General features: G+C 43.4%; 9 protein-coding genes across 14 annotated transcripts in view; 8 read left to right on the top strand and 1 right to left on the bottom strand.

Moving 5' to 3' along the window:
- Positions 1-10,044, top strand: part of LOC109881745 (gastrula zinc finger protein XlCGF7.1-like) — a 10,887-nt gene extending 843 nt beyond the window's left edge. The window contains exons 2-3 of the mRNA XM_031811665.1: positions 4,168-4,384; positions 8,993-10,044. Coding sequence (XP_031667525.1) covers positions 4,186-4,384; positions 8,993-9,453 — 660 coding nt within the window. The 5' untranslated portion in view covers positions 4,168-4,185 and the 3' untranslated portion in view covers positions 9,454-10,044. The remainder of the gene's footprint in view (positions 1-4,167; positions 4,385-8,992) is intronic.
- An 8,208-nt stretch (positions 10,045-18,252) lies between these two features.
- LOC116359014 (zinc finger protein 345-like) lies at positions 18,253-31,945 on the top strand. The gene is made up of 3 exons (XM_031811634.1): positions 18,253-18,473; positions 26,483-26,699; positions 28,755-31,945. The coding sequence occupies exons 2-3, from the start codon at positions 26,501-26,503 to the stop codon at positions 31,097-31,099; spliced, it is 2,544 nt and encodes an 847-aa protein (XP_031667494.1). The 5' UTR covers positions 18,253-18,473; positions 26,483-26,500; the 3' UTR covers positions 31,100-31,945.
- A 9,925-nt stretch (positions 31,946-41,870) lies between these two features.
- Positions 41,871-53,648, top strand: LOC109885610 (zinc finger protein 2-like). Its single transcript, XM_020477441.2, has 3 exons — positions 41,871-42,147; positions 49,067-49,281; positions 49,698-53,648. Exons 2-3 carry the CDS (start codon positions 49,083-49,085, stop codon positions 51,560-51,562), a joined length of 2,064 nt encoding a protein of 687 aa, XP_020333030.1. The 5' UTR covers positions 41,871-42,147; positions 49,067-49,082; the 3' UTR covers positions 51,563-53,648.
- Positions 53,649-56,515: 2,867 nt separating this feature from the next.
- Positions 56,516-64,000, top strand: LOC116359016 (gastrula zinc finger protein XlCGF26.1-like). The gene is made up of 3 exons (XM_031811647.1): positions 56,516-56,946; positions 59,884-60,098; positions 61,974-64,000. Exons 2-3 carry the CDS (start codon positions 59,900-59,902, stop codon positions 63,377-63,379), a joined length of 1,605 nt encoding a protein of 534 aa, XP_031667507.1. The 5' UTR covers positions 56,516-56,946; positions 59,884-59,899; the 3' UTR covers positions 63,380-64,000.
- A 4,615-nt stretch (positions 64,001-68,615) lies between these two features.
- LOC116359015 (zinc finger protein 883-like) lies at positions 68,616-110,440 on the top strand. Of its 2 annotated transcripts, XR_004206587.1 has the most exons (4): positions 68,616-68,792; positions 71,498-71,714; positions 72,142-74,292; positions 107,565-110,440. XR_004206587.1 is itself a non-coding variant. In XM_031811645.1 (3 exons), exons 2-3 carry the CDS (start codon positions 71,516-71,518, stop codon positions 73,728-73,730), a joined length of 1,788 nt encoding a protein of 595 aa, XP_031667505.1. In that variant the 5' UTR covers positions 68,616-68,792; positions 71,498-71,515; the 3' UTR covers positions 73,731-77,571. The 2 variants fall into 2 exon arrangements, 1 of the variants encoding a protein (XP_031667505.1); XM_031811645.1 differs by lacking the exon at positions 107,565-110,440 and having other exon boundaries at positions 72,142-77,571.
- On the top strand, positions 81,437-87,300 carry LOC109883031 (zinc finger protein 239-like). Of its 2 annotated transcripts, XM_031811664.1 has the most exons (3): positions 81,437-81,586; positions 81,997-82,183; positions 86,267-87,300. In XM_031811664.1, exons 2-3 carry the CDS (start codon positions 82,015-82,017, stop codon positions 87,022-87,024), a joined length of 927 nt encoding a protein of 308 aa, XP_031667524.1. In that variant the 5' UTR covers positions 81,437-81,586; positions 81,997-82,014; the 3' UTR covers positions 87,025-87,300. The 2 variants fall into 2 exon arrangements, with proteins under 2 accessions (XP_031667524.1, XP_031667522.1); XM_031811662.1 differs by having other exon boundaries at positions 81,438-82,183.
- On the top strand, positions 97,375-110,440 carry LOC109883029 (zinc finger protein 345-like). The gene is made up of 3 exons (XM_020475089.2): positions 97,375-97,541; positions 98,008-98,194; positions 104,910-110,440. Exons 2-3 carry the CDS (start codon positions 98,026-98,028, stop codon positions 107,357-107,359), a joined length of 2,619 nt encoding a protein of 872 aa, XP_020330678.2. The 5' UTR covers positions 97,375-97,541; positions 98,008-98,025; the 3' UTR covers positions 107,360-110,440.
- Positions 110,441-121,710: 11,270 nt separating this feature from the next.
- LOC109883032 (zinc finger protein 345-like) lies at positions 121,711-141,354 on the bottom strand. Of its 4 annotated transcripts, none has more exons than XM_031811637.1 (10): positions 141,172-141,354; positions 140,506-140,717; positions 137,992-138,042; positions 133,076-133,219; positions 131,630-131,824; positions 125,536-125,712; positions 124,411-124,650; positions 123,751-123,960; positions 123,451-123,666; positions 121,711-123,288 (listed from the first exon to the last, which is right to left on the bottom strand). In XM_031811637.1, the coding sequence occupies exons 2-10, from the start codon at positions 140,696-140,698 to the stop codon at positions 122,321-122,323; spliced, it is 2,394 nt and encodes a 797-aa protein (XP_031667497.1). In that variant the 5' UTR covers positions 140,699-140,717; positions 141,172-141,354; the 3' UTR covers positions 121,711-122,320. The 4 variants fall into 4 exon arrangements, with proteins under 4 accessions (XP_031667497.1, XP_031667499.1, XP_031667500.1 ...); XM_031811639.1 differs by having other exon boundaries at positions 137,992-138,039; positions 141,172-141,353; XM_031811640.1 differs by having other exon boundaries at positions 124,411-124,647; positions 141,172-141,353.
- A 1,959-nt stretch (positions 141,355-143,313) lies between these two features.
- LOC109883030 (zinc finger protein 436-like) overlaps positions 143,314-143,854 on the top strand; it is an 18,246-nt gene continuing 17,705 nt past the window's right edge. The window contains exon 1 of the mRNA XM_031811641.1: positions 143,314-143,854. This exon is cut by the window's right edge and continues 195 nt beyond it. Within this exon, the coding sequence (XP_031667501.1) occupies positions 143,347-143,854 (508 nt within the window). The 5' untranslated portion in view covers positions 143,314-143,346.

Raw genomic sequence — 143,854 nt, forward strand, 5'->3', positions numbered from 1 at the left:
TTCTGTATATGTACATCTTCTTATTCATTCCTTTACACGTGTGTGTAAAAGGTAGTTGTGAAATTGTTAGGTATTATTACTGCATGGTCGGAACTAGAAGCACAAGCATTTCGCTACACTCGCATTAACATCTGCTAACCATGTGTATGTGACCAATAAGATTTGATTTGAATTAATGAATGTACATCTGGTGCACCAAAACACAATGCTAGTGGTGGCGTGATCAAGGCGTAACCATTTTTCCATAACGTTTTCAAGCAAATTAAGAAGGAATGTCAATCAAAATAATAAGGCCAAAGATTTTTATAACTAAACCAAGATAAACCACAGCCTGTCGTTTCCAATGGGAACAGATTATAGTGGGCAGAATGAGCGTGAGCTAGCGAGATCCTATTGGCCCGTTCATACATCTGCATATTTCCGTTAGGGAATGCCTACTCTGTGAAATGAGGCCGTGTGCAATAACTCAATTCAACTTTGCACTCCTACATTGAAAAAAATAAACTTTGTTAAAGACTAAAGTCAACAAAACTTAATCTGCTGTTGAACCACCAAGCAGATGCTTCATATTTATACATCCAGTGAAATATCTGTCTCATTGTTCTTTCCGTGATACAGCTGTGAAGCAGGCAAGAATAACTAAGTATTTCCAGGTCACGGATCTTCTTCTTCTATGGTATAATGGCGTTCTCAACAATTGGATGTGCATTCCGCCTCCACCTGTGGGGTGGATAATAAGGATCCGGGTATTATTATATTATTAGTATATATTTTTTTACAAACTATCAAAAAATAAATTTGCCGAACAAAATCAACCTACTTTCCTGTAAATAAAAATAAAAATAAAAATAAATAAAAATAAAGAAGGAAAAAAATGTCCCTAAACTTCTGAACAGGTTCATTGACTTGAAGAATGATGCTCCTGTGAGGACGGGACATTTCCTAGCGACAATAGTCCTTTCAGTGCTTCTGCCGTGAAGTCTTAAGAGACCCAAAAACGCATCTGCTGCAGATATAATGATATCTAGCTTCTTGGACTTGTAAGACACTTGTGCTGTACAATTAATCCCTGTGGCTATAAATGCCACACAATCCACCTTCTTTACAATGAGTGTATCCAGATAATTTGATTTACCTTAAAACACTAGCAACTGGTTGCAATGCCTCCCCCTGCCATATCTTCAACACTGTTGCCTCTTCCCCCTTCGACTCTCTTCACTGCCTCCACATAGGAGATCTGCTGCACAGCCCTGATCCTTGACACCTCAACCTCGCTAACAGGGCACTCAAGGAAGTATGAACCCCACCACAGTTGCAACATTTTCCATCCACAGATTCTTCAATATCATACTTCTCCCATCTGCAAACATTTGATCATATCCTTTACAATTCCCCCCGACTGTAATGGTTTGGACATAAATGCTCTTACCGCATATCTCACAAATCCAAGCTTCACTTGTTCAGGTAGAGTCTCCTCAAACAACAATAATATCGACAGGCTTTTCTCCTTCCTTCCATTCACCACAGGTCAGGTGACGTGCACTGACCAATCCTGGGACTCGTCAGCTATAACTCCTTTGGCAGACTCCGAAGATCAATACAGGTCACTTCTGACGCTTTTCTCCTTCCTTCCATTCACCACAGGTCAGGTGACGTGCATTGACCAATCCTGGGACTCGTCAGAAGATCAGTACAGGTCACTTCTGACGTAGGTTCACCTTTCCCACTGCTTTCTTCACAGTCCTCGGTATTACAAATGGATTTCCCAAATGAACCTCCTTGTCCAAAACAATGCAGTCCGATAAGAAATGCGTTATTGGACCGGTCCTTTGTCTTCTACTACAACTTTGGCCCGTTTTTGTTTCCATTCTTTGATTTCACTAGTTTCCATTCGTTATCACACACTTCACTTGTCGCAACTTTCAGATTCAAGCACAGTCGCCTTTTCCGTCTTACTCGCTTCTTGGACCGGTTGTTGTCATTGGATCTTTTGGAATCCTTCAGAATAAGAGTCCCGTCATGTTTACCAAACATTATGGAATCCTTCAGAATAAGAGTCCCGTCATGTATACCAAACATTATGGAATCCTTCAGAATAAGAGTCCCGTCATGTATACCAAACATTATGGAATCCTTCAGAATAAGAGTCCCGTCATGTATACCAAACATTATGGAATCCTTCAGAATAAGAGTCCCGTCATGTTTACCAAACATTATGGATAAACTGAAGAGGATGCATGTCTCTCCGCCCTAATAATGGGAGTGGTTGTCCACAAAGCGTCTGTCTAACTCTCTGATCTGGTGGCCTCATCTCATTTATCTCCCCCCTATCCTTTCTTTGAATTGGTCGATACATCTCATTATTGTAATCCGTTTTTTAATATTTGATGAGGGTTGTTGACATCAACTGCCTGTATTCAATGGAGAGATATGCTATGCTACTAGCCTCATGCTATGAATATGCATAGCCATCTCAAGTGTTTTTTTTCTCCTAAAAGTAGCGTGTCCCGAATGTCACGTGTCCTAGTTTTATATCAGTACAGTCATAATGACTTAAGTATTACGAAACTTTTTTATTTGATCAAATTCATCTAGTGTAGCAATTAAGTCATTGCTTTTGTTGTTGACCAAATTCGACTCACTCTCATTGACCTCCATACAAAACTCCCTGCTTGGTGGGGAGCTGTATAGGGCCATAAGCAAACAAGAAAATGCTCATCCAGAGACTGCACACCTAGTGGTCAGTTTTACCTCATTTCTACCAGCATGCACCTGTGCAAAACTCTAAATCACCTTTTACTACACACACAGAGACACACGAAGCTCTGCCTCGCTCTCTGTTTGGCAAATCATCCTCCCGATTCCTGCTTACAAGCAAAAACTCAAACAGGAAGTACCAGTGACTCGCTCAATACAGAAGTGGTCCGACAAAGCGGATGATAAGCTACACGACTGTTTTGCTAACACAGACTGGAATATGTTCCCGGGAATCATCTGATGGCATTGAGGAGTACACCACATCAGTCACCGGCTTCATTAATAAGTGCATAGACGATTTTGTCCCCACAGTGACTGTACGTACATATCCCAACCAGAAGCCATGGATTACAGGCAACATCTGCACTGAGCTAAAGGCTAGAGCTTCCGCTTTCAAGGAGCGGGACACTAATCTGTACACTTATAAGAAACCCCGCTATGCCCTCCGACGAACCATAAAACAGGCAAAGCGTTAATACAGGATCAAGTTTGAATCCTACTACACCGGGTCTGTCGCTCGTTGGAAACCCAGCCATGAGCTGCCCAGTGACACAGACGTACCAGAAGAGCTAAATGCCTTCTATGCTCACTTCGAGGCAAGCAACACTGAGTTGAGCATAGAAGGCATTTAGCTCTTCTGGTATGTCTGTGTCACTGGGCAGATCGTGGCTGGGTTTCGCTTTGTAATCTGTGATAGTTTGCAAGCACTGCCACATCCAACACATAATTAAACCAAACAATTCTAAACTACTTTTAACAATTAAGACTGAAAATGATACAAAAACACATTGACTTGAAGAACGATGCAGATACAAAGTTTGTTAACAGAATGACGGTTTGTGTCGTTCTGTGTGGAAATGGTTAGAAGTAGGCCTTGTGCATAGAGTTGTATGGTTTGTTTTAACGTTGTAGAATGTTCAGTGGAAACAGTGTTTGTGCTCCATGGAGTTGTATGGATTGTTTAACTTTGCATTCATTGGTTTTTCATACATTTTTAAAGTGACATCTGTGTGTCAGCATCACTCTGTTACCTTGGAATTGCCCCTAATCTATTCAACATGAATAGCCAGGCGATTTTGAGGTAAGAAAATGCTTGTGTTGCTTATAGGGTGATGTTTGAATCGGCTACTGAGGATGGGGTGGTAATGTCAATCACTGAGTGTATCAGATATTAGTAATGAATTTGAACTGAATATGCTTGTACTCAACAGCCAGTGTTTTTCGTTACTTAATGCCTAATCTGACTGGCTGTTGCCGTCAATCCTATATTTTTTTTTATGGAAAAAGGTTTCCTGCTGGACGGGATGTGTGGTTAGCTAGCTTAGATACATGTTTGTCTTTTCTGGAGCTATACCACGAAAAAGGTTTGTGAAAATCACCCTGAACTCTTTCGGTCTTCTCTTCTTTTAGATCCACCTCTAGCCTACCATGTCTGAACCAGGTTCTGATTGTGGTGTTCCAGTCCAGAGAAGCTCACAGCGGGGTCCAGAGTTGCTGTCAGTGAAGCTGGGGGACTGCAGTCAAACAGTGGAACTCAATGTGATTGTCAAAGAGGAGGAGGAGGAGAGAGAAATCAATGAGGGGGAGGAGGAAGAGCGAGAGGATGACAGGGACTCTGTTGACTCAGGTAAATTCAGGCTAACATCCTCTTTTGGTTGAGGTAAACAACCCAAAATAACCATAGATTTTCTGGTTCATTAAGAAATGTAAACATATGTTTTTGGATGTTGAATAAAATGTAAATTAGCTGGCTAACTCATTGTTTCTACTTTGTAGTATAACCCTCAGACTTTTGTATGTGTAAGAGGTGAGGCGAGTGCCCCCCAAAAAATGGCTACTGACCAATGTGCAATGCATTGTAATTTGACAATTTGTTTCAGAGCTGGTCATGGGTGCATCTCAGCCACGCTCAAGATCCTAGACGATATCATAACCGCCATCGATAAGAGACAGTGGCTGCACAGTACTTCTCTGTATATATCAACGATGTCGCTCTTGCTGCGGGTGATTCCTTGATCCACCTCTACGCAAAGGACACCATTCTGTATACATCTGGCCCTTCTTTGGACACTGTGTAAACTAACCTCCAAATGAGCTTCAATGCCATTCAACACTCCTTCCGTGGCCTCCAACTGCTCTTAAACGCTAGTAAAACAAAATGTATGCTTTTCAACCGTTCGCTGCCCGCACCCGCCCGCCCGACTAGCATCACTACTCTGGACGGTCTTGACTTAGAATATGTGGACAACTACAAATACATAGATGTCTGGCTAGACTGTAAACTCTCCTTCCAAACTCATATCCAACATCTCCAAAATCAAATCTAGAATTGAAGATTAAAATTTAAAAAAAATGTATGTGAAAAAAAGTTGTAAATATATATATATATATATATATATTTACAACTTTTTTTCACATAATTTTTTTTTTATTTTCCATCATCAACTCATCTTCAAAACACTCTCCTGCAACCCGCCTCACCAATTTATATTTATAAAAAAGTATTATTTACCTCAAATCTGTAATCCTCCAAGAAGCTAGCCAGAAATTCCAAGAAGCTAGCAAGAAACTAGCCAGGAGCTAGCCAGAAGCTAGCCCAGAAGCTAATCCAGAAGCTAATCGGTAGCTAGTTCTGAAGCTAGTTAGCTTCTTTACTGGCAATTCGTTAGTATTCAGCTAACCACGGTTTGTGGTCATCAGCTATCCTTTAGCTCGAAAATCTATCGCCAGTTCTGTACGGCGCGGCGCAGCGTGGCTCGGAACGGAACATACCGGACCAATTTTTCTCTCCATGTCCCTGGATTTCAACTGCTCTCTGGACAATCATACCTGGATCTCACAGCTAGCTAGCTGCTATCCGTGTGACTATTCCGGAGCAAACATAAATTATTCCGGAGCTAGCCAGCTCCGTCAATCTCTCCTGGGCTGCAGTCACCTGTCCGGACCCGTTTTGCTGCCTACGCGGAGCCCTTCACAACTGACTGCCGACGTTATCTACCCGAAGGAGTTATCCGGCTGGCTCCTCCGTCGCGACGTTACCTGAACGCCCATCTGCGGCCTGCTAACCGTTAGCTGTCTTATCGGCTGCTATCTGAATAGACAATCGAACTATTTATTTATTTATTTTTATTATTATTATGTTTTCTTCTTGGGCCTCTAACTATATCTATTGTTTTTATTTTTGTTGTTGTTGTGTGACTTGGATTAATCCCCTCTACCACACGGAACCCCACTAATCTACTGACGGAACGCAAGAGGTGGCTAATAACAGACCTCCATCCTATGCTAGCTTGCTTCCGATGGCCTGGCTAGCTGTCTAAATCGCCGTGACCCCCAACCAACCTCTCCACTCACTGGACCCTTTTGATCACTCGACTAAGCATGCCTCTCCTTAATGTCAATATGCCTTGTCCATTGCTGTTCTGGTTAGTGTTTATTGGCTTATTTCACTGTAGAGCCTCTAGTCCAGCTCACTATACCTTATCCAACCTATTAGTTCCACCACCCACACATGCAATGACATCTCCTGGTTTCAATGATGTTTCTAGAGACAATATCTCTCTCTTCATCACTCAATACCTAGGTTTACCTCCACTGTATTCACATCCTACCATACCTTTCTTTGTCTGTACATTATACCCTGATGCTATTTTATTGCCCCCATAAACCTAATTTTACTCTCTGTTCCAGACGTTCTAGACGACCAATTCTTATTGCTTTTAGCCGCACCCTTATTCTACTCCTCCTATGTTCCTCTGGCGATGTAGAGGTGAATCCAGGCCCTGCAGTGCCTAGCTCCACTCCTATTCCCCAGGCGCTCTCTCTTTTGACGACTTCTGTAACCGTAATAGCCTTGGTTTCATGCATGTTAACATTAGAAGCCTCCTCCCTAAGTTTGTTCTATTCACTGCTTTAGCACACTCTGCCAACCCGGATGTCCTAGCTGTGTCTGAATCCTGGCTTAGGAAGACCACCAAAAATTCTGACATTTTAATTCCAAACTACAACATTTTCAGACAAGATAGAACTGCCAAAGGGGGCGGTGTTGCAATCTACTGCAAAGATAGCCTGCAGAGTTCTGTCCTACTATCCAGGTCTGTTCCCAAACAATTTGAACTTCTACTTTTAAAAATCCACCTCTCTAAAAACAAGTCTCTCACCGTTGCCGCCTGCTATAGACCACCCTCTGCCCCCAGCTGTGCTCTGGACACCATATGTGAACTGATTGCCCCCCATCTATCTTCAGAGCTCGTGCTGCTAGGCGACCTAAACTGGAACATGCTTAACACCCCAGCCATCCTACAATCTAAACTTGATGCCCTCAATCTCACACAAATTATCGATGAACCTACCAGGTACCTCCCCAAAGCCTTAAACACAGGCACCCTCATCGATATCATCCTAACCAACTTGCCCTCTAAATACACCTCTGCTGTCTTCAACCAAGATCTCAGCGATCACTGCCTCATTGCCTGCATCCGTAATGGGTCAGCGGTCAAACGACCTCCACTCATCACTGTAAAACGCTCCATGAAACACTTCAGCGAGCAGGCCTTTCTAATCGACCTGGCTGGGGTATCCTAGAAGGATATTGATCTCATCCCGTCAGTAGAGGATGCCTGGATATTTTTTTTAAATGCCTTCCTAACCATCTTAAATAAACATGCCCCATTCAAGAAATTTAGAACCAGGAACAGATATAGCCCTTGGTTCTCCCCAGACCTGACTGCCCTTAACCAACACAAAAACATCCTATGGCGTTCTGCATTAGCATCGAACAGCCCCCGTGATAGGCAGCTGTTCAGGGAAGCTAGAAACCATTATACACAGGCAGTTAGAAAAGCCAAGGCTAGCTTCTTCAAGCAGAAATTTGCTTCCTGCAACACTAACTCAAAAAAGTTCTGGGACACTGTAAAGTCCATGGAGAATAAGAACACCTCCTCCCAGCTGCCCACTGCACTGAAGATAGGAAACACTGTCACCACTGATAAATCCACCATAATTGAGAATTTCAATAAGCATTTTTCTACGGCTGGCCATGCTTTCCACCTGGCTACTCCTACCCCGGTCAACAGCACTGCACCCCCAACAGCAACTCGCCCAAGCCTTCCCCATTTCTCCTTCTCCCAAATCCGTTCAGCTGATGTTCTGAAAGAGCTGCAAAATCTGGACCCCTACAAATCAGCCGGGCTAGACAATCTGGACCCTTTCTTTCTAAAATTATCTGCCGAAATTGTTGCCACCCCTATTACTAGCCTGTTCAACCTCTCTTTCGTGTCGTCTGACATTCCCAAAGATTGGAAAGCAGCTGCGGTCATCCTCTTCAAAGGGGGGGACACTCTTGACCCAAACTGCTACAGACCTATATCTATCCTACCATGCCTTTCTAAGGTCTTCGAAAGCCAAGTCAACAAACAGATTACCGACCATTTCGAATCTCCCCATACCTTCTCTGCTATGCAATCTGGTTTCAGAGCTGGTCATGGGTGCACCTCAGCCACGCTCAAGGTCCTAAACCGCCATCGATAAGAAACATTACTGTGCAGCCGTATTCATCGATCTGGCCAAGGCTTTCGACTCTGTCAATCACTCGACAGCCTTGGTTTCTCAAATGATTGCCTCGCCTGGTTCACCAACTACTTCTCTGATAGAGTTCAGTGTGTCAAATCGGAGGGTCTGCTGTCCGGACCAGCAGCAAGAGCAACATCATTGATGTATACAGAAAAGAGAGTCGGCCCGAGAATTGAACCCTGTGGCACACCCATAGAGACTGTCAGAGGTCCGGACAACAGGCCCTCCGATTTGACACACTAAACTCTATCAGAGAAGTAGTTGGTAAACCAGGCGAGGCAATCATTTGAGAAACCAAGGCTGTCGAGTCTGCCAATAAGAATGTTGTGATTGACAGAGTCGAAAGCCTTGTTTTATTCCATGTGTAACTCCGTGTTTTTCTGTCGCACTGCTTTGCTTTATCTTGGCCAGCTCGCAGTTGTAAATTAGAACTTGTTCTCAACTTGCCTACCTGGTTAAATAAAGGTGAAATAAAAAAAAAGCATTCTAATTTGACATTGTAATTTGACAATGGCATTATCTATGTGCGATGCAACAAGCCCCTTGCAAAGTATTTCTTTCAGTACTCTGTTATTCCTGATGACTGTTGAATCCTACATTGTTAACCTTAAAGCCTTTGTTCCTCTGTCTGTTTCATAACCTATATCTGTTCATATTCTTACAGGAGAGATCCCCAACCCAGACTCAGTCAACGAGCCCACTTCCACAGAATCAATACTACCACCTGGTTGTGGGAGTTACCCCTGTCCTCAATGTGAGAAGAGTTTCAGTTCCTCAACTAACCTAAAGAATCATCAAAGAGTACACACTGGAGAAAAACCTTTTGACTGCTCAGCATGTGGGAAGAGTTTCAGTGAGAAAGTAAACCTTAAGAGACATGAGAGAGTACATAGTGGAGAGAAGCCTTACCACTGCACCCAATGTGGGAAGAGCTTCAATCATTCTGGAAGCCTTAAGGAACATGAGAGAATACATACAGGGGAGAAGCCGTACCACTGCTCTCTGTGTGGAAAGAATTTTCGTGTTCGCAGGAGGCCTAAAGAATCATCAGAGATCACACAGTGGAGAGAAGCCTTACCACTGCACTCAGTGTGGGGAGGGATTCACTCAGCTAAGAAGTCTTAAAAATCATGAGAGAATACCCATTGGAGGAAAGCCTGCCTGTTCTTTCAATGTAATTGTCCAAGAGGAGGAGGGTGAGAGGGACATCAATGTGGAGGAAAAGAGAGAAGTTGAGGGAGAGGAAGACAAAAGTGGTGTAGTAGACAGTGCATGTCAGAGCAAAAACCAAACCATGAGGTCGAAGGAATTGTCCGTAGAGCTCCGTGACAGGATTGTGTCGAGGCACAGATCTGGGGAAGGGTACCAGAAAATTTCTGCAGCATTGAAGGTCCCCAAGAACACAGTGGCCTCCATCATTCTTAAATGGAAGAAGTTTGGAACCACCAAGACTCTTCCTAGAGCTGGCCGCCCGGCAAAACTGAGCAATCGGGGAGAAGGGCCTTGGTCTGGGAGGTGACAAGAACGTTACGGTAACCGTATTACTGCCACACTGGGGTTCATGATGGCAGTCAAATTCCACGTGACCAATTAGGCTTCTCCGAGCTCTGATGCAGCTGATGGTCATTAGTAGCCTACCAAACTTGCTTAAAAACCTCTAGTGACACCCCATCCCGTGAACGGGACCGTTGTCATCATCTGACACTAATTAGCATAACGCAATGGACATAAATCTTCCTAGAAAATATTCATATTCATGAAAATCACAAGTGAAATATATTGGAACACAGCTTAGCCTTTTGTTAATCACCCTGTCATCTCAGATTTTCAAAATATGCTTTACAGCCAAAGCTAGACAAGCATTTGTGTACGTTTATCGATAGCCTAACATAGCATTATGCCTTGCTAGCAGCAGGCAACCTTGTCACGAAAATCAGAAAAGGTATCAAATTAAATCGTTTACCTTTGATGAACTTCAGATCTTTTCACTCACGTGACTCCAAGGTAGACAGCCAAAGTTCATTTTTCCCCAAAATATTATTTTTGTAGGCGAAATAGCTCCGTTTGTTCTTCACGTTTGGCTGAGAAATCGACTGGAAATTGCAGACACGACAACGCCGAAAAATATTCCAAATTAGCTCCATAATATCGACAGAAACATGGGAAACGTTGTTTAGAATCAATCCTCAAGGTGTTTTTCAAATATCTATTCGATAATATATCCACCGGGATAATTGGTTTCTCAGTAGAAGAGATTGGAATAATGGCTACCTCTGTACTTTACGCAAGATTTTCTCCGGGAGCATCATGTGACCACTTGCGCAAAGTAGCTCTCTACGGGTATTCTTCAACATATATGTGTAAAACTACGTCACAGTGCTGTAGACACCTTGGGGAATACGTAGAAAGCGTAAGCTGGTTCATAGCACATTCACAGCTCAATGGGGACTCATTGGCACGCAGCGCTTTCAAAATATGGGGCACTTCCGGATTGGATTTTTCTCAGGCTTTCGCCTGCAACATCAGTTCTGTTATACTCACAGACAATATCTTTACAGTTTTGGAAACGTTAGAGTGTTTTCTTTCCAAATATGTCAATTATATGCATATTCTAGCATCTTGCCCTGACAAAATATCCCGTTTAAAACAGGAACGTTTTTTTCCCCCAAAATTTAAATACTGCCCGTAGAGTCGCAACAGGTTATTAACTGCCTGGTACTCAGCACTCTGTTGTCCCTCTAATCACTCTGGGATCAATGCAAATGTAATCCAACATCTAATCAAACACTTCATGATAATGGTCCATTCTAAATCAAAACTAAACTAATTTCACACATTACATTTATAAATGTAAAGACAACTTTAAAATCAAGAATAGTCTGATAGGTGACAATGTTAGCTTGTGGATGATGTGTTGTTACTTGTGGATGATGTGTTTCCACTTGTGGCTGATGTGTTACCACTTGTGGATGATGTATTATCACTTGTGGATGATGTGTTTCCACTCGTGGATGATGTGTTTCCACTTGTGGATGATGCCCAGCTCGTGCAGCAAGGCAAGAAACAGAAATGCCTTTTTGTTTGTGTGACTTTTTCAAATCATAGTCGCACACCACATGAAGCCCACAGGCCTTGTACTATGGGGGATAGTAGATTGACATAGGCACACCTCATGAAGCCCACAGGCCTTGTACTATGGGGGATAGTAGATTGACATAGGCACACCTCATGAAGCCCACAGGCCTTGTACTATGGGGGATAGTAGATTGACATAGGCACACCTCATGAAGCCCACAGGCCTTGTACTATGGGGGATAGTAGATTGACATAGGCACACCTCATGAAGCCCACAGGCCTTGTACTATGGGGGATAGTAGATTGACATAGGCATGTGCTTTTGCTGTTTGTTAGGCCTCCTCATCTTGTTGGTTGACGTAAAGTAGGCTAAATGTGGACCGTTCTAACTTCTTCAATATGCGCCTCGGAATTCGAAAAAGAGGCGCTTGCGCAGTTCCGTCCCCCGATGTATCTGTCTTCACTTGTAGCCCAGTTCTCAGCTGGAATTCTCGTGATAAGGACCAGATCACGTGACGGGCGTTGGCTAATAAGAATTGAGATATCTGAGAGAGCCATGTGAGAGAAGTGCTTCGGCGCACGGCAGCTGGGAGAAGGGAATTTATAATTGTTATATTCAGCCCAAGGGCACCGTGATGCATTTACGTCCACAGAAAGGGGGGGACGTCGCCCGGGAAATTCGAGGCCTGATGAGAATATTATCAAGTGCTTGTCAAAATTTTGAGTGTGTGTAGCTTGCGACTATTTTTCAAATTGTCATTAGAGACCCATCATGCAGGCTTAGAATGTATTAAAAAATCTGAACATATATCCCAACGTTTGTATCGCAACTAAAGTTGCATAAGTAACTCTACATGAAGCATATAGGAGGACAGGATCCTGTGTTAACCGCTCAACACAGAATAGCCGCACTTCCTTTTAAATTGTTTGTAGAAAATATCCTTGCTATTTTACTAAGCTGTGTTCAATTGTATTCGTCATACTATAAAATAATTTTTAAAAAAGAATGCCAAGGAATTCTAAGCAAATCTTGTCTGCTAAATGAACTAGTGTAGCCCACAGCCATATCAGGACCTAACACAACTTTTACAGAGTATGCTATTCTGTTCTTCTGACTACATTTTATTCATATCATGTTTCTTTAGACCTGTCTAAAATAAATAACGGATTTATTGTGATGTAGACTACTACGTTAAATGGATGTATTCGACTTTTTAAAATGTAGATGTTCCAAAGGTCTACATCAGTGGCTTGTAGGCTGTGTGTGGAAGCCAGGAGATGCGAAATGTGTTTATGTTAATTAACGATCAATTACCGTCTGACCGGCAGTTATTTGCTTGACAATCACCGGCTGACAAAATGTCATGACCACCACAGCCCTAACTCTGACAGAGCTCCAGAGTTCCTCTGTGGAGATGGGAGAACCTTCCAGAAGGACAACCATCTCTGCAGCATTCAGACCTTTTATGGTAGAATGGCCAGACGGAAGCCCGCTTGGAGTTTGCCAAAAGGCACCTAAAGGACTCTGACCATGAGAAACTAGATTCTCTAGTCTGATGAAAGGAAACCAGGCACCGCTCATCAACTGGCCAATACCATCCATATGGTGAAGCATGGTGGTGGCAGCATGATGCTGTGGGTATGTTTTTCAGCGGGAGGGACTGGGAGACTATTCAGGATCGAGGGAAGATGAATGGCGCAACATATAGAGAGATCCTTGATGAAAACCTGCACTCAGGACCTCAAACTGGGGTGAAGGTTCACCTTCCAACAAAACAACAACCCTAAGCACACAGCCAAGAGAACGCAGGAGTGGCTTCGGGACAAGTCTCTGAATGTCCTGGAGTGGCCCAGCCAAAAGTCCGGACATGAACCCGATCGAACATCTCTGGAGAGACCTGAAAATAGCTGTACAGCGATGCTCCCCATCCAACCTGACAGGTTGAGAGAGGATCTGCTGAGAAGAATGGGAGAAACTCTGTAAATACAGGTGTGTCAAGTGTGTAGCGTCATACCCAAGAAGATTTGAGGCTGTAATCGCTGCCAAAAGTGCTTCAACAAAGTACTGAGTTAAGGGTCTGAATACTTATGTAAATGTGATATTTCAGTTTTTTATTTGTAATAAATTAGCAAAAATGTCTAAACTATTCTTGTTTTGTCATTATGGATTAGAGTATTGTGTGTAGATTGATGAGGGGACGACGACAATTTAATCCATTTTAGAATAAGGCTGTAATGTAACAAAATGTTTAAGAAGTTGTCTGAATACTTTCCAAATGCACTGTATATAGACAGGTGTGTGTGCCTTTCCAACTCATGTCCAATCAATCAAGTTGTAGAAACATCTCAAGGATGATCAATGGAAACAGGAGGCACCTGAGCTCAATTTCACGTTGTCTGAATACTTTCCAAATGCACTGTATATAGACAGGTGTGTGTGCCTTTCCAACTCATGTCCAATCAATCAAGTTGTAGAAACATCTCAAGGATGATCAATGGAAACAGGAGGCACCTGAGCTCAATTTCACGTTGTCTGAATACTTTCCAAATGCACTGTATATAGACAGGTGTGTGTGCCTTTCCAACTCATGTCCAATCAATCAAGTTGTAGAAACATCTCAAGGATGATCAATGGAAACAGGAGGCACCTGAGCTCAATTTCACGTCCCATAGGAAAGGGTCTGAATACTTATGTAAATAAGGTATTTGCAAAGGTTTCTAAAATCCTGTTTTCGCTTTATCATTGTGTATTATTGTGTCTAAATTGCTAGGAATTGTTTTATTTATCCATTTTAGAACAAGGCTGTAATGTAACAATGCAGTTAGATGCAGTTTATCATGCTCTTTATTACGGGAGTTTTAGTACTCATCACTGCATTTTCTACCAGCAAGTTGGTTGGCCCTCTGTGATGTCATCACTGCATTCTCTACCAGCAAGTTGGTTGGCCCTCTGTGATGTCATCACTGCATTCTCTACCAGCAAGTTGGTTGGCCCTCTGTGATGTCATCGCTGCATTCTCTACCAGCAAGTTGGTTGGCCCTCTGTGATGTCATCACGGCATTCTCTACCAGAAAGTTGGTTGGCCCTCTGTTACGTAGGTAAATAAATTGCTATGTTTTCATTTATAAAGCCCTTTTACAAAAAGTCTCACCGTACTTAACCTGTTTACCACATCCGGTCTCAGGGATGGTTAACTCTGGAAACTCCTTTGGTCTCTACTGAGTTCGGTACATCAGCTTTTAGTCTTCTTGCACCTTATTTGTGGAACAGTCTTCAAAATATTGTTAAATGTGATGTTTTGATGCTGCTAAGGGGTCATTCAGAAAGCTGATTGAGGACCGTATAACTGATGAATGTTTATTTCTGCTTGCATTTTGTATTTATACTGGGGGGAGAAATATTAACGCAACATGCAACTATTTCTAAGATTTTACTGAGTTACAGTTCATATAAGGAAAATCAGTCAATTGAATTAAATTCCTTTGGCCCTAATCTATGGATTTCACATGACTGGGAACTGGAAGATGCTGTCGTATAAGTCGAACATCCCAAACATGCTCAATGGGTGACGTGTCTGGTGAGAATGCAGGCCATGGAAGAACTGAGACATTTTCCGTTTCCAGGAATTGTGTGTATATGTAGCGGTCTTTTTATGTATCACAGAAGAAAAACCAAGAAATGAAGAGCGACACCAGAGCTGTCTATTTTGGGCTTTTACATAGATCTGCAATGGTATTATGAAAAGACAAAACAGGAATACATCAGTCTCCAAGGCACCATATGACGAGTTGTTCTTTCTCTACATCTCCCATAATGCAATGCTAACATACGTCGGCAACTCAGCAAGCCATCTGCATCACAGAAAGACATGCTAGCTAGCAACTGCAATACTTTTCAGCACTCTGTAAAACTATATCAATAACGATATATTTCTGAAAGTTCCATAGTTTCAATAGTCTCACACTCCCATATAACAATACCCATAGCATTAACATTGGGATGCTTCATTTATTTAAATTTGTAGACTTCTACACAAGGAGTAATCTGCGACACATACCTTTCTCAGACTGAGGAGAACGGGAACTACGGGTAGTGCCAGGGTGTTAGTAAGTGACGTAAGCACCCAGATGAAATAAAATCAATTTCATGACATAAAAATAGAAGATGTTAATATCAACCTCTACAGGATTGGTGGGTCCCCCTCGGGACGGTGAGCTAACGTAGGCTAATGCGATTAGCATGAGGTTTTAAGTAACAAACCATTTGCCAGGACATAGACATATCTGATATTGGCAGAAAGCTGAAATTCTTGTTAATCTAACTTCACTGTCCAATTTACAGTAGCTATTACAGTGAAAGAATACCATGCTATTGTTTAAGGAGAGTGCACAGTTATGAACTTGAAAAGTAATTAATAAACCAATTAGGCACATTTGGGCAGTCTTGATACATTTTGAACATAAATGCAATGGTTCATTGGATCAGTCTAAAACTTTGCACGTACACTGCTGCCATCTAGTGTCCAAAATCTAAATTGTGCCTGGGCTGGAATAATATATTATGGCCTTTCTCTTGCATTTCAAAGATGATGGTACAAAAAATTCGGTGTATTATCTTTTACCAGATCTAATTTGTTATATTCTCCTACGTTCATTTAACATTTCCACAAACTTCAAAGTGTTTCCTTTCAAATGGTATCAAGAATATGTATATCCTTGCTTCAGGTCCTGAGCTATACGTAGTTAGATTTGGGTCATTTTCGGCAAAAAATTCAAAAAGGTTCCAATCCTTAAGAGATTTTTTTTTAAATATCATCCAGCTACTGAAGCTACTTCCTTAACATTAACAAGCAGTACTACTGTAGCTACTTCCTTAACATTAACAGGCAGTACTACTGTAGCTACTTCCTTAACATCAGGCAGTACTACTGAAGCTACTTCCTTAATTAACAAGCAGTACTACTGTAGCTACTTCCTTAACATTAACAAGCAGTACTACTGTAACTACTTCCTTAACATTAACAGATCGTACTACTGTAGCTACTTTCTTAACATTAACAAGCAGTACTACTGTAGCTACTTCCTTAACATTAACAGGCAGTACTACTGTAGCTACTTCCTTAACATCAGGCAGTACTACTGAAGCTACTTCCTTAATTAACAAGCAGTACTACTGTAGCTACTTCCTTAACATTAACAGGCAGTACTACTGAAGCTACTTCCTTAACATTAACAGACCGTACTACTGTAGCTACTTCCTTAACATTAACAAGCAGTACTACTGTAGCTACTTCCTTAACATCAGGCAGTACTACTGTAGCAACTTCCTTAACATTAACAGGTAGTACTAGTAGTTCAACAAATGAAATAGAAACCAAAAGTAAAGTTCCTGACTCCTCCTTCAGTCTGAATTTGGAACATTCCTGTTCGCGGGCTTGGGCCTCTGACCCTTAACCTGGATGTTCTTTTCTGCGTTATGTACTATTCTAATCATTTGAAGTTTGATGGAATAGCCGTTTTAACTCTCCTACATACAGATCCTTGTGGCATGTTGCCGTGCATTGTCATGCTGAAACATGAGGTGATGGCTGACGGATGAATGGCTCAGCAATGGGCCTTGGGATCTCGTCACGGTACCTTTGCCATCTATAAAATGCAATTTTGTTCATTGTCTGTAGTTTATGCCTGTCCGTACCATAACCCCAATGCTAACATGGGGCACTCAACGTTCACAACGTTGACATCAGAAAACCAAACCGCTCGTCCACATGACACCATACACGTGGCCTGCGGATGTGAGGCTGTTTGGACCAGGCTGTTTGGACATACTGCCAAATTCTCTAAAACGACATTGGCGGCTTATGGTATAGAAATTAGCATTTGTTTCTCTGGCAACAGCTCTGGTGGACATTCCTGCAGTCATCATGCCAATTGCACGCTACCTCAAAACAGTGGCCTTTTATTGTCCACAGCACAAGGTTCACCTCTGTAATGGACATGCTGTTTAATCTGATTCTTGATATTCCACACCTGTCAGGTAGATGGATTATCTTGGCAAAAGAGAAATGCTCACTAACAGGGATGTAAACAAATTTGTGCACAACATTTTGAGAGAAATAAGCTTTTGGTGCTTATGGAACATTTCTGGGATCTTTTATTCCAGCTCAGGAATCATGGGACCAACACTTTACACGTTGCGTTTATATTTTTGTTCAGTGTATGTTGGCTAGACCTTCTATAAATCAATCATTTCACCATATTAGCGTAAAATAAATAGACTATGCAGAGCCTTTGGTCCATTCGGATCTATCAGCTGTAGTGACGTAGACCCGAGATGCGATGACAATCAAACAGGACCCGAGGGACAGGTTAGAATCTCAGACCAGAATGGGCCCGGGTCTCGGGTATATGAAGACCTCTAATTGGCATCCAAAGTCAACAATATGAGTGTGTTATTATGTCATGATCTGCTTGTAAACTGTAAAATGTTGTCAACGATCCTTCAACTGAATTATAAATACAAACAGTTCCAACTGTCTGTGTGGCGCCTCTTCTTCACTGAAAGGGTATTATGTTGGTAGATTGTCTTTATCGATGACAAGTCAGTATAGTAACATGGTGATAATAAATGAAGGATAACAGATGCTATACACTGACCGCACTGTTGTAAATAATATAACATCAGATAGATAGAAATCTAATGTAATAAAAAGCTGTCATGTTTTGGGGCGACAGGTAGCCTAGTGGTTAGAGCATTAGACTAGTAACCTGAAAGGGTGCTGCTTCGAATCCCTGAGCTGAAAAGGTACAACCGTTATTGGATGCCGTCATTGTAATTAAAAAAATAAAGGTATATATATATATTTGCATTTGTTTGGCCTGACTTCTGTCTGTCAAAGAGGCTAACAAAACATGCACAATGACTACGCTGATACGACGCTCACGAACATTTCCTGCCGCATCTCATAATCCAGCCCAAACGCACTCGGAAAGTGGATACATTGTTTCCGCTGCTCTACGAGACCTCACCATATCCAATTATTTTCAGCCAAACAGGAAATCAGTTCCAGGTAACCTATTGCTAATTGTTATTATTTGTTTTAATGATGCTTGTACCACGGTCTGTAAACCAACGCATTCCAGGATTGAACCGCACTGGTTTCCGCGGCCTGGTTTTGTTGTTCCCCCAGCTAGTTAGCTGTTAGCCAGTTAGCAACACATCTCCCGTCAAAACCCGTTTGTGTAGCTAGCTAACATGCTAACTTTATTTCAGGTTCACGATTGAAGTGTGACTTTTATTTAATAGTTAGCCAGCTGTCGACTCATCGTGAGTAAAATGACTGTACCAAGGAATAGGCTAACCGGCTGCTCATTGTTTAGCCACAGATAGCTAAACTATATATGTTGTATAACTAACCTATCTAGGTAGATAGCTCGCAAAAGTATGACTTCCCGGCTACCGGTATATGCAAACACTTAATCCCTTGAACAAACCTATAGTGTCATTGCGCAAAATGGTACGCAGCATCATCTGGATATTTGTGCAACAAAAATTCAACCTTCAGCTACAATTTCTGCCAAGCCGTCCACGTATACACCTACGCATGCACGTTCGATAAATTCGACGCAGTGATTGAAAAAAAAGTGGTTGTCACACTTGAGTAAAAGTAAAGATATCTTAATAGAAAATGACTCAAATAAAAGTCACCCAGTAAAATACTACTTGAGTAAACGTCTAAAAGTATTTGGTTTTAAATATACGTAAGTATCAAAAGTAAAAGTAATGCTAGGGGGACACCCCAACACTCAGACCTCATTTAAAAACGAAGCATTTGTGTTTAGTGAATCCGCCAGATTAGGTAGTAGTTGATGACCAGGGATGTTCTCTTGATAAGTGTGTGAAATTGACCGTTTTCATGTCCTGCTAAGCATTCAACATGTAATGAGTACTTTTGGGTGTCAGGGAAACTGTATGGAGTAAATAGTACATACTTCTCTTTAGAAATGTAGTGAAGTAAAAGTTATCAAAAATATAAATATTGTAACGACCCTGTGTTTATAAACGCGGATATCGTCTCTGCCGCTTGAGAATGCTTTTGCGGCACAGTCGATAGCGCGCTGGACTTCGGGGCTAGAAGGTCGATGGTTCGAGTCCTGCTCCCATCCTGTTTCATTACAATATAAATATTGTGATGATCATTGCATGGTCCCTTTCCCATGACTTTTTCAAGCAAATTAAGAAGGAATGTCGTCATAAGAAGCTAAATTCGGGTTTCCATCAAAAAATAATGCAGCTGTGAAGCAGGGAAAAGTAACTAAGTATTTCGGGGTCACAGATCTTCTTCTTCTATGGTATAATGACGTTCTCAACAATTGGATGTGCATTCCACCACCTACTGTGGGGTGGATAATCAGGATCCTAAAAAGGAAATAATGTGGGTATTTCTTATTTATTTTTTCATACAAACATTATGTATATACTGAGATGATGCATGTCTCTCCGCCCTAATAATGGGAGTGGTTGTCCACAAAGCGGCACGGTGGGCTGTCTAGCTCCCCCCCTATCCTTTCTTTGAATTGGTCGATACATCTCATTATTTTAGTCTTTTTTTGAATATTTGATGAGGGTTGTTGACGTCAACCGCCTGTATTCAATGGATTCGAGATGCTATGTCACTTTAATAATGTTTACAGATCTTGCATTACTCATCTCATATGTATATACTGTATTTTATACCATCTATTGCATCTTGCCTATGCCGCTCGGTCATTGCTCATCCGTATATTTATATGTATATATTCCATCTCTTTACTTAGATGTGTGTGTATTAGGTAGTTGTTGTGGAATTGTTAGATTGCGTGTTAGATATTGCTGCACTGTCGGAACTAGAAGCATAAACATTTTGCTACACTCGTAATAACATCTGCTGACCATGTGTATGTGCATGTGTGACCAATAACATTTGATTTGATTTATGCTACTAGCCTCATGCCATGAATATGCATAGCCATCTCCAAAATAGTGTCCTACTTATATCAGTGCACTCGAAAACTACTTGAACATTACGAAAACTCTATTCGATCAAATAGACCTTGTGTAGCAAATAAGCCATTGTTTTTTTGTTGTTGACCAAATTCGACTCACTCTCATTGACCTCCATACAAAAACTCCTTGGTTTGTGGGCAAAACAACGAGAAAACGCCACCTGCTAGAGGGAGACAGATTTGCAGCCAAGTTAGGCATCTCTTCCTATCTGTGTATACAGTCGTGGCCAAACATATTGAGAATGACACAAATATAAATTTTCACAAAGTCTGCTGACTCAGTTTGTATGATGGCAATTTGCATATACTCCAGAATGTTATGAAACGTGATCAGATTAATTGCAAAGTCTCTCTTTGCCATGCAAATGAACTGAATCCCCCAAAAACATTTCCATTGCATTTCAGCCCTGCCACAAAAGGACCAGCTGACATCATGTCAGTGATTCTTTCGTTAACTTCTTATGGCTGGGGGCAGTATTGAGTAGCTTTGATGAATAAGGTGCCCAGAGTAAACTGCCTGCTACTCATGCCCAGTTCCTAATATATTCATATTATTAGTAGATTTGGATAGAAAACACGCTTTAGTTTCTAAAACTGTTTGAATGATGTATGTGAGTATAATAGAACTCATATGGCAGAAAAAAAATCCAACCAGGAAGTGGGAAATGTGAGGTTTGGAGTTTTTCAAGTAATTGCCTATCGAATATACAGTGTCTATGGGGTCATATTGCACTTCCTAAGGCTTCCACTAGATGTCAACAGTCTTTAGAACCTTGTTTGATGCTTCTACTGTGAAGGAGGGGAGAATGGGAGCTGAATGAGTCAGAGGTCTGCCAGAGTGCCATGCGCTGACCACGCGCATTTACGTGAGTTAGCTTGCGTTCCATTGCATTTCTACAGACAAAGGAATTCTCTTGTTGGAACATTATTGCAGATGTATGATAAAAACATCCTTAAGATTGATTCTATACATCGTTTGACATGTTTCTACGGACTGTAACGGAATTTTTAGACTTTGCTTGCGCCTCATGAATTTGGATTACTGCGCTAATTTAACAAAAGGAAGTATTTGGACATAAATTATGGACTTTAACGAACAAATCAAACATTTCTTGTGGAACTGGGATTCCTGGGAGTGCATTCTGATGAAGATCATCATAGGTAAGTGAATATTTATAATGCTATTTCTGACTTCTGTTGACTCCACAACATGGCAGATATCTGTATGGCTTGTTTTGTTGTCTGAGCGCTGTACTCAGATTATTGCATGATGTGCTTTTTTTGGTAAAGCTTTTTGAACTCTGACACAGCGGTTGCATTAAGAAGAAGTTTATCTAAAGTTCCATGCAAAACACTTGTATTTTCGTCAACATTTATGATGAGTATTTCTGTAAATTGATGTGGCTCTCTGCAAAATCACAAGATGTTTTGAAACTACAGACGCGCCAATGTAAACTCCGATTTTTGTATATGAAATTTATCAAACAAAACATACATGTATTGTGTAACATGATGTCCTATGAGTGTCATCTGATGAAGATCATCAAAGGTTAGTGATTAATTTGATCTCTATTTCTGCTTTTTGTGACTCCTCTCTTTGGCTGGAAAAATGGCTGTGTTTTTTTGTGACTAGGTGCAGACCTAACATACTTGTTTGGTGTGCTTTCGTCCTAAAGCCTTTTTGAAACCGGACACTGTGGTGGGATTAACAACAAGTTTATATTTTAGAATGGTGTAAAATACTTCTATGTTTGAGGAATTTTAACTATGAGATTTCTGTTATGAATTTGGCGCCCTACACTTTCACTGGCTGTTGTCATATCGATCCCGTTAGCAGGATCTAAGCCATAAGAAGTTAACACAGGTGTGAGTGTTGACGAGGACAAGGCTGGAGATCACTCTGTCATGCTGATTGAGTTCAAATAACAGACTGGAAGCTTCAAAAGAAGGGTGGTGCTTGGAATCATTGTTCTTCCTCTGTCAACCATGGTTACCTGCAAGGAAACACGTGCCGTCATCATTGCTTTGCACAAAAAGGGCTTCACAGGCAAGGATATTGCTGCCAGTAAGATTGCACCTAAATCAACCATTTATCGGAACATCAAGAACTTCAAGGAGAGCGGTTCAATTGTTGTGAAGAAGGCTTCAGGGCGTCCAAGAAAGTCCAGCAAGCGCCAGGACCGTCTCCTAAAGTTGATTCAACTGTGGGATCGGGGCACAACCAGGACAGAGCTTGCTCAGGAATGGCAGCAGGCAGGTGTGACTGCATCTGCACGCATAGTGAGGCGAAGACTTTTGGAGGATGGCCTGGTGTCAAGAAGGGCAGCAAAGAAGCCACTTCTCTCCAGGAGAAACATCAGGGACAGACTGATATCAGTCCTGTTGCTTCTCTGCCAAGGGAGTGGGCTCACTCACAATTTTGCCTAAGAACACAGCCATGAATAAAGAATGGTACCAACATATCCTCCGAGAGCAACTTCTCCCAACCATCCAGGAACAGTTTGGTGACAAACAATGCCTTTTCCAGCATGATGGAGCACCTTGCCATAAGGCAAAAGTGATAACTAAGTGGCTCAACTAAGTGGCTCGGGGAACAAAACATCAATATTTTGGGTCCATGGCCAGGAAACTCCCCAGACCTTAATCCCATTGAGAACTTGTGGTCAATCCTCAAGAGGTGGGTGGACAAACAAACCCCCACAAATTCTGACAAACTCCAAGCATTGATTATGCAAGAATGGGCTGCCATCAGTCAGGATGTGGCCCAGAAGTTAATTGACAGCATGCCAGGGCAGATTGCAGAGGTCTTGAAAAAGAAGGGTCAACACTGCAAATATTGACTCTTTGCATCAACTTCATGTAATTGTCAATAAAAAGCCTTTGACACTTATGAAATGCTTGTAATTATACTTCAGTATTCCATAGTAACATCTGACAAAAATATCTAAAGACACTGAAGCAGCAAACTTTGTGGAATGTCATATTTGTGTCATTCTCAACTTTTGGTCACGACCGTACTTTGTAAATGAATAATTAGTGCGAAAATGTGCAGAATTATCTATATATTTTATAGTTGTTATCATAGTTCAAAATGCACTCGCACATCTGCAGGTGCCTGGTAACAGTTCAATAAAATGAGAAAAAAGAAGAAACCCGCACACTGCTATTGATAGTATCACTGCACTTTAATAAGCTTTACGTACGGGCTTTGAGGCCTTCGTCGGAGCTTTGCGTACGAGTCTCAAGGCCTTCGCCTGAGCTTTACGTACTGGTCTCGAGGCCTTCATCGGAGCTTTACGTACAGGTCTCGAGGCCTTCGTCGGAGCTTTACGTACGGGTCTCGAGGCCTTCGTCGGAGCTTTACGTACGGGTCTCGAGGCCTTCGTCTGAGCTTTTACGTACGGGTCTCGAGGCCTTCGCCTGAGCTTTACGTACGGGTCTCGAGGCCTTTGTCGGAGCTTTTGTGAGATAAAAAAAAAGGTGCACCCTTATGTAGACATTCCATCGAATGGAGTCGAGGGTAAAACAAATCAGTGCTACCAAATATAACAATACATAAAACGTGTTAAACATGTCTGCAAAAAACCACAATGAGGGCATTTGACCTACCGAGCAAGTTTTCAAAAGATCATTGGGTCCAGTGCAAGGAAAAACACCAGAGTCCTCTGAAATAGGGGCATAATTCATGTTCACATTTACAACGTCACATACGTAGGCGTTTCATTAAGACCTTGAGGAAATCATGTCTGGAGGGTGAAAATCCCCAAACACCTCCCCTGTCTGATTATCTAGACTTTCTCTGTCACAAAATCTAAAAGGTAGAAATGTCCTGTTTTAGGTCATTAAAATGTTCTGCGACTGGATAATCCCTGTCCTTTCTCCCGATTATGAATTTTTGTATCCACAGATTCTCTGTTTTGAGAGAACGAGACGTTTTATCAACATCACACAGCCCACATGGACATTTAATCATGTAGATAACATGGGTGGTGGAACACGTAATAATGTAAATAACATGGGTGGTGGAACACGTAATGATGTCATTTATTTGGAACCATTGTCCTGTATGTGGGTGGCAGAAATATTCACACTTCATCATATTGTTGCACTGTGCTCAACCTATGCATTTATAGCTCCCATTTGGAAGAGGGCGTAAAAGAGGCTGGCTGATTTTAATTTTGTGGCTGGCAGTTGGCATGGACCAATTTATCGCGTAAATTGCGACCTCTCCTCGATACAATACGTGGTGGATTCTTAAATTCAGCTGGCAAAGCTGGGTCCGTGGAATAAAACATGCCAGTGTTTTCTTGACAGCATCTCCCACTTTGTGCGAGTTCAAAGTGTATGTGGCGGTGAACATTACAGAGGGTTCTTTAACTCTAGTGGGTCTTTTTTTTTGTAGCAGTTCATCTCGTATTTTCTCCAATGCCACATTAAGAGCTTCATCCACATGGCAGGGTAGCTCAGTGGTTAGAGTGTTGGACTTGTAACCGGAAGGTTGCAAGATCAAATCCCCGAGCCGACAAGGTAAAAATCTGTTGTTCTGTCCCTGAACAAGGCAGTTAACCCACTGATCCCCAGTAGGCCGAAAATAAGGATTTGTTCTTAAACTGACTTGCCTAGTTAAATAAAGGTAAACATTTTTTAAAAATGTGTGGAACCCTATTGGAACCCTATAGAACCCTATTGGAACCCTATTGGAACCCTATAGAACCCTATTGGAACCCTATTAGAACCCTATTGCCCATCTCCGCTGCTTTTTCTAGATAGTTCTCTGTGGAGTGGCATATACGGCGCAGTCTGAAAAACGGGCTTCTTGGAAGTCCTCTTTTTAATGTCTCAGGGTGGATGCTACCACCCTTGTAATAGAGTATTTCTGTCCGTTTCTTTGTTGTAAGTTGTAAACAGAGTTCCATTTGATTTCTCAATCCACATATCTAGGTAAATGAACACATTGAGTGTCCCATTCAATAGTGAATTTGAGATTGGGGTCAATGTCATTGAGTAATGCCATAAAATCTGACAGCTCTTCTCCCGTTCCCCCCCCCACATATGCAAATAAATTCATCAATATATCAATACCACTCATTCAGGTCTTTTATTGATTTTCATTGTTCACAATACGTTCTTCAAAACGACCCACATAAAGGTTAGCATAGCTCTGAGCGAATGACCCACATAAAGGTTAGCACTGAGCTCTGAGCCCATCGATGTTCCATTCGTTTGGAGGTAGTATTCATTATCAAACCTAAGATAGTTTTGTCAAAACACATTCAGCTCTAGAATGACGTTTGTTGGTGGGTATTCGTTAGTATCTCTGTCTCTCAAATAGTGAGCTAAGGCTGCCAGCCCCCACTGTATGGGGAATGCTAGTATGTAGACTCTCAAAGTATATCTATAAGATATTATTTGTTTAGTTTTTTTCAAGCAAACAACAATGTTGTTTGTGTGTGTACGTTGTGCTGCAGTAAAAGGTCCATTCTACCCAGGAACACTTCTAGTCTCCAAGTCCACTGAGTTTACACCCCCAGGAACACTTCTAGTTTCCAAGTCCACTGAGTTTACACCCCCAGGAGCTTCACTGCTCATTTTGCGGCCCTTTAAAGAGTGGCCAATCAGCTTTAATCCACTTGTTTGTCATATTGGACATGAATACTGCACCGCAGTGCGGCTTGGCTGGGTCGTGTTTCGGAGGACGCACGGCTCTCGACCTTCGCCTCTCCCGAGTCCATTCGGGATTTGCAGCAATGGGACAAGACTGTAACTACCAATTGAGAAAAGTTGGAGAGAAAAAGGAAACTTTTTTTTTTTTTGTAAGTTGTGTGGTTTAACTCAGCATCACTCACTGTTACCTTGGAATTGTCCCTTATTCTAACACAAGAAAGTTCCTAAAAATCTTTTTTTGGGGGGTGGGAACGGGTTCCTGCTGGACAGGATGTGTGGATAGCTAGCTTAGATGTTTGTCTTTTCTGGAGCTATACCACGATCTAGGTTTGTGAAAATCACCCTGAACTCTTTCGGTCTCCTCTTTTAGATCCACCTCTAGCCTACCATGTCTGAACCGGGTTCTGGTTGTGGTGTTCCAACCCAGAGAAGCTCACAGCCTGGTCCAGAGATGCTGTCAGTGATGCTGGATAACTGCAGTCAAACAGTGGAATTCAATGTGATTGTCAAGGAGGAGGGTGAGGAGATTGAAATCAATGAGCGGGAAGAGGAAGAGAGAGAGGAGGACAGGAACTCTGTTGACTCAGGTAAATTCAGGCTAACATCCTCTTTGGTTCAGATGTAAACAACCCAAAATAACTATTGATTTTCTGGTTCATTAAGAAATGTAAACATATGTTTTTGGTTGTAGAATAAAATGCTAATTCAGAATATTTAGGCAAGTTTGCTGGTTAACTCATTGATTCTGCTTTGTAGTATAACCCTCAGGCTTCTGTATGTGTGGAGGGTGAGCGCCAAAATAAAATTGTCTACAGACCAATGTGCAATGCATTGTAATTTGACAATTGTGTTATACAGTGGGGCAAAAAAGTATTTAGACAGCCACCAATTGTGCAAGTTCTCCCACTTAAAAAGATGAGAGAGGCCTGTAATTTTCATCATAGGTACAGTGCCTTGCGAAAGTATTCGGCCCCCTTGAACCTTGCGACCTTTTGCCACATTTCAGGCTTCAAACATAAAGATATAAAACTGTATTTTTTTGTGAAGAATCAACAACAAGTGGGACACAATCATGAAGTGGAATGACATTTATTGGATATTTCAAACTTTTTTAACAAATCAAAAACTGAAAAATTGGGCGTGCAAAATTATTCAGCCCCTTTACTTTCAGTGCAGCAAACTCTCTCCAGAAGTTCAGTGAGGATCTCTGAATGATCCAATGTTGACCTAAATGACTAATGATGATAAATACAATCCACCTGTGTGTAATCAAGTCTCCGTATAAATGCACCTGCACTGTGATAGTCTCAGAGGTCCGTTAAAAGCGCAGAGAGCATCATGAAGAACAAGGAACACACCAACCAGGTCCGAGATACTGTTGTGAAGAAGTTTAAAGCCGGATTTGGATACAAAAAGATTTCCCAAGCTTTAAACATCCCAAGGAGCACTGTGCAAGCGATAATATTGAAATGGAAGGAGTATCAGACCACTGCAAATCTACCAAGACCTGGCCGTCCCTCTAAACTTTCAGCTCATACAAGGAGAAGACTGATCAGAGATGCAGCCAAGAGGCCCATGATCACTCTGGATGAACTGCAGAGATCTACAGCTGAGGTGGGAGACTCTGTCCATAGGACAACAATCAGTCGTATATTGCACAAATCTGGCCTTTATGGAAGAGTGGCAAGAAGAAAGCCATTTCTTAAAGATATCCATAAAAAGTGTCGTTTAAAGTTTGCCACAAGCCACCTGGGAGACACACCAAACATGTGGAAGAAGGTGCTCTGGTCAGATGAAACCAAAATTGAACTTTTTGGCAACAATGCAAAACGTTATGTTTGGCGTAAAAGCAACACAGCTCATCACCCTGAACACACCATCCCCACTGTCAAACATGGTGGTGGCAGCATCATGGTTTGGGCCTGCTTTTCTTCAGCAGGGACAGGGAAGATGGTTAAAATTGATGGGAAGATGGATGGAGCCAAATACAGGACCATTCTGGAAGAAAACCTGATGGAGTCTGCAAAAGACCTGAGACTGGGACGGAGATTTGTCTTCCAACAAGACAATGATCCAAAACATAAAGCAAAATCTACAATGGAATGGTTCAAAAATAAACATATCCAGGTGTTAGAATGGCCAAGTCAAAGTCCAGACCTGAATCCAATCGAGAATCTGTGGAAAGAACTGAAAACTGCTGTTCACAAATGCTCTCCATCCAACCTCACTGAGCTCGAGCTGTTTTGCAAGGAGGAATGGGAAAAAATTTCAGTCTCTCGATGTGCAAAACTGATAGAGACATACCCCAAGCGACTTACAGCTGTAATCGCAGCAAAAGGTGTCGCTACAAAGTATTAACTTAAGGGGGCTGAATAATTTTGCACGCCCAATTTTTCAGTTTTTGATTTGTTAAAAAAGTTTGAAATATCCAATAAATGTCTTTCCACTTCATGATTGTGTCCCACTTGTTGTTGATTCTTCACAAAAAAATACAGTTTTATATCTTTATGTTTGAAGCCTGAAATGTGGCAAAAGGTCGCAAAGTTCAAAGGGGACGAATACTTTCGCAAGGCACTATTAAACTTAAATACTTTGTTTCTCTCTGTCTGTTTCTTATCCTATATCTGTTCATATTCTTACAGGAGAGAGCCCCAACCCAGACTCAGTCAACAAGCCCAGTTCCACAGCATCAATACTACCTGGGCGTGGGAGTTACCCCTGTCCTCAATGTGAGAAGAGTTTCAGTTCCTCAACTAACCTAAAGAATCATCAAAGAGTACACACTGGAGAGAAACCTTTTGACTGCTCAACATGTGGGAAGAGTTTCAGTGAGAAAGTAAACCTTAAGAGACATGAGAGAGTACATAGTGGAGAGAAGCCTTACCACTGTACCACATGTGGGAAGAACTTCAATCATTCAGGAAGCCTTAAGCAACATCTGAGAATACATACAGGAGAGAAACCTTACCATTGCTCTCTTTGCGGGAAGAGTTTCAGTCGGGCAGGAGACCTAAAGACTCATCAGAGATCCCACAGTGAAGAGAAGCCTTACCACTGCTCTCTTTGTGGGAAGAGTTTCAATCAGCCAGGAAACCTAAAAAGTCATCAGCGAATACACATTGGAGAGAAGCCTGCCTGTGCTTTACATTTGATTGTCAAAGAGGAGGAGGATGAGAAGGAAATCGATGAGAAGGAAAAGAGAGAAGTTGAGGAAGAGGAAGAAAATAGTGGTGTAATTAACCTAGGTACATCAAGACTTCCTGGTCGTGGGAGTTACCCCTGTCCTCAATGTGGAAAGAGTTTCAGTTCTTCAGGTAATCTAAAAAATCATGAGAGAGTACATACTGGGGAGAAACCTTTCCACTGTGCCACATGTGGGAAGAGTTTCAGTGAAAAAGTCAACCTCACGAGACACGAGAGGGTACATAGTGGAGAGAAGCCTTACCACTGCACCCAATGTGGGAAGAGCTTCAATCATTCTGGAAGCCTTAAGGAACATCAAAGAGTACATACAGGGGAGAAGCCTTACCACTGCTCTCTTTGTTGGAAGAGTTTCAGTCAGCCAGGAAACCTTAAGAAACACCAGAGAATACATACAGGGGAGAAGCCTTACCACTGCTCTCTGTGCGGAAAGAGTTTCAATCAGCCAGGAAACCTAAAAAGTCATCAGCGAATACACATTGGAGAGAAGCCTGCCTGTGCTTTACATTTGATTGTCAAAGAGGAGGAGGATGAGAAGGAAATCGATGAGAAGGAAAAGAGAGAAGTTGAGGAAGAGGAAGAAAATAGTGGTGTAATTAACCTAGGTACATCAAGACTTCCTGGTCGTGGGAGTTACCCCTGTCCTCAATGTGGAAAGAGTTTCAGTTCTTCAGGTAATCTAAAAAATCATGAGAGAGTACATACTGGGGAGAAACCTTTCCACTGTGCCACATGTGGGAAGAGTTTCAGTGAAAAAGTCAACCTCACGAGACACGAGAGGGTACATAGTGGAGAGAAGCCTTACCACTGCACCCAATGTGGGAAGAGCTTCAATCATTCTGGAAGCCTTAAGGAACATCAAAGAGTACATACAGGGGAGAAGCCTTACCACTGCTCTCTTTGTTGGAAGAGTTTCAGTCAGCCAGGAAACCTTAAGAAACACCAGAGAATACATACAGGGGAGAAGCCTTACCACTGCTCTCTGTGCGGAAAGAATTTTCGTTTCGCAGGAGACCTAAAGAATCATCAGAGATCACACAGTGGAGAGAAGCCGTACCAATGCTCTCTGTGTGGTAAGGGATTCACTCAGCTAAGAATTCTTAAAAGTCATCAGAGGATACATATTGGAGAGACGCCTGTCTGTGCGTTCAATGTATTTCTGCAGGAGGTGGAGAGTGAGAGGGAAATCAATGTGGAGGAAAAGAGAGATGTTGAGGAAGAGGAGGACAATAGTGGTGTAGTTGACCCAGATATATCAAGACTACTTGGTCGTGGTCGTTACCCCTGCCCTCAATGTGAGAAGAGTTTCCGTTCCTCAAGTAATCTAAAAAATCATCAAAGAGTACATACTGGAGAGAAACCTTTCCACTGCTCCCAATGTGGGAGGGGTTTCAGTGAGAAAGTAAACCTTAAGAGACATGAAAGAGTACATAGTGGAGAGAAGCCTTACCACTGCACCACATGTGGGAAGAGTTTCAATCATTCAGGAAGCCTTAAAGAACATCAGAGAATTCATACAGGTGAGAAACCTTACCACTGCTCACTGTGCGGAAATAATTTTCGTTTTGCGGGAGACCTAAAGAATCATCAGAGATCACACAGTGGAGAGAAACCTTACCACTGCACTCAGTGTGGAGAGAGATTCACTCAGCTAAGAAGTCTAAAAAGGCATGAGAGAATATCCATTGGAGCGAAGCCTGCCTGTGCTTTCAATATGATTGTCCAAGAGGAGGAGGAGGAGGGAGGAGAGAGAGAAGTTGAGGGAGAGGAGAGTAACGTGAAATAAAGGTGAAGTGAGGATACTTAAGCTAACTCAATAGCTATTGAAATTCACACCTTTCCTTGCAATGGCATCTTCTGTGACAACATGGTCATGGACAGCACCATTTAGGGCTATCTTCATCTTCTTTTACTTCTATGAGTGTATTGGAAGTTCACAAATGAACTCAACTTGAATACCACCACCACCTAATGTGCTGGAGAGTGTATTAATCTGACCTTTATTTTGACAGGGAGTCAATACTGAGACCGAGGTCTCTTTTCCAGATGAGGCCTGTATAGCACCACAATACACATTAAACTACCAATTCATATACACATTAATACACAATAAACACATTAAACTACACATTCGTATGCATGTTGAAATACATGTTATTGTACACAACAATACACGAAAACCAAAACAAACATATTCGGTAACAAGGTCTCATAACAACCATCTGAAAGGCCCTGAAGGCACTAATTCCTGCATTGTAGATCATTCCACACACAAGGCGCAAGGAAACGAAAGGCTGATCTACTTAAATCTCTAGACACCAAAGGAGTCTCTATAAAGTGAATAAATCCTCTTATGGATTGGACCCTTTTTTCCCCTCCAATTTTCACCTAAAATGACATACCCAAATCTAACTGCCTGTAGCTCAGGACCTGAAGCAATGATATGCATATTCTTGCTACTCCCAGGAATGATGGATCATTAACTTATACATGAACTTTCACACATCTAGATGGCCGGGCAGGTTGGGTGGGGAGCCAGAGACAGCAGGGGTTCAACCTGGAGTATCCAGTTCCTAGATGTAAATAGAACAATAACAATTTAATGTATTAAATAAAACTATGCTACATTTTATCTCTGGCTGTGGTATGTTTTTGTTGTTATGCATTCTCCTCAAACAATAGCATGGTATTTTTCCTCTATAATAGCTACTGTAAATTGAACAGTGCACTAAGATTAACAGGAATTTAAGCTTTCTGCCCATATAAGACATGTCTATGTCCTGCAAAGTTTGCCGTTACTTACAATAGTCATGCTATGTCCCAGTATAGGGACACCAATCCCGTAGAGGTTTTTAACCCCCTTATAAATAGTATCACCATAATTGAGAACAGGTAGACAGGTTGACTGCCAAATCTGTTTCCTGCTGACTGGAGAGAGACTAGATCTGTTTTTGCAACAAAAAAATTTTTTTTTACCACCAGCCAATGGGATGACATCACAGAAGCTCTCGCCATTCGCACTTCCTGCCAGTTCATTGTGAACGCTTTAACCTATTTTATATCCAGCAAGGTTCTTCTTTCCCGAAATATTTTAATATACATTTTTTTTTATTGCTCAAAATAAGTGACCAAACTACAGGGTTTTTAGGGAAGGGTTTAACATGTCTAAACTGCTGAAGGTTTCCAAAAAGCACAGTGGTCTCCATCATTGGGTTCTGGAAGGGTTTAACATGTCTAAACTGCTGAAAGCTTCCAAAAAGCACAGTGGTCTCCATCATTGGGTTCTGGAAGGGTTTAACATGTCTAAACTGCTGAAAGCTTCCAAAAAGCACAGTGGTCTCCATCATTGGGTTCTGGAAGGGTTTAACATGTCTAAACTGCTGAAAGCTTCCAAAAAGCACAGTGGTCTCCATCATTGGGTTCTGGAAGGGTTTAACATGTCTAAACTGCTGAAAGCTTCCAAAAAGCACAGTGGTCTCCATCATTGGGTTCTGGAAGGGTTTAACATGCCTAAACTGCTGAAGGTTTCCAAAAAGCACAGTGGTCTCCATCATTGGGTTCTGGAAGGGTTTAACATGTCTAAACTGCTGAAGGTTTCCAAAAAGCACAGTGGTCTCCATCATTGGGTTATGGAAGGGTTTAACATGTCTAAACTGCTGAAGGTTTCCAAAAAGCACAGTGGTCTCCATCATTGTGTTATGGAAAAAATATGGAACTACCCAGAATTGGCCTGGAGCCATCTGACCAAACTGAGCAACCGGAGCAAGAAGAACCTTGTTCAGGCAGGTGACCAAGAACCCAATGACCACTGACGGAATTCCAGTGTTCCTGGGCTGAGATGGGAGAACCTGAGCTCTATGCAAAGCTCTATGTCTGAAGGGGAAAAAAACAGGAACAGTTCATCATCCGTCAAACACTATCCCTACCATGAAGCATGGTGGTGGCAGCGTAATGCTATTCAGTGGCAGGTACTGGGAAGCATGGTGGTGGCAGCGTAATGCTATTCAGTGGCAGGTACTGGGAAGCATGGTGGTGGCAGCGTAATGCTATTCAGTGGCAGGTACTGGGAAGCATGGTGGTGGCAGCGTAATGCTATTCAGTGGCAGGTACTGGGAAGCATGGTGGTGGCAGCGTACTTCTTTTCAGTGGCAGGTACTGGGAAGCATGGTGGTGGCAGCGTAATACTATTCAGTGGCAGGTACTGGGAAGACTGATAAGGATGTAGGGAACAATGAATGAAACCAAATTAGGGCTGACCCCAATTTTAGTCTACTGGTCGATAGGTTGTTGGTCGACCGAGATTTCTTTAGGTGTGCAGTCACAAATATATATATATATATATATATCTGTCAAACACTATCCCTACCATGAAGCATGGTGGTGGCAGCGTAATGCTATTCAGTGGCAGGCACTGGGAAGCATGGTGGTGGCAGCGTAATGCTTTTCAGTGGCAGGTACTGGGAAGCATGGTGGTGGCAGCCTATCGACCGAACAATCAACCAGTAGACTAAAAAAAAAATATATATATATATATTGTCACGGTGCTAAAACATAATGTTCAGTGCGCCGTTGAATTTGCCGCCATTTCCTAGACCATGTTGCTATGTGCATAACAGCAAAGTTAACCCTCGTATTGGTGTTGTTTACACTATTCCCATCGGGCAGAAGAATAATATTATAATCTTAAAACAGCCTCTGTTTGTCACGCGTAATATGCACGCAGCTCTGGCTCCTCCTCCTTTCTCTTGATCTCGTGCATCTTTGTTGTTATTGTCGTGATCGTCATTATAATATGTCATTATAATTGTCATTCCTAGGCTTCTTATAATAGGACTCTTCTATAACCACCGTCGAGCTGTGGGCTTAAGAGCGCGTCCTGTTTTAGTCTTAATACTGTAACGTCGCTCTACTGTGTCAATCATTTGTTCGTTTCGTGTCGTGTCATCGCATCGTGTCATTAGCCTAAACAATAAATAAACCGGCCTGAACAATAAATAAACCGGCCTAAACAACACATAAACAACACATAAACCGGCCTGAACAATAAATAAACCGGCCTGAACAATAAATAAACCGGCATGAACAACACATAAACCGGCTTAAACAACACATAAACCGGCCTGAACAATAAATAAACCGGCCTGAACAACACATAAACCGGCCTGAACAACACATAAACCGGCCTGAACAACACATAAACCGGCCTGAACAACACATAAACCGGCCTGAACAACACAAACTGGCCTGAACAACACATAAACCGGCCTGAACAACACATAAACCGGCCCGAACAACACATAAACCGGCCCGAACAACACATAAACCGGCCCGAACAACACATAAACCGGCCCGAACAACACATAAACCGGCCCGAACAACACATAAACCGGCCCGAACAACACATAAACCGGCCTAAACAACACATAAACCGGCCTGAACAACACATAAACCGGCCTGAACAACATAAACTGCAATTCACCAATCCATGCAACTGTTTTCCTCTTTGCTGTAATCAAGGATTTATATATTTTTTATTTGACAGATAAATGAATTTAGTGTTGTTTACGCTGTTCCAAACATGTTTCAATGGTTGAGGGAGTTGGGAATGTTTTTCCTAACCAAATTAGGTATTTGACTTGAAGCTGATCCAGACATACCCAAGATGACTCGAAGCTGATACAGACATACCCAAGATGACTCAAAGCTGATACAGACATACCCAAGATGACTTGAAGCTGATCCAGACATACCCAAGACGACACAAAGCTGATACAGACATACCCAAGATGACTCGAAGCTGATACAGACATACCCAAGATGACTCGAAGCTGATACAGACATACCCAAGATGACTCGAAGCTGTAATCACAGCCAAAGGTGCTTCTACAAAAGTATTTACCCAAATGTTCTATTGACTCAAGGATGTGAACACTTATGTAAATGAGTAATTTCTGTAACTTAATTTTAATTTTTTTTAAATCGCAAAACATTTCTATAAACACGTTTTCACTTTGTCATTATGGGGTATTGGTGTGTAGATGGGTGAGGAAAAAAATATTCACATTTCAATTTCAGGCTGTAACAACAACAACATGTGTAATGAAGTACTTTCTGAAGTCTCTGTAGGTGAGAACTGTAACTCAGACAGGATCACCTTCTCAGTGGGAGGGGTCAGTTTATTCATGTTAATTGACTCCGGGGTCCACGAGTAACATAGTAGATGAGAGCACATGGGAAATGTTGAAAGCCAAGATAATCAGGTGCCGTTCATCACTGACTGATAAACAGCTGTATGCATACTCATCACTGACTGATAAACAGCTATATGCATACTCATCACTGACTGATAAACAGCTATATGCATACTCATCACTGACTGATAAACAGCTGTATGCACACTCATCACTGACTGATAAACAGCTATATGCATACTCATCACTGACTGATAAACAGCTATATGCATACTCATCACTGACTGATAAACAGCTGTATGCATACTCATCACTGACTGATAAACAGCTATATGCATACTCATCACTGACTGATAAACAGCTATATGCATACTCATCACTGACTGATAAACAGCTATATGCATACTCATCACTGACTGATAAACAGCTATATGCATACTCATCACTGACATCACCTACATGTTGAAGGGGGAGATCAACCTACATGTTGAAGGGGGAGATCAACCTACATGTTGAAGGGGAAGATCAACCTACATGTTGAAGGGGGAGATCAACCTACATGTTGAAGGGTGGGATCAACCTACATGTTGAAGGGGGCGATCAACCTACATGTTGAAGGGGAGAGATCAACCTACATGTTGAAGGGGGAGATCAACCTACATGTTGAAGGGGTAGATCAACCTACATGTTGAAGGGGGAGATCAACCTACATGTTGAAGAGGGAGATCAACCTACATGTTGAAGGGGGGAGATCAACCTACATGTTGAAGGGGGAGATCAACCTACATGTTGAAGGGGGGGGGGGGTAAGCTCAACACATAGCAGATCAACCAACACATGACACCAGTAGCACAAACCTTTAGGCTTGTTCCATTCCACATGAGAGAAGCTGGGGACCAATAGCACAGACCTTTATGTCTGAGAGAAGCTGTGGACCAATAGCACAGACCTTTATGACTGAGAGAAGCACTGGACCAATAGCACAGACCTTTAGGCGTGTTCCATTCCACCTGAGAGAAGCTGTGGACCAATAGCACAGACCTTTAGGCGTGTTCCATTCCACCTGAGAGAAGCTGGGGACCAATAGCACAGACCTTTAGGCTTGTTCCATTCCACCTGAGAGAAGCTGGGGACCAGTAGCACAGACCTTTAGGTGTGTTCCATTCCACCTGAGAGAAGCTGTGGACCAATAGCACAAACCTTAAGGATAAGGAACGACAAAACATGGATTTAATGGAGAGAGTGGATGGTGTCCACACCCTGAGTGAATCTGGTAGTGTTCGTGCCAATATGGTGAATCTGGTAGTGTTCGTGCCAATATGGTGAATCTGGTAGTTTTAGTGCCAGAACTGGACGGCGATATAAGACTGTGTCTGGACATGAGACAAGCGAACACAGCGACCTGGCAGATACCCAACCCCCACAGTGGATGAACTTTAGCAAGGAATGAATGGGTTGACTGTCACGTTCAGTAAACTGGATCTTAAATGGGGCTTAAATCATCACCTGGAGCGAACCCCAGACATAATGACGTTTGCAGTGCATAATGGGACATACAGATATAAAAGACTTTGGAGTTCCATCGGAGAGCGAGAACGTATCAACGTGACGTCACAACAGCAACTGGCAGGCATCGAGGGATTTGGAGAACATATCGGATGATATCATCGTCCACGTCCCAGACGAAGGAGAGCCGTGACCAGCTGGGCTAAAATGCTGTCCTCAATAGGCTGACTGTCCTCAATAGGCTGACGGTGAGCTGACTCTCAGCTCAGAGAAATGTCAGTTCAACATGGGGGCAAATGGGTGTTTTAAATGAGCCCACAGCTGAAAGAGTGAGAGCAGATTGGTGAGCAGAGTGGAGAGCAGAGTGGTGAGCAGAGTGGAGAGCAGAGTGATGAGCAGAGTGGAGAGCAGAGTGGTGAGCAGAGTGGAGAGCAGAGTGGAGAGCAGAGTGTAGAGCAGAGTGGTGAGCAGAGTGGAGAGCAGAGTGATGAGCCTGAGACGACATCAGAGGTTTGTGTCTTTCTAGTTCCCCACTTCGGACCAGGAAACAGAAGAAGAAGAAGAAGAAGGCATTTCAGTCATTTTAAAGAGGAACTGTCTGAAGCCGTCGACACTCTCGCATACTTTGACAAAGACACTCCCACAAAAACCAGGGGGCCTATAGGAGCTGTGATCCTGCAAGAACAACACAGATAAATGGTTCCAGTCTGTTATGTGAGCAGGAGTCTGAACGCAGATATTCACAAAGTGAGCGTCAGGCCCCTTTGTGTTGGTTTGGCCTTGTGAAAGGCTTCAGCCATATGTATACGGCAGGCAGTTTGATCCAGTGACTGATCATAAGGCGTTAGAGGCTATTGACAGTCCTCGCTCAAAGCCATGCGCTCCTATCAAACGGTGGGGAGACTCCAACAATATGACTTTTGTGTTGTCCACATATCAGGTGGGGGGGAAAACAACATGGCTGACCCTCTGTCTCGTCTAATTGAAGAGACTGCAGTGAAAGATTCTCACACACACACACACACGGAGCAGAGGAGAGCGTGAGATTTGTGGCTGTGAAACCATCTCCAAATGCAATGAGACCACAAGGGAAGTGGAGGAAGCATCAGCTACAGACAAAGAGCCAATAGAGCTGAGAAATGCTCTGCAGAGTGGGTGTTATGAGACATGCCAGGCCTGTAGAAAATGAACTGTGTATATTCCGACAGTCCTAAGGGGAACAGGCATTGTTTTGCCACGTGGACTTTGTGTGATGGCTGTAGCCTTAGATCACCAGGGACATGTGGGTATTGTAGTCACAAAACTACATGTCATGGGTAAAGCACGATGGCCAGACATTGTAGTCACAAAACTACATCTCATGGGTAAAGCACAATGGCCAGACATTGTAGTCACAAAACTACATGTCATGGGTAAAGCACGATGGCCAGACATTGTAGTCACAAAACTACATGACATGGGTAAAGCACGATGGCCAGACATTGTAGTCACAAAACTACATGACATGGGTAAAGCACGATGGCTAGACATTGTAGTCACAAAACTACATGACATGGGTAAAGCACGATGGCCAGACATTGTAGTCACAAAACTACATGACATGGGTAAAGCACAATGGCCAGACATTGTACAAGGCTGCAGAGAGACACGCCAAGTCCTGCCATGGTTGTCAGATTGTAGCACGACCAGACGTGCCAGAACCTCTGAGACCCACAGAGCTACCTGAAGGGCCGCGGCAGGACGTCACCAACTGACCTATTGGGTCCACGACCAACAGGACACTCAGTACTAGTAGTTGTAGACTATTACAGCAGATATTATGAATATGATATCATGCAATCTACTACCACAGGAAAAAAAGGTGATTGATAGTCTGGAGACTATTTCCAGTCGTCGTGGTCTCCCATGAACAATCCCATCTGATTGTGGCCCACAGTACATGTCATCCCAGTTCCAGAACTTCTGCCGGGAAAATGATGCTGAGCAGAAAGGGAAATCCAAGATCTATGCAGACAACAGTCGCAGAGCCGAACACTCTGACATGGACATCGGAGACCAGGTTCTCCTAAAACAGGAAAAAACAGACAAGTTCACAATAACCTTCAACACTGTGATCAATATAGAGGGAAACAATGTGGTTGTTCCATCTCCAACTGGAGCCAGGTATTCCAGCAATACCACATTCATGAAGAGCTATAGAATTGAGGAGCCAAATCCACAACCAAAGGACAGAGACTGTGGAAACAGAGTCCTACTCTGAGACATTACATAGAGTCCAAACCAGAGACTGCGAAACAGTGTCCTACTCTGAGACATTACATAGAGTCCAAACCAGAGACTGACAGAGACTGCGGAACAGAGTCCAAACCAGAGACTGACAGAGACTGCGGAAACAGAGGCCTACTCTGAGACATTACATAGAGTCCAAACCAGAGACTGACAGAGACTGCGGAACAGAGTCCTACTCTGAGACATTACATAGAGTCCAAACCAGAGACTGACAGAGACTGCGGAACAGAGTCCAAACCAGAGACCATATGTGCGGGATCACCACAAAGACCACGGACACCCAAGCTAGTCAGGCCTCACAGACTAATTAAACTGCCACAGAAGTTAACAGACTTAGTCATTTAAATAATTATCCTGTACTGTAAGGGGTAAAGAAAACAAGCATAAACTGGGCAAAAAATGACAAGCACAAAGGACTAATGTGAAGACTCTGATTGTTTGAATTATGTTGTGAAAAAGGTGCTAAATGTTTTGTTACAGTAAGAAAAGAATAATAATAGAAGTAGACTTAAAAAGGAAAATCCATGAGGAGAACAGAAATAAGACATTGAACAGATTTCAGTTGTTTATTGGTAACACAACTGTTGCTATACAGGTAAAGAATGAGAGTTGTCGTGTACAGTCGTTATAATTTTCAACAAAAAAAACAAAAGGTTAAATTTATATACACCTTGATAGGGTTATTGTTCCCATACGGCCATATCTTCAAGTTACAGCGCTTGTTTATGGAAAACAGATGGAATACAAGAGGCGACCACCTGTGCCAATTAGCTGTCTAGCATGCTCCGAACACCTGTGTGTAAGTGTAACTCGGGAAGAGTAGTGGAAGTGTAGTTTGGTCGGATGGAGGCTGTATGGATCTGTTACTGCTACAGTGAACAGTCGTGGCCAAAGGTTTTGAGAATGACACAAATATTCCTTTCCACAAAGTTTGCTGCTTCAGTGTCTTTAGATATTTTTGTCAGATGTTACTATGGAATAATGAAGTATAATTACAAGCATTTCATAAGTGTCAAAGGCTTTTATTGACATTTACATGAAGTTGATGCAAAGAGTCAATATTTGCAGTGTTGACCCTTCTTTTTCAAGACCTCTGCAATCTGCCCTGGCATGCTACCGATTAACTTCTGGGCCACATCTGGCAGCCCATTCTTGCATAATCTATGCTTGGAGTTTGTCAGAATTTGTGGGGTTTTGTTTGTCCACCCACCTCTTGAAGTTCTCAATGGGATTAAGGTCTGGGGAGTTTCCTGGCCATGGACCCAAAATATCGATGTTTTGTTCCCCGAGCCACTTAGTTACCACTTTTGCCTTATGGCAAGGTGCTCCATCATGCTGACACGGTATTGTTCATCACCAAACTGTTCCTGGATGGTTGGGAGAAGTTGCTCTCGGAGGATGTGCTGGTACCATTCTTTATTCATGGCTGTGTTCTTAGGCAAAATTGCGAATGAACCTCAGTCCCTTGGCTGAGAAGCAACCCCACACATGAATGGTCTCAGGATGCTTTACTGTTGGCATGACACAGGACTGATGGTAGCGCTCACCTTGTCTTCTCCAGACAAGCTTTTTTTTCCGGATGCCCCAAACAATCTTAAAGGTGGATTCATCAGAGAAAATTACTTTACCCCAGTCCTCAGCAGTCCAATCCCTGTACCTTTTGCAGAATATCAGTCTGTCCCTGATGTTTTTCCTGGAGAGAAGTGCCTTCTTTGCTGCCCTTCTTGACACCAGGCCAGCCTCCAAAAGTCTTCGCCTCACTGTGCGTGCAGATGCAATCACACTTGCCTGCTGCCATTCCTGAACAAGCTCTGTATGGTGGTGCCCCGATCCCGCAGCTGAATCAACTTTAGGAGACGGTCTTGGCGCTTGCTGGACTTTCTTGGGCGCCCTGAAGCCTTCTTCACAACAATTGAACCGCTCTCCTTGATGTTCTTGCCTGTGAAGCCCTTTTTTGTGCAAAGCAATGATAACAGCATTTGTTTCCTTGCAGGTAACCATGGCTGACAGAGGAAGAACAATGATTCCAAGCACCACCCTCCTTTTGAAGCTTCCAGTCTGTTATTCAAACTCCATCAGCATTGCAGAGTGATCTCCAGCCTTGTCCTCGTCAACACTCACACCTGTGTTAACGAGAGAATCACTGACGTGATGTCAGCTGGTCCTTTTGTGGCAGGGCTGAAATGCAGTGGAAATGTTTTTTGGGGGGTTCAGTTCATTTGCATGGCAAAGAGGGACTTCGCAATTAATTTCAGTTTATCTGATCACTCTTCAGAACATTCTGGAGTATATGCAAATTGCCATCATACAAACTGAGGCAGCAGACTTTGTGAAAATTGATATTTGTGTCATTCTCAAAACTTTTGGCCACGACTGTATGTCAGAGAGGCCCAGCATCATCTGGGTTAGGGTTTGGCCATCATTGTAAATAAGAATTTGTTCTTAACTGACTTGCCTAGTTAAATAAAATACATTTAAAAAAAATGTCAGGTTGACGTTAAAGTTCATGTCCAAGTAAAGGGGGAATGTCGTGTATTGATGTGACGTGCTGACATATGACGTCACCACAGGAATGTGGGGTTTATTTCACGGACAGTGACGGAGTAAAGACATGTTGAAGTTTACCTTCGAGTCTGGTTTAGTTAATTCAGTATAAAATCCTAAATATAGGATTGAACAAGAGAGGCCTGTAAAACATGCACAATGACTACGCTGATATGACGCTCACGAACATTTCCTGCCTCATCACATAATCCAGACCAAACTCACTCGGAAAGTGGACACATTTTTCTTCTTGCTCTACGAGACCTCACAAGTTCTTTTCAGCCAAACAGGAAATCAGTTCCAGGTAACCTATTGCTAATTATTATTGTTTGTTTTAATGATGCTTGTAGCACGGTCTGTAAACCAACGCATTCCAGGATCAAACCGCACTGGTTTCCGCGGCCTGGTTTTGTTGTTCCCCCAGCTAGTTAGCTGTTAGCCAGTTAGCAACACATCCCCCGTCCGACCCGTTTGTGCAGCTAGCTAACATGCTAACATTATTTCAGGGTCACGGTTGAAGTGTGACTTCCATTTCATAGTTAGCCAGCTGTCGACTCATCTTCAGTACAATGACTGTACCGAGGAAATAGCTAACCGGCTGCTCTTTGTTTAGCCACAGATAGATAGGTTGGTTACAAAATATTTGGTTTAGCTATCTAGGTAGCTAGCCAAATTAGCTGGACTAACCGTTGCTAAACTACCGGTTACAGGTTTATGCAAACAGCTAACGCCTCGATCATACCGACAGTATTATTGCGTTTTGGTACTCCCGAGTGGCGCAGCGATCTAAGGCACTGCGCATCTCAGTGCTAAAGGCGTCACTACAGACCCTGGTTCGATTCCAGGCTGTATCACAACCGGCCGTGATCGGGAGTCCCATAGGGTGGCGCACAATTGGCCCAGCATCGTTAGGGTTTGGCCAGGGTAGGCCTTCATTGTACATATAATACTTTGTTCTTAACTGGCTTGCCTCGTTAAAGGTTAAATAAAAGTAATTTCCTATCCAACTGGTCCGGCGTTTGCCTTGCAGCATTGATTTGCAGAGGCAGTGCGTTCTATTTGGCGATTTATGTTGAATTTATTGAACATATGCGTCACACTGTATGCATAGACGTCTCGACAGAGATGGTAGCAGAATGTGAATGCTGCACACATCCAGATGACGCTGTGTACCTTTTTGTGCAAAATTCTGTTGGTGTGATCAAGGCATAACCCTTTTCCCATAATATTTTCAAGCAAATTAAGACGGAATGTCGACCTAAGAAGCAAAATTCGGTTTTCCATCATAATGATACAGCTGTGACGCAGGCAAGAATAACGAAGTACTTCTGGGTCATGGATCTTTTTGGAATCCTCCAGATTAAGAGTCCCATTATTATGAATAAACTGACAAGATGCATGTCTCTCCACTCTAGTAATGGGAGTGGTTGTCCACAAAGCGGCACAGTGGGCTGTCTAGCTCCCCCCCCCCCCCTTATCCTTTCTGTGAATTGGTGGATACATCTCATTATTGTAATCCTTTAAAAAAAGATTTGATGAGGGTTGTTGACGTCAACCGCCTGTATTCAATGGAGAGATTGTATACTACCATCTTGGGACAACTCCAGTATAGTGTCCTACTTATATCAGTACACTCCTAACGACTTAAACATTATGAAACTTCTAATTAGATCAAATAAACCTTGTGTCGCAAATAATCATTTTTTTGTTGTTGTTGACCGAATTCGACACACTCTCATTGACTTCATACAAAAAAACGGTTACTTAGCCAAACAACTGGGGGGGGACACACCACCTGCTGGACGGATACAGATTTGCACCCTAGCTGGGCCTCTCTCTTCCACTTCCTCTCTGTGTGAATACTTTGTAAATTAATAATTAGTGCAGAATTATGTGTATATATATATATATATACTATTTTATCCTTGTAATTATTCTTTGTTTGATAACAAGTATTTCTATAAGATATTGTGGGATTTATTTGTTTATTTCAATCCTAAATGGTCAACAACGTTGTTTGTGTGTGTACTCTTATCTTGTGTACGTTGTGCTGCAGTAAAAGGTCCATTCTACCCAGGAACACTTCTAGTCTCCAAGTCCACTGAGTTTACACCCCCAGGAACACTTCTAGTCTCCAAGTCCACTGAGTTTACACCCCCAGGAACACTTCTAATCTCCAAGTCCACTGAGTTTACACCCCCAGGAACACTTCTAGTCTCCAAGTCCACTGAGTTTACACCCCCAGGAACACTTCTAATCTCCAAGTCCACTGAGTTTACACCCCCAGGAACACTTCTAGTCTCCAAGTCCACTGAGTTTACACCCCCAGGAACACTTCTAGTCTCCAAGTCCACTGAGTTTACACCCCCAGGAACACTTCTAGTCTCCAAGTCCACTGAGTTTACACCCCCAGGAACACTTCTAATCTCCAAGTCCACTGAGTTTACACCCCCAGGAACACTTCTAGTCTCCAAGTCCACTGAGTTTACACCCCCAGGAACACTTCTAGTCTCCAAGTCCACTGAGTTTACACCCCCAGGAACACTTCTAATCTCCAAGTCCACTGAGTTTACACCCCCAGGAGCATCGCTGCTCATTTTGCGGCCCTTAAAGAGTGGCCAATCAGCTTTAATCCACTTGGTTGTCATAATGGACATAAATACTGCACCGTACATAATCGATTGTGTCTAATAAAACCAGGGTCCAGCCTACAAACTAAAGTCCATAGCATAGCAGAATGTACGTGTCCAATATGAAAAATCTACTTGGATTGGCTACTCTTTAAGGGCTGCAAAATGAACAGCGACACTTCTCTGGGTGTAAACTCGGTGACAGTGTGAACGGACAGTGACGTTGTGAAGTTGGCAACGATAAGAAGTAACAGATAGCGTAGCTAATGCAAATACACCTATTCTGGAAATTCATGAGCTGGTATATATTGCTAGCTCTGACTATGGAAGCAGATGACTGACTTGTTCCGGCTGAAGATCATCAGTTTGATAACGGATACGAAAGAAGGGTACTAATTGATTGTTTCACAGGGACTCTAAAAGATAATATCATTATTCTCTTCATGGAATAAAGACGTTCCAAGAAGAGAACTGAAAGTCATTGAAGACGTGGCTGTCACTTGAGTCGCTGATTTTATTTAGAATTGGGAGGGAAAAAAATAAAAATAAACTATTTTCTTCTATTGATAATTTGATTTCAAATAAGATGTTTTGTCACCGGTGAAGACTTTTACAATGTGATACTTACTTACGAGCCCAAGTTGCTGGATCGAATCCCCGAGCTGATGTCGTTCTGCCCCATGAACAAGGCAATTTAACCCACTGTTCTACCGGGCGCGGAAGACGTGGATGTCGATTATGGCAGCCCCCCCACAGCTCTCTGATTCACAGGGGTTAAATGCGGAAGACACATTTCAGTTGAAAGCATTCAGTTGTTAACAGGGAGGCTTGCTTTGCTGTTGCCAGCACATGTGCAGATCAAATACAATTTGCTGGAATTTCGATTTCAAATACAATTTGCTGGAATTTCGATTTTTAAATACAATTAGCTGGAATTCCGATTTGAAATACAATCTGCTGGAATTGTGATTTTATGCTACATGTCCTATAGTCTGAAAGGCTCAGAAAACCTTGTTTTAATCGGCGGTGATGCTTGCTTTGATTTTTGACCCGATACCGATTTAAAAAAAAATATATATATATATATATATATATATTTTTTACCTTTATTTAACTAGGCAAGTCCGTTAAGAACAAATTCTTATTTTCAATGACAGCCTAGGAACAGTGGGTTAACTGTCTGTTCAGGGGGCAGAACGACAGATTTTGTACCTTGTCAGCTCGGGGGTTTGAACTTGCAACCTTCTGGTTACTAGTCCAACGCTCAAACCACTAGGCTACCCTGCCTAGAGTATGCAGAGTAAGGTGTTTACATGACTATTGGATAATTTACCATAATCAGATTAATATTGAGGTAGTTGAGGTAATATATGCATGTAGTTTGGGGTACAAGTGACTAGGCAATCAGCATAGATAATAAAGAGGAACAGCAGTATACAGAACCAGTCAAAAGGTTTACACAGACCTACTCCTTCAAAGGTTTACACAGACCTACTCCTTCAAAGGTTTACACAGACCTACTCCTTCAAAGGTTTACACAGACCTACTCCTTCAAAGGTTTACACAGACCTACTCCTTCAAAGGTTTACACAGACCTACTCCTTCAAAGGTTTACGCAGACCTACTCCTTCAAAGGTTTACGCAGACCTACTCCTTCAAAGGTTTACGCAGACCTACTCCTTCAAAGGTTTACGCAGACCTACTCCTTCAAAGGTTTACGCAGACCTACTCCTTCAAAGGTTTACGCAGACCTACTCCTTCAAAGGTTTACGCAGACCTACTCCTTCAAAGGTTTACGCAGACCTACTCCTTCAAAGGTTTTTCTTTATTTTTGTACTATTTTTAGTGGTGAAGACAAACTATAAACTGGCACATGGAATCATGTAGTAACTCAGTGTTAAATGAATGCTTTTCCAATGGTCTTCAAGGAGTTCCCACATATGCTGAGCACTTGTTGGCTGCTTTTCCTTCACTCTGCAGTCCAACTCATCCCAAACCATCTCAGTTGGGTTGAGGTTGGGTGGTTGTGGAAGCCAGGTCATCTGATGCAGCATTCCATCACTCTCCTTCTTGGTCAAATAGCTCTTACACAGCCTGGAGGTGTGTTGGGTCATTGTCCTGTTGAAAAACAGATGATAGTGGGACTAAGCTCAAACCAGATGGGATGGCATGTCACTGCAGAATGCTGTGGTAGCCATGCTGGTTAAATGTGCGTTGAATTCTAAATAAATCACAGACAGTGTCACCAGCAAAGCACCATCACACCTCCTCCTCCATGCGTCACAGTGAGAACCACACATGCGGAGATCATCCGTTCACCTACTCTGCGTGTCAAAGACACGGTGGTTGGAACCAAGAATTTGGACTCATCAGAACAAAGGACAGATTTCCACCGGTCTAATGTCCATTGCTCATGTTTCTTGGCCCAAGCACGTCTCTTCTTATTGGTGTCTTTTAGTAGTGGTTTCTTTGCAACAATTCGGCCATGAAGGCCTGATTCCACGCAGTCTCCTCTGAACAGTTGATGTTGAGATGTGTCTGTTACTTGAACTTGGTGAAGCATTTATTTGGGCTGCAATCTGCGGTGCAGTTAATTCTAATGAACTTGTCCTCTGCAATAGGGGAAACTCTGGGTCTTCCTTTCCTGTGGCGTTTCTCATGAGAGCCAGTTAATTCTAATGAAGTTGTCCTCTGCAACAGGGGAAACTCTGGGTCTTCCTTTCCTGTGGCGTTTCTCATGAGAGCCAGTTAATTCTAATGAAGTTGTCCTCTGCAACAGGGGAAACTCTGGGTCTTCCTTTCCTGTGGCGTTTCTCATGAGAGCCAGTTAATTCTAATGAAGTTGTCCTCTGCAACAGGGGAAACTCTGGGTCTTCCTTTCCTGTGGCGTTCCTCATGAGAGCCAGTTTCATCATTGCGCCTGATGGTTTTTGTGCACTTGAAGAAATGTTCAAAGGTCTTGAAATGTTCCGTATTGACTGACCTTCAGGACTGTCGTTTCTCTTTGCTTATTTGAGCTGTTCTTGCCATAATATCGACTTGGTCTTTTACCAAACAGGGCTATCGTCTGTATACCACCCCTACCTTGTCACAACACAACTGATTGGCTCAAACGCATTAAGAAGGAAATAAATTCCACAAATTAACTTTTAACAAGGCACACATGTTAATTGAAATGCCTTCCAGGTGACTACCTCATGAAGCTGGTTGAGAGAATGCCAAGAGTATACAAAGCTGTCATCAAGGCAAAGGGTGGCTACTTTGAAGAATCTCAAATATAAAATATATTTTTAATTTGTTTGACACTTTCTTTGGTTACTACATGTTTCCATATGAGTTATTTCATAGTTTTGATGTCTTCACTAAAATTCTACAATGTAGAATAAAGAAAGAAAAGCCTTGAATGAGTAGGTGTGTCCAAACTTTTGATTGGTACTGTATGTACAGTGTGAAAGTGTGTGTTTTATGTAGTATTTGTGAGGGTGCAAGAGAATCGGTGCAACAAACAAAAGAGGGTAGAATGCAAATAGTCCGGGTAGCCATTTGATGAGCTGTTCAGCAGTCTGATGGCTTGGGGGTAGGAGCTGTTCAGCAGTCTGATGGCTTGGGGGTAGGAGCTGTTCAGCAGTCTGATGGCTTGGGGGTAGGAGCTGTTCAGCAGTCTGATGGCTTGGGGGTCGAAGCTGTTCAGCAGTCTGATGGCTTGGGGGTAGGAGCTGTTCAGCAGTCTTTTGGCTTGTGGGTCGAAGCTGTTCAGCAGTCTGGCTTGGGGGTAGGAGCTGTTCAGCAGTCTTTTGGCTTGTGGGTCGAAGCTGTTCAGCAGTCTGATGGCTTGAGGGTAGAAGCTCTTCCAGTGGCAAACTTGGTACTCCGGGACCACAGTAGCAGAGATTACTTGGGTGGATGGAGTCTTTGACCATTTTTAGGGCCTTCCTCTGACGCCACCTGGTATAGAGGTCCTGGATGGCAGGGAGCTTGGCCCCAGTGATGTACTGGGACCATACACACTACTAGAGGTTGACCAATATGTGTGGTTAGCTAGCTTAGATACATTTGTATTTTAAATTTGACCTATTTTCTCCCCAATTTCGTGGTTGTTTTAGTAGCTACTATCTTGTCTCATCGCTACAACTCCCGTACGGGCTTGGGAGAGACGAAGGTTGAAAGTCATGCGTCCTCCGATACACAACCCAACCATGCCACACTGCTTCTTAACACAGCGCGCATCCAACCCGGAACACAGCCACACCAATGTGTCGGAGGAAACACAGTGCACCTGGCAACCTTGGTTAGTCCGCACTGCGCCCGGCCCGCCACAGGAGTTGCTAGTGCGCGATGAGACAAGGATATCCCTAACCTGGACGACGCTAGGCCAATTGTGCGTCGCTCCATGGACCTCCTGGTCACGGCCGGTTACGACAGAGCCTGGGCGCAAACCCAGAGTCTCTGGTGGCACAGCTGGCGCTGCAGTACAGCGCCCTTAACCACTGCGCCACCCGGGAGGCCCGCTTAGATACATTTTTGTCTTTTCTGGAGCTATACCACGATCTAGGTTTGTGAAAATCACCCTGAACTCTTTGTCTCCTCTTTTAGATCTACCCAGCCTACCATGTCTGAACCAGGTTCTGGTTGTGGTGTTCCAGCCCAGAGAAGCTCACAGCCTGGTCCAGAGTTGCTGTCAGTGAAGCTGGGGGACTGCAGTCAAACAGTGGAACTCAATGTGATTGTAAAGGAGGAGGGCGAGGAGAGAGAAATCAATGAGCGGGAGGAGGAAGAGAGAGAGGAGGACAGGAACTCTGTTGACTCAGGTAAATTCAGGCTAACATCCTCTTTGGTTCAGAGGTAAACAACCCAAAATAACTATTGATTTTCTGGTTCATTAAGAAATGTAAACATATGTTTTTGGTTGTTGAATAAAATGCTAATTCAGAATATTTAAGCAAGTTAGCAGGCTAACTCATTGATTCTGCTTTGTAGTATAACCCTCAGGCTTCTGTATGTGTAAGAGGGAAGGCGAGTGCCCCCCAAAAATGGCTACTGACCATTGCGCAATGCATTGTAATTTGACAATGGTGGCATTATTTATGTGCAATGCAACAAGCCCCTTGCAAAAGTATTTATTTCAATATACTGTTAATCCTAATTCATGTTGCATCCTGCATTAAGCTAAAATACTTTGTTCCTCTGTCAGTTTCTTACCCTATATCTGTTCATATTCTTGCAGGAGAGAGCCCCAACCCAGACTCAGTCAACAAGCCCAGTTCCACAGCATCAAGACTGCCTGGTTGTGGGAGTTACCCCTGTCCTCAATGTGGGAAGTGTTTCAGTCGAGCAGGAGACCTGAAGACTCATCAGAGATCCCACAGTGGAGAGAAGCCTACCTGTACTTTCAATGTGATTGTCAAAGAGGAGGACGGTGACTGTACTCCCAATGTTATTGTCAAAGAGGAGGATGATGAGAAGGAAAAGAGAGGAGTTGAGGAAGAGAAGGAAACTAGTGGTATAGTTGACCCAGATACATCAAGACTTCGTGGTCGTTACCCCTGTCCTCAATGTGGAAAGAGTTTCAGTTCCTCAGGTAATCTAAAGAATCATCAAAGAGTTCACAATGGAGAGAAACCTTACCACTGCTCCCAATGTGGAAAATGTTTCAGTCGAGCAGGAGACCTGAAGACTCATCAGAGATCGCACAGTGGAGAGAAGCCTCACCACTGCTCTCTTTGTGGGAAGTGTTTCAGTCGAGCAGGAGACCTGAAGACTCATCAGAGATCGCACAGTGGAGAGAAGTCTGCCAGTACTTTCAATGTGATTGTCAAAGAGGAGGAGGATGAAAAGGAAATTGATGAGACGGTAAAGAGAGAAGTTAAGGAAGAGCAGGAACCTAGTGGTGTAGTTGACCCAGATACATCAAGACTATCTGGTCGTGGTCGATTCCCCTGTCATCAGTGTGGGAAGAGTTTCCGTTCCTCAGGTAAACTAAAGAATCATCAAAGAGTACACACTCGAGAGAAACCATTTCACTGTGCCACATGTGGGAAGAGTTTCCGTGAAAAATTCAACCTCACGAGACATGAGAAGGTACATAGTGGGGAGAAGCCTTACCACTGCACCCAGTGCGGGAAAAGCTTCAATCGCTCTGGAAGTCTTAAGGAACACCAAAGAGTACATACAGGGGAGAAGCCTTACCACTGCTCTCTTTGTCAGAAGAGTTTTAGTCAGCCAGGAAACCTTAAGAAACATCAGAGAATACATACAGGGGAGAAGCCTTACCGTTGCTCTCTGTGTGGGAATAGTTTTTGTTTTGCTGGAAACCTAAAGAATCATCAGAGATCACACTGTGGAGAGAAGCCTTACCGCTGCTCTCAGTGTGGGGAGGGATTCCCTCAACTAAAAAGTCTTAAAAGTCATCAGAAAATACATATTGGAGAGACGTCTCCCTCTACTTTCAATGTGATTGTCAAAGAGGAGGATGGTGACTGTACTTTCAATGTGATTGTCAAAGAAGAGGAGGATGGGAAGAAAATGAGAGAAGTTGAAGAGGACAACAACAACAGGGGTGTAGTTGACCCAGATACATCAAGATTGCCTGATCGGGGTCGTTACCCCTGTCCTCAATGTGGAAAGATTTTCAGTTCCTCAAGTAATCTTAAGAATCATCAAAGAGTACACACTGGAGAGAAACCTTTCCTCTGCTCCCAATGTGGGAGGAGTTTCAGTGAGAAAGTAAACCTTAAGAGACACGAAAGAGTACATAGTGGAGAGAAGCCTTACCACTGCACCACATGTGGGAAGAGCTTCAATCATTCAGGAAGTCTTAGAGATCATCAGAGAATTCATACAGGGGAGAAACCTTACCACTGCTCACTTTGCGGAAATAATTTTCGTTTTGCAGGAGACCTAAAGAATCATCAGAGATCACACAGTGGAGAGAAGCCTTACCAATGTGCTCGGTGTGGAGAGGGATTCACTCAGCTAAGAAGTCTAAAAAGTCATGAGAGAATATCCATTGGAGGGAAGCCTGCCTGTGCTTTCAATGTGATTGTCCAAGAAGAGAAAGAAGTTGAGGGAGAGGAGAGTGATGTGAAATAAACGTGAAGTGAGGATATATAAGCTAACTATAGGTATTGATATTCACACCTATCCTTGCAATGGTGTCATGGACTGCACCATTTAGGGCTATCTGCATCTTCTTTTACTTCTGAGTGAATTGGAAGTTCACAAATGAACTCAACTTGAATACCACCACCACCTAATGTGCTGGAGAGTGTATAAATCTGACCTTTATTTTGACAGGGAGTCAATACTGAGACCGAGGTCTCTTTTCCAGATGAGGCCTGTATAGCACCACAATACACATTAATAATACACAATAAACACATGCAGCTACCCATTCATAAACAGAATATACACAGTGTTCTACACAACATGACACAAAGTTACACACAATCATAAAAAAACAGACATTCTTTAGCAACAAGGTCCCATAACAACTGTCTGAAATGCCCTTTTCCTGCACAACTGTAAAACCAGACTGTAGCCTTGTCACAGCCAGGTCAGCAGTCGGGGTAATTCCGTAACGTAATAGTATCATCCGTATTTAGATGAGATCGAGACAAGATCTTTAACAACTATAGTGGTTGCTGTAATAGTGCTATTCCCAGGCCTAAAGCCTTTACATGAGATTGATATACTGAACAATACGTTTTCCATTCACACAAAAAAAGCTTAATTTGTTTACATCCTTGTTATTGAGCTTTTTTTTTTTTTTGTGAAGATAATCCATCCACCTGACAGGTGTGTCATATCCAGAAGCTGATTCAATAGCATGGTCATTACAGCATGAACATTGACAAACTGATGTCCCAGCCTTTATTAGTCTAGTCATGGTAAAAACATGACGTCTGGCCTCCCGAGTGTCACAGCGGTCTAAGGCACTACTGTCTTTCTTTTGAATGCACAGAGGACACAATAAACAACAATATCTAACTTTAACTACCACAGTATCATGTTAAAGGGCAATTTCACAATTACATATTCATAATCTCAAGCACCACCCCCAACATCAACATTTGTGAAAATGGCGCATTTTTATATTTTGCAGTGAGATAGATAGAGGAATGTGTGTTTCCAATAACATCAGTGGGATTTTAACCAATTATCAGGAGGCATTGTTTACTAATGACCCTACTAATTGGTTGATGATGTCATCACATATGTTGATGTTGGGGTGGTGCTTGAGATGATGAATATGTAGTATGTTTTTTTTTTTTAAATACATTATTTCCTGTTAAAGTAACGTATGTACATGACTAACATGTAAAACAATAGCATAGTCTATAGAGGCCTGTATACTGGGGGCTGAGTCTATAGAGGCCTGTATACTGGGGGCTGAGTCTATAGAGGCCTGTATACTGGGGGCTGAGTCTATATATAGTGTATACTGGGGGCTGAGTCTATAGAGGCCTGTATACTGGGGGCTGAGTCTATAGAGGCCTGTATACTGGGGGCTGAGTCTATATATAGTGTATACTGGGGGCTGAGTCTATAGAGGCCTGTATACTGGGGGCTGAGTCTATATATAGTATATACTGGGGGCTGAGTCTATATATAGTATATACTGGGGGCTGAGTCTATGTAATATATACTAGGGGCTGAGTCTATATGTAGTATATACTGGGGCTGAGTCTATATATAGTATATACTGGGGGCTGAGTCTATATATAGTATATACGGGGGCTGAGTCTATATATATAGTATATACTAGGGGATGAGTCTATATATATAGCATATACTGGGGCTGAATCTATATATAGTATATACTGGGGCTCAATGTCCCAAATGGGGCTCTAATTCCATCTATCTCTCATAGACTCCAGTAGAATTCAGTTGTGGATATTTTTTATACCTGATTAAACTCAGTAGAAGGGCTGGTTTGTATTGACATGTCATGATCTGGATGGAACCAGTGTTTTTTAGAATATTGTTCTGTTCCGGAACAGTATAGATCCCTTTCGTTGTCAGTTCTGGTTCTGTTCCTTGAAATTCCAGTTTTCTTTTCTGTTCCCTGAACTGGTTCCAACCCCTGGTTTAGAATATTGTAAAGTATCCATTAATTAAATAATAAATGCTAACAAACTGTAATCTTCTTATTCATTAAAGGTGGATGATGTTGGTAGATTGTCTTTATCCATGAAAAGTCAGTATTTTATCACGGTGATGATAAATCACAAGACTAAAAGATGCCAGACACTCACTGCATTGTTGGAATATTATAAACTGGCTGGTTTGAGCCCTGAATGCTGATTGGCTGACAGCCGTTGGTATATCAGACAGTATGACAAAACATGTATTTTTACTGCTCTAATTACATTGGTAACCAGTTTATAACAGCAATAAGGCACCTCGGGGTTTTGTGGTATATGGCCAATACACCTCCGCTAAGGGCTGTATCCAGGCAGTCCGCTTTCAGTCGTGCATAAGCTCTTAGCAGTGGTATATTGGCCATATACCACACCCCCTCTGGCCTTATTGCTTAAACACAAGAGGCTACTCTGGTGAATGTTTGTATTGAATGGAGAGTGGTTGGGAAATTGTTTTGCACTCCATGTAACGTTGCGCTTGGAACACAAGAGAAGGTCGACAATCAACAGTCACTTCGAATCAGCAAAGTATATGAGAATGTCAGAACAGTTCCCACAGCAGCGGCAGATCACCATGACTGAAGTGGTAGCAGGGCAGACTGTGGCAAGCGCTGAAAGAATCGAGGTGAGTGGCGTTTTACTCAAACTTTTACTCCGCTACTCTTGGCTTTAGTAGGGTGGTCGGCACTCTGCTCTCCCCAGTGTGTCTATGGAGAGCGCTACTCAAAGCGCTGAGTGCAATTTGTCAGCTTTGCCGTATACAACTTAATAGTATGACGAAAGCACAATCTTTCTGGATTTAAAAATAAATGGTAATACCGTTTTTAAAAGTACATATCAACCACAATACTCTATTTTTTACGTTTTCTGTTCTTCATCTCCCTTGCGACCCTTTCAGAAAAAAACACAATCATGCATTTTGAAGACAACAAAAAATCGATGATCAAATTGAAAGCGATTGATGAGCTTTGAATCTATTTGTTTTGTTTGAGAGAGAATGTGAGTGGGAGGGGCATCTTGTGTTGATAGCAAGCCCCAAGCCTGATGGAGAGGAGAGGTGTGTGAGTGGGAATGGGAGGGGCATCTTGTGTTGATAGCAAGCCCCAAGCCTGATGGAGAGGAGAGGTGTGTGAGTGGGAATGGGAGGGGCATCTTGTGTTGATAGCAAGCCCCAAGCCTGATGGAGAGGAGAGGTGTGTGAGTGGGAATGGGAGGTGCATCTTGTGTTGATAGCAAGCCCCAAGCCTGATGGAGAGGAGAGGTGTGTGAGTGGGAATGGGAGGGGCATCTTGTGTTGATAGCAAGCCCCAAGCCTGATGGAGAGGAGAGGTGTGTGAGTGGGAATGGGAGGTGCATCTTGTGTTGATAGCAAGCCCCAAGCCTGATGGAGAGGAGAGGTGTGTGAGTGGGAATGGGAGGGGCATCTTGTGTTGATAGCAAGCCCCAAGCCTGATGGAGAGGAGAGGTGTGTGAGTGGGAATGGGAGGTGCATCTTGTGTTGATAGCAAGCCCCAAGCCTGATGGAGAGGAGAGGTGTGTGAGTGGGAATGGGAGGGGCATCTTGTGTTGATAGCAAGCCCCAAGCCTGATGGAGAGGAGAGGTGTGTGAGTGGGAATGGGAGGTGCATCTTGTGTTGATAGCAAGCCCCAAGCCTGATGGAGAGGAGAGGTGTGTGAGTGGGAATGGGAGGTGCATCTTGTGTTGATAGCAAGCCCCAAGCCTGATGGAGAGGAGAGGTGTGTGAGTGGGAATGGGAGGTGCATCTTGTGTTGATAGCAAGCCCCAAGCCTGATGGAGAGGAGAGGTGTGTGAGTGGGAATGGGAGGTGCATCTTGTGTTGATAGCAAGCCCCAAGCCTGATGGAGAGGAGAGGTGTGTGAGTGGGAATGGGAGGTGCATCTTGTGTTGATAGCAAGCCCCAAGCCTGATGGAGAGGAGAGGTGTGTGAGTGGGAATGGGAGGTGCATCTTGTGTTGATAGCAAGCCCCAAGCCTGATGGAGAGGAGAGGTGTGTGAGTGGGAATGGGAGGTGCATCTTGTGTTGATAGCAAGCCCCAAGCCTGATGGAGAGGAGAGGTGTGTGAGTGGGAATGGGAGGTGCATCTTGTGTTGATAGCAAGCCCCAAGCCTGATGGAGAGGAGAGGTGTGTGAGTGGGAATGGGAGGTGCATCTTGTGTTGATAGCAAGCCCCAAGCCTGATGGAGAGGAGAGGTGTGTGAGTGGGAATGGGAGGTGCATCTTGTGTTGATAGCAAGCCCCAAGCCTGATGGAGAGGAGAGGTGTGTGAGTGGGAGTGGGAGGTGCATCTTGTGTTGATAGCAAGCCCCAAGCCTGATGGAGAGGAGAGGTGTGTGAGTGGGAGTGGGAGGTGCATCTTGTGTTGATAGCAAGCCCCAAGCCTGATGGAGAGGAGAGGTGTGTGAGTGGGAATGGGAGGTGCATCTTGTGTTGATAGCAAGCCCCAAGCCTGATGGAGAGGAGAGGTGTGTGTGAGTGGATACATTTGATCTAATTAATTGGTGCAATTGTTATTTTTCAGATTTGTGAAGATTGGGTAGACAACAGTCAACATAACATGCACAACGGGGAAAAAAAACATTGCAAAATGTATCACAGAATTCCCGAAAAGCTTCCACAAAATCAAGTAGAAATCAGAAAAGAATGTCGCGAAATGCTGTATTATGTTGGTAGATCGTCTTTATTGATGTCAGTATAGTCACTTTAAATACTTTAAATAATGCCACTTTAATGTTTACATATCTTATTTTACTCATCTCATGTGTAATTGTGTGTTTGTATGTTATACAATGTATTGCATCGTGCCTATGCCTCTCGGTCAACTCATCCATATATATGTACATATTCTTATTCCATCCCTTTAGATTTGTGTGTATTGGGTAGTTGTTGTGGAATTGTTAGATTACTTGTTAGATATTACTGCACTGTCGGAACTAGAAGACAAGCCTTTCGCTACACTCGCATTAACATCTGCTAACCATCTGTGACCCATACAAAGGATTTGATAGTGACATGAGGATAATAAAGGATAACAGATGCTGTACACTGTTGTAATAATATAAAAATATAATGTAATGACAGCTGTCTTGTTTTGGTTGAGAAATCTATTTTCGTTTGTTTTGACTGACTTCTTTCCGTCGGAGGCCGGTAAAACATGCACAATGACTACGCTGATACGACGCTCACGAACATTTCCTGCCGCATCTCATAATCCAGACCAAACTCACTCGGAAAGTGGATACATTTTTCCCGCTTGCTCTACGAGACCTCACCATTTCCAATTATTTTCAGCCAAACAGTAAATCAGTTCCAGGTAACCTATTGCTAATTGTTATTATTTGTTTTAATGATGCTTGTAACACGGTCTGTAAACCAACGCATTCCAGGATGAAACCGCACTGGTTTCCGCGGCCTGCTTTTGTTGTTCCCCCAGCTAGTTAGCTGTTAGCCTGTTAGCAACACATCTCTCGTACAACCCGTTTGTGTAGCTAGCTAACATGCTAACTTTATTTCAGGGTCACGGTTGAAGTGTGACTTCCATTTCATTGTTTAGCCACAGGCCTTTTGGTAGGCCGTCGTTGTAAATAAGAATTTGTTGTTAACTGATTTTCCTAGTTAAATAAATAAAACTAATATTTGGTTTAGCTACTTAGGTAACCAGCTCGCAAAATTAGCACGACTAAACGTTGCTAAACTAACGTTTACAGGTGTTGTCCCGCAAATCAACCTGCCAGAATTCAGCCACCCCCACCCCTCCTAATGCGTGAACGCGCACGCACGCTATTCTACATTTTCTTGCCTGCCGAACCCCCCCTCCTCCTCCTCATGTGGCACACACTACTGGTCAACACGAGCCACCAAAATCCTGTCAAATACTTTATATAGAACAAACTTCGCGTCAGGATATGCAACTGAAATGATTAGTTTATGTATGTGTGTTATGTTAAATATAGAGGAGGGAGTAAATGGGATCAGAAATCCTCAACTAGGAAGCAAGTCGCAGCAATGAACAAATGAGTGCGTGCGCGTTCACGGAGTTCCGAACAACACCAGCTACCGGTTTATGCAAACGTCGAATCCCAATGCTTCGAACACACACCTACAGTGATTTTGCGCAAAATGCTATGCATCAACAGTTCAACCTTCAGCTACCATTTCTGTCAAGCCGTCCAGGCATACACTTTTATACATACATTCGATCAATTCATGAATATAGGCAATGCTGTAAAGCAAACACAGTGTCCCATTGGAAATAAGTGAATGTACTTCTGGTGCACCAAAATACAACGATACTGTTGGTGTGATCAAGGTGTAACACTTTCAAGCAAAGTGAGAAGGAATATCGACATAAGAAGCAAAATGCCATCAAAATAATAAAATACAGTTGTGAAACAGACAAGAATAAGGAAGTACTTCCTGGTCAAGGATCTTTTGGAATCCTTCAGAATAAGAGTCCTGTCATGGATATATGGATATACTGACATCATGTCTCTCCGTCCTAATAATGGGAGTGGTTGTCCACAAAGCGGCATGGTGGGCTGTCTAGCTCCCCCCCCCCCCACCCCTATCCTTTCTTTGAATTGGTCGATACATCTCATTATTGTAATCCTTGTAAAAAAAAAATTGAGGGTTGTGGACGCCAACCGCCTGTATTCAATGGAGAGAGATGGATCAAATCAAATGTTATTGGTCACATACACATGGTCAGCAGATGTAAATGCAAGTGTAGCGAATGCTTGCTTGTAGTTCCGACAGTGCAGTAATATCTAACAAGTAATCTAACAATTCCACAACAACTACCCAATACACACACATCTAAAATCTATGTAAAGGAATGGAATAAGAATATATACATGTAAAGATATGGAAAAGTCTGTATGTAGGTAGCAGCCTCTCTGTGTTTGCGATGGCTGTTTAACAGTCTGATGGCCTTGAGATAGAAGCTAATTTTCAGTCTCTCGGTCCCAACTTTGATGCACCTGTACTGACCTCGCCTTCTGGATGGTAGCGGGTGAACAGGCAGTGGCTCGGGTGATTGTTGTCCTTGATGATCTTTTTGGCCTTCCTGTGACATCGATTTGCAGGAGGTGTCCTGGAGAGCAGGTAGTTTGCCCCCGGGCGATGATGCCTTGTGCAACCACACCACCCTCTGGAGAGCCGTAGCCATGCATATTCATGGCATGACGCTATCTCGAGACTCCAATGTTTTTTCTAAAAGTTGTGTGTCATGCATGTCACGTGTCCTACTTGTATCAGTACACTTGTAACGACTTAAGGATGACAACTTCTATTCGAGTAAGTAAACCTTGTGTAGCAAATAAGCCATGACTTTTTTGTTGACCAAAATCGACACTCATTTACCTCCAAACAAAAACTCCCTGCTTGGTGGGCGAAACAATGAGAAAACGCTGGAGGGAGACTGATTTTCAGCCGAGTTGAGCCTCTCTCTTCCTCTTTCTCTCTGGTTATACTTTGTAAATAAAATTATTTCTATAAGATATTATGTGATTTATTTGTTTATTTTTTCCAGACTAAATGGTCAACAATGTGTTCTGTGAGAAGTCCTATTAATTATTGTCCACAATTATATTTTATACTAGTTATCGTACAAAGAATAATTACAATATTTATATAAAATAGTTATTTGTTAATTTTTTCAAGTCTAAATGGTCAACAATGTGTCTTATTAGTTATTGCACCTTACACAATTATCTGTACGCGACTGAGTTTACACCCCCAGGAACACTTCTAGTTTCCAAATCCACTGAGTTTACACCCCCAGGAGCGTCTCTCTTTTTTCGTAATTGAATCGCAATTGGATATCACGAAATTGGGGACAGAAAGGGGGTAAAATACACACACAAAAAACAATTCTAAACTACTTTTAACAATTACCACTGAAAATTATTGACAGATTGACAGTTTTTGCTGTTTGGTGCTGTCATTGTTACAAAACTTTGTAGAATTTTCTGTGTAAATTGTTCAAATTAGTCCTTGTGCTTGGAGTTGTATGGTTTGTATTCATTGCTTGTATATGCTTGTACTCAACAGCCAGTGTTTTTCGTTACTTAATGCCTAATCTGACTGGCTGTTGCCGTCAATCCTATATTTCTTTTAGGCAAAAAAAGTTTCCTGCTGGACGGGATGTGTGGTTAGCTAGCTTAGATACATGTTTGTCTTTTCCGGAGCTATACCACGATCTAGGTTTGTGAAAATCACCCTGAACTCTTTTGGTCGCCTCTTTTTTTAGATCTACCCAACCTACCATGTCTGAACCAAGTTCTGGTTGTGGTGTTCCAGCCCAGAGAAGCTCACAGCGGGCTCCAGAGTTGCTGTCAGTGAACCTGGGGTACTGCAGTCAAACAGTGGAACTCAATGTGATTGTAAAGGAGGAGGGCGAGGAGAGAGAAATCAATGAGGGGGAGGAGGAAGAGAGAGAGGAGGACAGGGCCTCTGTTGACTCAGGTAAATTCAGGCATCCTCTTTGGTTCAGAGGTAAACAACTCAAAATAACTATTGATTTTCTGGTTCATAAGAAATGTAAACATATGTTTTTGGATGTTGAATAAAATGTTAATTCAGAATATTTAAGCAAGTTAGCTGGCTAACTCATTGATTCTGCTTTGTAGTATAACCCTTCTAAAACTGTTTGAATGATGTATGTGTAAGAAGGAAGGTGAGTGCCCCCCCCCCCCCCCCCCCCCAAAAAAATGTCTACCGACCATTGCGCAATGCATTGTAATTTGACAATGGCGGAATTATCTATGTGCAATGCAACAAGCCCTTTGCAAAGTATTTATTTCAATCCACTGTTGATCCTAATTAATGTGGAATCCTGCATTAACTTCCTGGTGACACATGGGGGCAGTTTTGAGTAGCTTGGATGAATAAGGTGCCCAGAGTAATCTGCCTGCTACTCTGTCCCAGATGCTAATATATGCATATCATTACTAGTATTGGATAGAAAACACTCTGATGTTTCTAAAACTGTTTGAATGATGTCTGTGAGTATAACATAACTCATATAACATGTTAGGCGAAAACCTGAGAAAAATCCAACCAGGAAGTGGGAAATCTGAGGCTTGTAGTTTAAAAAAAACTCAGCCCTTACTGTAGAAACAGTGGGATATTGGTTATATTGCACTTCCTAAGGCTTCCACTAGATGTCAACCGTCTTTAGAAACTGGTTTGAGGATTCTACTATAAAGGAGGGGCTCATAGGAGCTGTTTGAGTCAGTGGTCTGGCAGAGTGCCTTGGGCTCATGACGCGCGGTCGTGAGAGAGGGTAGCTCCCTTTCCATTGCTTTTCTACAGACAAAGGAATTCTCCGGTTGGAACATTATTGAACATTTATGTTAAAACATCCTAACGATTGATTCTATACTTAGTTTGGCATGTTTGTATGACCTGTAATATAATTTTTGGAACTTTTCATCCGACGTTCGGCTGGACCTGAACACCCGTTTGGATTTGTTTACCAAACGCCCTAACAAAAGATGCTATTTGGACATAAATTATGGACTTTATTGAACAAATCAAACATTTATGGTGTAACTGGGATTCCTGGGAGTGCATTCTGATGAAGATCATCAAAGGTAAGTGAATATTTATAATGCTATTTCTGACTTCTGTTGACTCCACAACATGGCGGATATCTATATGGCTTGTTTTGTTGTCTGAGCGCTGTACTCAGATTATTGCATGTTTTTAAAAAATCTGACACAGTGGTTTCATTAAGAAGTATATCTCTAATTCCACATGTAACACTTGAATTTGTCAACATTTATGATGAGTATTTCTGTAACTTGAAGTGGCTCTCTGTAAAATCAATGCATGTTTTAGAACTATTGAACGTAACTCGCCAATGTAAAATGAGATTTTTTAATATAAATATGCACTTTAGCGAACAAAACATACATGTATTGTGTAACATGAAGTCCTATGAGTGTCATCTGATGAAGATCATCAAAGGTTAGTGATTCATTTTATCTATATTTCTGCTTTTTGTGACTGCTATCTTTGGCTGGAAAAATGGCTGGATTTTTATGTGACTTGGTGATGACCTAACATAATCGTTTGTGGTGCTTTCGCTGTAAAGCATTTTTGAAATCAGACACTGTGGCTGGATTAACGAGAATTTTATCTTTAAAATGGTGTTTGATACTTCTATGTTTGAGGAATTTTAATTATGAGAGTTTTGTTGTTTTGAATTTGGAGCCCTTCACTTTCACTGGCTGTTGGCGTGGTGGGACGCCAGTCCCACATATCTCATAGAGGTTAAGCTAAAATACTTTGTTCCTCTGTCTGTTTCTTACCCTATATCTGTTCATATTCTTACAGGAGAGATCCCCAACCCAGAATCAGTCAAGGAGCCCAGTTCCACAGCATCAAGACTGCCTGGTTGTGGGAGTTACCCCTGTCCTCAATGTGGGAAGTGTTTCAGTCGAGCAGGAGACCTGAAGACTCATCAGAGATTGCACAGTGGAGAGAAGCCTGCCAGTACTTTCAATGTGATTGTCAAAGAGGAGGAGGATGAAAAGGAAATTGATGAGACGGTAAAGAGAGAAGTTAAGGAAGAGCAGGAACCTAGTGGTGTAGTTGACCCAGATACATCAAGACTATCTGGCCGTGGTCGATTCCCATGTCATCAGTGTGGGAAGAGTTTCCGTTCCTCAGGTAATCTAAAGAATCATCAAAGAGTACACACTCGAGAGAAACCATTTCACTGTGCCACATGTGGGAAGAGGTTCCGTGAAAAATTCAACCTCACAGGACATGAGAAGGTACATAGTGGGGAGAAGCCTTACCACTGCACCCAGTGTGGGAAAAGCTTCAATCGTTCTGGAAGTCTTAAGGAACATCAAAGAGTACATACAGGGGAGAAGCCTTATCACTGCTCTCTTTGTCAGAAGAGTTTTAGTCAGCCAGGAAATCTTAGGAAACATCAGAGAATACATACAGGGGAGAAGCCTTACCGTTGCTTTCTGTGCGGAAATAGTTTTGGTTTCGCTGGAAACCTAAAGAATCATCAGAGAGCACACTGTGGAGAGAAGCCTTACCACTGCTCTCAGTGTGGGGAGGGATTCCCTCAACTAAAAAGTCTTAAAAGCCATCAGAAAATACATTTTGGAGAGACACCTGCCTCTACTTTCAATGTGATTGTCAAAGAGGAGAAGGATGAGAAGGAAATGAGAGAAGTTGAAGAGGACGACAATATTGGCATAGTTGACCCAGATATATCAAGACTGCCTGATCGTTACATCTGTCCTCAATGTGGAAAGAGTTTCAGTACCTCAAGTAATCTTAAGAATCATCAAAGAGTACACACTGGAGAGAAACCTTTTCTCTGCTCCCAATGTGGGAGGAGTTTCAGTGAGAAAGTAAACCTTAAGAGACACGAAAGAGTGCACAGTGGAGAGAAGCCTTACCACTGCACCACATGTGGGAAGAGCTTCAATCATTCAGGAAGCCTTACAAATCATCAGAGAATTCATACAGGGGAGAAACCTTTCCACTGCTCACTGTGCGGAAATAATTTCCGTTTTGCTGGAGACCTAAAGAATCATCAGAGATCACACAGTGGAGAGAAGCCTTACCACTGCTCTCAGTGTGGCGAGGGATTCACTCAGCTAAGAAGTCTAAAAAGTCATGAGAGAATATCCATTGGAGGGAAGCCTGCCTGTGCTTTCAATGTGATTGTCCAAGAAGAGAGAGAAGTTGAGGGAGAGGAGAGTGATGTGAAATAAACGTGAAGTGAGGATACATAAGCTAACTGTAGGTATTGATATTCACACCTATCCTAGAAATTGTGTATTTTGTGACAACATGGTCATGGACAGCATCATTTAGGGCTATCTTCATCTTCTTTTACTTCTATGAGTATATTGGAAGTTCACAAATAGGCCTGTATACTGTGGCTGAGTCTATATAGGCCTGTATACTGGGGCTGAGTCTATATAGGACTGTTTACTGGGTCTGAGTCTGTTTATAGTATACTGGGGCTGAGTCTATATATAGTATATACTGGGGCTGAGTCTATATTTGTCTACACTGGGGCTGAGTCTATATATATAATATATACTGGGGCTGAGTCTATATATAGTATATACTGGGGCTGAGTCTATATAGGCCTGTATACTGGGGCTGAGTCTATATATATAATATATACTGGGGCTGAGTCTATATATAGTATATACTGGGGCTGAGTCTATATAGGCCTGTTTACTGGGGCTGAGTCTATATAGGCCTGTTTACTGGGGCTGAGTCTATATAGGACTGTTTACTGGGGCTGAGTCTGTTTATAGTATATACGGGGGATGAGTCTATATATATAGTATATACTAGGGGATGAGTCTATATATAGCATATACTGGGGCTGAATCTATATATAATATATACTGGGGGCTGAGTCTATATATAGTATATACTGGGGGCTGTGTCTACATATAGTATATACTGGGGGCTGAGTCTGTATATAGTATATACTGGGGGCTGAGTCTATATATAGTATATACTAGGGGATGAGTCAATATATAGTATATACTGGGGGCTGAGTCTATATATAGTATATACTGGGGGCTGAGTCTATATATATAGTATATACGGGGGATGAGTCTATATATATAGTATATACTAGGGGATGAGTCTATATATAGTATATACTGGGGGCTGAGTCTATATATAGTATATACTGGGGATGAGTCTATATATAGTATATACTGGGGATGAGTCTATATATAGTATATACTGGGGATGAATCTATATATAGTATATACTGGGGCTGAGTCTGTTTATAGTATATACGGGGGATGAGTCTATATATATAGTATATACTAGGGGATGAGTCTATATATATAGTATATACTAGGGGATGAGTCTATATATAGTATATACTAGGGGATGAGTCTATATATAGTATATACTGGGGCTGAGTCTATATATATAGTATATACTGGGGGCTGAGTCTATATATAGTATATACTGGGACTGAGTCTGTATATAGTATATACTGGGGCTCAATGTCCCAAATGGGGTTCTATTCCATCTATCTCTCATAGTCTCCAGTAGAATTCAGTTGTGGATATGTTTTATACCTGATTAAACTCAGTAGAAGGGCTGGTTTGTATTGACATAAAATGTTATGTCATAATCTGGATGGAACCAGTGTTTTTTAGAATATTGTTCTGTTCCGGAACAATATAGATCCCTTTCGTTGACAGTTCTGGTTCTGTTCCTTGAAATTCCGTTTTTCTTTCTGTTCCCTGAACTGGTTCCAACTCCTGGTTTAGAATATTGTAAAGTATCCATTAATTAAATAATAAATGCTAACAAACTGTAATCTTCTTCTTCATTGAAGGTGGATGATGTTGATAGATTGTCTTTATCCATGAAAAGTCAGTATTGTATCACGGTGATGATAAATCACAAGACTAAAAGATGCCAGACACTGCATTGTTGGAATATTATAAACTGTCTGGTTTGAGCCCTGAATGCTGATTGGCTGTCAGCCGTTGGTATATCAGACAGTATGACAAAACATGTATTTTTACTGCTCTAATTACATTGGTAACCAGTTTATAACAGCAATAAGGCACCTCGGGGGTTTGTGGTATATGGCCAATACACCTCCGCTAAGGACTGTATCCAGGCAGTCCGCTTTCAGTCGTGCCTAAGAACAGCCCTTAGCAGTGGTATATTGGCCATATACCACACCCCCTCTGGCTTAAATATAAGAGGCTACTCTGGTGAATGTTTGTGATGAATGGAAAGTGGATTATCTACTTTACACACAATCTCTGCTCTACTTGTTCAGCTTCCCAGAGAAGAGGCTACACCGGAGAATATTTGTGATAAATAACGTGTGGTGCTCGTTTTATGAAGTTAGATAAAAAACGGATTCAATTTAGGATCATAGGCTGAGTTTACACAGGCAGCCAAGATCTGATGTGAAAAAAATGTCATGTGATTGGTCAAAAAAAGACCAATGAATGGAGAGAAAAACCCTCAATTGGGCTGCCTGTGTAAACGCAGTCATAATGGCAGTATTCTATATTTGTGCTCACCCTCTTTTCACATTTCTCAACATGAGTTTAAGAAATATATAATTCTTCAAGTCTTAGATCTTGGGTTATGGAGAGTGTTATTTTGAAGTAGCCTACAGTGTTGTGAATGATGTACAGTGTTATTTTGAAGTAGCCTACGGTGTTGTGAATGATGTACAGTGAATTAATTTTAGAGCATACAGTGCCTTGCGAAAGTATTCGGCCCCCTTGAACTTTGCGACCTTTTGCCACATTTCAGGCTTCAAACATAAAGATATAAAACTGTATTTTTTTGTGAAGATTCAACAACAAGTGGGACACAATCATGAAGTGGAACGACATTTATTGGATATTTCAAACTTTTTTAACAAATCAAAAACTGAAAAATTGGGCATGCAAAATTATTCAGCCCCCTTAAGTTAATACTTTGTAGCGCCACCTTTTGCTGCGATTACAGCTGTAAGTCGCTTGGGGTATGTCTCTATCAGTTTTGCACATCGAGAGAGACTGACATTTTTTCCCATTCCTCCTTGCAAAACAGCTCGAGCTCAGTGAGGTTGGATGGAGAGCATTTGCGAACAGCAGTTTTCAGTTCTTTCCACAGATTCTCGATTGGATTCAGGTCTGGACTTTGACATTCTAACACCTGGATATGTTTATTTTTGAACCATTCCATTGTAGATTTTGCTTTATGTTTTGGATCATTGTCTTGTTGGAAGACAAATCTCCGTCCCAGTCTCAGGTACTAAAACAATTAGAAACGTTTAAAGTGCTCAAATTTTCCTGAACAAACAGCTCTTTTCCTGAACAAACAGCTCTTTTTCCTGAACAAACAGCTCTTTTTCCTGAACAAACAGCTCTTTTTCCTGAACAAACAGCTCTTTTTCCTGAACAAACAGCTCTTTTTCCTGAACAAACAGCTCTTTTTCCTGAACAGCTCTTTTTCTGAACAAAAAAATGGGATGGAAGCTAGCTCCAACATAAGAAAAGTGCATTCCCCCATTTAAAAAAAAGATTAAACTAGGACAAAATAAACACCTGGGGTCCAATCTGCAATTAAGACATATCTCAAGTTCATCTTCCATGCGAACAATTAGATACAAAGGGCTTTGAGATCACATGGTGGTGGCAGCATCATGGTTTGGGCCTGCTTTTCTTCAGCAGGGACAGGGAAGATGGTTAAAATTGATGGGAAGATGGATGGAGCCAAATGCAGGACCATTCTGGAAGAAAACCTGATGGAGTCTGCAAAAGACCTGAGACTGGGACGGAGATCTGTCTTCCAACAAGACAATGATCTCCAAGCCCTTATGTTACGAATCCCTTTTGGCCCGACAGTCTAGGGGGGGATGGTAATGAGACCCGTAACATAACTCATGCAAATTATAATTGTGACAAAGTAAAAGTGTGAACGAAATAACCAGGACAACTGAAATCTACCGTCAAACTTAGTTTATTTATAAACACACGGTAATGGGGGGAGCAGGAAAAGGGGCTGAGCTGGACCCAAGGAAAGAAACAATAAATATACAAAAACACCCCTAAGCTAGACTAGCCTACTTTAACAACAGCTAACTAACTAACCAAAAATACAGTGGGTGGTCCGCCCAGTTCTAACTAGTGTATTTAACAAAGTTCACCTACGGGTAGTGTATGCCCATGGGCGACTTGTCTTGGTTTCCCCCTTTTCCCACCAGCAACAAACAAACACCATAACCAAAACAATACTCACAGGTGATGACAAAGTGCTATGGAGGTGCTCAAACAAAAGAGAGGTTTAAGACAAAGAGAGAGTGAAACACAGAGATCTACATACATGGCATTTACAGAGAGATTGAGCTAGCTCTAGAGCAAACAAATGATGGGGTTTTTAAACCATGGGGAAGGAACTGTGATAGGGTAGGAAATAGGAGGAGGTGTGTCTTCTGATTGATGATTGATTGTTGACTGATTGGGGAGTGATGATTCTCACCTGTGAGGGGAGAAGGAGAGAAAAGAAACACACACACACAGGATACACACACACACACAGGATAACTGTATCCGTAACACCTTTGTATCTAATTGTTCTCATGGAAGATGAACTTGAGATATGTCTTAATTGCAGATTGGACCCCAGGTGTTTATTTTGTCCTAGTTTAATCTTTTTTTTTTTATGGGGGAATGCACTTTTCTTATGTTGGAGCTAGCTTCCATCCCATTTTTTTTTTGTTCAGAAAACGAGCTGTTTGTTCAGGAAAATTTGAGCAACTTTAAACGTTTCTAATTGTTTTAGTATTATGTATTCTGCTTATAATCTATATAAAACTGATCACATATGACTTTATTGCTTTATATGAAATTAACGTGAGAAAAAAAACATTGAAAAATTGTATCACAGAATTTCTGAAAAGCTTCCACAAAATCAAGCATTTCTGGAAGTAGGAATCAGAAAAGAATGTCGCGAAATCCTGTATTATGTTGGTAGATTGTCTTTATTGATGTCAGTATAGTCGCTTTAAATACTTTAAATAATGCCACTTTAATGTTTACATATCTTACATTACTCATCTCATGTTTATATATGCTGTATGTTATACAATGTATTGCATCGTGCCTATGCCTCTCGGTCAACTCATCCATATATATGTGCATATTCTTATTTCATCCCTTTAGATTTGTGTGTATTGGGTAGTTGTTGTGGAATTGTTAGATTACTTGTTAGATATTACTGCACTGTCGGAACTAGAAGACAAGCCTTTCGCTACACTCGCATTAACATCTGCTAACCATCTGTGACCCATACAATGGATTTGATAGTGACATGAGGATAATAAAGGATAACAGATGCTGTACACTGTTGTAATAATATAACATCACACTGCAGATATAATGTAATGACAGCTGTCTTGTTTTGGTTGAAATATCTATTTTCGTTTTTTTTTGCCTGACTTCTTTCCGTCGGAGGCCTGTAAAACATGCACAATGACTACGCTGATACGACGCTCACGAACATTTCCTGCCGCATCTCATAATCCAGACCAAACTCACTCGGAAAGTGGATACATTTTTCCCGCTGCTCTACGAGACCTCACCATTTCCTCAAGTTCTTTTCAGCCAAACAGGAAATCAGTTCCAGGTAACCTATTGCTAATTATTATTGTTTGTTTTAATGATGCTTGTACCACGGTCTGTAAACCAACGCATTCCAGGATGAAACCGCACTGGTTTCCGCGGCCTGGTTTTGTTGTTCCCCCAGCTAGTTAGCTGTTAGCCTGTTAGCAACACATCTCCCGTCCAACCCGTTTGTGCAGCTAGCTAGCTAACATGCTAACTTTATTTCAGGGTCACGGTTGAAGTGTGACTTTTATTTCATAGTTAGCCAGCTGCCGACTCGCCTTCAATAAAATGACTGTACCGAGGAATTAGCTAACCGGTTGCTCATTGTTTAGCCACAGGCCTTTTGGTAGGCCGTCGTTGTAAATAAGAATTTGTTGTTAACTGATTTTCCTAGTTAAATAAATAAAACAAATATTTGGTTTAGCTACTTAGGTAACCAGCTCGCAAAATTAGCACGACTAAACGTTTCAAAACTAACGTTATTCTTCATTTTCTTGCCTGCCGAAATCCCCCCCCCCCCTCCTCTCTAATTTCCTCTTTTTTGTGCCTAGAGTCAAATACTTCCTGTGGCAGACACTACTGGTCAACACGAGCCACCAAAATCCTGTCAAATACTTTATATAGAACAAACTTCGCAACCGAAATGAATAAATAATGTATGTGTGTTATATTAAATATGCCTTCTGGATGGTAGCGGGGTGAACAGGCAGTGGCTTGGGTGGTTGTCGTCCTTGATGATCTTTTTGGCCTTCCTGTGACATCGGGTGGGGGACGTGCCCTGGAGGGCAGGTAGTTTGTCCCCCCCCCCACGCATGTCACGTGTCCTACTTATATCAGTACATTCGTAACGACTTAAGGATGACACAACTTCTATTCGATCAAGTAAACCTTGTGTAGGAAATAAGCCATTACTTTTTTTGTTGACCAAAATTGACACACTTATTGACCTCCATACAAAAACTCCCTGCTTGGTGGGCAAAACAACAAGAAAAACGCCACCTATTGGAGGGAGACAGATTTGCAGCCGCGTTGGGCCTCTCTCTTCCTCTTCCTCTGGGTATACTTTGTAAATAAAAGTATTTCTATAAGATATTATGTGATTTATTTGTTTATTTTTTCCAGACTAAATGCTCAACAATGTGTTCTGTGTGTAGACCTATTAATTATTGTCCACAATTATCAATATATTTTATACTAGTTATCATACAAAGAATAACTAAAATATTGTTATAAAATATTGTTATTATTATTATTATTTTTTCAAGTCTAAATGGTCAACAATGTGTGTCCTCCTATCATTTATTGCACCTTACACAATTATCTGTATGTTGTGCTGCAGTAACAGGTCCATTCTACCCAGGAACACTTCTAGTTTCCAAATCCACGTAGTTTACACCCCCAAGAACACTTCTACTTTCCAAATCCACTGAGTCTACAGCCCCAGGAACACTTCTAGTTTCCAAGTCCACTGAGTTTACACCCCCAGGAACACTTGTAGTTTCCAAGTCCACTGAGTTTACACCCCCAGGAACACTTGTAGTTTCCAAGTCCACTGAGTTTACACCCCCAGGAACACTTCTAGTTTCCAAGTCCACTGAGTTTACACCCCCAGGAACACTTCTAGTCTCCAAATCCACTGAGTTTACACCCCCAGGAACACTTGTAGTTTCCAAGTCCACTGAGTTTACACCCCCAGGAACACTTCTAGTCTCCAAGTCCACTGAGTTTACACCCCCAGGAGCGTCTCTTTTTTCGTAATTGAATCGCAATTGTATATCTTGAAATTGGGGAGAAAAAGGGGGTAAAATACACACAAAAAAACAATTCTAAACAACTTTTAACAATTTCCACTGAAAATTATACAAACACAGTGCAGATTGACAGTTTTTGCTGTTTGGTGCTGTCCTTGTTACCAAACTTTGCAGAATTTTCTGTGGAAATTGTTCAAATTAGTCCTTGTGCTTGGAGTTGTATGGTTTGTTTAACTTTGTATTCATTGGTTTTTCATACATTTTAAAGTGACATCTCTGTGTCTACATCACTCTGTTACCTATAATTAGGGGCAATTCCTAACACATGAAAATTCTTGTGTTGCCTAATAGCCTATAGGCGAATGTTTGAATAGGCTACTGAGGATGGAGTGGTCATTTCAATCACTGTATGTATCATATATTAGTAATGAATTTGAACTGAATATGCTTGTGTTTCTTATAGGGTGATGTTTGAATAGGCTACTGAGGATGGGGTGGTCATTTCAATCACTGTATGTATCATATATTAGTAATGAATTTGAACTGAATATGCTTGTGTTGCTTATAGGGTGATGTTTGAATAGGCTACTGAGGATGGGGTGGTCATTTCAATCACTGTATGTATCATATATTAGTAATGAATTTGAACTGAATATGCTTGTGTTGCTTATAGGGTGATGTTTGAATAGGCTACTGAGGATGGGGTGGTCTTTTCAATCACTGTATGTATCATATATTAGTAATGAATTTGAACTGAATATGCTTGTACCCAACAGCCAGTGTGTTTCTTCACTTATGGCCTAATCTGACTTGCTGTTGCCGTCAATCCTATGTTTATTTTATGGAAAAAGGTTTCTGCTGGACGGGATGTGTGGTTAGCTAGCTTAGATACATTTTTGCTGTCTTTTCTGGAGCCATACCACGATCGAGGTTTGTGAAAATCACCCTGAACTCTTTCGGTCTTTTCTTTTAGATCCACCTCTAGCCTACCATGTCTGAACCAGGTTCTGGTTGTGGTGTTCCAGCCCAGAGAAGCTCACAGCGGGGTCCAAAGTTGCTGTCAGTGAAGCTGGGGGACTGCAGTCAATCACTGGAACTCAATGTGATTGTCAAAGAGGAGGAGGAGGAGAGAGAAATCAATGAGGGGGAGGAGGAAGAGAGAGAGGAGGACAGGGCCTCTGTTGACTCAGGTAAATTCAGACTAACATCCTCTTTGGTTCAGAGAGGTGAACAACCCAACATTAAGAAATGTAAACTTAGATATGTTTTTGGTTGTTAAGTCAATTAGAGCATGCCAATTTCAAGTTAATCTTTCCAAAAATATATATATTTCTGAATATTTAGGCAAGTTAGCTGGCTAACTCATTGATTATTTGTATTATACCCCTCAGGCTTCTGTATGTGTAAGAGGGAAGGCGAGTGTCTACCGACCATTTGGCAATGCATTGTAATTTCACAATGCCATTATCTATGTGCGATGCTATGCAACAAGCCCCTTGCAAAGTATTTATCTCAATACTCCTTTAATCCAAATTAATGTTGAATCCTGCGTTGGTAAGCTTAAAGCCTTTGTTTCTTTGTCAGTTTCTGACCATATATATGTTCATATTCTTACAGGAGAGATCCCCAACCCAGACTCAGTCAACAAGCCCAGTTCCACAGCATCGAGACTGCCTGGTAGTGGGAGTTATTCGTGCCCTCAATGTGAGAAGAGTTTCAGTTCCTCAACTATTCTAAAGAATCATCAAAGAGTACACACTGGAGAAAAACCTTTCCACTGCTCTGCATGTGGGAAGAGTTTCAGTGAGAAAGTAAACCTTAAGAGACACGAGAGAGTACATAGTGGAGAGAAGCCTTACCACTGCACCCAATGTGGGAAGAGCTTCAATCATTCTGGAAGCCTTAAGGAACACCAAAGAGTACATACAGGGGAGAAACCTTACCACTGTGCTCTTTGTAGGAAGCATTTCAGTCAGCCAGGAAGCCTTAAGAAACACCAGAGAATTCATACAGGGGAGAAACCTTACCACTGCTCACAGTGTGGAAAGAATTTTCGTTTCGCAGGAGACCTAAAGAGTCACCAGAGATCACACAGTGGAGAGAAGCCTTACCACTGTTCTCAGTGTGGCGAGGGATTCACTCAGCTCAGGCGTCTTAAACGTCATCAGAGGATACACATTGGAGGGAAGCCTGTCTGTGTTTTAAATGTGATTGTCAAAGAGGAGGAGGTTGAGAGGGAAATCAAAGAGGAGGAAAAGCGAGAAGTTGAGGAAGAGGAGGACAATAGTGGTATAGTTGACCCAGATACATCAACATTACCTGGTTGTAGTCTTTACCCCTGCCATCAATGTGGAAAGAGTTTCCGTTCCTCAAGTAATCTACAGAATCATCAAAAAGTACACATTGGAGAAAAGCCTTACCACTGCTCTGAGTGTGGGGAGGGATTCACTCAGCTACTACGTCTTAAAAGTCATCAGATAATACACAATGGAGGGAAGCCTGTTTGTGCGTTAAATGTGATTGTCAAAGAGGAGGAGGTTGAGAGGGAAATCAAAGAGGAGGAAAAGCGAGAAGTTGAGGAAGAGGACGACAATAGTAGTGTAGTTGACCCAGATACACCAAGACTGCCTGATCGTGGTCGTTACCCATGTCATCAATGTGGGAAGAGTTTCCGTTCCTCAAGTAATCTAAAGAATCATCAAAGAGTACACACAGGAGAGAAACCTTACCACTGCTCCCAATGTGGGAGGGGTTTCAGTGAGAAGGTAAATCTTAAGAGACATGGCAAAGTACATAGTGGAAAGAAGCCTTATCACTGCACCCAATGTGAGAAGAGCTTTAATTATTCAGGAAGCCTTAAGGAACACCAGAGAATACATACAGGGGAGAAGCCTTACCACTGCTCTCTATGTGGTAAGAGTTTCAGTCAGCCAGGAAACCTTAAGAAACATCAGAGAATACATACAGGGGAGAAGCCTTACCACTGCTCTCTTTGCGGTAAGAGTTTCAGTCAGCCAGGAAACCTTAAGAAACATCAGAGAGTACATACAGGCGAGAAGCTTTACCACTGCTCTCATTGTGGGGGGGGTTTCACTCAGCTAAGAAGTCTTAAAAGTCATGAGAAAATACACATTGGAGGGAAGCCTGCCTGTGCTTTCAATGTGATTGTCAAGGAGGAGGAGGAGGAGGAGGAAGAAAAGAAATAAGTTGAGGGAGAGGAGAGTGACGTGAAATAAAGGTGAAGTGAGAATACATAAGCAACTCTATAGTTATTGAAATTCACACCTATCCTTGCAATGGCATCTTCCGTGACGGCATGGTCATGGGCAGCACCATTTGAGTTTTAAAAATCAGTAAGGGTTTTTCCTGCACAACTGTAAAACCAGACTGTAGCCTTGTCACAGCCAGGTCAGCAGTCGGGGTAATTCCATAACGTAATAGTGTCATCCGTATTTAGATGAGATCGAGACAAGATCGTTAACAACTATAGTGGTTGCTGTAATAGTGCTATTCCCAGGCCTAAAGCCTGGTTTACGTTAACAATACGTGTCTCATTGTAAACCAGGTTGCCAGTCCGGGTCAAAGCCTGTGTTCCTGGCCTTGACCCAAGCATAATTTATTTAATGAATTGTTTCTGAACAGGATACCACCACCTAATGTGCTACAGTGTGTATAGTCTGAACAAGATCCCTCCTCCTAATGTACTGCAGTGTGTACAGTCTGAACAGGATACCACCTAATGTACTGCAGTGTGTACAGTCTGAACAGGTACAAAGCCAAGGTTGGTGATTTACTGCTACCTGCAGTTATGGAATGTTATCTCAGGACTATAAATTAATTGGTTGACTCCTCCTCCTGACCTCCTCCTGACCTGGATGGAATTATACGACCTGGATATAGTGCACTACATTTGACCATGATTTTTGGAATGAGATGTTGGACGAGCAGGTGTCACACTACATCGGTAACCACTACAAACGTATCTTCCTCTATCTACTACCAAACAGAGAAACGCTCCATTTTCACATCTGCTGATGTTGGGTTGGTGCTTGAGGTTCTGAATATGTAGTAGAATGTTTTTGAAATGTCCCTTTTAAAGGTACGTATGCCCATGTACACGACTAACATTTAAATGTAAAACAGTTGACAGTAGCATAATCTATATTTGACTTGAGCTGAATACTGGGGCTGAGTCTATATATAGTATATACTGGGGGCTGAGTCTGTATATAGTATATACTGGGGGCCGAGTCTATATATAGTATATACTGGGGGCTGAGTCTATATATAGTATATACTGGGGCTGAGTCTGTATATAGTATATACTGGGGGCTGAGTCTATATATAGTATATACTGGGGCTGAGTCTATATATAGTATATACTGGGGGCTGAGTCTATATATAGTATATACTGGGGGCTGAGTCTACATATAGTATATACTGGGGCTGAGTCTGTATATAGTATATACTGGGGGCTGAGTCTGTATATAGTATATACTGGGGCTGAGTCTGTATATAGTATATACTGGGGGCTGAGTCTATATATAGTATATACTGGGGGCTGAGTCTATATATAGTATATACTGGGGGCTGAGTCTATATATAGTATATACTGGGGGCTGAGTCTGTATATAGTATATACTGGGGGCTGAGTCTATATATAGTATATACTGGGGCTGAGTCTGTATATAGTATATACTGGGGCTGAGTCTGTATATAGTATATACTGGGGGCTGAGTCTGTATATAGTATATACTGGGGGCTGTGTCTATATATAGTATATACTGGGGCTGAGTCTATAGAGGCCTGAATACTGGGGCTGAGTCTGTATATAGTATATACTGGGGGCTGAGTCTATATATAGTATATACTGGGGGCTGAGTCTATATATAGTATATACTAGGGGCTGAGTCTATATATAGTATATACTGGGGGCTGAGTCTATATATAGTATATACTGGGGGCTGAGTCTATATATAGTATATACTGGGGCTGAGTCTATATATAGTATATACTGGGGGCTGAGTCTATATATAGTATATACTGGGACTGAGTCTATATATAGTATATACTGGGGGCTGAGTCTATATATAGTATATACTGGGACTGAGTCTATATATAGTATATACTGGGGGCCGAGTCTATATATAGTATATACTGGGGGCCGAGTCTATATATAGTATATACTGGGGGCCGAGTCTATATATAGTATATACTGGGGGCCGAGTCTATATATAGTATATACTGGGACTGAGTCTATATATAGTATATACTGGGGCTGAGTCTATATATAGTATATACTGGGGCTGAGTCTATATATATTATATACTGGGGCTGAGTCGATATAGTATATACTGGGGGCTGAATGTCCCAAATGGCGCGCTATTCACCCTGTAGTGCACTACTTTCGACTATGGGCCCTATTCTGTAGTGCACTACATTTGACTATGGGCCCTATTCTGTAGTGCACTACATTTGACTATGGGCCCTATTCTGTAGTGCACTGCATTTGACCATGGGCCCAATTCAGTTGTGGATATTTTTTTATACCTGATTAAACTCAGTAGAAGGGCTGGTTTGTAATTGACATAAAATGTATTGTTATGTCATGATCTGGATGGAACCGGTGTTCCTTTCAGGGTTTGGAACCTGAAAGTATTTTCCAATTATTTTGTTCTGAACAGAACCGTTATTGTTTTTTTTGTTCCATTCCAGCAAAGTAAAGTTCTGAACCGGTTCGAACCATGACTCGCTGGGCATCTTGTTGTTATGACACGTATTATCTGTTATGACACGTAATATCTGTTATGACACGTATTATCTGTTATGACACGTATTATCTGTTATGACACGTAATATCTGTTATGACACGTATTATCTGTTATGACACGTATTATCTGTTATGACACGTATTATCTGTTATGACACGTATTATCTGTTATGACAGGTATTATCTGTTATGACACGTATTATCTGTTATGACATGTATTATCTGTTATGACACGTATTATCTGTTATGACACGTATTATCTGTTATGACACGTATTATTTGTTATGAGGTATACCTACGGAGGAGCGGCTTCTATGATGAAACTTTGAATGTCTTTGAACTTCAGAGAGTTGACTCTAACTAACTTTGGACCAGAACTATCCCTTAATCATGACTCTCAGTTCTATTACAGTACAGATAATGCCTCCTAGAGTTTTGGAAAGGTAGACCAGAGCTAGCTAACAAGCTATCTAGCTAACAAGCTATCTAGCTAACAAGCTTGTGTGTGCAGAACAGCACCAGAATTCAAATAAAATCTTACCTTTTTCATAGTTAATGAATCCAATGTGAAAAGTGATAACTATAGTATCCTTAACTAGCATTGAAATAGTTCATCAATGTTCTCTAATTAAACCTCTCTCTCCGTAATGTCTGAATCACGCCTGTAATGTCAGTAGCTACAGTAGTCTATGCATGCTTCGGTGGGAGGGGAGGGGGAATGTAGCCTACACACACTGGCAAATATTTTCAGCAGGCAGACACTGGGATACGTTTCTGAGTGTATAGGGACTGAAATAAAATGCCTGGAATGTAAAAGAACATTATTAACCAGTTCCCATACTTTTAAAATCACTGTTCTGTTCCGGAACAGTATAGATCCCTTTTGTTGTCAGTTCTGGTTCTGTTCCTTGAAATTCCGGTTTTCTTTTCTGTTCCCTGAACTGGTTCCAACCCCTGGTTTAGAATATTGTTCTGTTCCAGAACAGTATAGATCCCTTTCGTTGTCAGTTCTGGTTCTGTTCCTTGAAATTCCGGTTTTCTTTTCTGTTCCCTGAACTGGTTCCAACCCCTGGTTTAGAATATTGCTCTGTTCCGGAACAGTATAGATCCCTTTCGTTGTCAGTTCTGGTTCTGTTCCTTGAAATTCCGTTTTTCTTTTCTGTTCCCTGAACTGGTTCCAACTACTGGTTTAGAATATTGTTAAGTATCCATTAATTAAATAATAAATGCTAACAAACTGTAATCTTCTTCTTCATTAAAGGTGGATGATGTTGGTAGATTGTCTTTATCCATGAAAAGTCAGTATTGTATCATGGTGATGATAAATCACAAGAATAAAAGATGCCAGACATTAATTGTTGGAATAATATAACATCACACTGCAGGCCTGTGTAGGATGATCTACTTTACACACAGTCTCTCCTCTACTCGTTCATCTGCCCAGAGAAGACGGTACTCTGGTGAATGTCTGTGATGAATAAAGAGTGGTGCTCGTTTAATACAGTTAGATCAACGTTTAATACAGTTAGATCAACATTTAATACAGTTAGATCAACGCTTAATACAGTTAGATCAACGCTTAATACAGTTAGATCAACGCTTAATACAGTTAGATCAACATTTAATACAGTTAGATCAACATTTAATACAGTTAGATCAACATTTAATACAGTTATATCAACATTTAATACAGTTAGATCAACGTTTAATACAGTTAGATCAACGTTTAATACAGTTAGATCAACGCTTAATACAGTTAGATCAACATTTAATACAGTTAGATCAACGCTTAATACAGTTAGATCAACATTTAATACAGTTAGATCAACGCTTAATACAGTTAGATCAACGCTTAATACAGTTAGATCAACATTTAATACAGTTAGATCAACATTTAATACAGTTATATCAACATTTAATACAGTTAGATCAACGCTTAATACAGTTAGATCAAAATCAAATTTTCGAGCTCTACCCAGTAGATTTTGCGGTGACGTAGTGTCCCCATGAGTGACAGAACACTGAGCCAATCACGGAGCAACTAGAGAACATTACCAGACCCCTATGCTTCGTATTTTCCGCTGGTTGTCCCACCACCACAGAAGGCACTGAGCTCGGCTGAAACACCTGCATTTTGGAGCTGCCTTACTCAAGAAAGCAAAAAAAAGAGACCACGTTTGCATGTGGCTTTTATTAACTCAATGCTTTATTTATTTATTTTACATTGTTTGCAAACTGAAATGTGACACGTATTAATGCCAAAATAACAGGCAAAACAGGCAACAATAAAAAAAAATATATATATATATATATATACACATACAGTACCAGTCAAAAGTTTGGACACACCTACTCATTCCAGGGTTTTTCTTTATTTTTACTATTTTCTACATTTTATAATACTAATGAAGACACCAAAACTATGAAATAGCACATATGGAATCATATAGTAACCAAAGAAGTGTTAAACAAATCAAAATATTTCTTATATTTGAGATTCTTCAAAAAGAACGCAGCACAACTATGCAGTTACCCATACTTGGGACTGGGCAAAAACTCCCTATTTTCAGCCACAGACTAATTTTTTAAAATGTATCTGTCAGATGGCCAAAACATGCACAACTACAACAGCTGATATGACAATCACAAGCATGTATCGCAGTGCTCCATTAATCCAGACCAGACACAGTCAGCAGGGTTAGGGGGTCATGGCAGCAACACACTAGCTGTATCCTATCCACATTAAGACTTCAGGTTTTCGGAATTTGATTTCAAAATAAAAGTCCCGGGGATAAACTTTTTTTGCAGCTTTGTATAGGGCATAATGTTAAAATGATGTTAAAATAATAATAATTAGTCCAGCAACACTGTATTATTCAGTGCCCCATGAAATGACACCATATGTACACTGAGTCTACAGAACATTAGGAACACCTTCCTAATATTGAGTTGCACCCCCTTTTGCCCTCAGAACAGCATCAATTTGTCGGGGAATGGACTCTACAAGGTGTCGAAAGCATTCTATAGGGATGCTGAGCCATGTTGAATCCAATGCTTCCCACAGTTGTGTGAAGTTGGCTGGATGTCCTTTGGGTGATGGAGCATTCTTTATCTACACACAATACCGCATAAAGACAAAGCGAGAATAGGTTTTTAGACATTTTTGCAAATGTATTAAAAATAAAATACAGAAATAGCTTATTTACATAAATATTAATCCTTGAGATGTTTCGACAACTTGGAGTCCACCTGTTGATTGATTGGACATGATTTGGAAAGGATAACACCTGTCTATATAAGGTCCCACAGTTGACAGTGCATCAGAGAGCAAAAAACAAGCCATGAGCTCGAAGGAATTGTCCACAGAGCTCCGAGACAGGATTCTGTCGAGACATACATCTGGGGAAGGGTACCAAAACATTTCTGCAGCATTGAAGGTCCCCAAGAACACAGTGGCCTCATCATTCTTAAATGGAAGAAGTTTGGAACCACCAAGACTCTTCCTAGAGCTGGCCACCCGGCCAAACTGACAACTATCTCTGCTGCACTACACCAATCAGTAAAAGGCACATGACAGCCCGCTTGGAGTTGGCACCTAAAGGTCTCTCAGACCATGAGAAACAAGATTCTCTGCTCTGATGAAACCAAGATTGAACTCTTTGGCCTGAATGCCAATCGTCACGTCTGGAAGAAACCTGGCAGCATCCCTACGGTGAAGCATAGTGGTGGCAGCATCATGCTGTGGGGATGTTTGTCAGCGGCAAGGACCTGGAGACTAGTCAGGATCGAGGGACAGATGAACGGAGCAATGTATAGAGAGATCCCAATGAAAACCTGCTCCAGATCACTCAGGACTTCAGTCCGGGGTTGAAGGTTCACCTTCCAACAGGTCAACAACCATAAGCACACAGCTGAGACAAAGCAGGAGTGGCAACGGGACACGACTTTGAATGTCCTTGAGTAGCCCTGCCAGAGCCCGGACTTGAACCCCATCGATGCCTGGAATGTAAAAGAACATTATTAACCAGTTCCCATACTTTTAAAATCACTGTTCTGTTCCGGAACAGTATAGATCCCTTTCGTTGTCAGTTCTGGTTCTGTTCCTTGAAATTCCGGGTTTTCTGTGAGAGACCTGTCTCTGGAGAGACCTGAAAATAGCTGTGCAGCAACGCTCCCCATCCAACCTGACAGAGATTGAGAGGATCGGCAGAGAAGAATGTGAGAAACTCCCCAAATACAGGTGTGCCAAACTTGTAGCGTCTTACCCAAGAAGGCTTGAGGCTGTAATCACTGCCAAAGGTGCTTCAACAAAGTACTGAGTAAAGGGTCTGAATACTTATGTCAATGTATTATTTACGTTTTTTAGTTTTAATAAATGTGCAAAATTTTCTAGAAACCTGTTTTTGCTTTGTCATTATGGGGTATTATGTGTAAATTGATGTGGGAAAAGTCAAGGGGTCTGAATACTTTTACGAATGCTCTGTACACAATCCATGTCTCAAGGCATCACATTTCTTCTTTAACTTGTCTCCTCCCCTTCATCTACACTGATTGAAGTGGATTTAACAAGTGACATCAATAAGGGTTCATAGCTTTCACCTGGTTTCACCTGGATTTATTTCACCAGTCTATGTAGGCCATCATTGAAAAATAAGAATTTGTTCTCAACTGACTTGCCTAGTTAAATAAAGGTTAGACGTGTCAAATTTCACCTGGATTTATTTAACCAGTTTTTGTCATGGAAAGAGAAGGTGTTCCTAATGTTTTGTACAATGGATTGGGTGGAGTAGAAGGCCAGCAACACGCCATATAATTGAGTCTCCCATGAAATAATACCTTATATACATTCTACAGACCCTACTGAGGATTCCCTAGTGCAGCGCCTAGAATAGTTTTCACTCTATCAGCCAATATGTATTTCATATACCTGGTCTGGGCTCGGGGGCCTGATGGGTGTCACACTTTTCCCCTATCCCTAGCGTTTAACACTTTTCCCCTGTCCCTAGCGTTTAGACACTTTTCCCCTATCCCTAGCGTTTACACACTTTTTTCTATATCTCAACTAAATACGGGTTATTGACACTTTTCTACTATTACATGGGGGGGACTTTTATTTTTGAATGTTTCCGAAATTCCGTGACCCGGAAGTACTTCATTATTGTTGCTGACTAGACGCTGATGTCGAGATGCAGGTGGATGATTGATTCTGCTTGCGCTCTCACGGGATCTCATCAACCAAACACTTAGCCAAAGGAAATCAGTATCAAGTAGCCTACTGCTAACATTTTAAATGTGAGCTTGTAAATTTGGTCTGTACACTAACGCATTCCGTGAATCGTTAGTGGTTGCCGCGGCCTGTCTTTGTTGTTATCCAAACTAGCACTCCAATCCAACCCGTTTGTGTAGCTAGCTAACTAGATTCAGTCAGAGTTGAAGTGTGTCTTTTATTTTATATTTAGTCATCTATCATTGCATTGTGGGTAAAATGTCTAGCGAGGAATAAGATAGCTGGCGACTAGCTAGGTAGTTAGCTAAATTATCTTGACCAACCGTTGCTAAACTAATTGGCTAATTGGTTTGTGTTAATCCCTGTTGGACGGGATGAGTTGTTAGCTATTTTAGATACCTACATATTTTTGGAACTATCCCACGATCAACGTTAGTGAAAATCCCCCAGAACTTGTTGAGGTCTCCTCTTTTAGATCCACCTCTAGCCGACCATGTCTGAGCCGGGTTCTGGCTGTGGTGATCCGGCCCAGAGGAGCTCACAACAGGGTCCGGAGGTGGTGTCAGTGAAGCTGGAGGACTGCAGTCAAACACTGGAGCTCAATGTGATTGTGAAAGAGGAGGAGGAGAGAGAAATCAAGGAGGAAGAAAACAGTGACTCCGGTAAATTCAAGCTAACAACATCTTTGTTTTAGAGCGCTATACAAATCAGGATCAATGAGTTAACCAGCTAATTTTGCTAAACAACCCCACATTACAGTTGTTTTTCTGGTACATTAAGAAATCTAAACTTGTATGTGTGTTTTGGGTTGTTGAGTCAAATTAGACCATGCCAATATCAAGCTTCAAGTTATTTCTGAATATTTAGGCAAGTTTGTATTTATTATGGATCTCTTCCTGAGGTCCAGCAAAATGAAGGCAGTTATACATTTTAAAAACATTACAATACATTCATAAGAGATTTCACAACATATTACGCGTGTGCCCTCGGGCCTCTACTCCACTACCACATATCTACAACACAAAATACATGTGTGTATGATTGTTGCGTCACAGTCCCAGCTGTTCAATAGCGTGTATTTTTTAAAATCCTTTTTTAAATTATTTCAGTTAAATACGGAACCGTTCCGTATTTTATCTAACGGGTGGCATCCATAAGCCTAAATATTGCCGTTACTTTGCACAGCCTTCAATGTTATATCATAATTATGTAAAATTAGTTGGCAATGAGCCAGGTGGCCCAAACTGTTGCATATACCCTGACTCTGTGTGCAATGAACGCAAGAGAAGTGACACAATTTCCCTAGTTTAATATTGCCTGCTACCATGAATTTCTTTTAACTAAATATGCAGGTTTAAAAATATATACTTCTGTGTATTGATTTTAAGAAAGGCATTGAGGTTTATGCTTAGGTACATTCATGCAACGATTGTGTTTTTTCGCAAATGCGCTTTTGTTAAATCATCCCCCGTTTGGCGAAGTTGGCTGTCTTTGTTAGGAAGAAATTATCTTCACACAGTTCGCAACGAGCCAGGCAGCCCAAACTGCTACATATACCCTGACTCTGCTGCACAGAACGCAAGAGAAGTGACACAATTTCCCTAGATAAAATAAATTCATGTTAGCAGGCAATATTAACTAAATATGTAGGTTTAAAAATATATACTTGTGTTTTGATTTTAAGAAAGGCGTTGATGTTTATGGTTAGGTACACATTGCTTTTTTCGCGAATGCACTTGTTAAATCACACTTTTGGAGAAGTAGGCTGTGATTCAATGATAAATTACCAGGCACCGCATCGATTATATGCAACGCAGGACAAGCTAGTTAACCCAGTAATATCAACATAATAGTGATTATGTTAAGATTGATTGTGTTTTATAAGATCTGTTTAATGCTAGCTAGCACCTTACCTTGGCTCCCTGCTGCACTCGCATAAGAGGTAGTCAGCCTGCCACACAGTCTCCTCGTGGAGCGCAATGTAATCCAAAAATGCCGGATTACCGATTGTTAGGAAAACATTCCGATTAATCGGTCGACCTCTAGCATGAGTGTCCTAGCTGTGTGCCAGTAGTTTAAACAGACAGCTCAGTGCTTTTAACATGCCAATACCTCTCACAAATACAAGTAGTGATAAAGTCAATCTCTCCTCCACTTTGAGCTATGAGAGATTGACATGCATATTATTAATACTCTCTGTGTACATCCAAAGGCCAAGCCGTGCTGCCCTGTTCTGAGCCAATTGCAATTTTTCAAAGTCAATTTTTGTGGCACCTCACCACACGACTGAACAGTATTCAGGTGCGACAAAACTAGGGCCTGTAGGACCTGTCTTGTTGACAGTGCTGTTAAGAATGAAGAGCAGCGCTTTATTATGGACAGACGTCTCCCCATCTTAGCTACTGTTGTATCAATGTGTTTTGACCATGACAGTTTACAATCCAGGGTTACTCCATGCAGTTTAGTCTCCTCAACCTGCTCGATTTCCACACTATTCATTACAAGATTTAGTTGAGGTTTAGGGTTTAGTGAATGATTTGTCCCAAATACAATGCTTTTGGTTTTTGATTCCTTGCCACCTATTCTGAAACTAACTGCAGCTCTATGTTAAGTGTTGCTGTCATTTCAGACGCTGTGGTAGCTGACGTGTGTAGTGTTGAGTCATCCTCATACATAGACACACTGGCTTTACTCAAAGTCGATTAGACCATGCCAATATCAAGCTTAAAGTTATTTCTGAATATTTAGGCAAGTTAACTGGCTAAACTCATTGATCCTGCTTTGTAGTATAAACCCTCAGGCTTCTGAATGTGGGAGGATGAGTGCCAAAACAAATGACTGTCCAGTAACTCACCAGTGTGCAATGCATTGTAATGTATCTGTGTGTGATGCAAAGCAACAAGCCCCTTGTAAAGTCTGTTCATTGCTCTGTTAATGTACACACACTTCTAAGGTCTTCGAAAGCCAAGTCAACAAACAGATTACCGACCATTTCGAATCTCACCATACCTTCTCTGCTATGCAATCCGGTTTCAGAGCTGGTCATGGGTGCACCTCAGCCACGCTCAAGGTCCTAAACGATATCTTAACCGCCATCGATAAGAAACATTACTGTGCAGCCGTATTCATTGATCTGGCCAAGGCTTTCGACTCTGTCAATCACCATATCCTCATCGGCAGACTCGACAGCCTTGGTTTCTCAAATGATTGCCTCGCCTGGTTCACCAACTACTTCTCTGATAGAGTTCAGTGTGTCAAATCGGAGGGTCTGCTGTCCGGACCTCTGGCAGTCTCTATGGGGGTGCCACAGGGTTCAATTCTTGGACCGACTCTCTTCTCTGTATACATCAATGAGGTCGCTCTTGCTGCTGGTGAGTCCCTGATCCACCTCTACGCAGACGACACCATTCTGTATACTTCCGGCCCTTCTTTGGACACTGTGTTAACAACCCTCCAGGCAAGCTTCAATGCCATACAACTCTCCTTCCGTGGCCTCCAATTGCTCTTAAATACAAGTAAAACTAAATGCATGCTCTTCAACCGATCGCTACCTGCACCTACCCGCCTGTCCAACATCACTACTCTGGACGGCTCTGACTTAGAATACGTGGACAACTACAAATACTTAGGTGTCTGGTTAGACTGTAAACTCTCCTTCCAGACCCATATCAAACATCTCCAATCCAAAGTTAAATCTAGAATTGGCTTCCTATTTCGCAACAAAGCATCCTTCACTCATGCTGCCAAACATACCCTTGTAAAACTGACCATCCTACCAATCCTCGACTTTGGCGATGTCATTTACAAAATAGCCTCCAATACCCTACTCAACAAATTGGATGCAGTCTATCACAGTGCAATCCGTTTTATCACCAAAGCCCCATATACTACCCACCATTGCGACCTGTACGCTCTCGTTGGCTGGCCCTCGCTTCATACTCGTCGCCAAACCCACTGGCTCCATGTCATCTACAAGACCCTGCTAGGTAAAGTCCCCCCTTATCTCAGCTCGCTGGTCACCATAGCATCTCCCACCTGTAGCACACGCTCCAGCAGGTATATCTCTCTAGTCCCCCCCAAAACCAATTCTTTCTTTGGCCGCCTCTCCTTCCAGTTCTCTGCTGCCAATGACTGGAACGAACTACAAAAATCTCTGAAACTGGAAACACTTATCTCCCTCACTAGCTTTAAGCACCAACTGTCAGAGCAGCTCACAGATTACTGCACCTGTACATAGCCCACCTATAATTTAGCCCAAACAACTACCTCTTTCCCAACTGTATTTAATTTTAATTTATTTATTTATTTTGCTCCTTTGCACCCCATTATTTTTATTTCTACTTTGCACATTCTTCCATTGCAAAACTACCATTCCAGTATTTTACTTGCTATATTGTATTTACTTTGCCATCATGGCCTTTTTTGCCTTTACCTCCCTTCTCACCTCACATTGTATATAGACTTGTTTATACTGCATTATTGACTGTATGTTTGTTTTTACTCCATGTGTAACTCTGTGTCGTTTTATCTGTCGAACTGCTTTGCTTTATCTTGGCCAGGTCGCAATTGTAAATGAGAACTTGTTCTCAACTTGCCTACCTGGTTAAATAAAGGTAAAATAAATAAATAAATAAACACTCCAGCTCACATCCCACCAAATTCATGTTGAATCCTGCATTTTTTAAACCCAAAATCCTTTGTTCCTCTTTCTGGTTCTTACCCAATATGTGTTCATATTCTTACAGGAAAGAGCTCCAACCCAGACTCAGACAGCAAGCCCAGTCCCACAGCATCAGGAAACCGCAGACAGAAGCCCCAACCCTGCTCTAGCGACAGTTTTATTTGTCCAACTCACCTCAAATCATACCAACCAACTCCCAAAATAAATAAGACTTACCTTTGCCGTAAATGTGGGAAGAGTTTTCAGACACCAAGCAAGCTAAAGGCTCATCAGAGTATGCACAATGGAGAGAATCCTTACCCCTGCTCCCAGTGTGAGAAGAGCTTCAATCATTCAGGAAGACTTAAGGACCATCAAAGAGTACATACTGGGGAGAAGCCTTACCACTGCTCTCTTTGTGGGAAGAGTTTCAGTCAGTTAGGAAACCTGAAGACTCATCAGAAAAATCACAAGCCTTACCACTGCTCACAATGTGGGAAGAGTTTCAGCGAGAAAGTAAAACTTACGGGACACGAGAGAGTACATAGTGGAGAGAAACCTTACCACTGTACCCAATGTGGGAAAAGCTTCAATTATTATTCAGTACTTAAGGAACATCAAAGAGTACATACAGGGGAGAAGCCTTACCACTGCACACTTTGCGGGAAGAGTTTCAGTTGGGCAACAAACATAAGGAATCATCAGTTAAGACACATTGGAGAGAAACCTACATGTACTCTCAATGTGATTGTCAAAGAGGAGGAGGGCGAACAGAGACACATTAAGGCAGAAGAGCGAGAAGTTGAGGTAGAGGAGAGAGAGGTAAAGGAAGAGGCTACATAAACTAACTCCATAGGAATGTAAAGGAACACCTATCCTTGCAATGCTGTCTTCTGTGACAGGGCATAGGCAGCAACATTGAGGGCTATCTTTTAAAGTAATGTCTATTCTACTTCTATAAGTGTATTGGAAGGTAGAAAATCAACTCCAGAAGGTACATACCACCACCTACTTTGATAGTGTACAAAGCCAAGATTGGTGATTTACTGCCAGCTGTAGTTATGGAAGGTCAGCTCCATATAATTCACTGGTTGACCCCTCCTGCTGACCTGGATGGAATTCTGTGATCCTTCCTAAACGCATAAGGGACCACGTTAGAGACAAGTGAGTTTCGCTTTAAACGTGTTATCCACTGGGTTGTACTCGGTGCTTGTTTTTTCCTCAGTCAATCAATCAATCAGTAGTAAGTCCCCACCCAGTTGATTACTTTAAAGTGTTGAAAACCCTCAACGGCGCTGCCTGTGAGCCTTCTATCCACCTCTATGGTGGACTGCCTGTGAGCCTTCTATCCACCTCTATGGTGGACTGCCTGTGAGCCTTCTATCCACCTCTATGGTGGACTGCCTGTGAGCCTTCTATCCACCTCTATGGTGGACTGCCTGTGAGCCTTCTATCCACCTCTATGGTGGACTGCCTGTGAGCCTTCTATCCACCTCTATGGTGGACTGCCTGTGAGCCTTCTATCCACCTCTATGGTGGACTGCCTGTGAGCCTTCTATCCACCTCTATGGTGGGAGAACAAAGTGCTGCTGGATATATATGACACAGTCCCCTTTAAAAACATATTTGTGTTTTCCACCCTGGGTTTACCTGAGACAGGAAGTAAAGATGTTTTTAAATTCTCTACTGGCCCTGGTGTATTCCATATACATTGGACAGGGGACAATGGAGGGGGGCGGGACACGAAGTGCAGCTGGATGTATACGACACAGTCCCTCTCAAAAACGAAACATATTTGGTTAGTAGAGACCTTAATGAATTATTTCCAACACACTTTAACTGAGGAGACAGGGCCTACAGACAGGGTCCTACAGACAGGGTCCTACAGACAGGGTCCTACAGACGGGCTACAGACAGGTCCTCCAGACAGGGCCTACAGACAGGGGCCTACAGACAGGGGCCTACAGACAGGGGCCTACAGACAAGGGCCTACAGACAGGTCCTACAGACGGGGGCCTACAGACAGGGCCTGCAGCCCAATATTTCAACATTGTATTTTTCAATATTGGTCCTAAAAAGTTGTCTTTGAAGCTATTTTTTTCCATAAGTAACTTATTGCATTTTCTTATTAGCACAATAAAAGGTGGCCATTGATTAAAATTGAATCTTTTGAATCAGTTATTGATGTTGAAATTCAGGCTTTTATGTTGAAGATTTTTAATAGAAATTGTATTTTTTTGTGAAATAAGGTGTCAAGAATGTGTATTTTAATTGACCTGCCTGATAAAGTTAAGGTAAATAAACGCATTATATGAGAGTGATGTCATTGTTTGTGCTGCTGGCAGAACAAAAGGTCAAACTGTGTGGTTTGTAATGATTCTGTGAACTCTTAGATCAAATAGCCAAAAGGGTGATAAAACATGATTCAATAGATTCTCCACTGGGTCGAGCTGAGGCTCAATGTAAGATCAGAGACATGTTGGTAGATGTGTGGCAGAAGGGTTTGGATTCAGAGACCAAGGGCCGGCATTTATAATCCCTCCAAAGGAAGGTTGGAGGACCAAGATTCCAAGGTCAGACTAGGAAAGAAGAGGTGGCTCCCTCCAAAGGAAGATTGGAGGACCAAGATTCCAAGGTCAGACTAGGAAAGAAGAGGTGGCTCCCTCCAAAGGAAGGTTTGAGGACCAAGATTCCAAGGTCAGACTAGGAAAGAAGAGGTGGCTCCCTCCAAAGGAAGGTTGGAGGACCAAGATTCCAAGGTCAGACTAGGAAAGAAGAGGTGGCTCCCTCCAAAGGAAGGTTGGAGGACCAAGATTCCAAGGTCAGACTAGGAAAGAAGAGGTGGCTCCCTCCAAAGGAAGGTTGGAGGACCAAGATTCCAAGGTCAGACTAGGAAAGAAGAGGTGGCTCCCTCCAAAGGAAGGTTGGAGGACCAAGATTCCAAGGTCAGACTAGGAAAGAAGAGGTGGCTCCCTCCAAAGGAAGGTTGGAGGACCAAGATTCCAAGGTCAGACTAGGAAAGAAGAGGTGGCTCCCTCCAAAGGAAGGTTGGAGGACCAAGATTCCAAGGTCAGACTAGTAAAGAAGAGTTGGCTCCCTCCAAAGGAAGGTTGGTGGATGAAGATTCCAAGGTCAGACTAGGAAAGAAGAGGTGGCTCCAATACCAAATCGTCCCTTAAGCCCTGCTGCACACCATGTACTTGTGTAGATCTGAGAGGATTTGATAACACTGTAGAGGGGAGAGACCATTGTTAAGAGACCATTGTTAATTGAATTCATCATTCCATTTGGTTGGCCTTCATGTGAATGGTTTGTGTCTGGACTCTATGGTTTTCTTGTATTGTTCTACATACAGTTCCTACAGTCTTTCAGCAAGTGTTCATACCCTTTGACCATTCCAAATTGTGTGTTACAGCCTGAATTCAAAATGGATTCAAGAACAACATTTCTCTCACCCATCTACACACACTAACCCATAATGACAAATTGAAACCCTGTTTTTGGAAATGTTTGCAAATTTAGTGAAAATAACATTTCAGATAAGCCTCCATTTTGATTTACATGTTGAATGTCTCAGTAGTATAGGGCCAACACCCTGTGTAGCCTACTGAAAGAAGTAGACAAACGTTCACTCTGCTATCATTACTCGGGTAGACTTCCATTTTGTTTTACATGTTGAATTTACTCAGATAGACTTCCATTTTGTTTTACATGTTGAATGTCGCACTAGTATAGGACCAAAACTGTGTAGCCTTCTAAAGTAGACAAGCGTTGATTTGATATAAAACAACAGTTGGTGATGTATACAGCTACATTTCAGATACTTTATTTTGTACATTTTCAGCTACATTTTTTTGACAGCTGACATTGCTAAGCTAGTTATCATAGTAATGGCAGGTGTGTGGAGCGGTGGTGGAGGCTGCTTGGTGGTGGTGCTCGTGCTTCCTATCACTCAGAAGTTATGTAACAAGCTACGGTGACAACAACGCCTGCCATGGACGTCTCCAATGCTTTGAATGACCAAAATCATAGTGTAAGAACACTTTTAAAGCTTCAAGGGATAAGATGATCTAACGTTCAGAACGACCTTTTTTTGGGCTAGCCACTACAGTCAAATAGCTAGCCGCAGCAGTCCACTAGCTAGCCACTACAGTCAAATAGCTAGCCGCAGCAGTCCCCTAGCTAGCCACTACAGTCAAATAGCTAGCCGCAGCAGTCCGCTAGCTAGCCACTACAGTCAAATAGCTAGCCGCAGCAGTCCACTAGCTAGCCACTACAGTCAAATAGCTAGCCGCAGCAGTCCACTAGCTAGCCACTACAGTCAAATAGCTAGCCGCAGCAGTCCACTAGCTAGCCGCAGCAGTCCACTAGCTAGCCGCAGCAGTCCACTAGCTAGCCACTACAGTCAAATAGCTAGCCGCAGCAGTCCACTAGCTAGCCACTACAGTCAAATAGCTAGCCGCAGCAGTCCACTAGCTAGCCACTACAGTCAAATAGCTAGCCGCAGCAGTCCGCTAGCTAGCCGCAGCAGTCCGCTAGCTAGCCACTACAGTCAAATAGCTAGCCGCAGCAGTCCACTAGCTAGCCACTACAGTCAAATAGCTAGCCGCAGCAGTCCACTAGCTAGCCGCAGCAGTCCACTAGCTAGCCACTACAGTCAAATAGCTAGCCGCAGCAGTCCGCTAGCTAGCCGCAGCAGTCCGCTAGCTAGCCACTACAGTCAAATAGCTAGCCGCAGCAGTCCACTAGCTAGCCACTACAGTCAAATAGCTAGCCGCAGCAGTCCACTAGCTAGCCACTACAGTCAAATAGCTAGCCGCAGCAGTCCACTAGCTAGCCGCAGCAGGCCACTAGCTAGCCGCAGCAGTCCACTAGCTAGCCACTACAGTCAAATAGCTAGCCGCAGCAGTCCACTAGCTAGCCACTACAGTCAAATAGCTAGCCGCAGCAGTCCACTAGCTAGCCACTACAGTCAAATAGCTAGCCGCAGCAGTCCACTAGCTAGCCGCAGCAGTCAAATAGCTAGCCGCAGCAGTCCGCTAGCTAGCCACTACAGTCAAATAGCTAGCCGCAGCAGTCCACTAGCTAGCCGCAGCAGTCCGCTAGCTAGCCACTACAGTCAAATAGCTAGCCGCAGCAGTCCACTAGCTAGCCGCAGCAGTCCACTAGCTAGCCACTACAGTCAAATAGCTAGCCGCAGCAGTCCACTAGCTAGCCACTACAGTCAAATAGCTAGCCGCAGCAGTCCGCTAGCTAGCCACTACAGTCAAATAGCTAGCCGCAGCAGTCCACTAGCTAGCCGCAGCAGTCCACTAGCTAGCCACTACAGTCAAATAGCTAGCCGCAGCAGTCCACTAGCTAGCCACTACAGTCAAATAGCTAGCCGCAGCAGTCCACTAGCTAGCCACTACAGTCAAATAGCTAGCCGCAGCAGTCCACTAGCTAGCCGCAGCAGTCCACTAGCTAGCCACTACAGTCAAATAGCTAGCCGCAGCAGTCCACTAGCTAGCCGCAGCAGTCCACTAGCTAGCCACTACAGTCAAATAGCTAGCCGCAGCAGTCCACTAGCTAGCCACTACAGTCAAATAGCTAGCCGCAGCAGTCCACTAGCTAGCCACTACAGTCAAATAGCTAGCCGCAGCAGTCCACTAGCTAGCCACTACAGTCAAATAGCTAGCCGCAGCAGTCCACTAGCTAGCCGCAGCAGTCCACTAGCTAGCCGCAGCAGTCCACTAGCTAGCCACTACAGTCAAATAGCTAGCCGCAGCAGTCCACTAGCTAGCCACTACAGTCAAATAGCTAGCCGCAGCAGTCCACTAGCTAGCCACTACAGTCAAATAGCTAGCCGCAGCAGTCCACTAGCTAGCCACTACAGTCAAATAGCTAGCCGCAGCAGTCCGCTAGCTAGCCGCAGCAGTCCGCTAGCTAGCCACTACAGTCAAATAGCTAGCCGCAGCAGTCCACTAGCTAGCCACTACAGTCAAATAGCTAGCCGCAGCAGTCCACTAGCTAGCCGCAGCAGTCCACTAGCTAGCCACTACAGTCAAATAGCTAGCCGCAGCAGTCCGCTAGCTAGCCGCAGCAGTCCGCTAGCTAGCCACTACAGTCAAATAGCTAGCCGCAGCAGTCCACTAGCTAGCCACTACAGTCAAATAGCTAGCCGCAGCAGTCCACTAGCTAGCCACTACAGTCAAATAGCTAGCCGCAGCAGTCCACTAGCTAGCCGCAGCAGTCCACTAGCTAGCCGCAGCAGTCCACTAGCTAGCCGCAGCAGTCCACTAGCTAGCCACTACAGTCAAATAGCTAGCCGCAGCAGTCCACTAGCTAGCCACTACAGTCAAATAGCTAGCCGCAGCAGTCCACTAGCTAGCCACTACAGTCAAATAGCTAGCCGCAGCAGTCCACTAGCTAGCCGCAGCAGTCAAATAGCTAGCCGCAGCAGTCCGCTAGCTAGCCACTACAGTCAAATAGCTAGCCGCAGCAGTCCACTAGCTAGCCGCAGCAGTCCGCTAGCTAGCCACTACAGTCAAATAGCTAGCCGCAGCAGTCCACTAGCTAGCCGCAGCAGTCCACTAGCTAGCCGCAGCAGTCCACTAGCTAGCCACTACAGTCAAATAGCTAGCCACTACAGTCAAATAGCTAGCCGCAGCAGTCCACTAGCTAGCCGCAGCAGTCCACTAGCTAGCCACTACAGTCAAATAGCTAGCCGCAGCAGTCCACTAGCTAGCCGCAGCAGTCCACTGGCTAGCCACTACAGTCAAATAGCTAGCCGCAGCAGTCCACTAGCTAGCCACTACAGTCAAATAGCTAGCCGCAGCAGTCCACTAGCTAGCCACTACAGTCAAATAGCTAGCCGCAGCAGTCCACTAGCTAGCCGCAGCAGTCCACTAGCTAGCCGCAGCAGTCCACTAGCTAGCCGCAGCAATCCACTAGCTAGCCACTACAGTCAAATAGCTAGCCGCAGCAGTCCACTAGCTAGCCACTACAGTCAAATAGCTAGCCGCAGCAGTCCACTAGCTAGCCACTACAGTCAAATAGCTAGCCGCAGCAGTCCACTAGCTAGCCGCAGCAGTCAAATAGCTAGCCGCAGCAGTCCGCTAGCTAGCCACTACAGTCAAATAGCTAGCCGCAGCAGTCCACTAGCTAGCCGCAGCAGTCCGCTAGCTAGCCACTACAGTCAAATAGCTAGCCGCAGCAGTCCACTAGCTAGCCGCAGCAGTCCACTAGCTAGCCACTACAGTCAAATAGCTAGCCACTACAGTCAAATAGCTAGCCGCAGCAGTCCGCTAGCTAGCCACTACAGTCAAATAGCTAGCCGCAGCAGTCCACTAGCTAGCCGCAGCAGTCCACTAGCTAGCCGCAGCAGTCCACTAGCTAGCCACTACAGTCAAATAGCTAGCCACTACAGTCAAATAGCTAGCCGCAGCAGTCCACTAGCTAGCCGCAGCAGTCCGCTAGCTAGCCGCAGCAGTCCGCTAGCTAGCCACTACAGTCAAATAGCTAGCCGCAGCAGTCCACTAGCTAGCCACTACAGTCAAATAGCTAGCCGCAGCAGTCCACTAGCTAGCCACTACAGTCAAATAGCTAGCCGCAGCAGTCCACTAGCTAGCCGCAGCAGTCCACTAGCTAGCCGCAGCAGTCCACTAGCTAGCCGCAGCAGTCCACTAGCTAGCCACTACAGTCAAATAGCTAGCCGCAGCAGTCCACTAGCTAGCCACTACAGTCAAATAGCTAGCCGCAGCAGTCCACTAGCTAGCCACTACAGTCAAATAGCTAGCCGCAGCAGTCCACTAGCTAGCCGCAGCAGTCAAATAGCTAGCCGCAGCAGTCCGCTAGCTAGCCACTACAGTCAAATAGCTAGCCGCAGCAGTCCACTAGCTAGCCGCAGCAGTCCGCTAGCTAGCCACTACAGTCAAATAGCTAGCCGCAGCAGTCCACTAGCTAGCCGCAGCAGTCCACTAGCTAGCCGCAGCAGTCCACTAGCTAGCCACTACAGTCAAATAGCTAGCCACTACAGTCAAATAGCTAGCCGCAGCAGTCCACTAGCTAGCCGCAGCAGTCCACTAGCTAGCCACTACAGTCAAATAGCTAGCCGCAGCAGTCCACTAGCTAGCCACTACAGTCAAATAGCTAGCCGCAGCAGTCCACTAGCTAGCCGCAGCAGTCCACTAGCTAGCCACTACAGTCAAATAGCTAGCCGCAGCAGTCCACTAGCTAGCCGCAGCAGTCCACTAGCTAGCCACTACAGTCAAATAGCTAGCCGCAGCAGTCCACTAGCTAGCCACTACAGTCAAATAGCTAGCCGCAGCAGTCCACTAGCTAGCCACTACAGTCAAATAGCTAGCCACTACAGTCAAATAGCTAGCCGCAGCAGTCCACTAGCTAGCCGCAGCAGTCCACTAGCTAGCCACTACAGTCAAATAGCTAGCCGCAGCAGTCCACTAGCTAGCCACTACAGTCAAATAGCTAGCCGCAGCAGTCCACTAGCTAGCCGCAGCAGTCCACTAGCTAGCCACTACAGTCAAATAGCTAGCCGCAGCAGTCCACTAGCTAGCCGCAGCAGTCCACTAGCTAGCCACTACAGTCAAATAGCTAGCCGCAGCAGTCCACTAGCTAGCCACTACAGTCAAATAGCTAGCCGCAGCAGTCCACTAGCTAGCCACTACAGTCAAATAGCTAGCCGCAGCAGTCCACTAGCTAGCCGCAGCAGTCCACTAGCTAGCCACTACAGTCAAATAGCTAGCCGCAGCAGTCCACTAGCTAGCCACTACAGTCAAATAGCTAGCCGCAGCAGTCCACTAGCTAGCCGCAGCAGTCCACTAGCTAGCCACTACAGTCAAATAGCTAGCCGCAGCAGTCCACTAGCTAGCCGCAGCAGTCCACTAGCTAGCCACTACAGTCAAATAGCTAGCCGCAGCAGTCCACTAGCTAGCCACTACAGTCAAATAGCTAGCCGCAGCAGTCCACTAGCTAGCCACTACAGTCAAATAGCTAGCCGCAGCAGTCCACTAGCTAGCCGCAGCAGTCCACTAGCTAGCCACTACAGTCAAATAGCTAGCCGCAGCAGTCCACTAGCTAGCCACTACAGTCAAATAGCTAGCCGCAGCAGTCCACTAGCTAGCCACTACAGTCAAATAGCTAGCCGCAGCAGTCCACTAGCTAGCCACTACAGTCCACTAGCTAGCCACTACAGTCAAATAGCTAGCCACTACAGTCAAATAGCTAGCCACAACAGTCCACTAGCTAGCCGCAGCAGTCCGCTAGCTAGCGGCAGCAGTCCGCTAGCTAGCCACAACAGTCCACTAGCTAGCCGCAGCAGTCCGCTAGCTAGCCGCAGCAGTCCGCTAGCTAGCCGCAGCAGTCCGCTAGCTAGCCGCAACAATCCACTAGCTAGCAGCAGCAGTCCGCTAGCTAGCCGCAACAATCCACTAGCTAGCAGCAGCAGTCAGCTAGCTAGCCGCAGCAGTCAGCTAGCTAGCCGCAGCAGTCAGCTAGCTAGCCACACCAGAGAAGACAGAGGAAGTGACAGAAGAGGGTAAATTTAGAGACACCAGAGAAGAGAACAGAGAAAGTGTCAGAAGAGTGCAGATGGAGAGGGCAACAGAAGACAGAGAAAGTGTCATAAGAGGGCAGATGGAGAGGGCAACAGAGAAGAGAACAGAGAAAGTGTCATAAGAGGGCAGATAGAGAGAGACACCAGAGAAGAGAACAGAGAAAGTGTCATAAGAGGGCAGATGGAGAGAGACCAGAGAAGACAACAGAGAAAGTGTCATAAGAGGGCAGATGGAGAGGGCAACAGAGAAAGTGTCATAAGAGGGCAGATGGAGAGAGACCAGAGAAGACAACAGAGAAAGTGTCAGAAGAGTGCAGATGGAGAGGGCAACAGAGAAGACAACAGAGAAAGTGTCATAAGAGGGCAGATGGAGAGACAACAGAGAAGACTAGCTAGCTAATTACCAGAAAAAATATCTAATCTCTCAAATTGAATCTCAAAGTGCACCAAATTCATGCTGTTGAAATTCCTTATTTTTCTTGTTGGGGTAGAATGCCTCCGGACTCCCCTACTGGCTTTGGGCTAAAACCCCAATGTCTTCAAATCCTATATATATTTATTAAATTAACCTTTATATAACTAGGCAGGTCAGTTAAGAACAAATGATTATTTACAATGACGGCCTACACCAGCCAAACCTGGGCCAATTGTACACCACCCTATGGGACTCCCAATCACGACCAGTTGTAATACAGCCTGGATTCGAACCAAGGTGTCTGTAGTGACACCTCTAGCACTGAGATGCAGTGCCTTAGACCACTGCACCACTCAGGTGCTGCAAGAGGTTTCACTCTCTTCAACATCTGTCCACTTGGTAATACAGCATTATTCAATGCGTTTCTATGGGCTTTTTTATTTTATTTAACCTTTATTTAACTAGACAAGTCAGTTAAGAACAAATTCTAATTTACAATGACGGCCTACTGGGGAACAGTGGGTTAACTGCCTTGTTCAGGGGCAGAACAATCTAGCAACCTTTCGGTTACTGGCCCAACACTCTAACCACTAGGCTACCTGCGGTATGTGTTAATTGTAGGGGTGCCCATGAGGCTGGGCATCAGAAATGTCCGGTGAGAGAGAGGCAGATTGAGGTTTCCAGGGTTAGATTAGTGCAGAAGTTGTCATATGCTGAGGCAGTAAAGGAAGTAGAGGAAGATGGGTCACGGGGAGGGATCCCGAGAGGAGTGGTGTGAGTAGTAGATCTGTAACAGTACAGAGGGAGGGATCCTGAGAGGAGTGGTGTGAGTAGTAGATCTGTAACAGTACAGAGGGAGGGATCCTGAGAGGAGTGTTATGTTTCAGTAAGATTGGATTTTTAGAATTTATAGCAATGGTTATTAACTGTACTGCAGGGATGGAATATAAGTAGCAGAAAATAAATTGAAGTTGTGGTGGCAGCTGCAGAGAAGTATTTGGTTGAATGACGTTTGACATCATAAGAGTTACAGGGTGTGTTGAGTGGTGGTGTCCTTTCAGGCTGTTGGCCTGAGCGACGACTACATAGATTTAGTGGAGTAGGGTGGTGGGTTTTTAATTAGTGTAGGGTTAGATGGTAGGGTATTTGTTCATTTATTAACTTTTTTTAAAAGCAAACTATAAGGGTGTTTTACTCCAGTCTAGTAGGTGGCGGTATTGCAACATGTGTTGGATGCCACCCGCCGTTAAACCACATCGAAGAAGAAGACGATCCCGTCATACAGATGTGTTTATACCATATAGAATAATACATTGAACGATTCTGATTGCTCCCACAGGATCTCATAATTTGCATTTACAGCCAAACAATTACAGAAAAGTAACTGTTCAGGTATTTACATTTTTAAATGTGACCTTGTAGTTGGGTTTGTAAACTAACGCATTCCATGAATCTGCAGTGGTTTCCGCGGCCTGTCTTTGTTATTGTTTTCCCCAGCAAGTTAGCCATTAGTCAGCTAGATAGTTCGCTAGTTACAACCTCCAATCTGTTACTATAGCTAATGTTAGTTAGTTAACTACAGTTCAGGATAACGGTTTAAGTGTGCCTTGCTTTTGGTAGCCAGCTAACGTCTCATTGTGAGCAAAATGACTTAGCGAGGAATTAGCTAGCTAGCTAAATTAGCTGGACCAACCGTTGCTAATGGCTACCGATTTACGCTAAAGAAAATCCCTGTTGGACGTTATGTGTGGTTAGCTCGTTTAGCAAACGTTACATATGTGTTGTCTTTTCTGTAGCAATCACACGAAAGATCCATCTGTGAAAACCATCCTGAACTTGTTGAGGTCTCCTCTTTTAGATCCACCTCTAGCCGACCATGTCTGAGCCGGGTTCTGGCTGTGGTGATCCGGCCCAGAGAAGCTCACAACAGGGTCCAGAGGTGGTGTCAGTGAAGCTGGAGGACTGCAGTCAAACACTGGAACTCAATGTGATTGTGAAAGAGGAGGAGGAGAGAGAAATCAAGGAGGAAGAAAACAGTGACTCCGGTGAGTTCTGGCTGTCTTTTCCCACGGGCACAGACTTTGCTGATATCTATTTTATGGAGGAGACATGTACTTACTATGATTGAGAAATATGGTGGTCTCACCTACTTAAGATGGATGCACTAACTGCAAGTCGCTCTGGTTAAGCGCGTCTGCTGAAGGACTAAAATGGAAGACTTGCATACTCTTTGACTTGAGTTCAGGCTGTGTTTCGTAGGGAGGGAGAACAAATTGCTTTATCCCCAAACATTATAATAATTTATATATTTCATTTGTGTTATGACTGTGTGATTTAAAGCAACAAGCCCCTTGTAAAAAGCCTTTCTTTCAATGCTCTGTTAATGTACCAGCCCTCTGGCTGACATCCCAACAAAATTAAAGAGCAACTTCAATCAAAAACCAACTTCTCTGGTTGAAAATGGCTTCTGTGGCATCGATATTAGTCAAACATTTATTCCACTTTCAATATTGTCTAAAGTGTAAGTAGGATCATATTGGTCATAAACTATATTCCAAAACAGTTGTGAGATTTGTGTAACTGAGGTCATCATGACGTACATGAGGGTTGTGTTTGGATTCCAATCGTCCCCCACTAACACAACAGTGGTAGACCTGATCACTGACAACGATGAGACAGCCTGTAGGGAGGAGGTCAGAGACCTGACCGTATGGTGCAAGGACAACAACCTCTCCTTCAATGTGATCAAGACTAAGGAGATGATTGTGGACTACAGGAAAAAGGCGGACCGAGCCACGCCCCCATTCTCATCGACGGGGCTGCGGTGGAGCAGGTTGAGAGCTTCAAGTTCCTTTGGTGTCCACATCACCAACAAACTAACATGGTCCAAGCACACCAAGACAGTCGTGAAGAGGGCACGACAAAACCTATTCCCCCCACAGGAGACACAAAGATTTGGCATGGGTCATCAGATTTTTACAGCTACACCATCGAGAGCATCCTGACGGGTTGCATCACTGCCTGGTATGGCAACTGCTCGGCCGCAAGGCACTACAGAGGGTAGTGCGTACGGCCCAGTACATCACCAGGGCCAAGTCTCCTGCCATCCAGGACCTCTATACCAGGCGGTGTCAGAGGAAGGCCCTAAAAATTGTCAAAGACTCCAGTCTCCCTAGTCATAGACTGTTCCCTCTGCTACCGCACAGGAAGTAGTACCAGAGCGCCAAATCTAGGTTCAAGAGACTCCTAAATAGCTTCTACCCCCAAGCCATAAGACTCCTGAACAGCTAATCAAATGGCTACGCAGTCTATTTGCATAGTCTGGGTAGCCATTCCCTTCTCCTAGCTACCAACCGCCTTGCTCCGAAGCACCTCTCACTCACATGGCTCTCTCAGATATCTCAATTCTTATTAGCCAATTCCCGTCACGTGATCGGGTCCATCTCACAGTCGTCACAGCCCCGAGGTAGGCTACCAGTGAAGAGCGACACATCGGGGTAGGCTGCTAGCGAAGAGCGACACATCGGGGTAGGCTGCTAGCGAAGAGCGACACATCGGGGTAGGCTGCTAGCGAAGAGCGACACATCGGGGTAGGCTGCTAGCGAAGAGCGACACATCGGGCTAGGCTGCTAGCGAAGAGCGACACATCGGGCTAGGCTGCTAGCGAAGAGCGACACATCGGGCTAGGCTGCTAGCGAAGACCGACACATCGAGCTAGGCAGTTAGCGAAGAGCGACACATCGGACTAGGCTGCAACGGTCTTATCGGATTCCAAGATGTTGAAGATGTTAGAAGAAATGTCCATTTTTTTGGTCGACAAGATGAGCAACGAACAGGCTGCTGCTTTTACTACGTCAATGTGCTATCCTCCCCATAGTTCAAAGGTTGACCTCTTCTATTGGTCAGCTTGTTGTTCTGTGCGAGAAGTAAATATTCCAAACCAGACTCTGGGACAGTTGTGGGGTGATAGATCCCAAATGAATCCAACCACTGTACATCAAAACACCATTTAATAGTAATGAGGCTGATCAGAACGTTTAGTTACAATCATCTTTGTAAAGTATTTTTTCTTCACGTTATAAGCTCAGCAATGTCCACATGGCAGTAGGCTATAAGCTCAGCAATGTCCACACGGCAGTAGGCTATAAGCCCAGCAATGTCCACACGGCAGTAGGCTATAAGCCCAGCAATGTCCACATGGCAGTAGGCTATAAGCCCAGCAATGTCCACATGGCAGTAAATCAAATCAAATTGTATTGTCACATACACATGGTTAGCAGATGTTAATGCGAGTGTAGCGAAATGCTTGTGCTTCTAGTTCTGACCGTGCAGTAATATCTAACAAGTAATCTCACAACAACTACCTTATACACACAAGTGGAGAGGAATGATTAAGAATATGTACATATAAATATATGGATGAGCGATGCCCGAACGGCATAGGCAAGATGCAGTAGAAGTAGAAGTTGTGCAGGCCTTTCTAGGGAGTTTTTCCTAGCCACCGTGCTTCTACACCTGCATTGCTTGCTGTTTGGGGTTTTAGGCTGGGTTTCTGTACAGCACTTTGAGATATCAGCTGATGTACGAAGGGCTATATAAATAAATTTGAAGTAGAGTACAGTATATACATATGAGATGAGTAATGTAGGGTATGTATACATTATATAAAGTGACATTGTTTAAGTGACTAGTGATACATTTATTACATCCAAATGTTAATTATAAAAGTGGCTAGAGATTGAGTCTGTATGTTGGCAGAAGCCACTCAATGTTAGTGATGGCTGTTTAACAGTCTGATGTCCTTGAGATAGAAGCTGTTTCAGTCTCTCGGTCCTAGCTATGATGCACCTGTGCTGACCTCGCCTTCTGGATGATAGCGGGGTGAACAGGCAGTGTCCGGGTGGTTGTTGTCCTTGGATCTTTTTGGCCTTCCTGTGACATCTGGTGTTGTAGGTGACCTGGAGGGCAGGTAGTTTGCCCCCAGTGATGTGTTGTGCAGACCTCTACCCTCTGGAGAGCCTTACGGTTGTGGGTGGAGCAGTTGCCGTACCAGGCGGTGATACAGCCCGACAGGATGCTGTCGATTGTGCATCTGTAAACGTTTGAGTGTTTTTGGTGACAAGACAAATTTCTTCAGCCTCCTGAGGTTGAAGAGGCGCTGTTGCGCCTTCTTCACCACGCTGTCTGTGTGGGTGGACCATTTCAGTTTGTCTTTGATGGGTACGCCAAGGAACTTAAAACTCTCCACCTTCTCCACTGCTGTCCCGTCGATGTAGATAGTTGAGTGCTCCCTCTGCTGTTTCCTGAAGTCCACGATCATCTCCTTTGTTTTGTTGACATTGAGTGAGAGGTTATTTTCCTGACACCACACTCCGAGGGCCCTCACCTCCTCCCTGTAGGCCGTCTCATCATTGTTGGTAATCAAGCCTACCACTGTAGTGTCGTCTGCAAACTTGATGATTGAGTTGGAAGCGTGCATGGCCACGCAGTCATGGGTGAACACGGAGTACAGGAGAGGGCTGAGAACATATCCTTGTGGGGCCCCAGTGTTGAGGATCAGCGGGGTGGAGATGTTGTTTCCTACCCTCGCCACCTAGGGGCGGCCCGTCAATGTCCAGGACCAAGTTGCACAGGGCGGGATCGAGACCCAGGGTCTCGAGCTTAATGATGAGTTTGGAGGCTACTATGGTGTTAAATGCTGAGCTGTAATCGATGAACAGCATTCTTACATAGGTATTCCTCTTGTCCAGACGGGATAGGGCAGTGTGGTTGCGATTGCGTTGTCTGTGGACCTATTGGGGCGGTAAGCAAATTGAAGTGGGTCTAGGTTGTTAAGTAGGGTGGAGGTGATATGATCCTTGACTAGTCTCTCAAAGCACTTCATGATGAAAGAAGTGGGTGCTACAGGGCGATAGTCATCTAGTTCAGTTACCTTAGATTTCATGGGAACAGGAACAATGGTGGCCCTCTTGAAGCATGTGGACACAGCAGACTGGGATAGGGATTGATTGAATATGTCCGTAAACACAACAGCCAGCTGGTCTGCGCATGCTCTGAGGACGCGGCTAGGGATGCCGTCTGGGCCTTTAACACGTTTAAATGTTTTACTTACGTTGGCTGCGGTGAAGGAGAGCCCGCAGGTTTTGGTAGTGGGCCGTGTCAGTGGCACTGTATTGTCCTCAAAGCGAGCAAAGAAGTTGTTTAGTTTGTCTGGGAGCAAGACATTGGTGTCAGCGACAGGGCTGGTTTTCTTTTTGTAGTCCGTGATTGACTGTAGACCCTGCCACATACATTTTGTGTCTGAGCCGTTGAATTGCAACTCTACTTTGTCTCTATACTGACGCTTAGCTTGTTTGATTGCCTTGTGGAGGGAATAGCTACACTGTTTGTGTTCAGTCATCTTTCCGGTCGCCTTGCCACGATTAAAAGCAGTGGTTCGCGCTTTCAGTTTTGCACGAATGCTGCCATCAATCCACGGTTTCTGGTTGGGGAAGGATTTAATCGTCACCGTGGGTACCACATCACCGAAGCACTTGCTAATAAACTTGCTCACCGAATAAGTATATACATCAATGTAATTGTCCGATGCTATCCGGAACATATCCCAGTCCACGTGATCGAAGCAATCTTGAAGCGTGGAATCAGATTGGTCGGACCAGTATTGAACAGACCTGAGCATGGGCGTTTCCTGTTTTAGTTTCTGTCTATAAGCTGGGAGCAACAAAATGGAGTCGTGGTCAGATTTGCCGACGGAGGGCTTTGTATGCGTCACAGAAATTAGAGTAGCAATGATCCAGAGTGTTGCCAGCCCGAGTCGCGCATTCAATATGCTGATAAAATTTAGAGAGCCTTGTTTTCAGATGAGCCTTTTTTAAATCCCCAGCTACAATAAACGCAGCCTCAGGATATGTGGTTTCCAGTTTACATAGTCCAATGAAGTTCTTTCAGGGCCGTCAAGGTGTCTGCTTGAGGGGGATGTACACGGCTGTGATTATCATCGAAGACAATTCTCTTGGTAGATAATGCGGTCGGCATTTGATCGTAAGGAATTCTAGGTCAGGTGAACAAAAGGACTTGAGTTCCTGTATGTTGTTGTGATCACACCACGACTCGTTAATCATAAGGTATACACCCCACCCTTCTTCTTCCCAGAGAGATGTTTGTTTCTGTCAGCGCGATGCACAAAGAAACCGGGTGGGCTATAAGCTCAGCAATGTGCACACGGCAGTAGGCTATAAGCTCAGCAATGTTCACACGGCAGTAGGCTATAAGCTCAGCAATGTTCACACGGCAGTAGGCTATAAGCTCAGCAATGTTCACACGGCAGTAGGCTATAAGCTCAGCAATGTTCACACGGCAGTAGGCTATAAGCTCAGCAATGTTCACACGGCAGTAGGCTATAAGCTCAGCAATGTTCACACGGCAGTAGGCTATAAGCTCAGCAATGTTCACACGGCAGTAGGCTATAAGCTCAGCAATGTTCACACGGCAGTAGGCTATAAGCTCAGCAATGTTCACACGGCAGTAGGCTATAAGCTCAGCAATGTGAACACGGCAGTAGGCTATAAGCTCTGCAATGTGAACACGGCAGTAGGCTATAAGCTCAGCAATGTTCACACGGCAGTAGGCTATAAGCTCAGCAATGTTCACACGGCAGTAGGCTATAAGCTCAGCAATGTGAACTGCCTCAGATTGCAAGGTGGGTGATGTTGCCGTGCGCAACAGCCTCTCCCGTCTGAATGAACAGCCTCTCCCGTCTGAATGAACAGCCTCTCCCGTCTGAATGAACAGCCTCTCCCGTCTGAATGAACAGCCTCTCCCGTCTGAATGAACAGCCTCTCCCGTCTGAAGAGCTAGTGTTTTTCTTTTCAAATCAATTTAATTGTCTATTTTGGTTAATTTCCTTGGTGTCCTAGCAGATTGCCTTGGTGCTCTAGCAGATTGCCTTGGTGCCCTAGCAGATTGCCTTGGTGCCCTAGCAGATTGCCTTGGTGCTCTAGCAGATTGCCTTGGTGCTCTAGCAGATTGCCTTTGTGCTCTAGCAGATGGCCATGGTGCCCTGGCAGATTGGGCACCTCTTGGAAGGCCAAATTGCCTTGCCCCTAACATCAGGAAACTCCAGGCCTGGTGATCACTCCAGTCTGCCATTGTTTTGGGCAAATGGGGAATTGAGATGATGCGCACTTGCATCCCAACTGCCACTTGTCAATATTCCAAAATTCCGATTCGCGAACATCTTAGTGTCCCGCCGCAACCTGTTTTATAACATGATTTGCTATGAAACACTGCCAGACTTACAACTTTCTCGCTCTCCCTTACCAGAGTGTGTAAGAAACAAAACTGTACTGAAGCACATGTGTCGCCAGTGACTTGATAAGCTGATTGAGCTAATGTGGCCTGCCTGCTCAATGTACCTGCTTCATTGACAAACACAGAGATGGAACTTGGCTAGCTGGCTAGTGATTTTAGGAACTAATAAATGTTGTTGGTGAAGGGTATGGAATCCTGGTCTCTGGTGGGGAGTCTTAAATGTGATTGGTGTAGGGGAGTTTTATCACTACATCAGGGCTCTACGCTAATTACAGATTTCTTGATTGATCTGAGATTATTTCGGACTATTTTGAGGAATTGGTAGGATATGTTGTTGCTACCGTGACTAGTTTTTTAGCCATTATTTAAGGTAAAATCCTGTATTTTTAAGCCTAAAAGCCTTTGTACCTCTTTCTGTTTCTTACCCAATATGTCTTCATATTCTTACAGGAAAGAGCTCCAACCCAGACTCAGACAGCAAGCCCAGTCCCACAGCATCAGGAAATCATAAACAATGCAGACAGAAGCCCCAACCCTGCTGTACCGACAGTTTTATTTGTCCAACTCACCTCAAATCCCTCAAACAGACTCCCAAAATAAAGAAGACATACCTCTGCTCCCAATGTGGGAAGAGTTTCAGTCGGACAGGAGACCTAAAGAGTCACGAGAGATCACACAGTAAAAAAAAGCCTTACCACTGCGCTCGATGTGGGGAGGGATTCACTCAGCTTGGAAGTCTAAAAAGTCACCAGAGAATACATACAGGGGAAAAGCCTTACCACTGCTCCCAGTGTGGGAAGAGCTTTAATCGTTCAGGAAACCTTACAGAACATCAAAGAATACATACAGGGGAGAAGCCTCACCACTGCACCCAATGTGGGAAGAGTTTCAGTCGGGCAGGAATTCTAAAGAATCATAAGAGAACTCACACAGGAGAGAAACCTTTCCACTGCTCTGCTTGTGGGAAGAGTTTTACAAGAGAAGTAAGCCTAAAAAATCATCAAAGGGTACACACTGGAGAGAAACCTTTCCACTGCGCCACATGTGGGAGGGGTTTCAGTGAGAAAGTAAATCTTAATAGACATGAGCGAGTACATAGTGAAGAGAAGCCTTACCACTGCACCACATGTGGGAAGAGCTTTAATCATTCAGGAAGCCTTAAGGAACACCAGAGAATACATACAGGGGAGAAACCTTACCACTGCACTGAGTGTGGAAAGAAATTCCGTTTTGCGGGAGATCTAAAGAATCACCAGAGATCACACAGTAGGGAGAAGCCTTACCACTGCTCTCTTTGTGGGAAGAGTTTCAATCAACCCGGAAACCTAAAGAGTCATCAGCGAATACACATTGAAGAGAAGCCTATCAGTACTGTCAATGTGATTGTCAAAGAGGAGGTGGGTGAGAGGAAAATCAATGATAAGGTAAAGAGAGAAGTTGAGGAAAGTAATGGTGTAGTTGACTCAGGTACATCAAGACTACCTGGTCGTGGGAGTTATCCCTGTCCTCAATGTGGGAAGAATTTTAGTTCCTCAAGTAATCTAAAGAATCATCAAAGAGTTCACACTGGAGAGAAACCTTTCCACTGCTCAGCATGTGGGAAGCGTTTCCGTGAGAAAGCACACCTTAAGAGACATGAGAGGGTACATAATGGAGAGAAGCCTTACAACTGCTTCGAATGTGGGAAGAATTTCCGTGTGGAAGATACCCTACAGAAACACCAGAGAATCCACACAGGAGAGAAGCCTCACCACTGCTCTCTTTGTGAGAAGAGCTTTAATCATTCAGGAAGCCTTAAAGAACATCAAAGAATACATAGTGGAGAAAAGCCTTACCACTGCTCTCTTTGCGGGAAGAGCTTCCATCATTCAGGAACCTTTAAGAAACATCAGCAAAAACACATTGGAGTGAAACCTACCTGTAATCTCAATGTGATTGTCAAAGAGGAGGATGGTGACTGTACTCCCAATGTGATTGTCAAAGAGGAGGATGATGACTGTACTCCCAATGTTATTGTCAAAGAGGAGGACGATGACTGTACTCCCAATGTGATTGTCAAAGAGGAGGATGATGACTGTACTCTCAATGTGATTGTCAAAGAGGAGGAGGATGACCCAGATACATCAAGACTACCTGATTGTGGTCGTTACCCCTGTCCTCAATGTGGAAAGAATTTTAGTTCCTCGAGTAATCTAAAGAATCATCAAAGAGTACACACTGGAGAGAAACCTTTCCACTGCTCTGCATGTGGGAAGAGTTTCAGTGAGAAAGCAAACCTTAAGAGACATGAGAGAGTACATGAGAAGGAAAAGATAGAAGTTGAGGAAGAGGAGAAAACTGGTAGTGTAGTTGACCCAGGGACATCAAGACTACCTGGCCGTGGGAGTTACCCCTGTCCTCAATGTGGGAAGAGTTTCAGTTCCTTAGGTAATCTAAATAATCACCAAAAAGTACACACGGGAGAGAAGCCTTACCACTGCACCCAATGTGGGAAGAGCTTCAGTGAGAAAGCAAACCTAAAGAGACATGAGATAGTACATAGTGGAGAGAAGCCTTACCACTGCACCCAATGTGGGAAGAATTTCCGTGCGGCAGATACCCTACAGAAACACCAGAGAATCCACACAGGAGAGAAGCCTAACCACTGCTATTTTTGTGGGAAGAGCTTTGATAATTTAGGCAGCCTTAAGGAACATAAAAAAATACATAATGGAGAGAAGCCTTACCACTGCACTCAATGTGGGAAGAGCTTCAATTACTCAGGAAATTTTAAGAAACATCAAAGAATACATATTGGAGAGAATCCTACCTTTATTCTCAATGTGATTGTCAAAGAGGAGGAGGAAGATGGAAAAGAGAGAGAAGTTGAGGAGAGAGAAGTGAAGGAAGAGGCTACATAAGCTAACTAGGAAGGGAGAGTTATACCTCATATCTTTGCAATGCTGTCTTCTGTGTCAGTATGGGATTGGGCAGCACCATTGAGAGCGATCTCCTTTTTAAAATAGTCCATATCTTCTACTTCTATGAGTGTATTGGAAGGTAGCAAATCAACTGAAAAAGAACACACCACCACCTAATGTGCTGCAGTGTGTACAGTCTGAACAGGATACCACCTCCTAATGTACTGCAGTGTGTACAGTCTGAACAGGATACCACCTAATGTATTGCAGTGTGTACAGTCTGAACAGGATACCACCTCCTAATGTACTGCAGTGTGTACAGTCTGAACAGGATACCACCTCCTAATGTGCTGCAGTGTGTACAGTCTGAACAGGATACCACCTAATGTATTGCAGTGTGTACAGTCTGAACAGGATACCACCTCCTAATGTACTGCAGTGTGTACAGTCTGAACAGGATACCACCTCCTAATGTGCTGCAGTGTGTACAGTCTGAACAGGATACCACCTCCTAATGTACTGCAGTGTGTACAGTCTGAACAGGATACCACCTCCTAATGTACTGCAGTGTGGACAGTCTGAACAGGATACCACCTCCTAATGTGCTGCAGGGTGTACAGTCTGAACAGGATACCACCTCCTCATGTACTGCAGTGTGTACAGTCTGAACAGGTCCAAAGCCAATGGTGATTTACTGCTACCTGCAGTTATGGAATGTTATCTCAGGACTATAATTCTTTGGTTAACTCCTTCTGCTGACCTGGATGGAATTATAGCATCCTTCCTTAACCCACAGGAAGTTTTGACTACTTCAAAATGGTGAAAGTCCTCAATGGTGCTGCTCGTTAGACAATACAGTGGAAAAGCCTCACCATTGCTCTCATTATATAAAATCTCTTATTCACTAAAGCATGTGATAAATATATCTGTATAGAATCTGCGTTCTAGGACACAGATTCATGCTCGGAGTTCATTTGACTGTGGGTTGTCGACAATGCAGCTTTTAAAAAGGCAATTTCCGACTGTGCGAAAACATATGCTGCATTTACCACGAATAAGAAATACGCGATAGTGGGAACATTGCCTTTAAAAGTCCGATTGAATCCCAGCTTCTGTTTAGTCATGGTAAAAACATTACATCTTTCTTCCATTTATTTTCTTCCATTTAGCAGAAGTCTTTATCCAAAGTGATTTGTTCTGGATGTAAAGCACAGACAACACAAACAACAATATCTAAACGCATTAAAGGACCAATCCAAAGTTGAACCAATAACAAAGCGAGGCACCCTTGTTTTGGTATAAAGCTTAGGGATGGACCTGGAGAAGTGTAACCACTTCCAAATTCATAGACAGAGCTATGGACTGACCATTCATGATCTCAAAATGATCTGCTATGGATTGACCATTCATGATCTCAAAATGATCTGCTATGGATTGACCATTCATGATCTCAAAATGATCTGCTATGGATTGACCATTCATGATCTCAAAATTATAATTTTAGCTATGGACTGACCATTCATGATCTCAAAATGATCTGCTATGGACTGACCATTCATGATCTCAAAATGATCTGCTATGGATTGACCATTCATGATCTCAAAATAATCTGCTATGGACTGACCATTCATGATTTCAAAATGATCTTCTATGGACTGACCATTCATGATCTCAAAATGATCTGCTATGGATTGACCATTCATGATCTCAAAATTATAATTTTAGCTATGGACTGACCATGATTTCAAAATGATCTGCTATGGATTGACCATTCATGATCTCAAAATGATCTGCTATGGATTGACCATTCATGATCTCAAAATGATCTGCTATGGACTGACCATTCATGATCTCAAAATGATCTGCTATGGACTGACCATTCACGATCTCAAAATTATCTGCTATGGACAGACCATTCATGATCTCAAAATGATCTGCTATGGATTGACCATTCATGATCTCAAAATTATAATTTTAGCTATGGACTGACCATTCATGATTTCAAAATGATCTGCTATGGATTGACCATTCATGATCTCAAAATTATCTGCTAAGGATTGACCATTCATGATCTCAAAATGATCAGCTATGTACTGACCATTCATGATCTCAAAATGATCTGCTATGGATTGACCATTCATGATCTCAAAATAATCTGATATGGACTGACCATTCATGATTTCAAAATGATCTTCTATGGACTGACCATTCATGATCTCAAAATGATAATTTTAACCATGTTTTAGGCTATACGGGGTTTGTTTACATTTACAATGTTTCCAAACATTGGAGGAAAACAAACTTATATTTTGTGGTTCTGATGGAGTGTGACAGTTGAAATAATCTTATGAGTGATTATAAATGAATAGTTTTCAAGAATCAATAGGGATATACAGTATCATTCATTTATATAAGTCTAAAAATGTATGTTACAACTGCAGAGCCCCCCTTTAAACACTACAGTATCATTACATATTTACATATACCATTACAACTGCAGATCCCCCCTTTAATCACTACAGTATCATAACAACAGTAGATCCCCCCTTTAATCACTACAGTACCATTACAACTGCAGATCCCCCCCCCCTTTAATCACTACAGTATCATTACATATTTACATATACCATTACAACAGTTCACAGTAACAGAGGTCAGATAGGCCTACAGTTTACGTTGTTGAACAGTGTCTGTGTCCATCAATGTGAAATCAACAAAACATTTCACCATGTCTTTGGATTTAGGTCAAAATATATATTTTTTAATTAAATTCCCAAAACATTTAAATACTTTTTTTCAAATCCAATCAGTTTTCCACGTTGATTCAACGTCATCGCATTGACGTTTTTTGGTTGAAATGACGTGGAAACGACGTTGATTCAACCAGGTTTTTTTTGCCCAGTAGGATTATGACAGAATTCAGCCATTCTTTTTTAACCTCAGGAGAAGGGCTGGTCTGGATTGACATCAGAAGTAAACAATATGAGTGTATTGTTATGTCCTCATCTGGATGTAACCGGTGTGTGTAAAAAATATATTGCCAAGTATCCTTGAATTGAATTATAAATACAAAAGAACAAACTGTCTGTGTAATGCCTCTTCTTCATTGACATTGTATTATGTTGGTTGGCATGGCAACCACAACAATGCCTTTTTGTACACTTTCAGGAAGGTCAGGAAAATGGCATCCCTTCAGAGGGCAAGAAGGAGAGGTTAGGAGAAGTGTAATATAAGGCAGGGTTCCCCAACTGGCATCCCACAGGTGGTTTTATTTGGCCCCTAAGTAAAATGTTTATCAGCTCCAAACTATTTTAATTTAAAATAAAATCTGTTCCCAAGTATTCCCACGCGTCAGAGACGTCCTCGTAGACAAAGGTAAGCAAAGTTTGAAGTTGTTTGTCAAACATCTGTTTGGGCTTCTTGCGGTCAATTTGCAATTATGTTTCAGCCCACAGCTGAATCTAGTTCATGATCCCTGTCATAAGGAGACGGATACTTGAAATACGGAAGGAGGAATGGAGGGGAAAAGAAAGGCAGAGGAGGTCAAAGAGAGGAAGAGGAAGGAAGAGGGGGAGCTTGAAGCGGTTTAAAAATGGCAGGGGAAAAAGGGAGATGGTTTGTTCGAAGAAGAATGATAGAAAGTGTAAGCAGAGTGAGCTGTATGCCGGATCAAACTCTGGAGGAGAAATGGAAGTGAATGAGGGTGAATTATAGGGTTAGGGTTAGGTGGTGAATTATAGGGTTAGGTGGTGAATTATAGGGTTAGGTGGTGAACTATAGGGTTAGGTGGTGAATTATAGGTTTAGGGTTAGGTGGTGAATTATAGGGTTAGGTGGTGAATTATAGGGTTAGGTGGTGAATTATAGGGTTAGGTGATGAATTATAGGGTTAGGTGGTGAATTATAGGGTTAGGTGGTGAATTATAGGGTTAGGTGATGAATTATAGGGTTAGGTGGTGAATTATAGGGTTAGGTGGTGAATTATAGGGTTAGGTGGTGAATTATAGGGTTAGGGTTAGGTGGTGAATTATAGGGTTATAGGGTTAGGGTTAGGTGGTGAATTATAGGAGGTGGTAGAGTTCTCGGAGCCTGAAGCTTGCAATGATGAATCTGTTACTGTAGGAGTGATATAATGATGATAATGATGGTCAGGATAAAGATGAGTCTGTTACTGTAGGAGTGATATAATGATGATAATGATGGTCAGGATAAAGATGAATGTTACTGTAGGAGTGATACAATGATGATAATGATGGTCAGGATAAAGAGGAATCTGTTACTGTAGGAGTGATTATAATGATGGTCAGGATAAAGATGAGTCTGTGACTGTAGGAGTGACATGATGATAATGATGTTCAGGATATAGATGAGTCTGTCACTGTAGGAGTGATATAATGATGGTCAGGATAATGATGAATCTGTGACTGTAGGAGTGACATGTTTGGAGAAAGTGGAGCCCTGCCTTTTGGCTGATCCATTAGAGGTTTCAGGGTGGGTGCTGTGGAATCGGTGAGGGTAACCAGAAGTGGTCTTGTGATAATTGTTTGTGTTTCTGCTGGTCAGAGGGAGAAGGCGCTCCACGTTGAATGGGGGCAATACATGTGAATTGTTTTTGTTCTCAAGAAAAGAGCACCATTGAAGGGACTGATAACTGAGGTAGTGGTGAATGTGGACCAACTGAAGGGGAAGACTCCCAGTGTTGGTGATGTTTGTTGTTATGGTGATTACTGAGGTAGTGGTAAATGTGGACCAACTGAAGGGGAAGACTCCCAGTGTTGGTGATGGTTGTTGTTATGGTGATTACTGAGGTAGTGGTAAATGTGGACCCACTGAAGGGGAAGACTCCCAGTGTTGGTGATGTTTGTTGTTATGGTGATTACTGAGGTAGTGGTAAATGTGGACCAACTGAAGGGGAAGACTCCCAGTGTTGGTGATGTTTGTTGTTATGGTGATTACTGAGGTAGTGGTAAATGTGGACCAACTGAAGGGGAAGACTCCCAGTGTTGGTGATGTTTGTTGTTATGGTGATTACTGAGGTAGTGGTAAATGTGGACCAACTGAAGGGGAAGACTCCCAGTGTTGGTGATGTTTGTTGTTATGGTGACTACTGAGGTAGTGGTAAATGTGGACCAACTGAAGGGGAAGACTCCCAGTGTTGGTGATGGTTGTTGTTATGGTGATTACTGAGGTAGTGGTAAATGTGGACCCACTGAAGGGGAAGACTCCCAGTGTTGGTGATGTTTGTTGTTATGGTGATTACTGAGGTAGTGGTAAATGTGGACCAACTGAAGGGGAAGACTCCCAGTGTTGGTGATGTTTGTTGTTATGGTGATTACTGAGGTAGTGGTAAATGTGGACCAACTGAAGGGGAAGACTCCCAGTGTTGGTGATGTTTGTTGTTATGGTGATTACTGAGGTAGTGGTAAATGTGGACCAACTGAAGGGGAAGACTCCCAGTGTTGGTGATGGTTGTTGTTATGGTGATTACTGAGGTAGTGGTAAATGTGGACCAACTGAAGGGGAAGACTCCCAGTGTTGGTGATGTTTGTTGTTATGGTGATTACTGAGGTAGTGGTAAATGTGGACCAACTGAAGGGGAAGACTCCCAGTGTTGGTGATGTTTGTTGTTATGGTGATTACTGAGGTAGTGGTAAATGTGGACCCACTGAAGGGGAAGACTCCCAGTGTTGGTGATGTTTGTTGTTATGGTGATTACTGAGGTAGTGGTAAATGTGGACCAACTGAAGGGGAAGACTCCCAGTGTTGGTGATGTTTGTTGTTATGGTGATTACTGAGGTAGTGGTAAATGTGGACCAACTGAAGGGGAAGACTCCCAGTGTTGGTGATGTTTGTTGTTATGGTGATTACTGAGGTAGTGGTAAATGTGGACCAACTGAAGGGGAAGACTCCCAGTGTTGGTGATGTTTGTTGTTATGGTGATTACTGAGGTAGAGGTAAATGTGGACCAACTGAAGGGGAAGACTCCCAGTGTTGGTGATGTTTGTTGTTATGGTGATAACTGAGGTAGTGGTAAATGTGGACCAACTGAAGGGGAAGACTCCCAGTGTTGGTGATGTTTGTTGTTATGGTGATTACTGAGGTAGTGGTAAATGTGGACCAACTGAAGGGGAAGACTCCCAGTGTTGGTGATGTTTGTTGTTATGGTGATTACTGAGGTAGTGGTAAATGTGGACCAACTGAAGGGGAAGACTCCCAGTGTTGGTGATGTTTGTTGTTATGGTGATTACTGAGGTAGTGGTAAATGTGGACCAACTGAAGGGGAAGACTCCCAGTGTTGGTGATGTTTGTTGTTATGGTGATTACTGAGGTAGTGGTAAATGTGGACCAACTGAAGGGGAAGACTCCCAGTGTTGGTGATGTTTGTTGTTATGGTGATTACTGAGGTAGTGGTAAATGTGGACCCACTGAAGGGGAAGACTCCCAGTGTTGGTGATGTTTGTTGTTATGGTGATTACTGAGGTAGTGGTAAATGTGAAAGTGGACCCACTGAAGGGGAAGACTCCCAGTGTTGGTGATGTTTGTTGTTATTGTGATTACTGAGGTAGTGGTAAATGTGAACCAACTGAAGGGGAAGACTCCCAGTGTTGGTGATGTTTGTTGTTATGGTGATTACTGAGGTAGTGGTAAATGTGAAAGTGGACCCACTGAAGGGGAAGACTCCCAGTGTTGGTGATGTTTGTTGTTATGGTGATTACTGAGGTAGTGGTAAATGTGGACCCACTGAAGGGGAAGACTCCCAGTGTTGGTGATGTTTGTTGTTATGGTGATTACTGAGGTAGTGGTAAATGTGGACCAACTGAAGGGGAAGACTCCCAGTGTTGGTGATGTTTGTTGTTATGGTGATTACTGAGGTAAGCGGTAAATGTGGACCAACTGAAGGGGAAGACTCCCAGTGTTGGTGATGTTTGTTGTTATGGTGCGACGCAGACAGGGTGGCGAAACAGAAGAGTCATCGTCTGTCGTTCTGATATGGAGTCTTTGCCCGACCAAGTGATGTTAGGATATTTCAGTTACACCGTACAAGCTTTTGTGCCAAATACATTATGTTGTTACAGGTACCAAGCTTATGGGCAGCAGTGTGTAGGAGGGAGATTCCTAGGTGGCAGCAGTGTGTAGGAGGGAGGTTCCTAGGTGGCAGCAGTGTGTAGGAGGGAGGTTCCTAGGTGGCAGCAGTGTGTAGGAGGGAGGTTCCTAGGTGGCAGCAGTGTGTAGGAGGGAGGTTCCTAGGTGGCAGCAGTGTGTAGGAGGGAGGTTCCTAGGTGTGAGAAGGGCATGAGACAAAGGAATGTGTAGCATTGGGGAAAGTAGTGGTATGTGTTAATTGTAGGGGTGCCCATGGGGCCTGGGGATCAGAAATGTCCCCGTGAGAGAGAGGCAGGTTGAGGTTTCCAGGGTTAGAGTAGTGCAGAAGTTGTCATATGCTGAGGCAGTGAAGAAAGTAGAGGAAGATGGGTCAAGGGGAGGGATCCCGAGAGGAGTGGTGTTAGTAGTAGATCTGTACCAGTACAGAGGGAGGGATCCTGAGAGGAGTGGTGTTAGTAGTAGATTTGTACCAGAACAGAGGGAGGGACTGAGAGGGGATGGTGTTAGTAGTAGATCTGTACCAGTACAGAGGGAGGGACTGAGAGGAGTGGTGTTAGTAGTAGATCTGTACCAGTACAGAGGGAGGGACTGAGAGGGGATGGTGTTAGTAGTAGATCTGTACCAGTACAGAGGGAGGGACTGAGAGGAGTGGTGTTAGTAGTAGATCTGTACCAGTACAGAGGGAGGGACTGAGAGGAGTGGTGTTAGTAGTAGATCTGTACCAGTACAGAGGGAGGGACTGAGAGGAGTGGTGTTAGTAGTAGATCTGTACCAGTACAGAGGGAGGGACTGAGAGGGGTGGTGTTAGTAGTAGATCTGTACCAGTACAGAGGGAGGGACTGAGAGGAGTGGTGTTAGTAGTAGATCTGTACCAGTACAGAGGGAGGGACTGAGAGGAGTGGTGTTAGTAGTAGATCTGTACCAGTACAGAGGGAGGGACTGAGAGGAGTGGTGTTAGTAGTAGATCTGTACCAGTACAGAGGGAGGGACTGAGAGGAGTGGTGTTAGTAGTAGATCTGTACCAGTACAGAGAGAGGGACTGAGAGGAGTGGTGTTAGTAGTAGATCTGTACCAGTACAGAGGGAGGGACTGAGAGGAGTGGTGTTAGTAGTAGATCTGTACCAGTACAGAGGGATAGGCCGAGGAGTGATGTATGCTTCAGTAAGATTGTCTTTTTAGCGTTCATAGCTAATAGTTATCAACTTCACTGAAGGGATGGAATATAAGTCGCAGAAAATAGAGGTTGTGGTGGCAGCTGCAGAGAAGTATTTGGTTGAACGAGAAGAGAGACAGCGTGTAGAGTTGGGAAGATGGTGTCCTGTCCTTTCAGGCTGTTGGCCTGAAGTATGACTAGATAGATTTAGTGGAGTAGGGTGGTGGGTTTTTAACGAGTGTAGGGTTAGATGTGAAATGATGCAATCCAACATTTATTCAGAATAGGTTTGATTTTTTTCGCATGCCAAAATAAGCTGTTGACCAACAATGGTATTTCTAGGATTTTAAAACCTTGGGGGCTTAGACCATAGCCAGTAGGGGGGTTTGTGGGCATCCTCCTCCACCCCCCAAAAATAAACATTAACAGCTACAGTTGAAGTCAGAAGTTTACATACACTTAGGTTGGAGTCATTAAAACTCGTTGTTCAACCACTCCACAAATTTCTTGTTAACAAACTATAGTTTTGGCAAGTCAGTTAGGACATCTACTTTGTGCGTGACACAAGTAATTTTTCCAACAATTGTTTACAGACAGATTATTTCACTTCACTCACTGTATCACAATTCCAGTGGGTTAGAAGTTTACATACACTAAGTTGACTGTGCCTTTGGAAAATTCCAGAAAATGTCATGGCTTTAGAAGCTTCTGATAGGCTAATTGACATAATTTGAGTCAATTGGAGGTGTACTTACCTGTGGATGTATTCCAAATGGACAATGACCCCAAGCATACTTCCAAAGTTGTGACAAAATGGCTTAAGGACAACAAAGTCAAGGTATTGGAGTGGCCATCACAAAGCCCTGACCTCATTCCTATAGAAAATGTGTGGGCAGAACTGAAAAAGCATATGCGAGCAAGGAGGCCTTACAATCCTGACTCAGTTACACCAGCTCTGTCAGGAGGAATGGGCCAAAATTCACCCAAATTATTGTGGGAAGCTTGTGGAAGGCTATTTGAAACGTTTGACCCAAGTTCAACAATTTAAAGGCAATGCTACCAAATACCAATTGAGTGTATGTAAACTTATGACCCACTGGGAATGTGATGAAAGAAATAAAAACTGAAATAAATCATTCTCTCTACAATTATTTTGGCATTTCACATTCTTAAAATAAAGTTGTGATTTTAACTGACCAAAAACAGGGAATGTCAGGAATGGTGAAAAACGGAGTTTAAATGTAATTGGTTAAGGTGTATAAACTTCCGACTTCACCTGTAAACGGATTTGGTGCACTTTGAGATTAGAACATTGAGAGATCAGATATTTTTCAGGTAACTTGTACCTGCCACAGGAGACACTGCCCGTACTAAATTACAGTAGCTACTGTGGGTCTCTCTACTTTGAAACACTATAGTCTACAGTGTATTGCCAAAAAAAACTCCATACCACTCAACAACTTCAAACAAACTCTGACCTGTCTAACGAGACAAACTGATTAAAGAATCCCACAGTACCCAAACACCCTCGCTCTCTCACATACAGTACCAGTCACAAGTTTGGACACACCACATTCAAGGGTTTTTTCTTTATTTTGTACTATGTTCTACATTGTAGAATAATAGTGAAGACATCAAAACTATGAAATAACACATATGGAATCATGTAGTAACCAAAAAAGTGTTAAGCCCTCTTCTGTCCCCTAGTCTTCTATGCATTACTGTGTGCACATGTGATTTTGGAGACCCTTCTGGCAAAGTAGTATTTTATAGATTAGAACACAATATCCCAGAATCCCCAGCTCTCATTGTTAGTCCCTGCTGAGACTTTGTGGCAACTAGTGACAACCCAACAGAGTCGGGATGTTTGAGACTGTGGATGCCGATGTGATAACAGGTATGGATAAGATTGAAAATGATTCGATTACATGTTTTTGCAACAATGTCTCCAGAACAGGTACAAAAAATATTACACACTGGGTATAATTCTCGTTTGCAGATTGTGTAATAAAAACATTTCACCTTGTCAGAGAGAAAGGTAGCTAATGTTAGCATTGTCAAGGTAGCTAGCTAGCTACATAGTTGATGATAGCTACCGTGAATTATTCTAAAAATGGATTAGATTGTTTATTCTCAATCTACACACAATACCCCATACCGACAAATCCAAAAAACATATATTTTTTTAAACATTTATAAAAAATAAATTACAAATACCTTATTTACAAAAGTATTCAGACCCTTTGCTTTGGGACATGAAATTGAGCTCAGGTGCATCCTGTTTCCATTTTATGGTAGTGTGTCCAGACAGAAGCCACTCCTCAGTAAAAGGCCCATGACAGCCCGCTTGGAGTTTGCCAAAAGACACTTAAAGGACTCTGACCATGAGAAACAAGATTCCCTAAATGGCAAGCGTCACGTCTGGAGGAAACCTGGCACGACCCCTACGGTGAAGCATGGTGGTGGCAGCATCATGGTGTGGGGATGTTTTTCAGCAGCAGGGAGACTAGTCAGGATTGAGGGAAAGATGAACAAAGTACAGAGATCCTTGATGAAAACCTGCTCCAGAGCACTCAGGACCTCAGACTGGGGTGAAGGTTCACCTTTCAACAGGACAATGACCCTAAAGCAAACAGCCAAGACAATACAGGAGTGCCTTCGGGACAAGTCTCTGATTGTCCATGAGTGGCCTAGAGCCCGGTCTGGAACCCAATCGAACATCTCTGGAGAGACCTGAAAATAGCTGTGCAGCGACGCTCCCCATCCAACTTGGCAGAGCTTCTACAGAGAAGAATGTGAGAAACTTCCCAAATACAGGTGTGCCAAACTTGTACCGTCATACCCAAGAAGACTCAAGGCTGTAATCGCTGCCAAAGGTGTTTCAACAAAGTACTAAGTAAAGGGTCTGAATACTTATGGAAATGTCAACAGTATTATTTTTTATACATTTGCTTAAAAAAAAAAATCTACAAATAAAAAAATCTGTTTTTGATTTGTCATTATGGGGTATTGTGATGTCATTATGGGGTATTGTGATGTCATTATGGGGTATTGTGATGTCATTATGGGGTATTGTGTGTAGATTGATTAAAAAAAAGTTTAATCCATTTTAGAATGAGGCTGTAACGTGGAAAAACTCAAGGGGGCAGACATGTCAATAGGTACCAGTCATGGTGAGTGGAGACATCATGCCAATAGGTACCAGTCATGGTGAGTAGAGACATGTCAATAGGTACCAGTCATGGTGAGTAGAGACATGTCAATAGGTACCAGTCAAGGTGAGTGGAGACATCATGTCAATAGGTACCAGTCATGGTGAGTGGAGACATCATGCCAATAGGTACCAGTCATGGTGAGTAGAGACATGTCAATAGGTACCAGTCATGGTGAGTAGAGACCTCATGCCAATAGGTACCAGTCATTGTGAGTAGAGACCTCATGTCAATAGGTACCAGTCATGGTGAGTGGAGACCTCATGTCAATAGGTACCAGTCATGGTGAGTAGAGACCTATGTCAATAGGTACCAGTCATGGTGAGTAGAGACCTCATGTCAATAGGTACCAGTCATGGTGAGTAGAGACCTCATGTCAATAGGTACCAGTTATGGTGAGTAGAGACCTCATGCCAATAGGTACCAGTCATGGTGAGTAGAGACCTCATGTCAATAGGTACCAGTCATGGTGAGTAGAGACCTCATGTCAATAGGTACCAGTCATTGTGAGTAGAGACCTCATGTCAATAGGTACCAGTCATTGTGAGTAGAGACCTCATGTCAATAGGTACCAGTCATGGTGAGTAGAGAGAGACATCATGTCAATAGGTACCAGTCATGGTGAGTAGAGAGAGACATCATGTCAATAGGTACCAGTCATGGTGAGTAGAGAGAGACCTCATCTCAATAGGTACCAGTCATGGTGAGTAGAGAGAGACCTCATCTCAATAGGTACCAGTCATGGTGAGTAGAGAGAGAGACCTCATGTCAATAGGTACCAGTCATGGTGAGTAGAGACATCATGTCAATAGGTACCAGTCATGGTGAGTAGAGACATCATGTCAATAGGTACCAGTCATGGTGAGTAGAGACATCATGTCAATAGGTACCAGTCATGGTGAGTAGAGAGAGACATCATGTCAATAGGTACCAGTCATGGTGAGTAGAGAGAGACATCATGTCAATAGGTACCAGTCATGGTGAGTAGAGAGAGACCTCATCTCAATAGGTACCAGTCATGGTGAGTAGAGAGAGACCTCATCTCAATAGGTACCAGTCATGGTGAGTAGAGAGAGAGACCTCATGTCAATAGGTACCAGTCATGGTGAGTAGAGACATCATGTCAATAGGTACCAGTCATGGTGAGTAGAGACATCATGTCAATAGGTACCAGTCATGGTGAGTAGAGAGAGACATCATGTCAATAGGTACCAGTCATGGTGAGTAGAGAGAGACATCATGTCAATAGGTACCAGTCATGGTGAGTAGAGAGAGACCTCATCTCAATAGGTACCAGTCATGGTGAGTAGAGAGAGAGACCTCATGTCAATAGGTACCAGTCATGGTGAGTAGAGAGAGAGACCTCATGTCAATAGGTACCAGTCATGGTGAGTAGAGACATCATGTCAATAGGTACCAGTCATGGTGAGTAGAGACATCATGTCAATAGGTACCAGTCATGGTGAGTAGAGACATCATGTCAATAGGTACCAGTCATGGTGAGTAGAGACATCATGTCAATAGGTACCAGTCATGGTGAGTAGAGAGAGACATCATGTCAATAGGTACCAGTCATGGTGAGTAGAGAGAGACCTCATCTCAATAGGTACCAGTCATGGTGAGTAGAGAGAGACCTCATCTCAATAGGTACCAGTCATGGTGAGTAGAGAGAGAGACCTCATGTCAATAGGTACCAGTCATGGTGAGTAGAGACATCATGTCAATAGGTACCAGTCATGGTGAGTAGAGACATCATGTCAATAGGTACCAGTCATGGTGAGTAGAGACATCATGTCAATAGGTACCAGTCATGGTGAGTAGAGACATCATGTCAATAGGTACCAGTCATGGTGAGTAGAGACCTCATGCCAATAGGTACCAGTCATGGTGAGTAGAGACGTCATGTCAATAGGTACCAGTCATGGTGAGTAGAGACCTCATGCCAATAGGTACCAGTCATGGTGAGTAGAGACCTCATGTCAATAGGTACCAGTCATGGTGAGTAGAGACCTCATGTCAATAGGTACCAGTCATGGTGAGTAGAGACCTCATGTCAATAGGTACCAGTCATGGTGAGTAGAGAGAGACATCATGTCAATAGGTACCAGTCATGGTGAGTAGAGAGAGACATCATGTCAATAGGTACCAGTCATGGTGAGTAGAGAGAGACATCATGTCAATAGGTACCAGTCATGGTGAGTAGAGAGAGACATCATGTCAATAGGTACCAGTCATGGTGAGTAGAGAGAGACCTCATCTCAATAGGTACCAGTCATGGTGAGTAGAGAGAGACCTCATCTCAATAGGTACCAGTCATGGTGAGTAGAGAGAGAGACCTCATGTCAATAGGTACCAGTCATGGTGAGTGGAGACATCATGTCAATAGGTACCAGTCATGGTGAGTAGAGACATCATGTCAATAGGTACCAGTCATGGTGAGTAGAGACATCATGTCAATAGGTACCAGTCATGGTGAGTGGAGACCTCATGTCAATAGGTACCAGTCATGGTGAGTAGAGACATCATGTCAATAGGTACCAGTCATGGTGAGTAGAGAGAGACATCATGTCAATAGGTACCAGTCATGGTGAGTAGAGAGAGACATGTCAATAGGTACCAGTCATGGTGAGTAGAGACATCATGTCAATAGGTACCAGTCATGGTGAGTAGAGACATCATGTCAATAGGTACCAGTCATGGTGAGTAGAGAGAGACATGTCAATAGGTACCAGTCATGGTGAGTAGAGACATCATGTCAATAGGTACCAGTCATGGTGAGTGGAGACATCATGTCAATAGGTACCAGTCATGGTGAGTAGAGACATCATGTCAATAGGTACCAGTCATGGTGAGTAGAGACATCATGTCAATAGGTACCAGTCATGGTAAGTAGAGACCTCATGTCAATAGGTACCAGTCATGGTGAGTAGAGAGAGACATCATGTCAATAGGTACCAGTCATGGTGAGTAGAGACATCATGTCAGGTTTAAATGTATTATTGTCATAATGCCTATTGTGTCATATCATGCCATACATAATCATATCATCCTGTCAATTCATATCTGACATTAAGATACTCTACAGAAACTTTATTGAGGTTGTATCTTACAGACTGAATAGCTAGTGCTTAGTTGGATGATACAACCTCAGAGTTTCTGTAGAGTACCACTAAACTAACCACTAGCTATTCTGTCATGGTGAGTGATGTCTAATGGCACATTTAGAGTACAATTACATGGATGCATGTAGGAGGGGGGGGGACTTTTATTTAGAAAAAAACATGTCCTCAATGGGAGCAGCAGGTAAAACCAGCAGCAGGCCTCGACTATTTCTCAATTCATCATTCCCCGATTCCTCTTTCTCTTCGTCTCCTCCTCCAAATGGAGAATAAAGTCAGAGAGGAGGGACCTCGGAACTTCTCCTCTATTACAGTTGGGAGGAGAGTGGAGCGAGGAATCCCAGAAAGACAGTCTTTTCCTGTCTCCCGTCAAACTAGACGGTAGTCTCTTTCATATGTTTCTGTTGGTGTGTCTTTAGTGCTTTGGGTACAATGAACCCTTTCCCACACAGGCTACAGACGTACGGCTTCTCCCCTGTATGAAACCTCCTCATGTGCACCTTCAGACTCCCAGAGGTGGTGAACCCCTTATCACAGACAGTACAAGGGTACGGTCTCTCTTTAGTGTGCTTGATCTGATGCACTCTCAAGTTCCCCGATTGGGCGAAACTTTTCCCGCATATGGCACAGACAAAGGGTTTCTCTCCGGTGTGTGTTCTCTGGTGACTCTTTAGATCCCCGTCCCGTAGGAACATTCTCCCGCAGTATGAGCAGCAGTACTTCTTTTCCAGGCTCTTGTAGTGCATTCTCGCGTGCACCTCCAACCTCTTCATGTCTGGGAAACTCTTCCCGCACTCGCACATGTGATGGCGGACCTCTGCCATGTGTATCCTCTTGTGTTTCTTCAGGCTTTCGCTTCTGGCAAAACGTTGGCCACACACAGAGCACTGGTGCGGTTTTTCCTTGGTGTGGATCAGTATGTGGGTCGCCAAGGACGTTTTCTGAGTGAAGCCCCTCCCACAGTAGGAGCAGTGGAGGAGGTTCTCCCCTGTGTGGATTGACCGGTGGGTCTTGAGGGTGTAGAAGTGGGTGAACGTCTGGCCGCATTGGTCACAAAGGTACGGTTTCTTGTTATTGTGTGTCTGCTTGTGCTCCCTGTACTCCAACAGGTTGCCAAAGCTCTCTGGGCACTTGGAGCAGTGGTACGGTTTCTCTCCCGTGTGGGTGCGCTGGTGAGTCTTTAGGTCCTGCAGCAGAGTGAAGGTCTTCCCACATGGTTGGCAGATGTGCTTGGTCTTCTCTCCTGTGTGGATCGTCACATGAATGTTCAAGTCATCGAGCTTCAAGAAACTCTCCTCGCAGACAGAGCACTGGTGGGGTTTTTCTGTGCTGGCGCCCTCTCCTGTTTCAATGACAACATTACAAGACAGAGAGGAGAAATTAATTGGTGCAGAAACAAAGCATTTCTTATTGGAAAAGTTCTGGTAGACCATCCCTGTTTCTGCCTGTTTGCTTCAGTGTGGTTTCCTAGTAAACATGACTCAGGTGTGTGGGTCTCTCTTACCTTTGTGGATCACCTGGTGTCTCTTCAGGTCCTGGTATCGCAGGAAACACTTCCCACAGACGGAGCACTGGTGGGGTTTCTTTCCACTGTGCGTCATTGTGTGTGTCTTCAGGCTGCTGGCTGCAGTGAACCTCTTACCGCACTGGGAGCAGAAATATGGCTTCAGCTCCTGGTCAGGATCCCCTGGACTGTCAGGGTCAGAGCTGGTGCCCTCTCCTGTTTCAATGACAACATTAGAAGGGTTTAACACAGGAGGAAAATGATAAGGATAGCGCAACTCCAACCTGGTGTTCCTCTCACCTTTATGGGTCACCAGGTGTCTTTTAAGGTCGTAGGGTCGAAGGAAGGCCTTGCCACAGACGGAGCACTGGTGGGGTTTCTCTCCGCTGTGGATCTTCATGTGTGCCTTAAGCCTGAAGGCTGCGGTGAACCTCTTACCACACACAGAGCAGGGGAACGGTCTCTCCAGATCTGCTTCCCCTGGACTGTCTGCGTCAGAGTTGTTGCCCCCTTCAATGACAACATTACAGGGGTTCAAATGCTGCACTGTCAATAAATGACAGTTTATTACAGACTAATACACATATAAATACCCAGCTACTTTATGGAAAGAAGCACTGCTGTGGATATGTTGATGTTTCTTCAAGTCACCTGTCTTCCAGCAGAGATCTCAGGGTCCTGTTCATTACTGTTGCAAAATGTTTTGCAAACGGAAAACAAGTGTATTATTATTGGATAGTCCCTCCCACTTCGGGCCCATTTGTTTCTGTTTGGTTCCTAATGAATATGACCCAAGTGTGTGAGCATAGACTTCAGGGGTGTATTCACTAGGAACAAAAATAGAAGCAAACAGAACAAAATGGAGAAGGAACCTGAATTTGTCCAATAGAATTTTTGCACAAAAATTTCCGTTGCAAAATGTTAACAGTGTGCGAATCAGTGTGTTTGAGTCTCTCTCACCTTTGTGTATCTCCTGGTGTCTCTTGAGGTCCTGGAACAGCAGGAAACACTTCCCACAGACGGAGCACTGGTGGTGTATCTCCCCACTGTGAGACTTCATGTGAGACTTTAGTAAAGGCGCTGTGGTGAACCTCTTGCCACACTCTGAGCAGAGGTACAGTCTTTTAGGGTCCGGGTACGGCTTCTGCCCCTTTTCGGGATCCCCTGGGCTGTCTGGGTCAGAGGTGGCGCTCTCTCCTGCTTCAATGACCACGTCACAGGGTTTAGAACACATCGAGACAGAAACAAGAACAGCAAGTACACATACAGTAGACTTACACCCTATGGTAACTGTCCTCTGAGCCTCTATAACCACAACCTATGGTAACTGTCCTCTGAGCCTCTATAACCACGCCCTATGGTAACTGTCCTCTGAGCCTCTATAACCACACCCTATGGTAACTGTCCTCTGAGCCTCTATAACCACACCCTATGGTAACTGTCCTCTGAGCCTCTATAACCACAACCTATGGTAACTGTCCTCTGAGCCTCTATAACCACACCCTATGGTAACTGTCCTCTGAGCCTCTATAACCACACCCTATGGTAACTGTTCTCTGAGCCTCTATAACCACACCCTATGGTAACTGTCCTCTGGGCCTCTAATCACACCCTATGATAACTGTCCTCTGAGCCTCTATATCCACACCCTATGGTAACTGTCCTCTGAGCCTCTATAACCACACCCTATGGTAACTGTCCTCTGAGCCTCTATAACTACACCCTATGGTAACTGTCCTCTGAGCCTCTATAACCACACCCTATGGTAACTGTCCTCTGAGCCTCTATAACCACACCCTATGGTAACTGTCCTCCGAGCCTCTATAACCACACCCTATGGTAACTGTCCTCCGAGCCACCATAATCACACCCTATGGTAACTGTCCTCTGAGCCTCTATAACCTCACCCTATGGTAACTGTCCTCTGAGCCACCATAATCACAACCGGTTGTACAGTACTCTTTCCGTTGAACTCAACGATGCACCGTTCTGTCATTCCGAACACGATCCTGGGGCTTGCGAAGGTCAAGTTCTACCAACGAGCCACACAGGACGTGTCTTCCAGCAGAGAGATGTTTCTCTCACCTTTGTGCACCACCTGGTGTCTCTTCAGAACACACAGCCACAGGAAACGCTTCCCGCAGACGGAACACTGGTGGGGTTTGTCTTCGCTGTGGATCTTCAGGTGGATCCTCAGGCTGGTCGGCGAGGTGAACGTCTTGCCGCACTCCGAACAGCGGTACGGTCTGTCCGAGGTGACTGCTTTAAATGACAACATCACAGAGGTTAAACCGCTGCAGTACACAAAAGGAGAGAACAGCACCACCAGCGCATACAGTATTAGGCATATATGGGCAATTACATTTTAACTGAATGGAGACAGATTTTTTTTTTTTTTTGTAAAATGTATGCTCTACAAAAAATAGGAGTTTTGAGGGAGTTTGGTAGGAGTTTTGAGGGAGTTTGGTAGGAGTTTTGAGGGAGTTTGGTAGGAGTTGTGAGGGAGTTTGGTAGGAGTTGTGAGGGAGTTTGGTAGGAGTTGTGAGGGAGTTTGGTAGGAGTTGTGAGGGAGTTTGGTAGGAGTTGTGAGGGAGTTTGGTAGGAGTTGTGAGGGAGTTTGGTAGGAGTTGTGAGGGAGTTTGGTAGGAGTTTTGAGGGAGTTTGGTAGGAGTTTTGAGTCAGTTTGGGAGGAGTTGTGAGGGAGTTTGGTAGGAGTTGTGAGGGAGTTTGGTAGGAGTTGTGAGGGAGTTTGGTAGGAGTTGTGAGGGAGTTTGGTAGGAGTTGTGAGGGAGTTTGGTAGGAGTTGTGAGGGAGTTTGGTAGGAGTTGTGAGGGAGTTTGGTAGGAGTTTTGAGGGAGTTTGGTAGGAGTTTTGAGTCAGTTTGGGAGGAGTTGTGAGGGAGTTTGGTAGGAGTTGTGAGGGAGTTTGGTAGGAGTTGTGAGGGAGTTTGGTAGCGGAATTTCAGTGAAATCTCCCTCAGTTTATTTACGTGACCTGGTTTTCTTAAAGACTGCTTAAAGAACGGCGTGTCGGTTTATGACAGGACACCTTGAGCTTGAAAGAAGTGAGTGAAGTGGATTTACACCCGGTAACAGATCTCTACAAAAAAGGGTGTAAATATGCAACATCCTCCTCTACATATGTGGGTATCCAACATCCTCCTCTACATATGTGGGTATTATGATCCAACATCCTCCTCTACATATGTGGGTATCCAACATCCTCCTCTACATATGTGGGTATCCAACATCCTCCTCTACATATGTGGGTATCCAACATCCTCCTCTACATATGTGGGTATCCAACATCCTCCTCTACATATGTGGGTATCCAACATCCTCCTCTACATATGTGGGTATCCAACATCCTCCTCTACATATGTGGGTATTATGATGCAACATCCTCTACATATGTGGGTATTATGATCCAACATCCTCCTCTACATATGTGGGTATCCAACATCCTCCTCTACATATGTGGGTATCCAACATCCTCCTCTACATATGTGGGTATCCAACATCCTCCTCTACATATGTGGGTATCCAACATCCTCCTCTACATATGTGGGTATCCAACATCCTCCTCTACATATGTGGGTATCCAACATCCCCTCTACATATGTGGGTATTATGATCCAACATCCTCCTCTACATATGTGGGTATCATGATCCAACATCCTCCTCTACATATGTGGGTATTATGATCCAACATCCTCCTCTACATATGTGGGTATCCAACATCCTCCTCTACATATGTGGGTATCCAACATCCTCCTCTACATATGTGGGTATTATGATGCAACATCCTCCTCTACATATGTGGGTATCCAACATCCTCCCCTACATATGTGGGTATTATGATCCAACATCCTCCTGGGTATTATTCTACACACGGGCAATTATTTAAGTCTGCTCCGCAGCAAAACCACATTTGGTTCATCCGAAGCGAAATCTGCACGAATGTTTTACAAGTTTGGATATCAAAGCACAGTAGAGTTCAGTAGAGTATAGTATAGTACAGTACAGAATAGTAAAGTTCAGTACAGTAGATTTAAGTAGAGTATAGTACATTTCAATAGAGTACAGTAGAGAAGAGTTCAGTACAGAACAGTAGAGTTCAGTTCAGTAGAGTACAGTATAGTAGATTTCAGTAGAGTACAGTACAGTTTAGTAGAGTATAGTAGAGTTCAGTACAGAACAGTAGAGTCCAGTAGATTTCAGTAGAGTACAGTACAGTATAGTTCAGTATAGTAGATTTCAGTAGAGTACAGTACAGTAGAGAAGAGTTCAGTAGATTTAAGTAGTGTATAGTACATTTCAGTAGAGTTCAGTAGAGTACAGCATTCTAGAGTTCAGAACAGTAAAGAAGAGTTCAGTAGATTTCAGTAGAGTACAGTTCAGTACAGTACAGTAGATTTCAGTAGAGTACAGTAGATTTCAGTAGAGTACAGTACAGTTCAGTAGAGTACAGTACAGTTCAGTAGAGTACAGTACAGTTCAGTAGAGTACAGTACAGTACAGTACAGTATATTTCAGTAGAGTACAGTACAGTTCAGTAGAGTACAGTACAGTTCAGTAGAGTACAGTAGATTTCAGTAGAGTACAGTACAGTTCCGTACAGTACAGTTCAGTAGATTTCAGTAGAGTACAGTACAGTTCAGTAGAGTACAGTAGATTTCAGTGCAGTATAGTAGAGATCAGTATAGTAGATTTCAGTAGGGTTCAGTACAGTAGATTTCAGTACAGTACAGTAGAGTAGACTTCAGTAGAGTACAGTAGATTAGAGTGCAGTACAGTACAGGAGTACAGTACAGTTCAGTAGATTTCAGTACAGTACAGTAGAGTTCAGTGGAGTACAGTACAGTTCAGTGGAGTACAGTACAGTTCAGTGGAGTACAGTACAGTAGAGTTCAGTAGAGTTCAGTAGAGTACAGTTCAGTAGAGTACAGTCGAGTTCAGTTCAGTGGAGTACAGTATAGTACAGTAGAGTTCAGTACAGTACAGTTCAGTACAGTTCAGTGGAGTACAGTAGAGTTCAGTACAGTTCAGTAGAGTTCAGTACCACAGGACTGTATGGCGCTATACTGAGCTATACTCCACAGGACTGTATGGTACTATACTGAACTATACTCCACAGTACAGGACTGTATGGTACGATACTGAACTATACTCCACAGGATTGTATGGTACTATACTGAACTATAATCCACAGTACAGGACTGTATGGTACTATAATCCACAGTACAGGACCGTGGCGGAGATCTTTGTGGGCTATACTCAGCCTTGTCTCAGGATGGTAAATTGGTGGTTGAAGATATCCCTCTAGTCATGAGGGGGCTGTGCTTTGGCAAAGTGGGTGGGGTTATATACCTCCTGTTTGGCCCTGTCTGGGGGTGTCCTCGGATGGGGCCACAGTGTCTCCTGACCCCTCCTGTCTCAGCCTCCAGTATTTATGCTGTAGTAGTTTATGTGACGGGGTGCTAGGGTCAGTCTGTATATCTGGAGTATTTCTCCTGTCTTATCCGGTGTCCTGTGCGAATTTAAGTGTGCTCTCTCTAATTCTCTCCTTCTCTCTTTCTTTCTCTCTCTCGGAGGACCTGAGCCCTAGGACCATGCCCCAGGACTACCTGACATGATGACTCCTTGCTGTCCCCAGTCCACCTGGCCGTGCTGCTGCTCCAGTTTCAACTGTTCTGCCTTATTATTATTGGACCATGCTGGTCATTTATGAACATTTGAACATCTTGGCCAGGTTCTGTTATAATCTCCACCTGGCACAGCCAGAAGAGGACTGGCCACCCCTCATAGCCTGGTTCCTCTCTAGGTTCTGGCCTTTCTAGGGAGTTTTTCCTAGCCACCCCTCAGAGCCTGGTTCCTCTCTAGGTTTCTTCCTAGGTTTTGGCCTTTCTAGGGAGTTTTTCCTAGCCACCGTGCTTCTACACCTGCATTGCTTGCTGTTTGGAGTTTTAGGCTGGGTTTCTGTACAGCACTTTGTGACATCAGCTGATGTAAGAAGGGCTTTATAAACACATTTAATTGATTGGTGACCCAACTGAGGTTTGTAACTATAGGTTTGTAAGTATAGTCTATTCAATTGCAGAAATTCTGTTACCGATTTTTTTGGAGGGGGTCAAAGAATTTCGAATTCATAAACAAAATTGATATCAGTAAAAACACTATAGCTAAATTGGTACGGTCTACATTTACTTGTTACATTTGTGAACTTTCATTATCCTCCTTATGGAGGAAGAGACATTAGGACATATCTTAAAGATATGGTGTGGTTTTTAGTAACGAGGCAACGATTCAGTAACATTTATCCAAAACTAAATATAAGAATTGATATTAGTTGGGTTTTTACTTCAATATTATTGTGTTTTGATGTATTTCTTCTAAGACTTTTTCTGGTAGACGTTTATTTAAGAACCCTTGTCCATCCAATAAGCTTATTCACATTTTTGGGGGATGGAAAATGGTTCAAATGTATGTATGCCTTAATTTCTTCAAAATATAGACTCTTTCATTTGACAATTTGACTCCAATGAACTTCACGTTGGTGCTCATGGGGTCATTTTACATGGGAATGAACCTACACCGTATAGATCAACTTATTTAACTGATAAACAGGTGCACTGGTGTGGACAAGTTGATTGACAGTGTTCCAATAGAGAGATGTGTTTGAGGAGCGACGCCGTTGTTTGAGGAGCGAAGCCAGTGTTTGAGGAGCGACGCCAGGTGTTTGAGGAGCGACGCCGGGTGTTTGAGGAACGAAGCCGGTGTTTGAGGAGCGACGCCAGGTGTTTGAGGAGCGACGCCGGGTGAGAGAGGAGCGACGCCGGGTGAGAGAGCGACGTCGGGTGTTGAGGGGCAACGCCGGTGTTTGAGGAGCGAAGCCGGTGTTTGAGGAGCGACGCCGGTGTTTGAGGAGCGACGCCGGTGTTTGAGGAGCGACGCCGGGTGAGAGAGGAGCGACGCCGGGTGAGAGAGGAGCGACGCCGGGTGAGAGAGCGACGCCGGTGTTTGAGGGGCGACGCCGGTGTTTGAGGAGCGACGCCGGTGTTTGAGGAGTGCTGCCGGGTGAGAGAGGAGTGACGCCGGGTGAGAGAGCGACGTCGGGTGTTGAGGAGCGAAGCCGGTGTTTGAGGAGCGACGCCGGTGTTTGAGGAGCGACGCCGGGTGAGAGAGGAGCGACGCCAGTGTTTGAGGACCGACGCCAGTGTTTGAGGACCGACGGCAGTGTTTGAGGAGCGACGCCGGGTGTTTGAGGAGCGACGCCAGTGTTTGAGGAGCGACGCCAGTGTTTGAGGAGCGACGCCGGTGTTTGAGGAGCGACGCCGGTGTTTGAGGAGCGACGCCAGTGTTTGAGGACCGACGCCAGTGTTTGAGGAGCGACGCCGGGTGTTTGAGGAGCGACGCCAGTGTTTGAGGAGCGACGCCAGTGTTTGAGGAGCGACGCCGGTGTTTGAGGAGCGACGCCGGTGTTTGAGGAGCGACGCCGGTGTTTGAGGAGCGACGCCAGTGTTTGAGCCGGGTGAGAGAGGAGCGACGCCGGGTGAGAGAGCGACGTCGGGTGTTGAGGGGCGACGCCGGTGTTTGAGGAGCGACGCCGGGTGAGAGAGGAGCGACGCCGGGTGAGAGAGGAGCGACGTCGGGTGTGGGAGGAGCGACGCCGGGTGAGTGAGGGGCGACGCCAGTGTTTGAGGAGCGACGCCGGGTGAGAGAGGAGCGACGCCGGGGGAGAGAGGAGCGACGCCGGGTGAGGGAGGAGCGACGCCGGGAGAGAGAGGAGTGACGTCGGGTGTGTGAGGGGCGACGCCGTTGTGAGAGAGGAGCGACGCCGGGTGAGAGAGGAGCGACGTCGGGTGTGTGAGGGGCGACGCCGGGACAGAGAGGAGCGACGCCGGGTGAGTGAGGGGCGACGCCAGTGTTTGAGGAGCGACGTCGGGTGAGAGAGGAGCGACGCCAGTGTTTGAGGAGCGACGCCGGGTGAGAGAGGATCGACGCCGGGGGAGAGAGGAGCGACGCCGGGTGAGGGAGGAGCGACGCCGGGAGAGGGAGGAGTGACGTCTGTTGTGTGAGGGGCGACGCCGGGTGAGAGAGGAGCGACGCCGGGTGAGAGAGGAGCGACGCCGGGTGAGAGAGGAGCGACGCGATGTCGGGTGTTTGGGTGTCTCTCTTACCTTTGTGGATCATCTGGTGTCTCTTCAGGTCTGTGGATCGTAGGAAGCGCTTGCCACAGAAGGAGCACTGGTGGGGTTTCTCTCCGCTGTGTCTCTGCATGTGAGTCTTCAGGCTGCTTGGTGCAGTGAACCGCTTACCACACTGGGAGCAGAGGAACGGTCTCTCTTTGTCTGAGCTGGCACCATCTCCTGTTTCTATAACAACATCACAGGGGTTAAACAGGAGTCCCTGGACACAGCCCTTAGCCGTGGTATATTGGCCATATATCACAAACCCCCGAGGTGCCTTATTGCTGTTATAAACTGGTTACCAACGTAATTAGGGCAGTAAAAATACATATTATGTCATACCCGTGGTATACGGTCTGATAAACCACGGCTGTTAGCCAATCAGCATACAGGGTTTCGAACCACCCAGTTTATTATACTGTATACAACACTATGCATTGGTATGTAGGAAGGTAGAAAGGGAAGAAGACTCCTCTTAGACCCCTTTTAATGTAAACTGATCATGAGTTATTTGGTTAGGGGGCACGGTTTAGTACATACAAGATTGACAGCTATAGGCAGTCACTCAGCCCTCTGGGCCCTTCTCAAAAGTAGTGCTCTATATAGGGATCTGGGTTCCATGAAACTGATCTCTGATGTTCTGATCAGGGATTACCTGGTTGGTCCTGTCCCCAACCTCCTTAGTCATCTGAAACTGGTCTCTGATGTTCTGATCAGAGATTACCTGGTTGGTCCTGTCCCCAACCTCCTTAGTCATCTGAAACTGGTCTCTGATGTTCTGATCAGGGATTACCTGGTTGGTCCTGTCCCCAACCTCCTTAGTCATCTGAAACTGGTATCTGATGTTCTGATCAGGGATTACCTGGTTGGTCCTGTCCCCAACCTCTTTAGTCATCTGAAACTGGTCTCTGATGTTCTGATCAGGGATTACCTGGTTGGTCCTGTCCCCAACCTCCTTAGTCATCTGAAACTGGTCTCTGATGTTCTGATCAGAGATTACCTGGTTGGTCTGTCCCCAACCTCCTTAGTCATCTGAAACTGGTCTCTGATGTTCTGATCAGGGATTACCTGGTTGGTCCTGTCCCCAACCTCCTTAGTCATCTGAAACTGGTCTCTGATGTTCTGATCAGGGATTACCTGGTTGGTCCTGTCCCCAACCTCTTTAGTCATCTGAAACTGGTCTCTGATGTTCTGATCAGGGATTACCTGGTTGGTCCTGTCCCCAACCTCCTTAGTCATCTGAAACTGGTCTCTGATGTTCTGATCAGGGATTACCTGGTTGGTCCTGTCCCCAACCTCCTTAGTCATCTGAAACTGGTCTCTGATGTTCTGATCAGGGATTACCTGGTTGGTCCTGTTCCCAACCTCCTTAGTCATCTGAAACTGGTCTCAATATACTGTAGCTCCCTCTGGATGTTTTGATCAGTGATTAATTACCTGGGTTGGTCCTGTCCCCATCCTCCTCCTCTCTGTCCCCAACCTCCTCTCCGTCCTCCTCTCTGTCCCCAATCTCCTCCTCTCCATCCTCCTCCTCCTCTCTGACCCCCTCCTCCTCTTCTTCTCTTTTAACAGTAACAAGTTCTGTAAAACGTCAAACCAAAAGATCTAAAACACTTTATAATATAAATGCCTCCCGTCGGTACTCCACCAGAAGGAGCTCTAACTTGGTTCCCTGTAGAATCAAGAGCTCCTTGGGGGGGGGGGGGGGGGGACACATTCTGGTACTCTGCTGCAGTTCTGTGGAACTGAACCTGTAAAGTGTCACTTGTGGAAATATCTGAAAAGTAACGTAACGGTGTGATTAGGGGTAAGCTATTCTTTCAAGAGGTGACTCTTAAAACGAGCACCTCTGTGCTGTTAATTGTTCTAAGTTGTTGTATATATATTTTGTAATTGATGATACGGTTGTTTTAAAGTGCATTGAGAATAATGTGTAAATCAGGCCCACCTGCCATCTCACAGGACCACAGTGGAAATAATAACCTGCCATCTCACAGGACCACAGTGGAAATAATAACCTGCCATCTCACAGGACCACAGTGGAAATAATAACCTGCCATCTCACAGGACCTCAGTGGAAATAATAACCTGCCATCTCACAGGACCACAGTGGAAATAATAACCTGCCATCTCACAGGACCACAGTGGAAATAATAACCTGCCATCTCACAGGACCTCAGTGGAAATAATAACCTGCCATCTCACAGGACCACAGTGGAAATAATAACCTGCCATCTCACAGGACCACAGTGGAAATAATAACCTGCCATCTCACAGGACCACAGTGGAAATAATAACCTGCCATCTCACAGGACCTCAGTGGAAATAATAACCTGCCATCTCACAGGACCACAGTGGAAATAATAACCTGCCATCTCACAGGACCACAGTGGAAATAATAACCTGCCATCTCACAGGACCACAGTGGAAATAATAACCTGCCATCTCACAGGACCACAGTGGAAATAATAACCTGCCATCTCACAGGACCACAGTGGAAATAATAACCTGCCATCTCACAGGACCACAGTGGAAATAATAACCTGCCATCTCACAGGACCTCAGTGGAAATAATAACCTGCCATCTCACAGAACCACAGTGGAAATAATAACCTGCCATCTCACAGGACCACAGTGGAAATAATAACCTGCCATCTCACAGGACCACAGTGGAAATAATAACCTGCCATCTCACAGGACCACAGTGGAAATAATAACCTGCCATCTCACAGGACCACAGTGGAAATAATAACCTGCCATCTCACAGGACCACAGTGGAAATAATAACCTGCCATCTCACAGGACCACAGTGGAAATAATAACCTGCCATCTCACAGGACCTCAGTGGAAATAATAACCTGCCATCTCACAGGACCACAGTGGAAATAATAACCTGCCATCTCACAGGACCACAGTGGAAATAATAACCTGCCATCTCACAGGACCTCAGTGGAAATAATAACCTGCCATCTCACAGGACCACAGTGGAAATAATAACCTGCCATCTCACAGGACCACAGTGGAAATAATAACCTGCCATCTCACAGGACCTCAGTGGAAATAATAACCTGCCATCTCACAGAACCACAGTGGAAATAATAACCTGCCATCTCACAGGACCACAGTGGAAATAATAACCTGCCATCTCACAGGACCACAGTGGAAATAATAACCTGCCATCTCACAGGACCACAGTGGAAATAATAACCTGCCATCTCACAGGACCACAATGGAAATAATAACCTGCCATCTCACAGGACCACAGTGGAAATAATAACCTGCCATCTCACAGGACCACAGTGGAAATAATAACCTGCCATCTCACAGGACCACAATGGAAATAATAACCTGCCATCTCACAGGACCACAGTGGAAATAATAACCTGCCATCTCACAGGACCACAGTGGAAATAATAACCTGCCATCTCACAGGACCACAGTGGAAATAATAACCTGCCATCTCACAGGACCACAGTGGAAATAATAACCTGCCATCTCACAGGACCACAGTGGAAATAATAACCTGCCATCTCACAGGACCTCAGTGGAAATAATAACCTGCCATCTCACAGGACCACAGTGGAAATAATAACCTGCCATCTCACAGGACCACAGTGGAAATAATAACCTGCCATCTTACAGGACCACAGTGGAAATAATAACCTGCCATCTCACAGGACCACAGTGGAAATAATAACCTGCCATCTCACAGGACCACAGTGGAAATAATAACCTGCCATCTCACAGGACCTCAGTGGAAATAATAACCTGCCATCTCACAGGACCACAGTGGAAATAATAACCTTCCATCTCACAGGACCTCAGTGGAAATAATAACCTGCCATCTCACAGGACCACAGTGGAAATAATAACCTGCCATCTCACAGGACCACAGTGGAAATAATAACCTGCCATCTCACAGGACCTCAGTGGAAATAATAACCTGCCATCTCACAGGACCACAGTGGAAATAATAACCTGCCATCTCACAGGACCACAGTGGAAATAATAACCTGCCATCTCACAGGACCACAGTGGAAATAATAACCTGCCATCTCACAGGACCACAGTGGAAATAATAACCTGCCATCTCACAGGACCACAGTGGAAATAATAACCTGCCATCTCACAGGACCACAGTGGAAATAATAACCTGCCATCTCACAGGACCTCAGTGGAAATAATAACCTGCCATCTCACAGAACCACAGTGGAAATAATAACCTGCCATCTCACAGGACCACAGTGGAAATAATAACCTGCCATCTCACAGGACCACAGTGGAAATAATAACCTGCCATCTCACAGGACCACAGTGGAAATAATAACCTGCCATCTCACAGGACCACAATGGAAATAATAACCTGCCATCTCACAGGACCACAGTGGAAATAATAACCTGCCATCTCACAGGACCACAGTGGAAATAATAACCTGCCATCTCACAGGACCACAATGGAAATAATAACCTGCCATCTCACAGGACCACAGTGGAAATAATAACCTGCCATCTCACAGGACCACAGTGGAAATAATAACCTGCCATCTCACAGGACCACAGTGGAAATAATAACCTGCCATCTCACAGGACCACAGTGGAAATAATAACCTGCCATCTCACAGGACCACAGTGGAAATAATAACCTGCCATCTCACAGGACCTCAGTGGAAATAATAACCTGCCATCTCACAGGACCACAGTGGAAATAATAACCTGCCATCTCACAGGACCACAGTGGAAATAATAACCTGCCATCTCACAGGACCACAGTGGAAATAATAACCTGCCATCTCACAGGACCACAGTGGAAATAATAACCTGCCATCTCACAGGACCACAGTGGAAATAATAACCTGCCATCTCACAGGACCTCAGTGGAAATAATAACCTGCCATCTCACAGGACCACAGTGGAAATAATAACCTTCCATCTCACAGGACCTCAGTGGAAATAATAACCTGCCATCTCACAGGACCACAGTGGAAATAATAACCTGCCATCTCACAGGACCACAGTGGAAATAATAACCTGCCATCTCACAGGACCTCAGTGGAAATAATAACCTGCCATCTCACAGGACCACAGTGGAAATAATAACCTGCCATCTCACAGGACCACAGTGGAAATAATAACCTGCCATCTCACAGGACCACAGTGGAAATAATAACCTGCCATCTCACAGGACCACAGTGGAAATAATAACCTGCCATCTCACAGGACCTCAGTGGAAATAATAACCTGCCATCTCACAGGACCACAGTGGAAATAATAACCTGCCATCTCACAGGACCACAATGGAAATAATAACCTGCCATCTCATAGGACCACAATGGAAATAATAACCTGCCATCTCATAGGACCACAATGGAAATAATAACCTGCCATCTCACAGGACCACAATGGAAATAATAACCTGCCATCTCACAGGACCACAATGGAAATAAGCCTTTGGACCTCAGTGTTTTTATCCTGAATAATTGTTTGTGTTGTATTATGTTATATTATGTCATGTAATATTATGTTATATTATGTCGTGTCATGTCGTGTTGTGTCATGTTGTGTCGTGTCATGTCGTGTTGTGTCATGTCGTGTTGTGTCATGTCATGTCATGTCGTGTTGTGTCATGTCGTGTTGTGTCATGTCGTGTTGTGTCATGCCGTGTCATGTCGTGTTGTGTCATGTCGTGTTGTGTCATGTCGTGTTGTGTCATGTCATGTCATTTCATGTCATGTTGTGTGATTTCGTGTTGTGTTGTGTCGTGTCATGTAATGTCATGTTGTGTCATGTTGTGTCATGTCGTGTCATGTCGTGTCGTGTCGCGTTGTGTCGTGTTGTGTCATGTCGTGTCGTGTCATGTCGTGTTGTGTGATTTCGTGTTGTGTTGTGTCATGTCGTGTTGTGTCATGTTGTGTCATGTCATGTCATGTGTTGTGTCATGTCGTGTTGTGTCATGTCATGTCATTTCATGTCATGTTGTGTGATTTCGTGTTGTGTTGTGTTGTGTCGTGTCATGTAATGTCATGTTGTGTCATGTTGTGTCATGTTGTGTCGTGTCGTGTTGTGTCATGTCGTGTCATGTCGTGTTGTGTCATGTCGTGTTGTGTGATTTCGTGTTGTGTCATGTCGTGTCGTGTCGTGTCATGTCGTGTCATGTCGTGTTGTGTCATGTCGTGTTGTGTTATGTCGTGTTGTGTCATGTCATGTCATGTGTTGTGTCATGTCATGTCATGTTGTGTTGTCTTGTCTTCAGCTGGAGCAGACTACTACTTTTAATTACCTAATCAATATTCACATGATAAGGTCTTGGGATAATACATACATCTAGTCTATACCCTGGCTAGTGTACATATTACCTGGGTTGGCCACACCTCCTCCTTCCTGGTCCTCCTCTTCTTCCATATCTACTGGAACAAGATCAACATCACACATATTGGTCTGTGTCCGGAATGACACACTATTCCCTATATAGTGCACTACATGCTGTGCAATACTCTGAACTATAGCAGACCTGGGTTCAAATAGTATTTGAAACGATTCCAATGCTTCATCTGTGCTTGATTGAGCTTGCCTGGAGCAATTTAACCAAATGGGATAGTCCCAAAAGTGTCACCCCGCCCCCCTGGCTATTTGGCCCTCCAGGCAGGCTCAACCAAACGCTGAAGGATTTGAATGTTTTAAATGATTTGTTATATATTTTTAAAACTAGATTAGTATGTAACCTCTCTCTCTAAAAACTATTAGGATAGTTTAGGATTTAAACTAGCTCTCTAAAAACTCCTATTAGGATGTAACCTAGCAACCTAAAACTCCTATTAGGATGCAACCTAAAAACTCCTATTAGGATGTAACCAAGCAACCTAAAAACTCATATTAGGATGTAACCTAGCAACCTAAAACTCCTATTAGGATGTAACCTAGCAACCTAAAAATTCCTATTAGGATGTAACCTAGCAACCCAAAACTCCTATTAGGATGTAACCTAGCAACCTAAAAACTCCTATTAGGATGTAACCTAGCAACCTAAAAACTCCTATTAGGATGTAACCTAGCAACCTAAAAACTCCTATTAGGATGTAACCTAGCAACCTAAAAACTTCTATTAGGATGTAACCTAGCAACCTAAAACTCCTATTAGGATGTAACCTAGCAACCTAAAACTCCTATTAGGATGTAACCTAGCAACCTAAAAACTCCTATTAGGATGTAACCTAACAACCTAAAACTCCTATTAGGATGTAACCTAGCAACCTAAAAACTTCTATTAGGATGTAACCTAGCAACCTAAAACTCCTATTAGGATGTAACCTAGCAACCTAAAACTCCTATTAGGATGTAACCTAGCAACCTAAAAACTCCTATTAGGATGTAACCTAACAACCTAAAACTCCTATTAGGATGTAACCTAGCAACCTAAAACTCATATTAGGATGCAACCTAGCAACCTAAAACTCCTATTAGGATGCAACCTAGCTCTCTGTAACTCGAGGCAGAATTCTGCCTTCTCCCTACAGTTTTCAGCGTCGACTGGCTCGTGTGAACTACAGTCCCGACGCTGTGTTTTAACGTTGAGAAACATCAATAATCATCGCTTGAGAGATAAGGCTTTCAAAACAAATGGCCCTTATCTTTCATCTGCGAGAAAGAATCCTTCAAATACTGTAGTAGTAACAGATCCATACAGCTATGGAGCCTCCATCCTACTAAACTACACTGTAGTAGTAACAGATCCATACAGCCTCCATCCTACTAAACTACACTGTAGTAGTAACAGATCCATACAGCCTCCATCCTACTAAACTACACTGTAGTAGTAACAGATCCATACAGCCTCCATCCTACTAAACTACACTGTAGTAGTAACAGATCCATACAGCCTCCATCCTACTAAACTACACTGTAGCAGTTACAGATCCATACAGTCTCCATCCTACTAAACTACACTGTAGTAGTAACAGATCCATACAGCCTCCATCCTACTAAACTACACTGTAGTAGTAACAGATCCATACAGCCTCCATCCTACTAAACTACACTGTAGTAGTAACAGATCCATACAGCCTCCATCCTACTAAACTACACTGTAGTAGTAACAGATCCATACAGCCTCCATCCTACTAAACTACACTGTAGTAGTTACAGATCCATACAGCTATGGAGCCTCCATCCTACTAAACTACACTGTAGTAGTAACAGACCCATACAGCCTCCATCCTACTAAACTACACTGTAGTAGTAACAGATCCATACAGCCTCCATCCTACTAAACTACACTGTAGTAGTTACAGATCCATGCAGCTATGGAGCCTCCATCCTACTAAACTACACTGTAGTAGTAACAGACCCATACAGCTATGGAGCCTCCATCCTACTAAACTACACTGTAGCAGGTACAGCCTCCATCCTACTAAACTACACTGTAGTAGTAACAGATCCATACAGGTTGGATGGAGCCTCCATCCTACTAAACTACACTTCCACTACTCTTCCCGAGTTACACTTACACACAGGTGTTTCGGAGCATGCTATAGACAGCTAATTGGCACAGGTGGTCGCCTCTTTTATTCCATCTGTTTTCCATAAACAAGCGCTGTAACTTGAAGATATGTCCGTATGGGAACAATAACCCTATCAAGGTGTGTACCAATTTAACCTTTTTTTTTTTTTGTGAAAATTATAAAAAGGTCCTTATCCTTCCAAAACCGCACCACAAGCGACTTGTGTTAATATTCAGATTGAGCGTTTGGGCTCTTAACAAAACTCCCCCTGTACAGAAGACGCCTTCATCCAATGTCTTCTGTAATGGAACTGAGAGCTTGGATCGGGGTCTAGATGTAACCCAGTGGCAGGTGTAGGTATCTTAGACTCACCCGAGTCAACGTTACCGTCTTCCCTCTCCTGTTCTACTCCCCCATTCTCTTCCTCGGTTCTTCTCTCATCCTCCTCTTCCTCTTTTTTGACAATCACATTGAGCTCCAGTGTTTGACTGCAGTCCTCCAGCTTCACTGACGCCATCTCTTGACCTGGCTGTGAGCTTTTCTGGGCCGGACTCGGTTCAGTCATGGTATGCTAGAGGCGGATGCTTTTTAAGAAAGGAAAATAGATATGTTAATGTAATTACAATAATATATAAAACACTAAAATATATATAAATCACAATGGGAGGAACCGACTTTCATGCCAGGGAAAGCGCTGCAGATAAACAATTAGCTAAAGGCCATTTCACCAATCACCATGTTTGTATAGGCTAAATGGTGATGTAATGTACGACCGCGCAAAATAATGTAGTCTTTCTACGTACAGTGTTTTCACTCCGACATAATTCATTCATATGGAGTTCCTCCCCTGAACTGTAATGGATTTGTATCGATAACGTTCCTGGCCAGAACAACAACCGAGACAGCCCAACGGACCGTGGCTGTCTACAACCACACTGTTCAACATCTTCCACATCGCCGACCGACAATAAACGTTAACTGTAAGTTTCAGCGTCTGGTTATAGTTTAAATTACTATAATCAAAACACGACAGATTACCTGATATCACTGGTATTTTATTGTTTGATTAGACTCTGAGCATGGAGAATCGGATGAGCCAGTACTGTAAACTTCCGCCTGCGCGCAGGATGGGAAAGGGCGTCATGTTCACGGGCGTCATGTAAGCGCAGGCGTCGGCCATCACACCGACCGATTCGCAACCCTCCTCCCAGTTTATCAATAAAAGACCAGCGATTTCAGGTAATCCGAAAATGCTTTCATGATCATTTAAACGATAAACAACAGATGAACATTACAGTAAACGTTTATTGTCAATCGGTAATGTGGTCGATTGCAGCTGTTGAATAGTGTCAGTTTTGTCGGGCTTGCAGCGGTTGTTGTGGTTTCCGTCTGTCATGTTTATTTTTTTTATTTTTTTTACTCAGGGTCGTTATCGATACAAGCCATTACATAGGTGAGGACTCAAAATGAATGTATATCTGAGTAAGAGTATGGTACTGTGTAAAAAAAAAGTGCTGATTAGTTAAATGCTCCTTATTGTTTTACTGTAGCGCTTGTTGCACAAGCAAGAAATCTGACTCCTCACACCGTGACAAATATAATGAAAAGAGGATACCAAGTCAGTATGTGTGTATATATATATATACTACCGTTCAAAAATGTGGAGTCACTTAGAAATGTCCTTGTTTTCCATTGAAACATACATGAAATTAGTTGCAAAATGAATAGGAAATATAGTCAAGACGTTGACAAGGTTATAAATAATGATTTTTAATTGAAATAATAATTGTGTCCTTCAAACTTTGCTTTAATCAAAGAATCCTCAATTTGCAGCAATTACAGCCTTGCAGGTCTTTTTCATTCTAGTTGTCAATTTGTTGAGGTAATCTGAAGAGATTTCACCCCATGCTTCATGAAGCACCTCCCACAAGTTGGATTGGCTTGATGGGCACTTCTTATGTACCATACGGTCAAACTGCTCCCCCAACAGCTCAATAGGGTTGAAATACGGGGCCTGTGCTGGCCACTCCATTATAGACAGAATACCAGCTGACTGCTTCTTCCCTAAATAGTTATTGCATAGTTTGGAGCTGTGCTTTGGCTCCAATTAAGCGCCGCGTGGCAAAATTGAGTGATAACGTTCCTTCTTCAAGATCCCTTTTACCTTGTACAAATCTCCCACTTTACCAGCACCAAAGCACCCCCAGACTATCACATTCCCTCCACCATGCTTGACAGATGGCGTCAAGAACTCCTCCAGCATCTTTTAATTTTTCTGCTTCTCACAAATGTTCTCCTTCGTGATCTGAATATCTCAAACTTAGATTTGTCTGTCCATAACACTTTTTTTCCCCAATCTTCCTCTGTCCATTGTCTCTTTTCTTCTGCCCATGTTAATTTTTTATTTTTATTGGTCAGTCTGAGATATGGCTTTTTCTTTGCAACTCTGCCTAGAAGGCCAGCATCCCAGAGTCGCTTCTTCAATGTTGACATTGAGACTGGTGTTTTGCGGGTACTGTTTAATGAAGCTGCCAGTTGAGGACTTGTGAGGTGTCTGTTTCTCAAACTAGACACTCTAATTTACTTGTCCTCTTGCTCAGTTGTGTACCGAGGCCTCCCACTCCCCTTTCTATTCTGGTTAGAGCCAGTTTGTGCTGTTCTGTGAAGGGAGGAGTACACAGCGTTGTTCGAGACCTTCAGTTTCTTGGCAATTTCTCACATGGAATAGCCTTCATTTCTCAGAACAAGAATAGACTGACGAGTTTCAGAAGAAAGTTATTTGTTTCTGGCCATTTTGAGCCAGTAATCAAACCCACAAATGCTGATGCTTCAGACACTCAACTAGTCTAAAGAAGGGCAGTTTTATTGCTTCTTTAAATAGCACGACCGTTTTCAGCTATGCTAACATAATTGCAAAAGTGTTTTCTAATGATCAGTTAGCCTTTTTAAAATGATAAACTTGGATTAGCTAACACAGCGTTCCAGGGGAACACAGGAGTGATGGTTGCTGATAATGGGCCTCTGTACGCCTATGTAGATATCCCCATTACAAAATCAGCCGTTGAGCTACAATAGTCATTTACAACATTAACAATGTCCACACTGTATTTCTGATCCATTTTAATGGATACATTGTTTTGCTTTTCTTTAAAAAACAAGGACATTTCTAAGTGACCACTAACTTTTGAACGGTAGTGTGTGTGTATATTATATATGTTTTTCTGTTTGGTTATTTCATGTCGTGTTCATACCATGTCTGAACTGGGTTCTGGCTGCCGTGTTCATACCATGTCTGAACTGGGTTCTGGCTGCCGTGTTCATACCATGTCTGAACTGGGTTCTGGCTGCCGTGTTCATACCATGTCTGAACTGGGTTCTGGCTGCCGTGTTCATACCATGTCTGAACTGGGTTCTGGCTGCCGTGTTCATACCATGTCTGAACTGGGTTCTGGCTGCCGTGTTCATACCATGTCTGAACTGGGTTCTGGCTGCCGTGTTCATACCATGTCTGAACTGGGTTCTGGCTGCCGTGTTCATACCATGTCTGAACTGGGTTCTGGCTGCCGTGTTCATACCATGTCTGAACTGGGTTCTGGCTGCCGTGTTCATACCATGTCTGAACTGGGTTCTGGCTGCCGTGTTCATACCATGTCTGAACTGGGTTCTGGCTGCCGTGTTCATACCATGTCTGAACTGGGTTCTGGCTGCAGTGTTCATATCA

Source organism: Oncorhynchus kisutch, unplaced genomic scaffold (assembly GCF_002021735.2).
Source record: "Oncorhynchus kisutch isolate 150728-3 unplaced genomic scaffold, Okis_V2 Okis01b-Okis20b_hom, whole genome shotgun sequence".
Lineage (NCBI taxonomy): Eukaryota > Metazoa > Chordata > Actinopteri > Salmoniformes > Salmonidae > Oncorhynchus > Oncorhynchus kisutch.

Bases quoted from the DNA above. Each gene is read 5' to 3' on its own strand.
- LOC116359014 (XM_031811634.1), top strand. From the start codon at position 26,501: ATGTCTGAACCGGGTTCTGGTTGTGGTGTTCCAACCCAGAGAAGCTCA. The intron at 26,700-28,754 runs GTAAATTCAGGC...ATATTCTTACAG, and splicing joins CAGGAACTCTGTTGACTCAG to GAGAGAGCCCCAACCCAGAC.
- LOC109885610 (XM_020477441.2), top strand. From the start codon at position 49,083: ATGTCTGAACCAGGTTCTGGTTGTGGTGTTCCAGCCCAGAGAAGCTCA. The intron at 49,282-49,697 runs GTAAATTCAGGC...ATATTCTTGCAG, and splicing joins CAGGAACTCTGTTGACTCAG to GAGAGAGCCCCAACCCAGAC.
- LOC116359016 (XM_031811647.1), top strand. From the start codon at position 59,900: ATGTCTGAACCAAGTTCTGGTTGTGGTGTTCCAGCCCAGAGAAGCTCA. The intron at 60,099-61,973 runs GTAAATTCAGGC...ATATTCTTACAG, and splicing joins CAGGGCCTCTGTTGACTCAG to GAGAGATCCCCAACCCAGAA.
- LOC116359015 (XM_031811645.1), top strand. From the start codon at position 71,516: ATGTCTGAACCAGGTTCTGGTTGTGGTGTTCCAGCCCAGAGAAGCTCA. The intron at 71,715-72,141 runs GTAAATTCAGAC...ATATTCTTACAG, and splicing joins CAGGGCCTCTGTTGACTCAG to GAGAGATCCCCAACCCAGAC.
- LOC109883031 (XM_031811664.1), top strand. From the start codon at position 82,015: ATGTCTGAGCCGGGTTCTGGCTGTGGTGATCCGGCCCAGAGGAGCTCA. The intron at 82,184-86,266 runs GTAAATTCAAGC...ATATTCTTACAG, and splicing joins GGAAGAAAACAGTGACTCCG to GAAAGAGCTCCAACCCAGAC.
- LOC109883029 (XM_020475089.2), top strand. From the start codon at position 98,026: ATGTCTGAGCCGGGTTCTGGCTGTGGTGATCCGGCCCAGAGAAGCTCA. The intron at 98,195-104,909 runs GTGAGTTCTGGC...ATATTCTTACAG, and splicing joins GGAAGAAAACAGTGACTCCG to GAAAGAGCTCCAACCCAGAC.
- LOC109883032 (XM_031811637.1), bottom strand. From the start codon at position 140,698: ATGACTGAACCGAGTCCGGCCCAGAAAAGCTCACAGCCAGGTCAAGAG. The intron at 125,713-131,629 runs GTAAGAGAGACA...TGTCATTTAAAG, and splicing joins ACACCAGATGATCCACAAAG to CAGTCACCTCGGACAGACCG. The intron at 124,651-125,535 runs GTGAGAGAAACA...TGGTCATTGAAG, and splicing joins ACACCAGGTGGTGCACAAAG to CAGGAGAGAGCGCCACCTCT.